The 144,179-nt window shown below is 32.3% G+C and overlaps 6 protein-coding genes across 14 annotated transcripts; 4 read left to right on the top strand and 2 right to left on the bottom strand.

Moving 5' to 3' along the window:
- Positions 1-2,838: 2,838 nt before the first annotated feature.
- On the bottom strand, positions 2,839-27,830 carry LOC132718970 (coiled-coil domain-containing protein 149-B-like). The gene is made up of 13 exons (XM_060702684.1): positions 27,672-27,830; positions 19,876-20,034; positions 16,725-16,784; positions 15,860-15,964; positions 15,408-15,530; positions 14,674-14,846; positions 13,823-13,895; positions 13,118-13,202; positions 11,608-11,746; positions 10,975-11,051; positions 8,717-8,870; positions 8,015-8,157; positions 2,839-6,206 (listed from the first exon to the last, which is right to left on the bottom strand). Exons 1-13 carry the CDS (start codon positions 27,762-27,764, stop codon positions 5,359-5,361), a joined length of 2,232 nt encoding a protein of 743 aa, XP_060558667.1. The 5' UTR covers positions 27,765-27,830; the 3' UTR covers positions 2,839-5,358.
- On the top strand, positions 20,869-22,888 carry LOC132718971 (uncharacterized). The gene has a single exon (XM_060702685.1). It carries the CDS (start codon positions 20,919-20,921, stop codon positions 22,062-22,064), a length of 1,146 nt encoding a protein of 381 aa, XP_060558668.1. The 5' UTR covers positions 20,869-20,918; the 3' UTR covers positions 22,065-22,888.
- Positions 27,831-39,788: 11,958 nt separating the features above from the next.
- LOC132718972 (transmembrane emp24 domain-containing protein 4-like) lies at positions 39,789-49,283 on the top strand. 4 transcript variants are annotated; one of them, XM_060702688.1, is made up of 6 exons: positions 39,792-39,979; positions 41,639-41,754; positions 44,180-44,284; positions 44,823-44,969; positions 45,714-45,863; positions 47,634-47,766. In XM_060702688.1, the coding sequence occupies exons 1-5, from the start codon at positions 39,844-39,846 to the stop codon at positions 45,861-45,863; spliced, it is 654 nt and encodes a 217-aa protein (XP_060558671.1). In that variant the 5' UTR covers positions 39,792-39,843; the 3' UTR covers positions 47,634-47,766. The 4 variants fall into 4 exon arrangements, with proteins under 4 accessions (XP_060558672.1, XP_060558671.1, XP_060558669.1 ...); XM_060702689.1 differs by lacking the exon at positions 45,714-45,863 and having other exon boundaries at positions 39,789-39,979; positions 47,634-49,283; XM_060702686.1 differs by lacking the exon at positions 47,634-47,766 and having other exon boundaries at positions 45,714-46,128.
- Positions 49,284-51,648: 2,365 nt separating this feature from the next.
- On the top strand, positions 51,649-56,721 carry LOC132718973 (lysosomal proton-coupled steroid conjugate and bile acid symporter SLC46A3-like). Its single transcript, XM_060702690.1, has 2 exons — positions 51,649-51,998; positions 54,139-56,721. Exon 2 carries the CDS (start codon positions 54,228-54,230, stop codon positions 55,713-55,715), a length of 1,488 nt encoding a protein of 495 aa, XP_060558673.1. The 5' UTR covers positions 51,649-51,998; positions 54,139-54,227; the 3' UTR covers positions 55,716-56,721.
- A 4,436-nt stretch (positions 56,722-61,157) lies between these two features.
- On the bottom strand, positions 61,158-101,370 carry LOC132718974 (protein FAM193A-like). 6 transcript variants are annotated; one of them, XM_060702693.1, is made up of 22 exons: positions 101,087-101,370; positions 95,264-95,305; positions 83,537-83,699; positions 81,975-82,018; positions 80,117-80,197; positions 79,455-79,561; positions 78,248-78,415; positions 75,722-75,932; positions 75,296-75,417; positions 74,708-74,855; positions 73,417-73,532; positions 71,547-71,642; positions 70,951-71,202; positions 70,297-70,471; positions 69,579-69,701; positions 68,052-68,847; positions 67,304-67,749; positions 66,283-66,360; positions 64,879-65,136; positions 63,599-63,853; positions 61,760-62,836; positions 61,158-61,253 (listed from the first exon to the last, which is right to left on the bottom strand). In XM_060702693.1, exons 1-22 carry the CDS (start codon positions 101,219-101,221, stop codon positions 61,170-61,172), a joined length of 4,977 nt encoding a protein of 1,658 aa, XP_060558676.1. In that variant the 5' UTR covers positions 101,222-101,370; the 3' UTR covers positions 61,158-61,169. The 6 variants fall into 6 exon arrangements, with proteins under 6 accessions (XP_060558676.1, XP_060558677.1, XP_060558674.1 ...); XM_060702694.1 differs by having other exon boundaries at positions 66,289-66,360; positions 79,449-79,561; XM_060702691.1 differs by having other exon boundaries at positions 79,449-79,561.
- Positions 101,371-110,067: 8,697 nt separating this feature from the next.
- On the top strand, positions 110,068-120,374 carry LOC132718965 (uncharacterized). The gene is made up of 3 exons (XM_060702679.1): positions 110,068-110,125; positions 111,373-112,164; positions 119,469-120,374. The coding sequence occupies exons 1-3, from the start codon at positions 110,071-110,073 to the stop codon at positions 119,723-119,725; spliced, it is 1,104 nt and encodes a 367-aa protein (XP_060558662.1). The 5' UTR covers positions 110,068-110,070; the 3' UTR covers positions 119,726-120,374.
- The last annotated feature ends 23,805 nt before the right edge of the window (positions 120,375-144,179 follow it).

Here is a 144,179-nt window from a genome sequence, read left to right on the forward strand (position 1 = left end):
CTATACACATATAGGGAAAATCAATGACCCCCGGGACGGGCCAGTTTTGACCCCAGGGCTTTTATTTGAACATACTTGGTAGACACCCATTAGAACATGTTTCATGCTAAATATCTTAGCTCTAGCTCTTTGGGTTCTTTAAAAGTAGATTTTTTAAGTTTTTACTATATACATATAGGGAAAATCAATGACCCCCCGGGGCAGGGCCAATTTTGACCCCAGGGCTTTTATTTGAACAAACTTGGTAGACACTCACTAGAAGATGTTTCATGCCAAATATCTTAGCTCTAGCTCTTTGGGTTCTGTAAAGGAAGATTTTTTAAGTTTTTACTATATGCATATAGGGAAAATCTACGACCCCCTGGGGCAGGGCCAGTTTTGACCTCAGGGCTTTTATTTGAACAAACTTGGTAGACACTCATTAGAAGATGTTTCATGCTAAATATCTTAGCTCTAGCTCTTTGGGTTCTTTAAAAGAAGATTTTTTAAGTTTTTACTATATGCCTATAGGGAAAATCAATGACACCCTGGGGCGGGGCCAATTTTGACCCCAGGGCTTTTATTTGAACAAACTTGGTAGACATTCACTAGAAGATGTTTCATGCCAAATATCTAAGCTCTAGCTGTTACAGTTCTTTAAAAGAAGATTTTTTAAGTTTTTAATATATGCATATAGGGAAAATCAATGACCCCCCGGGGCGGGGCCAATTTTGACCCCAGGGCTTTTATTTGAACAAACTTGGTAGACACTAACTAGAAGATGTTTCATGCCAAATATCTTAACTCTAGCTCTTTGGGTTCTTTAAAAAAAGATTTTTTAAGTTTTTACTATATGCATATAGGGAAAATCTATGACCCCCTGGGGCGGGGCCAATTTTGACCCCAGGGCTTTTATTTGAACAAACTTGGTAGACACTCATTAGAAGATGTTTCATGCCAAATATCTAAGCTCTAGCTCTTAGGGTTGTTTAAAAGAAGATATTTAAAGATTTTTCTTTCGGTTGCCATGGCAACCAGAGTTCTGCATGGAATTAAATTCTTTGAACAATTTTTAAAGGTGACCACCAAAGGAACATTCCTGTGAAGTTTGGATGAAATTGGCTCAGCGGTTTATGAGGAGATGTCATTTAAAGCAAAAGTTTACGGACGGACGACGGACGGACGGACGGACAGACGCCGGACGAAAAGCGATCACAAAAGCTCACCCTGTCACTTTGTGACAGGTGAGCTAAAAAATCAATGGCGGCCATTTTGAAATTGATTTTTAAAGGTCAAGGACTAAAAATACAGCCGTGGTAGAGCAAAAAATGAATTCAGCGTATTCGAAATAGGTAAGTAAGCCCAACTACCTGCTTGTACTAAAAATCCCACCAGTCTAATAATGTTTATTGTAATATGTAAACCGACTTAAAATAAAGTTTCTTGTATCTTGTATCAATGTTAGAAAAGCAATGTTTATGTCTTTAGGCTTTTGGACCTAAAAGTTCCTTTACTTGGAGAAATATCCCGAATGCCAAAACTGTACCATTCAGATGCTGCATGGAAGGATAAGAATAGTAATCAAACACATTGGCCATAAATAAACAACAAGAGATATCAATTCCAGCAAGTTTAATATTGATGTAACAGATAACAACAAACTAAATGTCTGCTCTTCAGACTTCTATAACAAATTCACAACAAAACAAATCTGATACATACAAGTCTTAAAAAAATATAGTGTTAATGTTTTAGACAGTAAATATTACAACAACAAAAGTGAATCATCTACTTTGAAGTTAAATCATCTATGATTCACTTAGCAATCATTTTACAACTAAAAACTACGTACATGAAGTATCTTGTACAGTTAGTGAAATGGAAATTTCAATCACTAATAGGTCAGATAGAGATAAATTAAAATTTGATTTCCTAGATTAGGTCAACCATTACATGATATTACATAAACTAATCTAACAACAAAATACCATTTTTAAGAAAAAATAAGCGCCAATTTTGTGCCAACTATAAGATTATGGATAACCTGTCAAAGATTATATAGATAAGTATATACACAGAAAAAAGGCCAAAAAGCTTTTAAGGGAAATATTTATTGCCTGTAACTATTTTTGATAACCATTTTAGGTGTTTTATGAACAGGAATGAATTCCCCAGGCTGGAAATATAGAGAGCATCTGCTAGAAGCGTAGGAGTTTCTTCATATATAATATGCTGTAACAATAAAATGTATTACATGTGACTTTAACAATGATTAATTTTAATCTAAACAACAACTAAATGTAAACAATGCATTCCTTTTTGGCAAAATATTTTTACATAAAACAACATTTAAACATTAAAGGATGTTGATTATGGTGACACATAAAAGTCTTTTTTAAGAATAAATATAAAACTAAATTAAAATAGCATTCTTCTCAGTTGCTGATAAAAATAGTGGAAATTACATCAGTTTCTAAGTGAAGTGTTGTGAAATATTGCCCAATACTTCATCTCAGTGTTGGGATATTTTTCTAGTCCTGCAAGAAAATTGATTCTTGGTATCCAATACTTAATATTAAAGGGACTCCACTGAGGTTTTTTGACATGACGGGACTGGAAATAATTATTTGAGATTATTACTCCATTTGATGTAGATCTAGACTAATAACTTATGTGCAAAGTTTCAGATCATTACCTCGCTCCGTTTTTCCAGAATAATTATCATAATAGTGAAAAATGACCCAAAATTGAAAAGCGTTGAAATGCTTTTCACTCAATTTGGACTGAGAATAGCACAAACATATGATTTTCAATGTATTTCTTGTATAATTCTCAATTATATTTTATTTATATTTCTGTTTTAAATGCTCATGTTTATCGATGTGAAAAAATAAAATTGAATGTTTTTAGGCTTTTAACCTCAGTGGAGTTCCTTTAAAATGCTAAATATTGATTGTTGTTCAAGTTGGTAATAGTGGGTACAGATGCTGGTGCTAGGGGGTCCCGGAAATGTTGCACCTTTCATTATATCTCATGAATAGACTAAAATCAAATTTGTTATTTTTACCATTTCACTTTTGTTTTTCGTTACTCTCCCCCGTACTGATTTTATATATATAGATATGTTTCAGATAGAAATGTAGTATGATAGTTCATATAACATAAACGTCAAGCCAATTTACTATCAAAGACAAAACTACTACCAATCATTAATAGACAAGATTGATGAGACAGAGGGATAAAGTAAACAGACAGTATTAGAGCAAAAATTATATCATAAATAGACACATGATTTTCAGGACATGGAAATAAAATAATAATGTGAAAGAAAACTAAGATACTTTATGGAATATCTAAATATTGTTATTTCATAACCATGTAAACAGCATTAAAAATGATTCTCAATATATAAACTTTTGTTATTCATATTGAATAAACTAAAAACAAGTAAATCAACAACAATATTGTTTTTTCTATTGCACTACAAATTATGTCACTCATTACAAAAAAATAATATTAAATTGAATAATGAACAAACAAAAAAAAATATATATTATTTTAACTTTCACCACACTTGGTGTTCATATGAAAGGTACAGGAGTCCAGTGGTAACACTGTCTTACTATAGATCCAGGGGTCACAAGTTCAATCAACCACTTTTCTAGCTACAGTAGTAAATATTTCTTTTGGAATAAGACATTAAAACCAGATCCTTTTATAATAGTGCTTGGTCCTTGAACATTAAAGAACAAGTTATTGTTTTTTTCTGGACTGTAAGAAGTTCTGTACTTATTGAACTTAAAATTAACAACACTCTTCTTCGGTGAGTCACTCATTAATTGTTTCAAGTGACTACAATTTAATAAATTTAGTTAATATGTTTTTCATTTAATCTTACAACATGATCTTCAACTTTAATTAAGCTTTGGTAATTCTCAGAGAGAAGTGTTAGACATATGAGATAATGTCAGAAGAAATGTTGACTTTTGGAATGTGAAAAAAATACAGTCATATTGATGTAAAATAAAGAAAAATGTAAATAAATTATAACAATTTATAACAAAACAAAGAGATCACATTTTCTCACAACACAAATAATTTAAACTTAAATTTCTGTAAAATATATACTAATAATTTCAGATCTATTATCAAAGGGAAGCTACTCTGTAACAAAACAATAAACAATATATTCATGAGTTATCTCCCTAAATTATAATGCTTTACACAAAGAATATGTATGGATTTCAGGTCTGAATAAAATAGAAGTTAAAGAATATCAAAATATGAACAAACATGTAAAAGTAGTACTAGAGAGTGTGCTGCAACTATTACAACATTCTGTCATTGAGCCATACCTTCTCCATACTATATAATACACCACCTTATATATCATAATGAAAATATTCTGATACAATTCACATTGTTCCCCTTTTAAAAACATAGTGCAGTTAAGTGCATTGCTACACCATATATGCATGGCATAAAAATGGAATGGTTACATGTCATATGTGATGCGAAAAAAATAAATTAATGTCAGTAAAATCACTTCTCCGCATAATGTAGCTTTGTGAATATAATCCTGCACATCTGAACTCAAACCCTGCATTATTCTACAAACACCTATGCATTCATAATTGATATCTGTTTCCTAAACAGAGTATATCTGATGTACCTCTACTGAGTAGAACCACAGACATTCTGTAGGATAACTAGATAGCTTTCACGCATGAAAAATTCCAGAGAGGCTGGCACAGCTTGAGGCTACAGTAGTATGAGTCCTGAAGTGGTTTGAAGTCAACAACATTACCACCTTGCCACAGATGCTGTGGTGATGATTGATGAACATTACAGCCAATTGAAATTTTATATACATGTATGTAAATATAACATACATGATATAAATAGTAAAATACAAGACTTAAATTCTAAAACAAAATTAGCAAGTATGTGTAAAAACCTACAACACATTTCACATGTTATTCTAAATGTATTTCAAATTTCATATCAATTATCAGAGCAATTGTTGCAACCTTCTTATAAATAAATGTTGGAATTCAGAAAGCTGATATAGTATCTTGTTACCCTGAAACAAGTTTTACATAGTCTTACATGTTATTTAAATTAGAAACTTTCTTATATTATACTGAGTGCTGAGTTGACATGAACAAGTACCATCATAAAACATGCAGGCTGTCTAGATGAGTTGAACATTAGTAAAATGGATATAAAGATTTTTCCCTTAATGTATGATAGAGTAATGACATGAATATATCAAGAAATCAATAAGCAGGAACATTTTTAGTACAGTATTGCTATGTGGGTGTTAGAACAATATGCAGAAGTTTAAACAGCAACATCAGTTTAAATCATTTTACATAATTAACATTGCACATCGTGTGGCTCATCAACACTATTTATACTTTCATCTATTGTGTTCCCTGGACTATTTAACAATGGATGGATATCAGTGTCCGAGTCTCCTGATCTACTTCTCTCCTTCTCTCTCCTCACCTTCCTACCTTTACCTCGACCTCGACTATCTAAACCTCTAGTCTCCCTGTCTTTCTCTCTATCATTACTGCATGTATCTGTTTCCCTATCTTTACTATCTTGATGGGAAATATTGCACATCTTCTTTGTCACACTTTCTATTAACAGTCCAACTTTTTCAGATGCTTCTGAATCATCATCATTTAAGAATCCATCAAGTTCTTCATTATCTACTTCATCAATGTCACCATCACTATCAGCAGAACCTCTATCAGTTGCTGATGAGTTCCTTAACTCTTGATCCTTGTCATCAACATCATCAGCTTTGTTAACATCATCAGCATCAACAGTATCGTCTAGTTTATCCTGATTATAAACATGAACACATTGTGGTTTGTCACTAATGTCACCTGATATATCTACAGCTGTAATTACATCTTCAGTATTTTGTAGAACACCGTTTACTTCACTATAGTCACTTCTTTGAGCAGATACAGTTAGCTCCTGATCTGATAAATCAACTAAACATTTATCTTCAACATTAGTATCACCTACATGTTGATGTTCCACATCTGCCCTAATCTTGTCATATTGACTATCAATACCTTGGCTGATAGCTTTAGCTTCATTAGCTAGTAGAATATCTTTAATCTTGTCAATTTCATGATCTGTTCCATGTGAGAATTTATCACTCGGTGACATTCCAAACATTTTTGTTGCTGGGTATTGGAAGGTATCTGCAAGTAAATTAAATAGAAAGTAAAACACTTTTTCCCCTTTACAATAAATGTCTAAGAGATATCATTTATTGTATACTTGATCAATAAAAAGATACACTCATCTCATTCGGTAAAAGTATGTATTAGCAAAATAAATGATCCCTCAAAATGTAAATTCAAAAGTGATTTACATTTTGCTAGTTAACATTTTTTATAAACTAAATTTACCATAATAACCATAACCCCATCCGAAGGAATATTTTCATAAATTTTTAAACAAGTATCTACACTAAAATTCATGAACTACAAAAACAATGGATGGAGCCATACATATAAAAAGATACTCTTTTTTTCCTGGAACATATTCATAGACAAGAAGCGCCGCAATGCGACGAAAACCAGGTTTTCAACGACCAAGTTTTGATGTGACAGCAAACAATAGGTCAAAGTGCACTGAAGTTATTGAGTAGATACTAAAAATTCTATTGTAAGCAAATTACCTTGACCTTGCTCCCAGATATCTAAGTAGCAATCCAAAGCTGCCACTCAGCAAGTTCGGTGTCAAAAGGTCAAAGCAAACTCAAGTTATAACATGAAAACTAAATGCATTAACCTTGATCACAGACACCTGGGTAGCAATCCCAAGCTGCCTCTTGACATAAGCTACCCATTCATCAAGTTTGGTGTCAATAGGCCAAAGCAAACTCAAGTTATTGAGCAGAAACTGAATTTCTATTTTAAGTAACAGTGACCTTGACCTTGATCACAGACACCTGGGTAGCAATCCCAAGCTGCCTCTTAATATAACCTATCCATACACCAAGTTTGGTGTCAATAGGCCAAAGCAATCTCAAGTTATTGTGCGGAAACTGAATTTCTATTTTTAGTAACAGTGACCTTGACCTAGATCACAGACACCTGGGCAGCAATCCCAAGCTGCCTCTAGATACAACCTATCCATACACCAAGTTTGGTGTAAATAGGCCAAAGCAAACTCAAGTTATTGAGCGGAAACTGAATTTCTATTTTTAGTAACAGTGACCTTGACCTTGATCACAGACACCTGGGTAGCAATCCCAAGCTGCCTCTTGATATAAGCTATCCATACACCAAGTTTGGTGTCATTAGGCCAAAGCAAACTCAAGTTATTGAGCGGAAACTGAATTTTTATTTTTAGTAACAGTGACCTTGACCTTGATCACAGACACCTGGGTAGCAATCCCAAGGTGCCTCTTGATATAAGCTACCTACACACCAAGTTTGGTGTCAATAGGCCAAAGCAAACTAAAGTTATTGAGCGGAAACCAAAAGTTGACGCCCGCCCGCCCGCCAGCTTCGGCATTACAATAACCCGGTTTTCGTTGAAAACTTGGTTAATAAAGTTGTATTTATATAGTAGGATCACAATACAATATAAAACTTTCAGTATGACAGATTAGCTGCTTAGATATACAACATAATTTATATACACTAAACTGTTGGCTAACTTTTGTCAGACATTGACCAGGCCTCGAGGTTATAAAACTTCAGTCTGAGTCCTGTCTCAAATCTCAGGATTTCCATTGGACTGTGTACATTTTGTGACGGTTTCTGACCAATCATATACGAGAGATCTGAGTTTGAGCTTGGAGAATTTCTTTATAACCTCGGGCCCTGGTTTGTTCTGATTTATATACTAGGTCCGCAGTATAGACTATTATGTACCTTCTATCAATTTTAAGATTAAAAGAAAGTTAACAATTAGTCTAAAAAGCAACTAAGTTGATCTGACACTGTAAAAGAATACATTATAACAACAACTGAATACTTATTCATGTATGTCTTACCAGACTGTTCTGAATGTTGAGGTTTGGTAGGAACTTCTTTTGTAGGCAGTAGGTCAAGGTCAGTGTCCAGATTGGTCAGTTCTAAATGACTAGAAGTAGTTTTGGCAATATGCTGAGGACTTGTCAATGGAGAATTCTCTATACTGTAAATTAAACAGTGATAATCTTAACTTGCTGAAACTTCCTATGATTAGACAATGTCATCATTATACAGCCAGACATCAGCACAGTCTGACCAGACTCTTTATTGTTGGTAGCTGATTTGCTGTATTCTAATATGGGAAAATCCTTAAACTTCCAATTGATTTTCTTAATTTAAGCAATGCAAATATGTTATTTTATATTCAGCAGGTACAATTTGAATTATAACTTAACTATGTTCGGATCAACTATAGCTTACATAGACCGACAGTTTATTCCTAATTCACAATGAATGTATGACAGAAAATGTTTATTTAATTTTTTTTCAGGAAAAGGCTAGATGAAGATCTAAAAAAGACATTTTTTCATTCACTAATCTAATAACATTGTTTATCTACATTCAAACAGTTGTCTTTTAGATCTGATAAACTTTCACATAGTTCATAAAAAAAGTTCCACTCAACCTTTATATAATCGAATTATCCTGTTCTAACAGAATATTGTAACTCAGTAACTTATTGAAATATTGTTATTCAGTAACTCAGTAATTACCAAACATACCTATCAAGAGGTGTTACAGTTTCTAGTTCACTTTCTCTCTCGCCCTCGGATGGTGATAATCTCTCTGAGTCTGTGTCTGACTGTTTCCGTGGTGTCAACATCTCTATATCAACACAATCATTCTTTAACTTCTCCAGACTGCTTGAAATATTTCCTGTAAACAATGTATGATGTTACCTTTAATATATCATTATTTAGTTGCGGTTTAATTAATACAATTCTAATATCTAACTTTCAATTACCAATACAATTTGTATGTAATAAATTATATTTTTGAATCAATATATTAAACAAAATTAATACAATTATAATATGAGAAAGAGCAGAAAAAAATATTTTAATACTCATTGCATTTTTTTTTTTAACTTTAAATAAACAGACATGGCTGTGCCCACATGCTTTGTAAATAAACAAGAGGGCCATGATGGCCCTGAGGTCGCTCACCTGTATATAGCCCCCCACCCCCCAACCCGGGGCCAATCTTTACCCAAGGGCTTTTATTTGTTTATTTGAACAGACTTGGTAGACACCCATAAGAAGATGTTTCATGCAAAACATCTAAGTTCTAGCTCATTGGGTTTTTTAAAAGAAGATTTTTTAAGTTTTTACTATACACATATAGTTAAAAACAATGACACCCCTCGGGCAGGGACAGTTTTGACCCCCAGGCTTTTATTTGAACAAACATTGTAGATATTTACTTAAAGATGTTTCATGCTTAATATCTAAACTCTAGCTATTTGGGTTTTTTCAAGGAAGATTTTTAAGTTTTTGCTATACACATATAAGGAAAATCAATGACCCCCGGGGCGGGGCCAGTTTTGACCCCAGGGCTTTTATTTGAACATACTTGGTAGACATCCATTAGAACATGTCTCATGCTAAATATCTTAGCTCTAGCTCTTTGGGTTCTTTAAAAGAAGATTTTTTAAGTTTTTATTATATGCATATAGGGAAAATCAATGACCCCCTGGGGCAGGGCCAATTTTGACCCCAGGGCTTTTATTTGAACAAACTTGGTAGACATTCACTAGAAGATGTTTCATGCCAAATATCTAAGCTCTAGCTCTTACAGTTCTTTAAAAGAAGATTTTTTAAGGTTTTTACTATATGCATATAGGGAAAAATCAATGACCCCCGGGGCGGGGCCAATTTTGACCCCAGGGCTTTTATTTGAACAAACTTGGTAGACACTCACTAGAAGATGTTTCATGCTAAATATCTTAGCTCTAGCCTTTACGGTTCTTTAAAAGAAGATTTTTTAAGTTTTTACTATATGCATAAAGGGTAAATCAATGACCCCCCGGGGCGGGGCCAATTTTGACCCCAGGGCTTTTACTTGAACAAACTTGGTAGACACTCACTAGAAGATGTTTCATGCCAAATATCTTAGCTCTAGCTCTTATGGTTCTTTAAAAGAAGATTTTTTAAGTTTTTACTATATGCATATAGGGAAAATCAATGACCCCCTGGGGCCGGGCCAATTTTGACCCCAGGGCTTTTATTTGAACAAACTTGGTAGACACTCATTAGAAGATGTTTCATGCCAAATATCTAAGCTCTAGCTCATAGGGTTGTTTAAAAGAAGATATTTAAAGATTTTTCTTTCGGTTGCCATGGCAACCAGAGTTCTGCATGGAATTAAATTCTTTGAACAATTTTTAAAGGTGACCACCAAAGGAACATTCCTGTGAAGTTTGGATGAAATTGGCTCAGTGGTTTATGAGGAGATGTCATTTAAAGCAAAAGTTTACGGACGGACGACGGACGGACGACGGACGGACGAAAAGCGATCACAAAAGCTCACCCTGTCACTATGTGACAGGTGAGCTAAAAAAAATGAAAATCTTACAGGATTTTCTCTTTTCTTTTTAGGCTCACATTTTGAGAATTTAATATCAATATTATTCCTCTAATGTTATATTTTTCAATCATTCAATCTTAATTTGTTTGTTTGTTTGGTGTCAAGTGGCACAAACACTGTTATGGTGAAATGGCCACTTTCCAGCTTTACTGAGTAGAACCACTGATGTTCTGTATGTGACTGAATAGCTTCAAAGAATCCAAAAGGCCCAGGCAGGATTTGAACCCACTGTGTCCCAGGGTTTGAAGTCAACAACCATAACCACCCAGCTACAGACACTCCTTTAGCGTGCTGTATTTAATTTATATCTAAGTTTATCTTCTTGTCAAATGAAATTGATTAAAAACAACATAAAAACAGAGTATTTGACTTGAATTTACCTGTGAAAACTTACCTGGAATACTCCACAGTCCAGCACATTCTAATGTTTTTATTTTCTTTTCAAGCTCTGCTACTCTATTCCCTAAAATTCTAAATCAAATAAACAAATAAATGATTTTTTGCTTTCATTTAAATATATAATACAGATATCTTTTCATTAAAGATTGTTATTTTCACTATCTAACTAATGATATACAGAAAACTAAGTATCTAACAATATTTTTGCAACATTTATTTGAATCATTAGTGATACATGTATAGTCAATCAATAACAGGAGATTTTAATATCCAATTTTCAATACATTTTTCTACTGTATCATAAGTCATGAAGCAATATTAACTAGAAATATGTCTATAGGACACAGATACCCCAAGTTCCACTATTTGGTCCTTGTGACAGCACGTTAATTGCACTGACGGACAAGTGCAAATCTATATTGGAGTATAGAGTTTATCAAATGTATATTTTTTTTATCATAAGTAGTATAATTTTAAAAAGAAATAATATATCTCAATGTGTATATAGCTATCTATTTGCTTCAAAAATTTTATCTTGAAAAAGAATACTTCTAAAATAGTTTGTAAATATTTCCTTTACACGCTTTAACAATGATATAATTTTATTATATTTAACAAATGTACTAACTTGTTAGTTTTTCTCTGATGATACAATGCGAGTTTTTTATCATTAACAGATTCTAGGAGTGATGCTGCTAGAGCCTGCCAGTCTGATATAGCTTGTGGTGTACCTAATACTGACTGTTGTGATTGTAACACTTCTTGTACTGTAATATATACAATGTTTGTTACTACATACTAACATACCAAACAATTGCTTAAACATAAATATATACAGAACATTTGCTGGAAGATGCAAACATTTTGGGCGTCTTTACAATTAATATGTATAGTGCAAAAAATGTCACATGAAAATATATGTACAGCCTTGCAATACCATGGCAAAAGGTAGGTGACAAACATTATTATTTACATATTTAGCAAAACTTTCATTTAAGACAGCTAAGCACCAAGTTTATTTACTAAACATTTATACGTGAAGATGTTTCAATGTTTTTAATTTAATTTTTCAATTTTGTATCTTGGTAAAATCTTAAATCCAGCAGTACAATGACAAGGATCAAATACACAATGTTATTTATACCTCCATTATCATAATACAACCTAGTATGATAACTGCCTCATAAAATGTTAAAAATAATTGTGTGTTTATTTTAATATAAAGCCAATTGTCATTGGTTCAAATCCCACACTGTTGATTGACTCAGTGTCTATTCTAGGACGCGCGATTGCGCGATTCACGCTAGTATTTAACAGATCGCGCACAATTCAAAATCATGTGCGTGAAAATCGCGCATCTATAAAAACAGTTAATAAAACCGTAAAACTTCCATCCCGCATTATATTTGGTTGTTTTGTTTACATTTACACCGAAAACCGAAGGGAGGTAACTGTAAGCTAATTATAATGATTTAGTACCGTATGGTACTGGTTACGTGAGTTGACGGAAATTAACGGAATGTTCGGATCGACCGGAACTAGTGTGCTAGGTCTGACAGTTGGGCGCCATTTTAGTGTAGTAAATAATCAAGAAAAATGAGGCAATTCCTAGCTTGGCTACGATCTAGACGTGAAAGATAGTTCGATTATTTGTATTGCCAATCCCTTTAAAATCAATCGCGGCATTTCTGCAATAATTTGTTTTCGTTTAAAAATTAAGGGGGGACAACTTCTGCTGCCTTAAATAAATATTGTCTTTTTAATTATTTCATCGGTTGAACGCCTCAGTGTAAACTTAATGCAGACGATTTAACATTGGCAGTTTATATTGGCACCCTTTGATTTTGAAAATCGCCCCCTTTTTTGAAATAGAGGGGGGAAAATCACCCCTATTTTTCAATTCCTAGAATAGACACTGTTGACTACCTTTAAATTTACATCTTGGTATCCCCAAAATTCATAATAAAAGCTGGATGAATCCATTTATGAAATTCAGCAGGACCTAAAGGGTTAATCTGCTAGCACTATTAGCGATATGCATCAAGCTTTTGTTGTATGTGTCAAATACTTCAAAAGGAAATAAAGTCATCATAAGTTTTCAGCAGCATTTAGATTAAGAAGACCACACATATACTAACTTTGTTTCTCTGTTATCACCATTCCACCTCCTCTATTCTGACCAAACTTCATTGAACTTTTAGATTTCTTCTTCTCTAATATACGCTAAAAAACATATTACAAACCACTAATTGTTAATATACAGGGGATCACATTTATAAAACTCCAGTATAGTGCAGAACACAGGGAACACACTCTTGAGATATTAGTTAGTAGATTAGATACCAAGCAGTTCAAAGTTTCATAGCAACAAATTTTTAAACTTCTTTCCACATGTTTATATGGATATATAATCATAAATATAAAGAAATTGTGTAGAAAGCTAACGGTTTGATTAGACTGGTCAGTTTCAACACTAAGGGCCAAAACACCATTTTTGGGGAAGGGCCTCAGCCTTTTTCTTGGGGAAAATATGCATGATTTTGGCATACTTTGGGAAAAGGGGTCTCAAATTTAACACAAACTTTTAACAAGTTTTTCAAAATAGAAAAGCAAAAAGCACTGGGAAATACTAATAAGGCAGTAAAAGACCTTAATACAACACCATCATTTCATTTTATTCTAAATTCTATGGGAAATTTCAAGACTGGGGAATTTTGAGGACCAAACTAGGGAAAAAAAAGAGGCTATATTCGGCCTCTACAAAAAATAGTTTTTTGGTCCTTAGTGGCCTGAATCTGTATTGTCTGTATTATTGTCATCAACAAAAAGAAAGACGTACAAACCTTGTATTTTGACACAGCAGCCATTGTCATACGTTTCTCATCCTCCATCTGTTTCAATCTGTCCTTCAGATATCTATAATAAATAATTGTGTATCATAATTCATGTAAAGAATTCAATAAATGCATTTTAATTTTTACTGGAAAAACCTACACTTTTATAACATTAATTCATACAGTTTATCATATACCTGTGCCGATTTTCAACTACGTAAATATGATATTTCACGGCTGTGCATATATTTTGATGTTACATCATTTATGTTATACAAACATATTGTAAAGACGTGCTTAATATTAGCCTTACACTATAAGCCTGTCAATGAAAAATGATTCTTTTGCACTTTAAACTGTCTTTATTTTGGGTATGTGATAAATAGAATATTATATCCGTGTAGGCTCATAACTAAATTTATTGAACTCGTTGAATAAAATAATATTTTGCTAGCCAGAGGCTGGCATAATATAATCTATTCAACTTGTTCAATAAATTCAGTATTAAACCTACACTCATTCAATATCCTCCGTTTACAGTATATCTGATGATAGTTTATAACTGAGTCATAGGTAAGAGACAAATGATCATATGAGCCGCGTCACGACAAAATCAACAGTGCGTTTGCGACCAGCATGGATCTAGACCAGCCTGCGCATCCACGCAGTCTGATCAGGATCCATGCTGTTCGCTATCAGTTTCTCTACTTGTAATGGGGTTTGTAGGCGAACAGCATGGATCCTGATCAGACTGCGCAGATGCGCAGGCTGGTCTGGATCCATGATGGTCGCAAATGCACTATGTTGGTTTTGACGTGACGCGGTTCATATTATGAATCAATGACTGCGAGACTACTAACCTATTATCCATTATCAGAGCATCAATATCTACAACTCTATCCTCGTGACCTTTCAGTATATAGTTCAGTTCCTGATTTAATCTCTCATACTTTGTTTTATAAACATCTCTCTCTGTTACCAATTCTTCCTTCTCATCTAGCACTGTCTGTAGATCTCTCTCTAGTTGTAAATACTGTAAAATATTTACAATATAACATATGTACTATTAGTTGTAAATACTGTAAAACATTTACAATATAACATATATCTATGTACTGGTAGATTTTTTGAATTGATTAGAAATTTCAACATTTCTGTTCACAAAATATGTATTCCATGTTTATTATGCGGATGTCAATTCAATTCAAATCCACTTCCCTTACTAGTATCATATTAGATAAAATGTTATACAATATTAATAAGTGGAATAAACAACACATGTTATGTTTTTAAGGTTTGTGTAAACTTCATCCGAAGTTAACAAAATGTTTGTGACGTATTGGTCCAAGCGAGACTCTAACCATGACCACTAGGTGAAAGGTAGAAAAACCAACCACAAGGTTACCATACACCAATCTTTAATGATAACTGATCAGTAGACTAGAAACAGACATTAACAAATGAAAACTAAATGATATTCTGCCAACTACATAAATGTCAAATTATTATGTACATGTTGAAATGGATTTACCCTGCTTTAAATTTGGAACAGTCCATTTATAAATTTAACATTAATTAAGAATTAAGAACAAACCTGTTCATTGGAAGACTCTAATTTCTGTACCAGCTCCTCTCTCTCGTGAGCCGGGAAATGTCGGGTACTCAATCCCTCGTCTGTTGTCCCTACCCTAGACCGAGCAATCTGCTCTCGTAACAACTATAAATTAAAATCTTACAATTACAACAACATCTAAACCATACTTTATCTTAATACTAAATGTAACCTCATCTCAAGTCTTGTATTATATCTAATCATCATTTTATAACAGTATACCTGCACAAACTGAGTGGTGGTCACAGAAATGTTTCTGTTTAAAAGTTGATTTAAAATTTCTCGCCCCTCATAACTAGCTTGACTCTAGTCAGGGACTGAAGATGCTATGAAGCTAGCTTATATAATGTCCATCACCAGTAAAGCAGAACCAGTTCACAAAAGCACGGAAAATAACTAGGTTAACTGTACACAAGGTGTATTAACATTGTTACCTTAATGTCACCATTAGCATCATGTAGTTTTTGTTTTAAATCATCCACCTCAAACTGTAGAGATTTACTGTACTCTTTTGACTCGTACAACAATCTGGCCAGATTCTGTCATTATAAAATACATGTATGATAATAGCAACAAAAATAATACTTCTACTTTAAACAGTGCATCATCTTCTCATACATAAATGTTCATAGGAACTTGATAATTTTGTTACTTTCATGATTAAATATCATCTTTAGATGGGTAGTCTTGTACCAAGTTCATCCAATAGCCAAATTATTGTAGCAGTGGCAAAATGCGGCACTCTACCTCATAAGCATAAGGTACCTGGTTCAAACCCGGGCTGAGACTCATTCACTCACACACTCACTTGCTGTTGCACACTCCCTCAAAAGCCCACAAATGATGATAAACAACATTGAGGAGACTATTTGTAATCATATTCATTGAACTGCAACTGTCAAGGTGAAACCTTACTTTATTTTTAATCATAAATAAAACCAGCTTTTAAGTAAATTGTGTGTATTTTTACATTAATATTTTACTTTTATAAATATCAAAATAAGTTGATAATTACAGTTATTAAATTACCAGCAGTTTGGTAAAATTATACATTCTTAATAAAAATGCACAATAAACAAATTAATATTTTATCTCATATATCAAAATTTTACATTCAACTTTCCTCCTACTCACATTAAGTTAGAGCATGCCCCTTTATAATTTTACAGGTATTCATCATGATCTTTTAAATCATTTACATTAACATAATAGAGCAAGTATAGTGTGTATATATAAATGCATCCATGTGAACTATTTATACAAGTTAGAGTAAAGATTATTTATATATGTATATTTTACCTGGCTTTGAGTATCTGTATAATTCTTATAGATCCCTGTATCTGAGGTACTCTGTTTTGGCTGAAATATCAACATTGAAGGATATAAGAATAAATACCACAGGGCAGGTTAAAATGTTATGGCATTTTCCTGATTTAACCTCTTAACCTGCTGGAGTTGTATGTGCTAAGTATTTGCCAGACTGATCCATGCATGACCAGGCTTTATTCTGTTGACTGCTTCTGAAAATAACTTGTTCATTTTTCATTCTGGAACAACACCAATTATTATTTTAAGGGACAATTTTAAAATATGTACTGACTGAATAGTGAACAGTGGAGAGCATGATCAGATGGGTTGGCTGGTTTTTGTATGCATGGATTGCATGGGTAGCATTGGTTGTCACAAACAGGCTAGGGTTAAATTGAAAAGCCTTGTGTGGCAAACAAGTTAAACATATGGTAACATATGGTGCATAAAACCTGTTCATTATCTGCTGCATATCAAATGATGCATTTATTGCATTTATACTGATAATATACCTTATATATACCTTATATATACCATACATAACCAACAGCTGTTTCCATCAAGTTATTACTGATATCATAATATCCTCCAAAAATAATAAAACAAGAATATACTAATTAATTTTATATTATTTTGATGCCATCAAGAACAATAGCAAGATATGATTTATAGGTAAACTTAATACAAATACGTATGACGTCTGATCAACATTTAAACTGTAGTAAAAATAGAGTCCATGTTTAGTAATTAAACATTTTTTGCTGCTTATTATGACTGTGTAACAGACATATTCTGTCTTTGAATTTAGAAATGTTTATTGAATAGTTGAAAATCTTATATGGAAATATGGTAAAATTTTAAGATTAACTTGTATTCTAACAAAATAATAAAGGGTGATTCTGTATTTTTATAGTACTCCAGTTCAACTAGTTGTTGTATTGATATAAACCAGGAGAACCAGGAAGAAAACCCTTCCTTTAACAAAATAAAACATTGTAACATTTTACTACATGTATACTGTGCTCCTCTTAGTTCACGGTACTTAACACTTTAAACAGTAAAGAACACAAACAATAAACTTACACTACAAAAACTGTCATAAACTGTATCATTTAGTCATTTTTCTGCTATATGACACAAGGAAACAACAATATATTCAATCAAAATTAGTTTTAATTTGTCAGATGTAAACAGTGTGTCGGCCATTTTGAAAACAGTATGTCATCATTTACCTCGCGGTAATGGTGTTCTATTTCAGTTTTTTCATGTTTCAGTTAAAATTTCTTTAAGTTATTTTGCATAATTTTAAATATTAAAAGTATTTTTACATTGTAACTCAAAATTTAATTTTTCAACAAACAAGAACATTTAGAAAATGATGATTGTTTCAGACGTATGCACAATTTTAATGGACTATTGTTGTTTTTTGCAGAAGTTTGTAAAATGTTGTTCAGTTTTACGTAAAATTCTGTAGATTTAAATTATTTTGCACAAAACCTTCGTTGTTAAGGTGTTTGAATTAAATATGTCAATTCTGACCAATTATAACAATGGTCACATGAAAATATGCCATTACCGTGAGATAAATGATGACGCGGAATTAGTGATGTCGAGTATATTATCAAATCTCAAATTTTTCTTTGCAAGTTGTTCACAATACATTGTATTTGAAAAAAAAAATGGATATGGCCAACACAAAATATTCAACCATGTAATGTAAATGCAACATATAACTTTGATAACAGCATGCATGCTATAGAGACTGTGATTATAATGAAAACATCTTCCATTAATGTATCTTTGTTTTGTGTATGTACAAAGTCAGCATAATCATATTTACATTCAGATATGTAAAGTTTAAGTTAGTTCATATATCAGGGCTTGTTTTTACTCAGGTGAAAAATTTGCCTTTCTCTTAGAATTGGGGAAAAAATACCAAATATTATCGGAAAAAAACCCAAAAAACTTGACATTTAATTTTCAGGGAATCTCCACAGTTTTCTTTATGATCATAAAAATACTTTTATGAAGAGTTCGATCTTTTATTTTATAAACATTAATTTATTAAATAAGCAGAAGGTTTCTTAACAAAATATTCTATTTATTCTTTCCTATTTTAAACCATGTTAGTGATGATATTGCATGTGCTGATAATTTATTTATTCATACATTTGTGTATATACATTTATTTGATGAGACAATAATTATGCTCAGTAGATGAAGTTTAAAAAAGTTGATTAATCAAAGTAATGAGCTATTTTTCTGTCTGCCCAGACCAGTCACACCAAAATAATTTTCATAAAACTTTACAAACAATATTCTTTCACATATTTATACATAAGTGACATTATGCTCATTTTTTCATTGTCAAGTTGAACTGATTTAACTATAAATTTTAAAAGATTGACAGTTATAATGATGATTGACCAACAGTTGATATTGAAAAATATTTAGGATTAAATATGAATATGCCTAAAATACAAAAGGATTGCCACACTCTTTTTATAAACTGAACATTACAGGTAAATTCTGGTACTTATTTACAGATATTGCTTTGGGCCATACATGTACGAGTCCTATTGAATTTAATTCTGTGTTCGAATATATCATAAATAACGAAAAATTCACTCATTTTGGACATAAGTCTATCAACACGCTAATTGGATTAACATTTATCATCATTATGACAAGCGCTATTGAATGATTATCGTCTGGTTTTAGTTTTTCACATCTCTGCAGGGGATATACGAAAAATTATTAGACTTAGTCATTAGTTAATATACAAGGGATTTTAGTGTGGGGCTGAAATTTTACTTCGAGATACTGAAAATATCGAAATGAAAATATCTAAATAAACACAATCATATTTCCAATATAAATAAAGACGGAAGAAAATCGGGACTTTGAAAATTTCATTGAGAAACAAAATATTGAGAAAAGCAATGCCGAGATAACGATAGGTGACTGTATCAGACATCCAAATTACAATGTATAGCTTAATTTTTAATATTTTTAAAGTTAAACTATGGTGACCTCAATGCAAGATTTACCATACCTCCTTGAATTAAGCCCTGTCAAACGTGGGTACATATGATGTTCCACAACAATTCAAAACAAAATTGCTTAAATTGTGAATACACACCTTGCCAGAGAGACTTGTTTTCAGTGTTTGACATCTTTCCCGTAGCTGCTCGGCCATCAATTTAAACTGGTCTCGTTCACTACGACATTGATCTAACTCCTTACTTAATATCAACAGAGCCTCACATTTACTGTCCAACTTTCTCCTACATGCTGTAAACTGTAAAATATAAATATCTACATGTCATTCTATATAATATCAGCATATAAACTCATTAGTATCCTTAAATTGAGGGAGTATATCTATCAGTGAGTCATACAAATGTAACAAATATCAGTATAAATTGAAGGAGTAGATCAATGTTACAAAAAGATAGTGTGGAAATAGCAAAATAGAGTAGGAAAATATGATATGATTATGTGGGGAAGGTTTAATATAATTGCTCATTTACCCTGCTGACCCTCCTGACTGCTGTAGGGGTGGGGGCTGAGGTTACAATGGATAAATGCATTATTATATCTTTATATCATGTTATAGTACAGAAAAAAAACACTAAAAGTGTAGCAGTTGATTCTTCCTTGATTCCCGACATGTAAAATGACCTGGCTCAGGCTGGCTACCAATTAGATTATAAAATTTTGTACAATACTTAATGCTTTAGCACTGACTTCCTAATTTATGGTACAAAGTTTAAGAGAATGAGGAAAATGTGAGAGCAATGTAATATACTATAAACAACAAGATGCTGGGTGTTGTTTTATAATTCAAGTGTTACTGTACATAGTAACATTATCCCAGGTTTCTGTTTTAGTTTTACCTTCTTGTGTATACAAGTAAGAGTCTAGGATATATACTTGTTGATGTTACTTTCCAAGAATTCCAAGAATGTTAGGCAATAACTTGCAGTAAATAAATCATGTGATATAATTCAAACATTAAATTCTCATTTTGGTAATTTTACTTTCTTTAAAAAAAAAAAACAAGAAAAAAAACTATTTCAGTAGAATTTTCTCTAGTTTACAGTAAGTGCACAAAAATTTTGTGGGAAGTTTTATTTTTTGTAGACACACTACACAAGAATCACTGCAACATTTAGAAACAAAATGGCTGTGCTGATAAGTCTGTGTTTAGCAATGTTTTTATTCTTAGCTGGATGTGAAGGAAGGAAAATAGATAAATTAGAAAAAAGACTTGGTATTCTGGAACAGAAATTTGGACTTCAGGCATATGAAAATACTCTTATGCAAGCTGAAATAGACAATTTGAAGATTATTGTGGCAGATATAGTGGAGAATATATCTAACATTATCAGAGATGATGAAGAATCCCCAATAAATAAAATTAGTAAAACTGGTGATGAATCTGCTGAAGCTGATACTTCTGGTGTTGCTGTCTGTGACAATGTGTGTGTGGAAGAGAACGCTGGGGTGGCAGATTTGAAGAAGAATCTAACTAGGATAGTACAGACCACAACATTACTGATGGATGCATTCAAAAATGAGAAAGAAGCCCGAAATAAACAACATGCAGAAATTGAAACTCTTCAGAAAAGTGAAAATGTTCACAAGGTTCATTTAAATAAGCTGAAAGAAAGCCTTGAAATAACACAAAAAGATTTTAAAACACTGAAAGACTCATATGGAGAGGAAAAAGAAGAAATGCTTGAGGACATTGAGCAGTTACAGACTTATCAGAACGCCATGGAGGAATCTGCAGTAGAACTTAAAATACAGAATAACCAAAATGAAATTGCTAAAATATCAACAAACTTTGACAGAATTGTCAACAACATGGAGACAAAATATAACAAAATTGATAAAAATATGAGAGAAATGGGAGAAAACGTTGGAACAAGACATATATCTTTTTCTGCCAAACTTTCTGGCAGTGTTGAAAACCTGCCAGCCTGGCACACTTTAGTCTTCTCTAACATTATACACAACAACGGTAATGCTTATTCTCCGAAAACTGGACTCTTCACAGCTCCCGTGTCTGGTGTCTACATGTTTTATACACATATTCTTGGGAAAAGCCGCAGGTTAGAAATGTGTTTGCAGCACAATGGTACAACTAAACTATGGCTGTATGTTCACGGTATGACACACGGAGCTGATAGTAACATGATCGTATTACACTTGAACAAAGGTGATGAAATCAAAGTAGTAAAACATGGACCTTATGGGAGTGCACCATTTTATGTGCACAATGTCTGGACAACCTTCTCTGGCTTCATGCTATATGAAACATAATTCTATGGATTTGATAGAAAACTAATGACTGTATATCATATGTCATGTATATATTTATCGCATATGTTGAACAAGACAGTGTTGCAAAAGCATTACTTTCTTGTGAAAGACTAAAGCTATGTTATCCTGATTCATGGAAATTCTTTGATAAATTGATGTTAACAACATGAAAGCAGCATGATATGTTTACTTTGTAAATTATAAGTAATAATAATTATGTCTACCATGTATTGCCTGTTTCATCATTGAATGTCAAATGTTTTACTCCATGGATATTTTCACAATGAAGACGTTTCATTTCCGAGACAGTTCCCATATAAATTAGCTATTATAGTTTAGAAAAGGGTACAGTAGATAATGGAACATTGAAAGAACTCAAATATTGTAAGTAACCAGCATTTATGTACATGTACCAAAAAATTGAAAGAGAGTGTCATTTTTCATTAGTACATTGTATTTCCGTATATAATGACTATTCTCAATATATTTCTTGATATTTTTTCCTTTGGATATTTTTTTTCTGTTTTAAATGCCCCACTTGACTTGATTTATGAAATAAATTCAAATTCTATGTTTTTGAGCTTAAATTGTACCCCAGTGGATTACCTTGAATTATTCTGACCATGATACAAGAAAGAGATACAATCTCTTCAATTAAAGTTTTTTTATAATTTTGTTTCAAGTATTGTAAATGTACTGAGAAATATGTACATCCTACACTTGTATTTATCATATTTTTCTGCACTGAAAATCATACTGCCTCGATGTTATTAGGAGTAACATGTACATGTATAATGATTATGCCAATAAAATATTTGACATGACTTGACTTGACTTTGATCTTTTTCATAGATAAAAGATTTTTTTTTTAAATTCCTTACTCATACCAACTTAATAATTGAATAGAAAAGTAAATACCAAAAATATTTCCAGTTCATGATAGATTCTTAATAGTTTATCTTTACCAATTTTGAAACAGTGTCTAACAATGAAAGAAATAATTGATATAAATATAATAAGCCTCTAACCTACAGAATTTATCCACTACCTTTTAATAAAAGTAAACTGTTGCAAACATAATTACACTTAGCAGGTGCCTTTGTCTGGGGATTTGTTTGTTAATAATTGTTTGTTTGTTTCATTTTATGCCTTTTCCCAACAGTATTTCAGTCATATAGGCTGGTACATGTAGTTTCCTAACCATCGTTCCTGGAGAGTTACACCAGTACTAGACTTCCTTCCTCCGCGCTAAACTACCAGAGCATCTCCCGCAGATCGAAACCACGCCTGAGAGAGGTAACTGGATTAGAAGTACGAATGGCAACGGATACCAAAATCAATACTCGAGTACTCGGTCATTTTTCCGATCGAGTACTCGGTTACTCGGACGATTTCCAATTATCTTCAAAGTTTATCACACAATATCAACACCGTCCGCATGCTACTTTCGTTTTCTATTTACATTCATAGAATTTGTAACTATAGAAAGGACTGCAAAGGAGACAAATTAATTAAAATTAAATTTTAGAACATATTTATTAATGCAATATCAAGTTTAAAACATGTTTAACAGTTGAAACATCTTTTTCTTCTTGTAATAAAATAGACTAATCGGCGGCAACAAAAGTTTAACCGGGTCTAAATACTACCTTAATAATTGTACGGCCCTTTGTTGTTTTCAAAAATGTTACCTTAAAACAAGATTCGGGTACAAACTTCACTGTGTTACACAATCAAAGGTTACTAAATATCATAAGAGGCCGGATGACGTAAGCGACACATGTGCGCGTGTCAAACTGTTGATCGCCTCATTAAATTTATGGTATCATTTTCGCACCTCTGCAAGGAAGTTGTGATTGTATTTAACAGGTATTTATGAAGGTATATGCACATCTCCGAATTTCTGAACAAATTGGATACACCAAACTGTCTAAATAGCAAATAAAATAGAAATTATACATTTTTTCCGAGTAATCGAATATCAATTTTGTTAACCGATATTCAGACGTTCGATCAAGTACTCGGTTAACCGGTTACTCGTTGCCATCCCTACTTAGAAGTCATCGACTCTAACCCCTCGACCACGGAAGCACGCAGTTTTGTCTAGGGATAATTTTAAACTGGGGATAATTTTAAACTGACTATGTTCATCATGTTCATATCTGCATCTAAAAAGGGCAAATGTATATAAGGTTTGTCCATATTTTATTTTGTGTGTCCCAAAATAAAGCATTATTTATAAAGATATTACTGAATTTAACATTTCATAAATGGAGGTAATTAGAAATTTATTTTCTTTAATTTCTCATACAAATTTTTCAATAAGAAATGAATGTATATAATTTGAGTGATTAAATATAATGTGCACAAATGTTTACAGTAAATATTTTACATATTCTTCGTATAGGCCCATGGGTCGACGAGGACGGTGTGCTAGGGTGCGTGAGCGGTTAGACGGCTTTAACGGCAGGCCTTTTGCTGGCACCAACAGCCCTTTTCAGGGCTTACCTTTCCTATTGTCACAGGTTACTGTACATTTAGGTTCTCATTGACCGCCGTACAGGGACCTACTTTTGGCTAAAAATTCATATCTTTGGCTAATACTCCGTGGAAATTGCATGGAGGTAAATTATCATCACTTTGTACTTCAAAATTAACTCTTTAAGGACATGACTGGTGACATGTCCGGGGTCCGTACTCGACAGCACAAGCTGCATTTTGTGCCCGAAAGGGCGGATGGACCCTCATTAACCTTTTCCCTGATATAAGCGTGTTTTGACGGCTTTTTGCCCCCCCCCCCCCTTTTTTGAGGCCTCAAACAGTGAAAAAATGCCCTATTTAGGCCCCAAACACTGGTTTTCGTTTGAGAAATGTTGTTAAAAAAAGTGACAGGCTAAAAATGGCCTTAGGTTGATCTTAGGGTAACTAGTAACCAACACTGAAAAGCCTTTTACTCTATCTCAATTCATTGAGAAGTTGCAGCACTTTGAAATCAGTTTTGATGGAAAAAAAACAATGCAAAATAGTGATTTTTGGCAATTTTGAGACGTCCCCCCGTTGCCATGGTAACAGGAAATTTACGATTGAGCATGCTGTTACAGAGGCAATGGTGTAGTCAACATTTGTGCCAAGTTTCATCAGTATTGAAGCATTTTTCATAGTTTCATAGAAGTTTGAACTTGTTTACTCTATCTCAATTCATTGAGAAGTTGCAGCACTTTGAAATCAGTTTTGATGGAAAAAAACAATGCAAAATAGTGATTTTTGGCAATTTTGAGACGTCCCCCCGTTGCCATGGTAACAGGAAATTTACAATTGAGCATGCTGTTACAGAGGCAATGGTGTTGTCAACATTTGTGCCAAGTTTCATCAGTATTGAAGCATTTTTCATAGTTTCATAGAAGTTTGAACTTGTTACCAGGTTACAGGAGGCTTTTCAATGAAAGCGGCCATTTTTCGCAATATGCTCATGGGGTAAAAGGTTAAGCTTTAACTTCATTATCATGACATTATCTTAAAAGAAATTTTATGAGCCCTGATCTACCTACAAAGTTTCATGTTGATACCTCTTGTTGTTTCAAAGTTATGTCCTGGACAAGAAAAGCGGACATCCAGACATCCGGACAGACAAAGCGGCTACTATATGCTCACCCTTTGGGAAGCATAAAAAACAGTGCCAAATAGTTACAGTCAGAAGATAATGTTCAGTGTTTATAATATATCAAATGCTTATTGACTTGCTCAACTGATATAATTGATACTGTGAAATGATTTGGGGAATAATGGCCATTTTGTTTACTAAGCATGATTGATTGGAAATTCCACAAAATTTATCTAACTATAATTGAAAGAATGATATTCACGCTTCCACTCAATTCTCTCCGAAAAATACAGCATACCACAGAATATGATTGATTAATAGCAAGCTCAAAACACTTTACGGTAACGTGAGTACCTGCCAGATAGTGATGGTTTTGAAAACTTTTGTCAGAAGTACTGAATTGACACATCACAACTTATAACAAAAAAAGCAGAGGTATTCTGACTGAAAACGGATGCGTAGATTAGTGTTCTGCGAACTTTTTTAGGAACCATAATAGTACAGGGAACTAGAACAAACGGAAGCAGTGTATAAAATAGATTATACCGAATGACAGTTTTAAAACAGAAAATGTAAAATAAATGATTATTTTACATTATTTCACCGTAAAAGTAAATCAAACTCCCTTTGAGGCTTTGCCTTTTTCCTATTATGATTATTAAGGTCATTATTTTAATGAGACAATCGAGCACACCTACTTGGGCCGAGCAACGACTAAACATTATTCTTTGGTACCAAAAAGATGCTTATCGTGGACAAACCAGTTCTCAAACCAGTATAAGCATTCAAGAAGTCTTTTCGTATAAATAAAGATACATCTCTGTAAAACTTCTTTACATATGTACACTTTAATCTGTATGTTACATTTCTGTAAAATTTAGCTGAAATTCAACAATTAAAAAAGCTCTATTTCCATCTTGGAAAGGCACAACCCTCTTTTGTAAAACTGACATGGCCTCTTAAAATAAAGAACCTAATCTCAAACCCCTTCAAGTATCTCTGAAATTCTACTGTTTAGTTAAACCAATAAAGTGATTGTTAATTGACTAACGCATGAGAATGAAGTACCCTACATGATGCAGGTACCTGCTTTTATATATATTTATTTCTCTGATATTCATTTTCACAAATTATGAAAAAGATAATGATGTATTTACAGAACTTACAAAGGTAATAGCAATTTGTATGACATTAGGCTAAATAATTAAATATGTAATGTAAATATTTGTTTCTATGCACTGTTTTCATTTAACAGCAGCAGGCATGTCTGTCAGAAATTAAACTTTTATGCACACAAACTGAAAACATCATGGTCTCTTCTAGTAAAAAAATAACAGCTCATGAATGAAAGGTCTGAGAATAGGTTGGGTGTGAGATTAGATACTTATACGATATATTCAGTGATTTTACAGTCACATCAGATTCAGATTCAGACAAATGCAAATTTCAAACACTATAGTCGAGGACATTGTTAGAGGTTGAGATATGATGATGCATACAAAAGTTTAACCAAAATGTTACGCTGACACCAATTCCTTGGTCCTATTAAGGTCCTGCTATTCTTCAAATAGTCAAGTCAAAAAATTTAAAGAATGATGGTGTTTACCTCACCCTCGGTCGATTTAAATTTTAATCTGTTAATGATAATTTTACTTTCACTTTCACAGACTTTGCCTACTTTCCCATTGTATTGATCTTTTTTATTGAACCTGATTTACTTATAAATAAAATCAATTCATGGGAAAATTGAATTAAAACACGTTTTAAGATAATTTTATAGCACAGATCTGCATGATCTGGCTATATCCTGGAATAGACCCCGGGGTCTAAACCAGGAGTATATATAAGGTTCATTTCGTTTCCTTTAGTGTATTATATACAAGTTTTACTTCTGAAATATACATAGTCATAGGGGTCAAATCCAGGAGAATGCCCATGATCTGTCAGACCTATGCCAAATCTCTGTAGTTTGTTATATTCTGTATGGAAATTGTATAAAAATCTACCTCATTCTTCAGCGCTTCAAATTTACTTTCAAGTCTTGAATATTCCTCGTCTGATATACGAACGGTTGCAACATCCTGTCGCCGTCGATTCATTTTTTCAACATCCTCAGCTTCATCAACATTTCATTCAAAGCCAGCAGTGACTGCAATATAACCGTAGCTTCGTATTATATTTTTGATTGACGAATCTCGGAAAGAACATGTTCTCAATATGCACGGTATTAGGGTTGTAAAGTACTAGATCTCGAGGAACCTGTGAGCTAATGTTTCTAAAGACGATAAAAGTTTTGCATTTCCTCCATTTAATGAGATTAACAACATAATGAAATAGAAAATAGAATAGAAAATAGGTGGGGGAAAATGCTGACACAATAGCTGATGATATAGAAAATCTTGGACATTAGATTATTAACAATCACTCATCCTTTATCGCTATATACTAAATTCCGGTTATGAACGGTTAAAAATTATTTAATATCGAAGATTGTGAAAAAATGACGGATTAATTACGTCATTGGCCGATGTTAGATTTTTTGGCGGGAAATAATTACAGTAAGACTACCTTAAAGAACTATATACGTAACATGCAGCCTGGGCATTTTAATAAAATGTGTAAAACTTTAATACACTGAGTCAAACAGATTTCATATGAAAACGATGTTATGTAGACAAAAAATGTTTAAATAATTACTTCTGGCACTAATAGTGTAATGTAGTGTATCTTTCTGTCCCAGATTACTCATACAAAAGACACCAAATTTCAAATTTTAGTCATAGATCGTATTACAAAATGTACAAAGATAGGATATTGGAACAGAAAATGATGATAATTAATAATCCTGTAAAGTTCAGCAGTATGCATGAAAGAAAAGGAATAAGAATTTCACCACAGCAAAATACAGTGAGTTGGCCAATAACAGATCACTAGTGAAACTTTTAGTGTTAATGAACGAATGATTTTTTAATTCTTAAATAAATGTATGTAGATTTGAAGTATTTTTGTTCCTCTTTTACTGTATACTTCTTGTGGATTTGTATTTTGAATGCATCATGGTGCATTTACCTTTTTCAAACATATAGTAAACATGCCAATAACGGGTCAAATCAGCCATTAGCGGATCACGTGACATACGAATGGGGGATTGTCTCAAAACACGAATTTTCTGTCAAATTCGTCCTGAACAAAAAAAAATATTGCACAAATATATGTCACCCCTGAATATCAGAGTGTAAAGGGTACCACTAAGTAAAGAATTCAAGAGGCAACTTGAATGATTGTGGTTAACATAGTAATGTTATGGTTGTAATAATGGTGAACTAGATAACTGCTCTCAACGATTTGTGTAAGCAACAACCACAAGACAAATGGTTGCCATAGTTTTGCCAGAGTTATCAACATTGTCACATAAGATGTGGTTGATGATAAGGAACATTATGATTTGAAGTTTGAAGTTGATGCTTTAAGAAAAAAATGTATATGTAAAAAATAATTTTACTGTAAAATTACTGCACTGAAATCAGGACACAGACGCTGGGTGAGGACAAGTCTCAATAAATATGTCATATAAAATAAAATAGCTGAATATGAAAAAAAAAAGTTCTTTGTATCTGATTATTTAATAACAATGATTTATGATGTTATATATAGACTGGAAAAAACTGGATACCTACGTACATGTAGCATGGAATAGTATTTCACTGTTGCAGCTGTTTATACTGCATAAAATACTTTTTCTGGCATGGACTGCAAAATTCAGTTGTAATATTAACATAAATCATTTAAACTTTATATTATTTATTTATTTATTTGGTATACAAACCAACATTTTCTATAAAAAATATTTTCTATAACAGGTTGGATAACTGATAACTTCCTATAAAATTGCATGATCCGCTAATGGACAACTCGGTGCAATTCATTTGAATAGCGCTATCAAAATGATTCCTCAAGCATTTTTTAAACGGTTGGTGTTGCAGGTAGTTAACATATTGGGCATCAAATATCTACCAGCTTTGATTAAATATCTTGTGAGTTTTTACGATAAATAAGGCAACAATTTCAAATATGTGTTGTCAGTGGCGCTCAATTTCACGAGGAACGGAAACGCTTGGTTAAGCATCTGAGTGAAACTGATGTGAATTACACGGATGTTTACATTTTTTTCCCGCTGTCAAGTAGCTAACATCCTAATGCACATGCCTGTTAGGTAAAAACATTTTTAAGCTCAAAACTGGTAGAAGAATATTTCGTTAAATTACTGACTGATCCGTTATTGGCTATGATCCTCTATTGGCTAACTGTATTATTTTTCTCTCTATATCTGACTGATCAGCAGTTTTCACTTCAAGTTAAACTGGTCAGCAGATTCTACTATAGATCTACGTTTAACTGCTTAGCAGTATCTCACATGATGTACAGTACGTTGAATCTGCTGACTACATAGAATAAGAAGAAAATTACTTCAAAAACACTAAAGCGATTTCTTTTATATTCTTAATAACATAGGAGATGACAAAAGCTCAGTAAAGGCCCATTTACTAGAACAGTTAGGAAATCATAATTAAATTCACTAGTATGACTAGATATTGATCTTCATTTTTATTGTTTTCCTTTTAGCAAAGTTAAAGGAAATAATAAAGGTTAATATTTTATTTATATGACATCTTCCAGTTTCCAAAGTTTTGTTTTTTCAAGTTTTTTGTTTTTATATTGTATATTCTAGTAAGTATATATCCAAGGACCCCATTGGAAATAAGCCTTCGGGCTTTCATGGGCAATCCGAGGTTATTGCACACTACTCTATACATGCTTCCACTTACGTCGTCACATTATATTTAACTGGTAAATTGATATCTAGTCATAGGAAAGAAAGATTCTACTATACAGCAGATTCTACTATACATTTATCTCAGGGGCGGCTACAGAAGATGGTTTCCTTCTGACATATGGGTGGAAGATTTTGATAAAAATAACAAAACAGGCAAAAATTGTGCATGTTTGAAGATTAGGCCAGCATCTTGTTCATGTGACAAAATTTGTAATTGATGAGTTTTATAGCTCATCTTATAAGTAGCTCAGTAGTTATTAATGTACTTTGCTTATATGTGTGTACACTATAATTTTGTTGAAAATATTTAGACGATATGGAATAAAGAAAAATATATGTAATTGGGGTGGGTCTCGGAGGGGTGTCCCCTCCCATAGACTGAGAAAATTTTGAAATATGAGGTTGAAAATGGTGTTATTTCCTTTATAGTGCTGTTTATGGTACCTTTTGAATGGTTTTACACCACACTGTATTTTGTAGAGGTTAGTGTTTGCAAGGTCTTTCAAATAGAATGCCCCTGGTGTTTAGTAGTAAGCATTTACAAAATAACAGCACACTTACCAATGTATGCCCGACCGTTATAAAAAATAATTACAAACACTTGATCAATTTACTCATCTGAATAATAGAAGATTTTCCGAAGTATCAAGATACTGCCTTTCTATTGTACAAAAACATAATTTCAAACATAATTAATATTCAAAAAGATTTTTTTTCCATCAATGAATCCAGAGGTCAGTACAATTTAAATTTTATTTAAAAAATATAACTGTCATAAAAGTTATTAAAAGCAAATGATCAATCATTTTATCTTGATAAAAGTCTTAGTAAAAATAAAACTCTTAGTAAAAATAGTTATTTTTAACGCGATTCCTTCAATATTATCTTCATAAAACTCGGTACTTTTTAATTTACAAATAATAAGTTTCTTAATTATAGGAATTTCACAAAGAAAATGGAAAAACAAAGATAGTAAAATATGGTGTAAAATGTAACACGTCTATTTGCCACTATCTGTGCACAAATGCCTACAAAAAAGAAGGAAAAATGTATCCCTCAAAAGGAAAATATAAACAATAACAAAACTAAAAAGAGAAAAAATGCGCTGGTTTCTCCTGACAATGTGAATGTAAATGCACTACCGGAAAAGCGCCCTGATTCACGTATATCCCATAGTGGCACAATGTCTTCACAACCTCAACCAGGGTATTTTCAACCAATGAACATGGCTTCTATAGGAAACATGAACAATTACCAAACTCAGTCTGGAGCTTTCTATACACCCCAACAGAATACGCCACCCCATACTCAATATATAAACGCGTCTCCACAATTTCAATCAAGTGGCCCCCAGACTAGCAACCAATACAATGAACACTTTCAAAAGTCAGTGCTTGACCAGCTGATGTCTTTGGATAAACGATTAAACAAGTTAGACGCCATTGAAAAACAGTTATCTACCCTTTCTACAAAGTTAAGTAATATCGATACCCGAGTAACTTCCCGTGAAAGTTCCGTCCGAGATGTAGATGCGCGAGTAACTGATGCAGAAATGAGTAGAGCTTTTGATTCTCAAACATGCGAAGAACTAAAATCCAAAAGCTCTGAACTTGATAAAGCTCTTCAAGCAGAACGTGCTAAAGTTGCAAAATTTAAACCCCGCCCCCGGTTTTTGAATCCAAAAAAACCCGGTTTTCCCAGAAGAAAAAAAGATATTTTGCGTTTAAACAATCTATGAGATGTCCCTTTTGTTTTCCAAGGGTTTTTCCCCCGGGAGGAAAATCAAAAAAGCAGCGCCCCAAAAACTAAAAAATTGGGTACCCAAAGCTTGTCCCTTGAATTATGTAAAGTAAAAAGTTTTTGAAATACAAAATGCTCATAAAAAACAAATAAATTTGAAACGAGCGAAACAGGTTTGGAGAAAAAGTAGGGACTATCGAAAAATTTCGAGCCCAATTTGGGCCCTTTAAATGTTAAACCCTACCCCAAAATAAGTTTATTTAGAAAAGGAGAAAGCAAAAGGAAAACATGGAAGAAGTTCCCAAAAATTATAAAAAATTTAAACCCCCCCGGTGAAAATAGCCCGAGGTGTCAGACACCGGTGGATCGGAGACTCCCGACGTTATGGCATCGGAAATCGCGGAACCGACGGATGGAGACAAGCATACAGCACCGGTAAAACCGATGATCAGCGTTAGCGACCAATTTACTAAACTGACTCAGGACCGCAGAAAAATTCTACTTCCGGTTATGATCAATGCCAAGAAAAATGGCAAATCAGCATTCATTTCACATGACAAACTGTATATTGAAAATAAAATGTACACTGTAGAAACGGTTCACAACTCGGTTTATAGCTCTAGCTAGGAACCTGATCAGAGACAGTTATCGTTCCTTTTATGGAATGTACAAGGTTTAGGTACGAAATAACAAGACTCTGACTTTCTTAACTATGTGTGTGATTTTGATGTGTTGCTTTTTAATGAAACTTGGAATGCTTCTCGTAAAAATGTACATATAGACGGTTATGATTGCTTTAATTGTCCCCGTCCGAAATCTAATAGTAAAGCTAAGCGCTATAGCGGAGGGGTTGTCGTATACTACAAAAACTGTTACAAAAACTTTATATATCTTTTAAATATTGATAATAGAGGAATTATCTGGTTTAAAATTGATAAACAGTGTTTACAGTCTAACAAAGATGCTTATTTCTGTGTTTGTTATATACCTCCTGAATATTCGGCGGTTTATAGAAATGTTAATTCTATTTTGTATAATTTTGAATTTTTCGAATGTTTAAACACTGAAATACGTAAATATTATGATACAGGTGATGTATATTTAGTAGGTGACCTAAATAGCCGCACGGGAACTTGCCGGATTATATCATTGACCTAAATCTTGACCGATACGTTGGTTTACCTGAGTCCGCTATGTCTGGGGATGATTTACCTGTGCGTCAAAATCATGACAATGGTTTTAATAATTATGGCTCAAAACTACTAGATCTTTGCAAGGAGAACAATTTGTGTATATTAAATGGTCGTAAAGATGATGGTAAATGCACTTATAATTCAGTATATAGAAATAAACCAGTGTCTAGCCTTGTAGATTATGTAATTTCAAATATAGAATGTTATGATAGTGTATCAAATATGTGTGTTTTAGATATTAATGAATATTCTGATCATTGTCCAGTAACATTTTGTCTTTCTTATATTATATCAGATTTACCAGATGAATACTTAGAATTTGATAAAATTTTATGGAATTCGTCCGAAAATGGGGATTTTTTAAACATATTACAAAGTAAGTGTTCTGTGTTTAATGATATCAACCAGAAATTGTTAAATGGTGTATATGATATCAATCAATGTGTGACATGTTTTTCTGATACAGTTTATGATATTTCATATTCATGTTACGGTAAGACGTATAATAATCGTCCAAAACAAAAGAAGCGGAAATCGCTATGGTTCAATGATGATTGTAGACATGCAAAAAAGTTATTTTGTGATGCGAAGAGACGTTATGCTAGCTTTAAATCCGAAGAAAATAAATTAGTTTTGCTTACTTGTAGGAAAAAATACATTAAAGTTAAAAAGGCGGCTAAAAGCAAGTATTTTCATAGAGAAAAAATAAAAATGTCTGATATTAGTAAAACGTCTCCTCGTAAATTTTGGAAATATATTAAAAAATTTAGAAATACAGGTGGATTTGAATCTAATGCTAGTCTTGAGGAGTTTAAAAATTATTTTAAAAATATGTCTAATGATAGTCAAAGCCAGTCGGAACGTGATGAATTTTCACAAGAGAGTCACGAAACTGTAAATATTGATTTTCTTGATAGAGAAATTTCTGTGGAAGAGGTCCAAAAAACAATATCTTCTTTGAAAAGATACAAAAGTTGTGACTATGACAATAATGTAGCCGATTTTTTTATTGATGCAAACAATGTTATATCTCCCTATTTATGTACATTATTTAACTATATTTATAATAACTGTGTATATCCTGAAGCATGGTCTATGGGAGTTATTGTTCCGATATATAAAAAAGGTGATAAAAATATACCTGCGAATTATAGAGGTATTACATTAATAAATGTTATAGGGAAGATATTTTCTTTGATATTAAGAAATCGTATTAATAGCTGGTGTGAACAAGAACATGTTTTTAATGATTCTCAGTATGGTTTTCGAGAGGGTCGCTCTACAGCAGATGTTATATTCCTACTTCATGCTATTATACAGAAGGTTCTATCAAAAAAATCAAAACTCTGGTGTATTTTTATTGATTACCAAAGAGCATTTGATACTGTTTGTAGAGATAAATTATGGAATAAACTGTTACAATCAGGAATTAGCTGTAAAATGACAAATATGATCAAATGTATTTATTTAAAGGTTCAAGCTTGTGTGAAATTGTCAAATAACATGAATATGTCAGACTTCTTTAATGTAACGATAGGTTTAAAGCAGGGAGAACCTTTGTCTCCTCTACTTTTTCTACTTTTCATCAATGATATTTCTGAAAATTTGGATTTTAATGCTTTGACTGAAAGGGACTCTGAACTTTTGTCTAGGTATATGATTTTATTTGCTGATGATATTGTATTATTTACGACAGATCCAAATAGCCTACAGGCTCAAATTAATGCTGTGCAACATTATTCTAAAAAATGGGGTTTGAAAATAAACATTAGTAAAACAAAAATTTGTGTTTTTGAAAAGAGAAAACAAACTGTATATCCTGACTTCTATATAGATAACGAAAAAATTGAAATTGTTGACAATTTTGTTTATCTTGGAATCAAGTTTACTTACACTGGTACTCTTGTAAATGCTGTAAAAGCACTGCATGAGCAAGCTCTTAGGGCGTATAATAATCTTTTAAACGTTTTTGATAATGTTAGTCTAGATATTCGTACCAAGTTATCTCTTTTTGATACTATGATTGTCCCTATATTAACGTATGGATGTGAAGTTTGGGGTGCTTATAATTATAAAGAGGTAGATAAATTACATATTCGATTTTGTAAATATATATTAGGCGTAAAGAAACAAACTCCTACATATGCGGTATATGGTGAACTCGGCCGAGTGCCTCTGTCAGTTATATGTAAAGAAAGAAGCGTTAAATTTTGGTTGAAAATTATGAAAAGTAATGATTTACCTATTTATCAAATGTTTAATGATTTATGTAATAATGTAAGTACCTCTAGTTGGGCTAGTAGAATGAATTCTATTATAGATCATTTAGGTTTTTCAGATATAAGGTTGACATTTGATCCTAGGGTTAATTATTACCTTTTGATAAAATCTAGAATACGAGATCAATTTATTCAAGAATGGAGTTTAAATATTAATTCTATGTCAAAATTAGATTGTTATTGCAAATATAAAACTGAATTTTGTTTTGAAAAGTACTTGGATGTTATATTGAATGATAAGCTAAGGCAGCATTTGACATGCTTGAGATTGTGCTCACATAGTTTAGATATAGAATTAGGAAGATATAATAATATTGAAAAAAAGTAATAGATTGTGCAAACTATGTAACCAAAATGCAGTAGAGTCAGAATATCATTTTGTTATGTGTTGCTCACGTTACAGTAGTATTAGATCGAAATATTTGGGCCAGTGTTCATGGCCAACTTTACAAAAGTTCAATGCATTGATGTCAAATAAAAGTAAAAAATATATGTTTAATCTAGCAAAGTATATAAAAGAAGCATTGTGTTTACGTCAAAATACCCTTGAAAGTTTACCTGTCTTCTGATCGTATATTGTACTTCATTATTTGTCTATGTTAGTTATGTATATAATAGTCTTTGCCATAAGTTTTTTGTTTGTTTGTAAATGGCCAAAGGCAAATGTATTGCTGATTGCCAATAAATAAATGAAATGAAATGAATTAATTTCATTAGACCTCTGGAAAGTAATAAACCAATCAAACTTTGAAGTCATTCAAGCATGTTGATAGATAACGATCTCTGCCAAGCCCCAGGCAGGAGATTAACAACTGGATGACAGCAATAAATGTTTTGATAAGGGAGTACACTACAGCCAATCAAGTTTGAAACTGACAAAAATATACTCCAGCCCAGCTGATAAACGTATCTTTAGGCCGACCTCCCTGAAGCCCGGGCCTGAATCCAACACTGTATCTGGTCAGCAGTTTAATTCTTGCCTAATGTAAAGTACGTTAAATCTGCTGACCAAATAGAATATGAAGTAAATACGCCAAAACACCTAAGCAATTTTTTATTGTATTTGGTCAGCAGTGATTTTATTGTTTTGCGAGATGTAGAATCTGTTTACTAACATTAATAATAAGAAATTCACGGCAAAATATCATTTTTCTCTACATATCTTAATTAGTAAATTAAAAAATTTTGCTAACTATATAGAATAAGAAGAAAATTACCTCATACATAAGTTACGCAGTCTGTATTATATTTTGGCGAGATGTAAAATATGCTATACTTAATAACATTACAGAGAAAATGAAAAATTCAGCGAAAACATCATTTTGCTGTATATATCTAGTTGGTCAGCAGTTTCCATTATAAGTTTAACTGGTCAGCAGATTATCTCAATCTATAAATTTGCTGTTTAAATCAATGAAAATGAAGATTTTTTTGTCTTTATTTTAACAAATTGTAAATGTTTAAGAAACTTGGTATTGTATAATACAACATAAGGTTGATATATATAGATACTTTTAATTCCTCTAATATTGAAGATAAATTGCAGTTTTGTATAATGTCATTTTTGTATGTTCGCACCTCTAATGTGTAAAATAATGGACATACACAGTAAAAAAAATGTTTCTGATTTTTGAAAGAAAAACATGGCGCCCAATTTAACAACTTTATTTTTCAAACAATTGCAATATTTTTGGTATAAAATTATACCTAAGGTACCTTGAGTGTGTCGGGGGCCGCGTCCTGTGAACGTTGCCTTTGCCTTGTTGATCTTTATTCTTGTTTTTTTTTTCATTGATACCAATAGTTCTAGAATTGGTTAACTTTTAAATAATGAAATACAGTACTATTTTGAATTTGGACATCTAAAGAAATAAAAAAGGAAATTTTCCTGAACATTACGAACTGAAAAGCACGGACCGAACAATAACTTTAAAATATGGATTAAAATCGTACTAAAATGGATTTCTAATAAGGTTAAATAATTTCTTTGAAATGGAAAAGAAGAATAATGATATAAATGTAACATTTAGTTAAAGTTGACACATTCAGAATTTGTTCGTTCATTATGTCTTGTTTTGGAACGTTTTTAGTTTTATTGTCATTTTCCTGGTATGCTCTTATATTACAAAAAATTCTTTTACATGTCTAAATAGTTCATCCGGTGTTGCTTCTAATTGTGACACTCTAATTTCAGTCAGATTCAAAATTGTTCACGAATATTCTACTTTTAAATGTGAAATCACCAAACCTGTTCGTCCGCTCTGCATTTCCAAATATATATATTTTTGAAGTAACAATAAAGTTAAATTAATAAAATCCACTGGTAACTGTTTCCGCTCTTTCTTCCAGTCTTATTTTATAAATTGTTTTATATAGAAGTTTCTGACTTACTTCCCAAATCACAAAGCTATATTATCTGTATTATAAGTGCCTGTAAAAAATCAATTTTTTTCATTTTTACATTTACCCGGAATTTTTCAGACTTTGACACGAATGGCTTCTGATGCATTTTCGGGATATCTTAAAATACACGTTAATCCATTTCCCCTAACAGTTTAAGACATTAATTGGTGTTGAATGCTTATCTTTCTTTGAAACTTTCACTGTATACTACATTATGTATGATATAAGCCTTTATAAACGTATAAATTTTTAATTTTGAAATGCTTTATCAGCAAAAGTTTTCTATAAAAATATGCTTCCGAGTTGTATGTTAATAAAAGAGTACGAATATAAGACACTATAGCTGCAAATACGGGTAGAACATGACCATAACTTTTAAGGATATCTCTAATTAATCGGTAAATCTACTTATTAGGGGCTCTTTTCCTGAACTAATTAGCTCAGTACCACACAGCCGTTTACATCTGCCTTACAGTCCGTCTGGCCAAGGTGTTTATGACATGGAGGTCAACGTAGGAATCCAGGTTCCATTTTTACAAATATTTAGTGACATACATTTGACGTAAGCCAGTTACCATTTTTGTATCTAGAGGCCCCGAGCCTGTAGAAAAGAAAAACTTTTATTTCCAATCAAATGGTCATATCACAAATAAATCAGTTATAATAAGTGAGATTAACAATCAAATAAACATGTTTGAGACAGTAATAACAATACACATAAAACAATTTTGTAAACTAATTTGTGCTAAATAAATCTAAGATTACGTGAAACATTAGGCCCCTATATCAATTCACTTAACCACATTTCTACAATAACATCGTTTCGGTAAGTCTTACGTATAATTTTAATATTATTATTTTCTAACATGTTGTTCCGACTGTATTTCTCTATCATACCAATATATCGAAACCAGTTTTATTATAATCTATGTACAATGCGTGACCAAAGTACAAAAAACAAACTTCACTCACGTGATTGTATCAAACGTGGTAATTAATTTAACAGGTATTTTTAAAATGTTTAGGTAGAAAAAACACTAACTATACAGAGAGTATCAATACAGGACTGTGTTCGAGCAGCTGAATGTAATCACCTATATTAATTACTAAAATTTTGCACATAAATTTATGTCACTAAGAACAGATAACTCAAGATATCTTATTTCATTTCAAATTATTTTTTTCTAATTTGATTTTCAGTATGTTTGCAAAGATAAACAAGTTTATCCCATAAAACTTTTTGCTATGATTTATTAAGAAAGCACACTGCATTTTTCTTCAAAAGGGGCATAACTGGCAGAAATAGTGGCATAACTGGGAGAAATTTTCTTCTATCATTTCACATAAGCAACTATAGAATAAAACCTGTCACATAGAATTTAAACAAAGTTTGGACATGGCAAAAATTAAAATAAACACAGATGAATTTGATATTGAATGAAGTATTGCTTTCCACAGTATGGAGGTGACTGTTCTGGAAAATAACCCATAGTGTATAGACAATGTACATAATAATGAGTAGAAATTACAGAAAGTGCTTTCTTAGCTAAATGGTATGAAAATAGCTTGAAAAATGGACTGTGTAAGTATATGTTGTACTACTTGATTAAAATATATTCGTATTTCGCTTAAATCAAACGCGCCACGTTTAAAAAATGATTTTAGTTTCGTATTCCAACGTGGCATTGCGCATGCGTTAGAAGTTTCCGGTGTTTGACTTCCTGTAAAAATGTCCAACATGTCAATGCAACGTCTACTTCTTGTTTTTATTAGCTTTACAACCGTTTCTGGCCTTTATTTTCACATCGGTGAAACAGAAAAGAAATGCTTTATCGAAGAAATTCCAGATGAAACAATGGTTGTGGGTAAGGTTACCTTGAGAAAGAAATAGATTAAAAATATGTGCAACAGTTTCTGAAACATCAACATGTCAAATTAAAAATAAACTTGACAGGTTTAAGCTGTTTTTCCTTTTTCTTGAGACGAGCTATACTATCCTTATTTTCTTTAAAAAGATGGTTGCAAGAAATTTCTTTGTTTACATGGATTGATTTGAAAATTAATTTCAGAGCCAGAAAGACTTGCAACAAAATTCTATTTCTAATTTCTATCATCATGATCATCAGGGCATCTTTCGTCAAAATTGTAAAGGGGCCTGGGCCTGTTCATGTTGCGAGAAAAACATGATATGTCGTAAAGTTGTTAAAAAATAATTTGACATTTTGAAACCGGAAACAGTTTGCGATGAATGTTAAATTATAATTTCAGACCTGTGTAAAATCTGCTTCGAGTCTGTACTTTAACCCAGTAAACATGCGCAAATACCATTAAACTCTATTAAAATTAAACTATATGCGTGTTTTCAATTGGCGAAAATCAAGTTTTACCAGAAGGTAAACAATGAATTTTGAAGACAAAAGTTCAGAAATTTTGTAAAATCTCTTGAAATTGTGATTTTTTTTCAGCCGCTTTGTGAAAAAAGTGCAATTTTTTAATTGTTAAGGGGTCGATGTTTGGCCCTGTAACAGAAGGAAAATTTAATGCTCTGAATGCCTGATCATTGCTGAAACAAGCGGGCAAATGGAATTTGGATGTTTGATTTAACTGTTTATTTTGTATGAAAGAGAATATATATGAATTGTCTTAATTTGTTCTCCAAATTTCAAAGGAAGTGGCTGTGGTGTACTGACCCATATTTCTAGCAAAGAGTCTTACGGCACTTAAAAAGTAAATAGCATGAATAAGTATGCAAATAACTTAAGTGTTTCTGAGAAGAAGACCTTTAAACCAAATATAATGAAAATTGATTTTTTTATCAGTTACTGATTCTGTAATCAAAACCATGATGATTGTTAGGTTTGGGTGACTGTAGTGTGGCTAGAACTTTCGGCTGGCACTGCAGTGATTTTTCTCACTTAATTGGGAAAAGGCCTTAGCCACTTGATTTTGGGGAAAAAATTATCGCTAAAATTGCTAATTTGGGAAGTAAAAAAGCAGGTTTAAGTTCAGATTTTTGTGAAAACTGCATGATTTTAAAGAAAATTTCAATTGGGAAGAGGCCTTTTATCGGAGTCTGTTATATAAGCAGGAAAATCACTGGGCACAGGCAGTACAGGCATCGAAAAATATTTTCAGAGTCACTTGTCCTGCAGGACAAGTAGCTTCTAAATCCAATGTGCAAGCAACAGTTTTCTACAAGTCTTGCATCAAATTCTTTTAAAATCTACTTGTAATTACAAGTGGAATTTTCAATCTCTGCAGTGAGATTCAAATCATACCGCGATATACCTTGCGCAAAACCAACCCTGGATTTCATGATATTTACAGACAGTTCTAATAAATTTAAACTGTTCATAGCTCAGTAGATAGAGCCTCAATACAAAAACAGTTTGCATTTAACTTCAATAAAGCAACACCTTTCAACACCAATCAAAATATTTGCCTCCCACATTGCTCTACAGAGGCTGTATATGTAATGATATATATGTGGTATTATATGATTTTTAATTATTTCTGTCTTTCAGGAAAATATAAGGTTGAGATATTTGACAAAAATGTCAATGATTATGTACCAACAGTTCAAGGTCTTGGAATGCATGTGGAAATTAAAGATACTGATTCAAAAGTTATTCTATCACGGGTAAGCTAGTGCTGAAAGACATGGGAGTGCTGTGGACACATCATGTAGTCTTTACCACACTAATATCTTAGTCCCTATCACTAGCACTTTTTTGAAAGAAATAACATTAGTGAGCTCAGTTTTCTTTTTTTCTTTAAGAGGGTTGTTAGCCTGAACAAGAACAAACAAACCTGTAAAAAATTATTTTTTAGAAAAGGTTACAATGTTATTTCTTTCAAAATAGCGGTCAAACATTGCTTTGTTATATAAAAGTTTTATATTGTATTATTGTATCACAAATTTTCAGGCAACTACAAGGTGCAACTTTATGATTACACTGTAAAGGATTACCTCCCTTCTGCCCCGGGAATTGGCATGCTCGTTGAAATTAAAGACCCGGACGAGCAAGTTATACTGTCTAGAGTGAGTCTTGTTCATTTCCACAGAAATTAAACTTTGAGTTTCTAATGGTGTAGGTGGTCCGTAAAGTTCAATGTTTCTTCCAGAAATGGTGAGAGGTGGCCTATAAATAATTCAATGATAAATTTAAAATTAAATTTATGTTTTTCTTTTAATATTGCCAGTTTTCATTCAACAGCTCTTTGTCTGTCATGACTTTGTAAAATAAATACCCACAGTCTGGTGACAGTTTTCAATTTGTCTATTTATATTCACCATTACCTATTTACCTTTACTGTGCTCAGTATTGTTAGTGTGTTGTCATTTTATTTTGAATTGTTTATTCATTATTTTTAGACAAGAATTCAAGGAATTTCAGTATTGAACCATCATGCAATACTACAATGTTATGAATGTAGACCAACCTAGATCTATTCTAGTGACTAAAACCTGAATTATAGCTAGCAAATTTAATTCCATGAATTAGGAAAGTTTCTATTATATTCCCTGAATGCTGACTGTAATTTACATCCTTAATTAGTAAAAAAAACCACAAATGTCAACTACAGGTATCAAACTTAATTGCAAATGTTTGGTGTAAAATAAGAGGCATAACACCAATAATTTGATATATTATTCTATAAACCATGGTTATGATTGTAATGTTATGTTATTGACTCGAATTTAGTAGAAGAATTCTTCAGATAACCACTGTCTTAGACTCTTAGTTGATGACACATGTCAACTTGCACTATTGCTTTCTCTTTTTGTTTTGAGCATGAAAGTTGATACACACCACTGATGAAGATTTATTTTGAGACAAATACAACATCTGTGTTTTACAACTTAGTACCCAAGTTCACAACTATTTCTATGTATCAGCATCTGGTCTTGTTATTCTTATTGTAGAAGTATTTTGACATTATATTTTAATTTCATTAACCTAAACAATATATTTTTATATGTATAAGTCACGGGGATTATGAGTTATAAAGGCAAAAATTTAAATTATCTAATCATGTATTTACTATTATTTTGGGAATATTTTTTTGCAATTTAAAGATTTTTTCACATTTATGCTATTAGGGTGATGCTGTTACATATAGATATATTGTGAAACTAGAGTTATATGTTTGGTATTGGGTTTGTTTGGTGCATGGGAACGTTTGTATACAATCTCCTCATATCCTACCATCCTCCATATATATACCACATTGTGCTTTACTTCCACTGGTTGACAGTTTTACTGTGTTCAAGAAGTGTAATGCATACAAAAAAAAAATCATTTTTGCAATACTGAAATAAATTTGATACTGAGGGTCAATGCCAAAGATATGTTTAACTGAAAGTACTTAGACAGTATTAGATTTAATTGCAAGCATGCTTAATACACATTTAACTAAAGAGAATTAAGGTTTTAATTAGTGTGATACAATGTACATAATACAAGGCTGAACATGAGGTTTGTTTGTTTGACACATAATTCCCAAAAAGCCTTCTTTTTATCCATTATTGTCATTATATAGTAAATTAGTTTTTATATTTTTAGTTTATCTGCTTCTAATGTTGATATTAGTATAGTAATTAACTAATTTGTAATCATCATATTCTAGTAATTATGTAATAATTTTTCTCACTGCTAATACAGAAATAATGTTTTGATAAATAGTCAGTCAATTGTGGCGAAATCGGTAATTACTGGTTAGTTATCCAGGAAAGTCTGTTAGGCAGATTAGCTGGCGAGAGTTGACCTCAAAGTATTAGTCAGTGATCTCATCAAGGTAACATCACTAATTTGTGTCCACAAGGGAGATAATCACTGAATGATCTAGCTGATAGAAAAAAGGGCAGTTATTAAACTTATTTGCCCTTACATGATATTTAAATACCAGTGAAGTCTTCATTTTCAATTGCTCACATGTCTTAAAAAGTTGAAAATGTTAATATAGTCATAACATCTGTTTTATATCCGGTATTTTACTATTTTACCATTGTAGACATGTATATAGAGGTATAATAAAGTCTATTATTTTATATGATATTTCAGACATATGCCTCAGAAGGAAGATTTACATTTACCTCACACTCTGCAGGTGAACATGTCATTTGTCTACATTCTAACTCCAGTGCCTGGTTCTCTAGTGGACAGTTGGTATGTTTATTCTTATAGTGTTCTCCTTTACTGAAGTTCATTTTACAGCAGAAAGTATTGAATTCCTTAAATGTTGATTTAATACATAACTTTAAGATTATAAATGAGATAGTGCTCCATATCAGACCTGAAGGCACATGGAAAAGAATTCTGACGGAAGCACTAACATACCAAAATCAGTACCACTGGACACTGGTACTGTCCAGAAAGTCATTCAACAAGGAATCTTTCAAATAAACAAGCCTCTTGTATTAATAGATAGATTTACAGATAGAGTGATTGTCATTTCCAATGTTGGCAAATATGAAGTTAAATTTGAATAGATATAGAAGATATCTATACGTGTGCTTAAAATAAGTGATTATTATGCATGTACATGTATTAACACAAATTAGCCATGTTAAACAACATATCAAAGATTACGCTGATTTCTATTTCTTAAAATTTCTAAAAAAAAATAAAAAAATTTAATAATATAAACAATGTATATGTATAGTGTATAAGTACAATATATAGATGTTGTTTTATGATGTTTCAGAGAGTACATTTAGATATCCAGGTCGGTGAACACGCTGTAGATTATCAACAGATTCAAGCGAAGGATAAACTGTCGGAGCTACAGCTTCGCATCAGACAACTGCTAGATCAGGTTGAACAAATAACAAAAGAACAAAATTATCAGAGAGTAAGTTATCATTCCCATTAACACAGATATATCAATAAATAAACAGGAAATACCATTACACCTTTACTTGTACTATCCATGACAGTGTTTAATGTTTGTTTTTTCCGTTATCGGGATTTTGTCCTTGTACTACTCTGTGTCATACTCTAGCTATTATCGAGTATTTATCACATGCCCTAGCCTCTTTGTGACAGAGTAAAAATGGTATTGCATGGCCGTGCATATATTTTGACATGACATCATGAATTTTGTGTTACACAAACATAGCTTAAAAGATATGCTTAGGTGTCAAAGAAAAATTATTCTTTTTCAATTTATTTTGGATATGTAATAAATAGAATATTTTATTTATAAGTGTAGATCAGTTACTGAATTTTCAAAACTATTCAACTCATTCAGTAACCTACACTCATTCAATATTGTCTGTATCTCTTTCAATAAACCAAGTAGTTATTTTGAAGGAATCTGGATATTCTGGTGCCATCTACATCATTCTGTATATCCTGACAGTCAACTAATACTTCATCAAATAATTACTTTAGTTGACTTAATAGGTATTATGAATGACACCTGTTAATAAATCATGTTCTACAACTTTATACTAATGAACATTGCCAGTTTTGTCCACCCTATCAAATATTCCAAGTGTAAATCCACAACTTCCAACCTTTGTTCTCTCTCTATACTTATATATATTGTGCACATGTTGTTTACCCATGCATTGCACATGTTGTGTATTTTCAGTATCGTGAGGAACGTTTCCGACAGACAAGTGAGAGCACTAACCAGCGTGTATTATGGTGGTCAATTGCTCAGACCATCATTCTACTTATCACAGGATTCTGGCAGATGAGACATCTAAAAAGTTTCTTTGAAGCAAAGAAATTAGTATAGGTCTTAGATAGTATAGGATTTAATAATTAATTCATACTGTAATGTCATTGTTTAATTGAGAAATAAGACATGATAGGAGTTGTTAAATCTTCCAGTAAATTAATAAATCAACTTTTGTTCCATGCTTGTTAACTATAAGTTTAAACGATAGGTTAAGTTAAAAAAATTAAATTATGTTATGGTTTTTATGTACAGTGATTGATCAATTGAACAAATTAACAAGAAACCTCCGGGGAATTTTTTAAGCAGATTTTTTTAAAGATGATGAAGAAAGATTTTCATTATATTTAGAAGAAATAAGTTGTAAAAATCAAACCTCGATGTCTGATTGGATGCATGAAATGATTTTACAGTATTTGATATTAGCTAATTTAGTCATAAGGAAATGAATGTGTGAGAAATTCAGGGGAGATAATTGTAAACATATGTACATATAATCATGGTATAACCTGTCAAGATAAAACTTGTTCATGAATTTCTTGAGTGACCTCCCTTTCTTTATACAAATAAAAGTAAAATGTTTGCAATAATGGGGAATTTTGGCCCAAACTTTAAAGAGAAGCAGGGTTCTAGTGGAGAATTCAGTTAGTGCCCCTTGTTAGAATTTTCTTCATCATGTATGTACAGACATATATTTTATTGATACTGTGTGGAGCAGAAATACCAGAAATTATTTGAGTGGTGGTAAGGATTTTAATGGTTAACCTTTTAATAAGTTACAGAACTTAACCTTTAACCTTGTCACTGCTGAATGTGTGTTACAAAGTGGCCCTGTTTCAAATCAGTGGTATTGTATATTTCTTGTTTTAAAAGGACTAAAGTATTAAAATACTGGAATGGCTATATCTCCAAGGTCTTCGTTAATATAGATAGATTTTCATTTATTTATACTGCCAATGCCTGTATATAAATACTGACATTTTGATTATATTGTTCATGTGTAAAAGTATCTAGTAATGAGGAGCTTTTTTGTATAAATCTGATAGGTATATGAGTTTTCATCATTTATAAAAAGTTCATGTTAAATGTATTCACTTATCATCAAAGAAAATAGGATTTTAAATTTCATAATTGGTATGTTAGTATCATATTGTACGTAGACGTGTGGTTTTAAGTTGTCTCCCTTACACTGTTCCCACTTACAATATACTCTTGCATAATTGTTAGATAGAAGATCTAAGCTTTTACCTCTCATCTTTTGTACATTACTACAAAAATATATTCCTAGAATATTTATTAATCCTACCATCAACCAATACTTCACTGATTCATAAAAGCTTTAACTTTATATTACTATGTGAACAGCAGCTGTATTTTTATATTTGTGGATAACTTTTATCATAATCTCAAATGAATGATGTTGAATGTTTTATGATTTAAAGATCTGTTTTATTGTTATATATTAGATCTGTACATGTGACTGTATATTGACATGATTGAGTCGCAGAGCATTATCATATCACTAGAATATAGTTTGTGTAAGATTAAAATCAGTATATCATTCCGTGCATATTTACACAAGCTTTTTGTAGTGCCTTGATGTCTCTAATTAAACGATTGTTGAAAAATAAACTATCATTGCTAGATTTATTTACATATATATATAGATGTGTGCACACAATGTTAGTCCACTACAAGTGTTATAACTGAGGTATATGTAGGTTTGACAGGGTTAAATGTTTATATAAAGTGCATGGTATTAAAGTGCTTATACATCTTGATCATGATAATAATTTTGGTTGCTTGATTTAACATGATTGAATATTACAGACACGGGAGGAAAGGTTCCGCCATACAAGTATCAGCACCAATCAGAGAGTTTTCTGGTGGTCAGTGGGTCAAACTGGAGCACTAATAGTCATTGGTTTGTTGCAAGTTCGACATCTGAAGAAATTTTTTATCTCTAAGAAACTTGTGTGATGCTCATACATAGTTTGTCATTAATTTATGTTTCTAAGTCATTAATTTATAAATCTAAAGTTAATAATATAAGAAATATTTCAGTTAATGTTATAATCTTTGAAAAAGGTTTTCTAAATAAATTGGTGTTTCTTGTTGTAATTAACACATTTTTCCATTAAAAGTGACAGGTTTTTCAAACCATGATTTATATTTTGGCATCTGTTTCCCTTATTTTACTTACTTCTAAAAACTGTTTTTATAACGTGAACAAATGAATAGAAATTTTTATTTAGAATGAACTGGGATTTTGCCATATTTGTACAGGACATGTGTATTTAATAAAAGAAACATGTTGTAACTGTTAAAAGTAAAGTTTGGAAATGGAGTGTATGACAAGTATAAATGTAGGTAGTTGAACTGAGGAGAAGTGAATGTGTTCTAGTGATTTATGAACGTTATTGTACATTGATGTATTTTTTGATGTCACACTATTTTAATTATTGAACACCGCTCAACTATATCAACCTGTATGCAGCTTGTTTGTACAAAATTGACAGTTACCATGGTAACAAATTGTAAATTATTTGGATTTTTTCAGAAGTTCTTTATTCGAACAAAAGGCTAAAGTTTGGTAAATTTATTGAATTAAGAATAAAAATATTTTTGTGACTTATCCATTGTATTATATTGGATTTAAAATATTGGAATTTTATTTTTTTGGTATCTTTAAAATTCTATGAAGATAATTGTATGCATTTATTTTGAAATGCCACTGTCAAGTATAGGGTTGAATTCTGGCTGTTTTTACATTATGTATGGTGGTATGTGAATAAATTTGTACATAGTAACATGTATATTGTTGTTACCGTAGATTTATTTATGGTTAGAGGTGTAATTTTGTGTGTAGTTTTTTTTTGTATATAGATTTAAAACATAATGTTTTTGTGACAGTGACTTGGTTTAACAGATTCAGTTTTGGAAAAGTAAAATAATATTATCTGGTATAAATTAAATAATATCCACTCTGGTAAATACATGTAATTGGCTTAAGTGATGGTAAATATATTAAAATGTAAACATTCATTTATTAACAGTATAGATTCTGGTCAGACTATGTTGAACATAGTATTGTACTTATTACAAATGAAAGTCATTCAATCAATAAAATCCAGAGTGTTAACAAACTTGCTTTTATTTTACTTTTTTTAAAGAATTGTTTCTCTCTTTTTTCTGCATAATGAAAGATTTACCCAGTTTTGACCTTACACAATTCATTTGTAATTTGTTTTTTGAACCACAATTACAACAAAAAATGATTTTACTTTATTTTCTTTTTGTTTTGGAAAATTCTAAGAACTCGATAAAGCGTGAAATACATGTAGATATTACATTAATATAACTTTGAAGTAGATTCTAGTAAACTATTTACATTTTTTTTTTATTAAATATTCTTTTCTATTTCATTCATGATTTTAATGTGTACAAGACAAATGAAATAAAATGGAAAACAATTAAAAATTTATTTGTTCTTATTCTTTATGGTAATGCATTTCCCATTTATTAAAGGTTTATGTATCTAAATGACTGATCACAGTTTTACTGTTAATTTCCTGTAATAGATGTTATCCCGAACTCAGCAAATGTGGGTTTCCCTGCTAATCCATAAGTACAAACAAAGTTACTGTTATAGCTTCACGGTGCACAACCTGTCACAATAATTTAGTTATCCTGTAGAGCATATTTTCGAAACTGTAAATGTTTGTACCAATAGATTAGCTGGAAGTAACCCAAATATTCTTAATTCTGGAGTTAGTCTATTGATAGATCCCTTGTCTGACTTTTATTTGAATAACAATATATTCAGCCACAAACATTAACATGTGCTCTTTTTTGTTAAAAACCTGTTGTGATGAAATTCTTTTTGTATCTACTAAACTGATAATTGGAATTAAACAGGTCAAGGATCTATGCATTGTCATCTTTTCATAGAAATGATTCCTCAATGTCCAATCAGCAACCATGATAATAGACGTTATCCGGGAACTCAACAAATGTGGATTTTTTCAAACTAACTTTTACTGATATAGCTTCATGGTGCACTACCCATTTCAATAGTCAACCTGTTTTGCCATTTTTGAAGCTGTAACTGTAAAGGTTTTTTTGTACCAACAGATTTGCTGGGAAAAACCCAAATATTCTTAATTCTGGAGTTAGTCTTGTTGAGGCTCATAAGTCATGTGTTCAAAACATGGCTGTTTTTTTGGGGGGTGAAGATTGAATGATAACTTTTCTATCAATAAATGAGTATAGAAATTGTTGGACATAGTTTGTGACTATTGCATGGAGCATAAAGCATGTAAAGTATGAAAACATTTTGTTTCGGCACATAAGTAAATTGTAAATCAGTTTGTCCCATCTGATATAACTATAGACATAATCACTACAAAGTTTTAAATTTAGAGAGTTTTGATTTGGCTGTGATATATCCCTGTGATTTATAACTAGTCAGATTTAGACACCTTGCAGTGTATTGTGTAAGTTGCAAGTAACATTTATACCTGCCGCACCAAATACAGATTAATAACATTGGCTTCATTATTTGATGGTGAAGTGGTTATGTTGAGTCTGATGTTCATATGAAATCTATATAGCATTCATATAAAGCATATTGTTATGCTGCAGATCTCTCGTGAGCTTAACTGTAATAAACTTGTTATATCAAATTATTTAACTACAGTAAAGATGTATCTTTGACTTGACTTGACTTAAACACGACAGCTTCAACACAAATATGAATTGTGTATTCTAGACCTTGGAATTACACAAGATTAATAATAAAAAAGAACTTGTGTTTGGAATGGAGCCATCAGTACATGCACTGATATTAATTAAAATATATATCTTTAACCTGCACAAATCAGTTCACTATTCCTGTTTTTAAAGTGCTCTAACGCTTAATAACTGGAACAATTTACATAGTTTATATAATTATATTACCAAGACCATGGACACTGTATTGGTATTTACGTGTAACTGTAAGTCTGTAAAGAACAGGTATAAATTAACTCTTAATGCACAGTGATTTATACTTGACCTTCAACCTCTTCCTGGCTGTTAATCTGTTCAGTGACATGCTGTATTTGTTTAAAATATAATCTCCACCAGTCATGTGTATACTTACATTTATATAATATATAGCAGGTGATAAAATAGTTATATAACAATACAATCAAATACATAAACATGTTTAATGATCACATGTCAGTATATGATAATATTGACAGGTCAAGTTTGAAATTTTATTATTTAAAGTTGATGTAGGATGACAGTATTAAAGTATTGAGGCTTCTGCTTTCTATAAATCTGTCGTCTGTTGAGGTCATTTTATGTTCAAGAACTTGTGTCAAAAGTTCACTGCATCATCAACAGCCAATTGTTACTGTTTGGCTCTATATGATACTAACATTTTACAAGTTATCTTTAACAGATGTAGTTGATGTTAGGGTCATACACCAGGATATTTAAAGGATAATTTTGTCTTATTTTATCTCAGGTCTCATGCACTGGGAATGATAACTTACTTTTACTATATAATGATATTATATACAGTAAGACTACAACATAAATAACAGTATCTCTATACCGGCTACATCAAGATTTATTGTAAAAGATTTAAACTACTGTAAATATATGAAAAGAACATTTTCCATGTACAATATTGTATGAACAGTTAAGTAAAGCTAAAAGGTATATTAAATTTTGGGTAAATATGTATTCATCATAATTTGAGATTCAGACATTAGCACCAAGACAATGTATTTACTGTAACATGTGTGACTGTAAGCTACTGAAACCTTCATAATAATGATTTAACCTTGTAAAGCTAATTAAAAAGATAACTGTCAATTATCAAATGAGATAATTCTTTCAGTGAGTGACCTGAATTTTCTTTTAGCTATTTGTAGGTTTATACTAGATATATACTTAATGTATGTCAACTCTCTGCAGATCTCACTGTATAAACTATTGTTTATGATTATTATGATAACCTAGTATCACATTGTTATATGATAAAAGACTATATTTAGAATTGTTACTAAATAGAATAAAGCCAATATTAAATAGTCTATTGTAAAGCATAACTGGCCAAGGAATAAATATTTAAACTTCAGATTAACAATGCAAAATGGAAATTAATTGGATATTGTGAATTAATGTACAAGGAACTTAAAGGTACTGTGAGCCATTATTATTTTTATCAATCAATTTCACTTGTTTTCTTACCAAATTCATTTTGCCCAAATTAAAAACAAATAAATTAATTGTTTAATATTTTGTCTAAATACCTTACCAGTCCTGCACAAATATGGTGACATTAGTCTTATTCTATACTGGTGACCTAGGTTTTGTTCTATATTGTTGACACAGGTCTTGTTCTAACCTGGTGACATAAGTCTGGTTCTATACTGCTGACATAGGTCTGGTTCTATACTGGTGACATAGGTCTTGTTCTATATTGTTGACATAGGCCTTGTTCTATACTGGTGACATAGGTCTTGTTCTATACTGGTGACATAGGTCTTGTTCTATACTGGTGACATAGGTCTGGTTCTATACTGGTGACATAGGTCTTGTTCTATACATACATCTTGTTCTATACTGGTGACATAGGTCTTGTTCTATACTGGTGACACAGGTCTTGTTATATCCTAGTGACACAGGTCTTGTTCTATACTGGTGACATAGGTCTAATTCTATACTGGTGACATAACTCTTATTCTATACTTGTGACTTAGGTCTTGTTCTATATTAGTGACTTAGGTCTGGTTCTATACTGGTGACATAGGTCTTGTTCTATACTGGTGACATAGGTCTTGTTCTATACTGGTGACATAGGTCTGGTTCTATACTGGTGACATAGGTCTTATTTTATACTAGTGACATATGTCTTGTTCTATACTGGTGACAACTTGTTCTATTTTGGTGACATAGGTCTAGTTCTATACTGGTGACATAAGTCTTGTTCTATACTGGTGACATAGGTCTTGTTCTATACTGGTGACATATGTCTTGTTCTATACTATTTGTTTAGGTCTGGTAATATTTTAATATAAACACAAAAAAACACATAACATTTACACTTTATAATAATTTAAACTCCTTTTATATTTACAGAAATATCATGAAGTTTATTCAAGAGTTCAAGGTCTTATTCTATACTGCTGACATAGGTCTTGTTCTTTACTGTTGACTTAGGTCTGGTTCTATACTGGTGACATAGGTCTTGTTCCATACTGGTGACATAGGTCTGGTTCTATACTGGTGACATAGGTCTTGTTCTATACTGGTGACATAGGTCTTGTTCTATACTGGTGACATAGGTCTTGTTCTATACTGGTGACATAGGTCTGGTTCTATACTGGTGACATAGGTCTTGTTCTATACTGGTGACATAGGTCTTGTTCTATACTGATGACATAGGTCTGGTTCTATACTGATAACATAGGTCTGGTTCTATACTGGTGACATAGGTCTGGTTCTATACTGGTGACATAGGTCTGGTTCTATACTGGTGACATAGGTCTTATTTTATACTGGTGACATAGGTCTGGTTCTATCCTGGTGACAACTTGTTCTATACTGGTGACATAGGTCTAGTTCTATACTGGTGACATAAGTCTTGTTCTATACTGGTGACATAAGTCTTGTTCTATACTGGTGACATAAATCTTGTTCTATACTGGTGACATAGGTCTAGTTCTATACTGGTGACATAAGTCTTGTTCTTAGGTCTGGTTCTATACTGATGACTTAGGTCTGGTTCTATACTGGTGACTTAGGTCTGGTTCTATACTGGTGACATAGGTCTGGTTCTTTACTGTTGACTTAGGTCTGGTTCTTTACTGTTGACTTAGGTCTGGTTCTATACTGATGACATAGGTCTGGTTCTATATACTGATGACATAGGTCTGGTTCTATACTGGTGACATAAGTATGGTTCTATACTGGTGACATAAATCTTGTTCTATACTGGTGACAAAGGTCTTGTTCTATACTGGTGACATAAGTATGGTTCTATACTGGTGACATACATCTTGTTCTATACTGGTGACATAAGTATGGTTCTATACTGGTGACATACATCTTGTTCTATACTGGTGACATAGGTCTTGTTCTATACTGGTGACATAAGTATGGTTCTATACTGGTGACATACATCTTGTTCTATACTGGTGACATAGGTCTTGTTCTATACTGGTGACATAGGTCTTGTTCTATATTTGTTTAGGTCTGGTAATATTTTAAAATAAACACAAGAAGAACACATAACATTAACACTTTATAATAATTTAAACTCCTTTTATATTTACAGAAAATAGCATGAAGTTTATTCAAGAGTTCAACTCTGGGCAGAGATAAAGAAATAACAAAGATTTTAGTTTCTAACATACACCATTAACAATGTCAGAAGAATCAAATCTTCTCATACAGAATAAAGATGAACAGGAAAATGAAAGAAAAATCAAATGGAAATATGTTACAATTATACCTTCAAATTTCTTTATCTTCATAGGAGCCTTTATTTTTAATTATATTATTACTGAATGGACACAGAGCAAAATTCAACATGAAAAATTTCCCAATATGACAAGTAAGAGTAACTTTGCTGCATGTAATGTCACCAACCAGTCTGATCCGGTTTATATCAGCTATAAAGCTGTTCAACATGATACTTCAATATGGATGCTGTATTATTCAGTCGCACAACATATTCCTATGTTTTGGGTCAACACACTTCTTACCAGTTACACAGACACATATGGACGCAAGTTTTTGTTTGTTTTAGCAATGTTTGGAATGTGTGTTAAACACTGTGTAATTACAGTAGTTATATATTTTAACACATCATTATGGTATGTGACAGCTATGTATTCTTTTGATGGTATACTAGGTAGTTCCTATGCTCTCTTTGCCGTGTCATTTTCTTATGTAGCAGATATAACATACAAGGACAATCATCGTGTACTAGGGGTTGTCATTATAGAATCAGTGCTAATGGTTACAGCAGTATGTGGTAGTCTACTGTCAGGATATTTCATTGAAACTTTAGGGTTTGGATTCTTTAACACAGCTGTGATATGCTCAGCTTTAATGCTGCTAGGATTTGCTATTACACTTTTATTTCTTCCAGAGACTTTAAATAAAAACAAACGCAGTCCTCCGAAAAGTTTCCTAGGTACATGGAAGAAAATGATTCAGTTTTACATCAGTGCAGACTTCAGAGGAAAACGAACCCTTTACATTTTATTGTTGGGTTCATTTTTTGTTACTGAAATTGCTATGCTGAACAGAAGTAACATTGAGACATTATATTTCCTCGGTCAGCCATTTTGCTGGGGACCATCTAAGATAGGAGTTTTTGCAACAACTAGGTACGTTGCTCTGGGTGTGGTGGGGCTTGGTTCCTTACCTCTGCTACAAAAATTTCTATCCAATGAGATTATAGCTGTAATAAGTGCTGTGTCTAGTGTAATTTCATTAATTATTGAAGGTTTAGCAAAATCCAACTTGATGATATACCTGGTTCCCGTCACAGGGGCATTTTCATTTGTTATGGTGCCAATTATCCGTGGAATGATGTCAACAATGACGGAACCAGACAAACAAGGTGCCATGTTTTCAAGTGTTGCCACCATTGAAGTTCTCAGTAGTATATCTGCTGCACTGTTGTTAAATGAAATATATGCTGAAACATATTCATTTATGAATGGCTTTGTGTTTCTTGTAATGGCAGGTTTCTGTGTAATAACCTGTATATTGTTATCAGCTGTGTATTATCTTAAAAAATGTAAAAATGGAAATTATGTCAAACCAGTGTATGAAACTGTGAAGGTGATGAACAATCACAATGTAAAGAATGATACTAGAAATAATGTCACATCATGTTAATCTATCCAGTCTAAATCATAAAATATTTACATGTGTACATACTTTATATATTGAAAGATTTACTACTTCTGTGTCGAGGAATTATTAATTATATACTAAAAATATTGGATAATAGTTACAAACATGCATAAGATGGTGCCCTTTGAGGTACCAAAGTTCTTCATTTTTGCAACAAATATTTATCTTTGATAATTATGGCTCTACATTAAAGACAATAACATATACTAAGCCAATCTGTCATGCTTATACATGTAGATGGTTGTTTGCTAAGCCGTGAGCACATGTTCAGATTACAATACAATACAATAACAGTGGCAGCAGAAGTTCTATACCATGTTGCAAGAAAATACGCTTTTTGTGCAATTTTTTTTATCTGTATCATACTACATTAAAGTGATCTGGGAATAACAATTGTTAGGTTTGAAGATTGTTGAACAATTATACTGTTAACATGCATGTATTGGAAGCAATAAAATAAGTTTAAACTATTATTTGTAAAACAACTTTTTATATTGTCAACTACTTTCCTTAGCTGTCCATAGCCTTTAAGCACTTGTGAACTTTCATGATCCCATATGATATATACAAAAGACCAAAATATACTAGTTACTTTGTTGTAATCAAAGCTTTATAGAGTTCCATCTTCATAGTGGTAGTTACAAACAAGAAATGTGTTGTTGTTTTTTTTTGCTAAATCATGGGCCAAACCCAGCTGATCTCAAATGAATTTTGTCAAAATATGGAAGTGCACATGCTGGCAACTAGCTGTTACACTTTCGTGTTCCACAAAAAACAAGTGCTTCTTGTTGCTTAATCAGGAGGCAGAACTCTGTTAACTCCATTAAATTTGCATTCTTACAATTCGCATCTTTTTTTGCAGAATCTTTATCAATTTAAATTGGGTACCATGGTAACTACTAGTATAGTTTTAAATTGAATTACATTGTAATATTGTACAATTTGCCATGTATCATTAGTTCATTATACAATAAACTTCCTACTTCTATTGTCTTTTTGTTGCCATTGTAACCATGTGTAATGAAAAAATATATAATTCTTCACATAAAAATATATTGCAAGTTTGTAACATCGCTTATCATTGGATAATTGTGACATTTATATAACCTATATGCCTTGCCTAGCAGTTTTGCTTATATATGCTAACGAAGTTTATTTTAGGTCATATAACCTTTATAATTAAAAATATGTTTATGATATACTGCCAATATATCATCGAGTATCTTTCAACAATGTATAAAGTACTTTAATAACAGTAATCACAGGGATCTCAGCATGACAAACATAAGCTCCCTCTTATGTTGAATGTTGGGAAATTAAAACAAAAATATAACAATAACAAATATCATATAATTTTGGTAGTGTTTTAATTTCGTTCAATTGTCAACAATTTGTTCTCTGAAGTTCAATACTACTTCAGAGATACAAACATATTTGAAGGCTACACACAGAAAATCATTGATCACAATATCTCCCCAACGACATCCCCTACAGTCGTTTCTCCCCCCAGCAATATCCTTAGATAGCAACAACTGACAATAACATGTGTGTCAGTCGCCTCGTAACAAACAAACGTCATTCTTGATTAACGTTTGCCCTTTACATTAAAATAATAATACATTTCCATGGTAATACATGACATAAAGAAATATCATCAGTGACGAAACGTCTTCTCACTCCCCAAGTATTAAAAACAAGCAGACAAGGTTCCCCCCGTACAGTAGAGTCACCTCACCCCTCGTCCGCTATAACTCCAGCAGCAATCATTGTGCATAATCATGCATTTGTTAAATCATAGTATATGTTATCATCAAACATCAGTACATACCAAGTAACTTTAAAATCACACGGCAGTATTACTCATTTTCATCATATCACTGTTACTACATTACGTGATAAAACAGAATTTTAAAATCATAACTTTAAATGTTACATCTAACACCAGTAGAGAGATATCCAGTGTATATCTGAATTAAAACATGTGAGCCGCATCACGACAAAACCAACATAATGGGTTTGCGACCAGCATAGATCCAGACCAGCCTTCCCATCCGCGCAGTCTGATCAGGATCCATGCTGTTTGCTATCAGTTTCTTTACTTGTTATAGGGTCTGTAAGCGAACAGCATGGATCCTGATCAGACTGCGCAGAGGCGCAGGCTGGTCTGGATCCATGCTGGTCGCAAACCCATTATGTTGGTTTTGACATGACGCGGCTCATGTATAGGTCAGGCTATTTCAGCTTAAATGCACCTTTTATGACAGGTAAAACAACTTCATCACAACACACCCCCATTGCATATCAACCGTGTATAATATTACAACATGTCAGAGTCAAGTACTCCCAGAAGTCTGTAATACTTCCTATTACACAAATACATTGTAAAATACATGCAATATTACAAAAAGAAAATATATATAGTAAAATGTCAGCAAACAGAAATACCTGTGATGTTTTCACTAGGATAAACCCTTATCAAAAACAAAGCAGCCAATATCACCAGTATTTTGTGAATCATTTTACATGAGGTTATGACGAATCACCTCGAGGTCAAACTAGACCACACCTACAAAATAATTTACCAGATATCACCTTAAATCATTATTCAGAACTTCTGTAAGATAAAATATTATCCACTTAGGTATTACAATAGAAATTTCTTTTCAATAATTTTTTCTATAATTAAAACAAGTTTATCAGCATAGCAACATTGACATTTGATTACAACATCACCATAGCAACGATTTTATTATAATTTAAAATAATTTCATTTTACACAAAACTGTCAATGATAAAATACATTACTTATACTACTGTAATGAATTCAAATGCATACAAAAACTTGGAATATACAAAGAACAAAGATTTTAAAGGGGAAAAAAGGTAAAAATAGCATCAGTAAGCTTAAAAATTCATCATAACTTACATTCACTCATAATAAACCTTAGTTCAAATATAACATCATGAAAACAATGAATAATCTTAAATATCTGAATTACCTAACATTATAAAACTTGTCATATCTTTAATTTTACCATTTTTTAAAGTCTTGTCTTGTAAGCTACTGCCTAGCTTACAATGTTAAAGGAAGATCTCAGATGTTACTTGTGCATGTTTTTCAAGTACATGTGGGCACATTGACAGAACACACACATATATTTATATGCTAGACAGGTCTAGTTAATTAACTAACAAAAATTTCTTCATGATTTGTTTGTTTGTTTGGGTTTTACGTCACACCGACACAGTATAGGTCATTTGGCGACGTTCCAGCTTTACTGGTGGAGGAAGACCTCAGGTGCCCTTCCGTGCATTATTTCAGGCACGAACAGGCACCCGAGTAGAACCACCGACGTTCCGTAAGCTAGCTGGATCTTCATGATTTAAATTAAGTTAGGATAAATCAGTGTTCTCATGAAATAATCTAATGTTCAGTATAATATCTGTAAGGTTAGAGAGTGAAGATAAATTATGGTGGATCTTGACTTACTCTGCAGTACGTGAAGCACACATCTACATGTATGCATAGAAAATTTGCTAGATCTTTTTTTTGAATATTACAAGCACTGACAATTCATTATGTTTTCTTCATAAAAGATAATAATAACCTTAAGTTTTAGTGAAATCATGACAACAGAAAAAAAGGAAGTAATGATAAAAAGTGCCGCAATAAGGTACAGTATGTATATGTGTACACAAGTCATCAGTTACAGAGTCCAGACTTTTTCTTCGCAAAGATGTCCTTGATGTTAACATTTACTTGAAGTTTCTCACGTTTAGCCGGCGTTGAGGAGTCAGCACAGAACCTGTATATAACAATTATAAAGTTAGTATCATTATATTGTATATATCACACATGGCTTTAGTCAATTTCTCAATGAATCTAACTGAAAATTAACGCTGAAGTAGTGATAATTTTATTTTGTGAAATATGGCCACCAGCCAATACACATATACAGAATATGCATTTAAATAATATGTGAATGAAAAGACAAGTTCTATAGCTATTATATTCAATCAACAATTTGTGTCTGTTTTAAAATTTTTTAATAAAAAACATTTTTGCTAATACAGGGATTTTCGTTTTTTAAAACATAGTATATATACATATTTGCCCAAGTTTCTTTCAACTGTTAATGTTTTAAAACTTTAAAAAATGGGGAACTTTAATCTTATTTTTAAAAAGAGAGAATAGAAGAACAATGTTCAAAAGCATAAAATTTAATTTTTCCTTTTTTAAAAAGTAGTTTTTTTCCTTGAAATAATTATACTCCCCCTCTTGAATTTTTCATTTTTTCTTTCAAAAATTTATCCATAAACACCCCTTCAATATCAAATTTTTAATTTTTGGGATAAAAAAACCTTTATCTGTAAAAATTTCAATAACAATTTTTAAATTTGTTTTAAATATTTTATTTTAATATATATTTGGCCCAAAAATTTCAGGCATAAACAAGGTACCTTATATAAAACAAGAGCTGTCTGTATGACAGCAGACTCAATGATTCTCTGAGCTTGACAGTAAGAAAAGAGGCCTAACTCAATAAAAAGTAGTTCAAGATTTATGTGATCTGTGCCTTTCATGTAAGATAATCACAGAGAGCAAGTGTGTGAAGTTTCAACCTGTTTTTTCCCCAGTAGTTTTGGAGATACTAACTTGTATACAAAAACTTACGCAAAAACCTTTACTTAAGTGTGACACTGATGCCTGGTTGAGTACAATAGCTCTCCCTATTCTTCAAATAGTTGATGTAACAATACAATAGTTGATGTAACAATACAATAGTTGATGTAACAATACAATATGATGTAACAATACAATAGTTGATGTAACAATACAATAGTTGATGTAACAATACAATAGTTGATGTAACAATACAATATGATGTAACAATACAATAGTTGATGTAACAATACAATAGTTGATGTAACAATACAATAGTTGATGTAACAATACAATATGATGTAACAATACAATAGTCTAAGCAGCACTCTCACATTATAGAAAGAGGGAAATAATAAATAGACAAAAATAAATACAATATGACAACTATTTATGAAGGATCACTGTATCGTGTATATTGTACTTAAATAAAAATATTATAGGTAAATTTCATGCCTTGAAGGTGAATGTCAAGGTTATTTACAGTCAAGTTCTAATTTCAAAGAGTTGTGTCCGAGTCCTAGCTCTATTCAGTAAATATGTTTTGCGACAGACAAGGTAAGAACTTTTCCCCCCAATTAACTTGTAGATTGAAAAGGATAAAATGTTCATATATTTATATATGGTCATCATTTGTACAATAAATTTGACACTACTGAACTTTTCCTGCTCAGTGAAAATGATTAAAGCATTATATAAATATAAAATTTCAGCATATATACTATAAAGTAATGCAATAATAAGGAAAATTGTAAGAACAACTCCTAGTATTTTCAAGTCTTACCAATAAAGTTGATATCTCCTCCACCTTTGTTTTTCCTCTTCACTCTCTTCGTTTTCCCACTGGAATTCTTCCCCTGAAAATGCAAGAACAATTTCTTTATTTATACATTTTTTTTCTAAGGAAAAGCAAGAAACAAATTAATATGTTTACAAATTATTGTAAACTGCATTCATGACTTATTTATCACTTTATTGAATCACAAAGATTAACCCCTTAATGTTAGTGTGTTAATGTTAACATAATATCACCAGTATATATTTAGGCCAGCCTTTACATCTCTGTTTTCTGACCAGACTATAATAATGTTGATTTCATAATTTTATCTTATTGCCATTTCTTTTAATTAACAAGTGACAGTTCAAAAACCAGGCAAGTTCATTAAAATTCATTATTATCAATAATTCAAAATTCACATTGCATTATCAAAATAGTTTGCCAATTATTTAATTTTGTTTTGCTCCAGAACTTATAATCATGAAAAATGATTGCGAAAAAAAATATTTTTATTTCACTGATTTTGTTGTCACTACCTTTCATTTTATCACTCTATATTAAAATTTCAGTATGTAATTAACAAACCTGATCGGAGGGTGGCGACTCCTCGGTCTTTTTAGCAAGATCTTGTTTTCTCTCCATGTTCGGTGTTCTAACATCACCATTCTGTGCCTGACCAGCTGGTGGCTGTCTTATCTGACCTTTACCTGGACTGTTTCTACCATTCTGCTGTATTATAGGATTGGTAGGGCCGGTAACCGGACGGTTAGATACTAAACCTTGTACATGATATTGATTCTGAAGTTGTGGTTGACCTTTCTGACCTGGTTCCGATTGCACCAGATCTGCTGATTTCTTGTTTCTCCGGACCGGTGCTGACTGTGCTTGCATGACTTGGTTTAAACTGTTTTCGTCATTGATTTGTTGTACTGATTTACCGTTGTTTATACGTCTTGGAACATTGTTATTCTGCTCAATCAACCTAGGTGGGTTGGTCATTGGTACAGAATTTGTAGAAGTTTTTACTGTTATTTTTACATTATTCTTTACTGGCTGCACTTGGGGTTTCTCTGAGGCAATCCTTGTTACCATTGGTGGTGTCAGTTGACCTTGGGACGGTTTCTCATTTGGCAGTATCTTGATATTAACTTTCTTCCCTTTGTCATTAGGTACAGACTGTTGTTGTTGTTGACATGTTTGTTGTTGTTGCTGCTGCTGCTGTTGTTGTTGTTGAGCTGCTAGTTGTCTCTGTTTCTTGGCTTCTTGCTGCAGCTTCAGCTGTATAAGCTGCTGAGTTTGCTTCTTCAGCAGTTCTTGCTGCTGACGGGTAATCTGAGCTATATGCTCCGAGTTGATCGTCACAGTATTTGACGTGTCATTCCCCGGTAAATGTGGCGCTTTTATTGGCTCTCTGTTCTTGTTTTGTTTCGCCATGAGGATATTACGATTATCAATGGAGGGCGGAGTACTAATTATATGACCTCCCTGTGTACTGGGACGGCTAGATGGGGCAGTTGTTTTCAGTGGATTCTGACTGGCTAGTATGTTGTTAGTTACTGACTTGGATGAGGATACTGGCTGCGACCCGTGCTCTATCTCACATGTTATGTTCACTTGTAAAGTTGGTAAGTCATCTTTATGTTTACCTTTCTTCTTTAAGTTCTGTATATAAAAATAAATATATCTTATTATGATAATTGCTTAGTCATCTGAGATATATAAATGATTCTCTTCAATTCAGTATTTTGTTATTAGGAAAATAAACTATTATCACTTTATACTTTTTTAATAAACAGGATATGAAAATCACTAATTTACACTTCTAAGTCATTTCATACAATTCATAATATTAATGTAAATAAATGTTCATTCCTATGGCTAATTCTGCTACAATATACTATGTTTAAATTTGTATACAATATACATATTTTTTGTTTGTTAACTTTTATGTCAAATATAAATGACAATTTTTCATCTTAACTCAAGAGGGGAAATGGCAGGTGTCTCTTTATCAGTGATTTGGTAAAATAGAAGACATTGTAATAAATGTAAATGTATTAGTTCTGATCAAGGGCGACTGTCAGCAATTTATTTTTTAACATCATAAAGGTTAAAAATATACATCAAATATATACATCAAATCTGTACCCTAAATGTAAGCTTGTGACCATCATAAACTCTGATTACAATCATTAAATCATTTTAAGCACTTTTAAGTGCTAAAAATTGAGTACCGCTCAAGCCTGTGCTAGGAGGCATGAGAGATGGTGCACTTTTTCATTATCCCTCATATACAGACTCAATCAAACCAAGTCTGCAATTTTCATGTAATTTGTTGTGATTAATGCTTCTGAGGGATCGCTTTTTTTCCAGATTTTTTGAAACAATATTGACAAGATGAAAACATTTAACATAATAACATACCTTATTAACCTCTCCAGAGTTACTATTGAAATTTTTCTCTGTATTATTTGATAGAGCAGGAGGAGGTGTTGGACTGTTACTGGAAGACTTGGCACGTTTAGCTGCTTGTTTACGTTGTTTTTTTGTCATTGCCTCATTTTTCCTCCTCTCAGCCTCCTCTAACTGTCTCCTTTGTTCCTCCTCTAACTTTAACTTTCTCTCACGTTCTTGTTCTTTTCTAACTAGCTCCGCCTCCTGTCGAGCTTTCTCCTCAGCCTGATATATATAAAAACAATTAGGAAATAATATAGGGCTACACCCTCGTGGTATAATTCCTTGCATCTAAACTCCAAAATAATTATTGCTAAATAAAATCACTGTCACAAAACAAATAAATGCTGCATTACCTGACATCAAGCTAAATTAACCCTGATTTGTTTCCATATTTATTTTCATTTTTTAATGGTTACGTCACATGTCTAAATATAGAATGTCAACAGTGATTTTATTGCATAATAACACACACTTTCGGTTCTTCAATGTTCAACATGGAAAAATGCAGGTCGTGTTAGAAGAACTCACAATATCTATACTTGTATTAAATTATAAAGCCACTCCAGATATATAACAGTCTCTAGTTTACTTTATCTTATTTTGTTACCATAATTTATGTGATTCTATTTACGGTAATATATAACTGATGTACTTTATTAAATGAAATAAAAACACGAGGTCCAGCAAACAAACATTTATTGACTTTGATCATTAGAAAATTAAAGGCAGATCATTCATTATTGCTGCCTTATTGAGAATAAAATTGTTTTCTTTCAGCTATTTATTTAAACTCAAACTAATATAAAGCAACTTGAAACTAGTGACTGATGTAAACTTTAAATTGTCATGTAATCAATTTTTATGAAATTGAATATTTTTCATAGAAACAGCTAATTCAGAGATGAATATCCCCTACAATGGTTTAAAGAAAACTTGAAATGCGTCAATAATGACACAAATGTCCAAACATCAATGTTTTGTCCAGCTTGATAGCAGAACAGCACGACAGAGTGACAGACAGACAGACAAGGCAAATCTAAGACAGACAAGGCAAATCTATACAACCCATAATCCTCTAAAGTAGTTGGGGCATAAAACCTCGCAGAAATCACTTTAAACTTAATTTTGATGATTATCTAAGTTTAGCTAATGTATGCATTTGAAAATATTTGAAGTATTTGGAGCTGTGGTGAGTGACGAAACAGTACAAAGACAAACACAATATCCGTGTATTATAATAAGCTTACCTTTCTCTGTTTCTGTCTGGCACGTTTGGCAGCTTTAGCACTCAATGGTTTCTTATCATCCTCCTCAGTTCCATTGATAAACTTTATCAGCTCATCTAATCCCTTTGTTTCTAGCGGGTCCTCTGACTGACTAGGTGGAGGGGTGATGGTCGTGGTGGTGGTCGCAGGTACAAGTACAGGAGCTGGTTTCCCTTGAGGAATATGACCAGTACACTTTAAACTTATAGGTGGTTGCTCACCATCAGGTTTAGTCTCAGTCTGTGAATATAGAGGGGAAAAATAATAAATACACAAGGACACACTTGATGCAGTATAATTCAAGTTACATATATATAAGACTAAATAGTCAGTGTACGTATATATTTCCCTGAAAAAATTGACACCGTATCTTAACAAAAAACAACAAGAACTCATTAAATAACAGAATTTACAAAACAAACACACTAATTTGATTACCTTATTCATACAGACTTTTTTCTATATATAAAGCATGTTATAATTTGCTGTACTTTCTGTTTTAAATATTTAAATAACTAATACCTGAATTGATTTATTATGACATGCTTAGATACATATTTTTAAGTAAAATAAAATAGACAAGTGCTTTCTCAAAATGCTTCACTTAATGATATTACATAACTTTAATGGAGTACTTTTTACCCATTATGATTAAAGTAGCTCAATTATTGTACAATTAACATGTAAAAGCTTTGAAACACAAGTTTAAACAGAGATATAACATTGGTAAGGTGAAAATGAACTATGTTCCTAACATAAGCTCTTTAAATGAGATACATTGCTGCAAAAAAAAAACACACCTAAAAATATATGTATTAATCAGCTATATTTCTTGACTTTTGTTCAACCCCAAACCTGCTAAACTGATGAAATAAAATCTGACCTTTGACTTGCTTTAGAACATATCATTTAAAGTTAACAAGATTACAATATCAAAACAGGGTTTTCACTAGCCATGAAATCCTGAAGGTCATTTTGACTAAGTTTTAACGACTACAAGGCCTAATCCACATGATTATAACAAAATTTGACCCTCCAGCTAAAATCCTGAGGGTAAAATCAGGCCTTTTGGAAATTTGAAGGGTCAAAGAGCCATTTCAAGGGTCAAACGGACACCCTGCAAAATATAAAACTAGAGCTAACAACAGTGCAGTGCAGACTGCCCTGGCATCATAGTGATAGAAAGGCTAATAATTCAGTTCTAGCAGATACAGGGGTTAAACACAGGTAATCTATCAGTTAGCACCTTGTCTATCATGTATTCAAAACTTAATGTATCCTTGTCTTATATAAATTCATCCAATAATTACGCTGAAATATTCAAGAAGAAATTAACAATAAAATCTTTGAATGAGCCTTTCAAAGTATATAACAAGATGAACGTACTTCTACCTTTTTCTTGAGTCGTAATCGCAACTTGTCTCGCATTTCTGCATAGTTCTTACTTGTAGGGGCCACAGGAGGCTAAAAATAAACAAATACATTATACAACATCATATACTATGAATCATTGAAAATTTCACAGATACTCTTAATACATACTCATTTTCATTTAAATATATTGGAATCTGTTAACCTTGTACATGAATAAATGTAGAGTAGTTGTTAATTTGTATTAACATCTGAAAAGGGCATAGTTTAGTCACTTACATAAACTAAATATTAGATTTTTTCTATAAAGTATTAAGTTGGATCAATAATCATATATAATTCTTCTAGTATCTGACATATTCAGATTTATACATTTAATGCATCTCTCATAATAAATACTTGAACTATTAGAATATAATTAGATACATTAAACTTAGCTTAAAGTCACGTCATTGCCCATCTAAGTGTAAATAGTGGGTGAACAGGTCAAACTAAATTAAAACTTCAGATTTTGGCATAATTGTTTTCAATTTTATAGCCTAGTTCACATGTATGATCACTAATCCACTATTGTTAATATTGAATTGGTAAAAAGAGTGTGCCAGTCTTTTTTATACGTTAGGCAGTTGTTATATTTTAAACACTTTTCACTATCAATTTTTGGCCAATGACCATTATAGTAGTAAATCTTTTTAAAATATAACCAATTCTGAATAATTGAGCTTAAAAAAGGAAATATCACTTAAATATTTAAGTCTTAAAAGCCATAAATTAACAAGACTATATCATAATACTCTAGATCTCATGTTATATTGGGCTTTGATAAGAAAACAAATATATTAAAACTTTCTTCAACTTATAATTCCATAGATAAAATATTTCAATCTATCAAAAAACAACCTATAGAATAAAGTATACGATATATACAGATCCCAAAGAATTTACATTTACAACTGATATACTACATGTATATAACTAATATTTCAGAATAAAACTGTTCAAGTTTTAATACACAACAATGTTTTATATAACTTACATTGCCATGACCGAAGAATTCACAGTAGCAACAATCACAATATTTGCCTTCTTTCTGACTCGTAGAATTTGACGTTGATGAACTTTTCTCCGAACAATTATCATCAAAACTGTCGTTGTCATGATTCCCATCACAGTCTGGCTCTGTACAAACAGTTGATGTACCAACGCTAACATTGTTAACCGATGTAGGTAACTGCATGGAATTAGGGCAAGTCCCGGTCCCCCCGGCACCAGTGTGAGGTTCACGCAGGGTACCCTGGTGGTTGGTTAGTTTACTTATGTTGTTATTGTTGCTATTGGCATGTGTACACGTTTGGTTGTTCTGGTTTGACTGTTGTTTGAGAGAATTAGTGTATTGATGAAACATCTGACGACCTTCCTTTGTCTGTAACATCTCCTGCATCTTCAACTGACTGCCAGTGTGATTGTGAGGCATTACCGAGCCTATAATATAACAAATCTTAAAACATCCTATCTTACAATATAAACCTTGTATTCTAACATAAACACACCAGACAAAAAACCTGCCAGACTTGTATAACAAATAACTGGTAGTAAGATAGTAGTCATAAACATATATGATATTCTATATGTTTAAGAATAAAGCAAATTATTTGTCAATCATTAAGTACAGCCTTAAAACCAATATTAAAACTATTTCACAAATGCCATTTAAGAAAGTATGTTTTTATCTACTTTAGAATTAATATCAATTTAGAAACTGACAAGATATTTCATTCTCCTACCTGATTTTGTATTCCCCTGAGTGTTGTTATGTTTCTTACAATGTTGACTGTGCCCTTTCTCAGGAACCTTGGGAGCATTGTTGCCTCCTAGAGTAGCTGGTCTAGAGCATGGTGGATTGTGGTTGGGGATTGGAGCTGGCTGGTTTGAGCACTGATTATGTTTACTAGGCAATTGATCACCCAGGGACTCCTTTGTTGTCAGCACAGAGAGGTTGTCGGTAATTTTTGTTGCTGCCTGAGTGGCCGCCCCTGATGACGAATGATTGGCAAACGTCGATACAAACGCACTCGACGTTGCTGAAGTAGGCAGTGACGATGATGTACTGAACATTCCGGGTATGTTGAGGGGTTCTGTAAGTAGAGTGGAGGTATATGGACTGGAGAATGGAGCAGGAGGTAACAGCTCGCTGTCAAACTTGCCTGACCCCAGCAATAACCGTGGATGATCATATGTTGTATTATCCCAGTCACCATAGGCATGATAAATATGATCATTAATACCTTCAGGACAGTCAAAGTCCACTTTTATAGGCACCTTTGTTTGTTGTATAATTGATTTGTGGCGCTGATTTGGAAGGTGAAGGTCGTACAAGTTTGGTTGTAGAATTGGTCTTACATGTCCGCTTCCCCTACCAAGAGTGTGTAGCCCCGTGGAGCCATGGATATGCGGATAGAGATGTAACTCCCCGGGGCGCGGCACAATAGGGGGGATGTGTTGTGGTAGAGTAGTTGAGATTGCCTTCCCTTGTTGCTGAAGACATACATGACACTGGCATTGGTTGTCCTCAGGTTTGATCTGTAATGTTTAAATATTAGTTCTATGAGAGAGAAAACAACACAAGCATGTTCATTTCAAAACTATGAATTTCATAAATATTTTCTTTTACTCATTAAAGATTACTCTATCATTCATAAAGGATGAACAAACTTATGGTGTCATGTTTGGCAATATTCTTCCCATGACAAGTGTGTGCTTAAATTTCTCTTCAGTTGTGCATTGGCTCTATAAGGTACCTACTTGTAACAGAAAGATCATCGGATCACTAGGCTACCAATTTGTATGTGGGGGATAGTCTACATGTATAAATCAGATTGCAGAGTGTTTTGATGTTCTGTCTTTCTTGTCGTGTAGACAAAAACAAAAACATTTTCCTTGTTGTCTCAATATGAAACCCCAGAAAAAAATGTAATCAATGTACGAGCATTTGACTAAGACTTTTGTATCATTATTCTATTGCCTTTCATCACAATCAGTAAACCCTCCTGTAAATGTAGCCTTTCACCAGTCCACAATCAACAGACAGTGCTGTAACTGGAGTGTAGGTAACTAATACTTGCATGTCAGTTAACACACTGTGCATTTTTGGGTATACGATTCAATTCAGATTTGCAGAAAAAAAAAAAAGATCTCAGAACTATGATACAAGTACAAGGATAGTGCATCTATCAGTTACAGTAAGAAGTTACCATGTGACCTTAACAGTGTCAGCTTAACATAAAGCCACATAAACAGAAATAAATACTAACGTGTTCCAGTTTGGCCTGAGAGACACAATGATCACAGTTACAGCTTTCCACCTTGCCAAACTCCTGTCTTCTCAATTCTTCCTCCAGTGATAGCTGAGGTATACCAGTTATCTCTACCATACCCTGAAATATTTGTGTATATATAAATCTCTACCATACCCTGAAATATTTATTTATGAAATCTCTCTACCATTACATTAAATAAACAACCACATAAAGCCCTTATATAGTGATTATGGGATATAATTATATAATAAACCATGAAATAGTCATGATGACCAATCTTGACCACAGCTGCTCTATCAGATACACTGTAAACTTATAATATGATAGCTATCTTAGCAGAATGGTGGAATCTGTGTTAAGATAAACATACATTAAAAAGGGCTTTGTTTTTTACAATATAATTAGATGATCTATGCATTTGTTCTGAAAATTTACTAAAAGGTTACTTTTGTAGCTCTGGTGACCCTACAAGAAGAGAGCCAAGTTATCTTAAATGAAGCATCTTTAATATACTTCACATAGGTCTGAACTAAATCTGTCCAGAAATTTATATAGATTTGATCACTTGTGATGCATGCCAGATTGTTTACATTATAGTTTGTCCTGAACATACATATGCAATAATGAATGATTTAGATTTTACAACCTATCTACATGACTAGATCATATATAACTGTATTAGAAGTGGGTTATTAAATCAGTGCCGACATACCGTGAGAGGCAGATCATTGATATTTGACTCGTCCTTGTCCGTAGCATCTGCCTCTTCCTCATTGTCAGCATCATCAGCATCATCATCATCTTCATCATCATCAACCCCATCATCATCATCATCTTCATCATTGTCAGATGATTGATTGTCTATCTCTTCCTGTATCTCCTCATTTCTATAACAACCAATAACAACCTTATCATATAACCAACATTTAACAATTACATCAATGTTAATCTAATTGGGGCTATATAAACAGGTTATCTCAACATTGATAGTATAATCATTATAACATGTCATACACATTTGCTGAAATATTTCTTGTATAAGCTAGATAAATAAAATTTCATATGAAATCAGACACAAATTTTGAACTGAGGTATAGGTATATAAAACAAATCAGCAAATACAGGTTGGGATGTAACAAATACCATTTTATTACTATGATAACAAATGTTTAGGATCTTTGGAAAATCTTGTGAAAATAATGTATACAAAACACTGAAACACTGAACCTCTTCTAACTGTTTGCATATATTCTTTTGTTCCCTTAACACAAATTTCATATTTGTTTAAACATTAATTTATCATTTTACATTTTAGGCAAACACTTCTAATATCTAGTAACAACAGGTGAAGGAAGAATATATTTACCTATTACTATCATCAGAGAAAGGCCTTTTGAGATGTTCTACATCAAATATAGGACTAGAAGATCCACTACTAGATGTTGTACTAGACATAGAGGGTGGACTAACGTCTATCCGGTAACGATTAGGGTCATGCATAAAGTTGGCATTATGGTGAGATGTCAGTGGATTGGGGGCTGTAGAACTATCCAGCACGTCTGGGTTGATTATACCACAAGTTATCATGTGAGTTATTGTACATTCATCACAAGGACACCTGAAACAATTTCATATACTATCCATCAAATCTAATTCTAGTTTTATAGTACTTTATATTATTTGTTGATTCCATGTTTTTCCACATTCAATGTTGGAGTAGCGAATCTAATAAAATGTTCTAAATAATTTCTTAATAAATCAAAACACATCATTGAAAAAAGAGGCGTTAAAATCACAACTTTATGAGTTATCTACAAGCATAAACTTATATCAGGCAAATATTTAGAAACAGACTTCTCTTTTATATTTATTTTTGAAGAGAATATTTATGTTATCTTCTGAATGTATTTGGTACTAACAAAATTTGAAGATTTCATGTAAACTGGTCCTTAACAATTTTACCTTTTTCTATTGCATCTTGGACAGGTGAGCTCATCTTGTGATGGTTTGTTACCTTGTAACATCAATCTCATTGTCTCTGTAAACTGAGCTTCCAGACTGTAATTATATCATGTTTACTTTACACACAGATGTTGCCATTCTTTATTTAATATAGGCTACAATCATGTAACTTTACAAAATATGTAGATAACTTTTATATACTTGTAAGGAAATATGTATACTTCATACAGGTCATAGTATAGGTTATATGGTGACTTTCCAGCTTTACCGGTGGAGGAAGACCCGAGTAGAATCACTGACCATCCTAAAGCTAGCTGGGTAGTGTCCTCAAATGAAAGAATCCAAAGTTCCTGTCAAGATTTGAACCCATTGCGGTGAGGGGTAAGTGGTTTGAAGTCAACAACCATAACCACATGGCCACGGACAACCCTAACACTAAGAAGATATATGGGAGAAATATACCAATGTTTTAAGTCACTGCCAAATATTCAAATATTATGAAAGATGTACAGGCTAACTTGCCCATGCGACCACGTGTATTAAGCGACTTTTGTCTTAAACGACCACTTTAAATGCCCCCGATCATTTTCCCTCTATATCTTTAATGTATTAAGCGACTTTTGCTCAACGCGACCAGCGACCGCTAATTAGTCACCTAATTGAGATCAATCTTTTCATTAAACGACCACTTTTACCTGTCAAGTAGTTGTGTTTTTAGAGAACGCCACCTCGTAATGTCACATTTTAGTGTCAACAATCAAAACACAATAAATAAATGTGTGAAAAACTCTATTTCCCACACCGTTTTAGTGTATGCAAATGAAGTTAAGTATACGCTTGACGTGTATTATCCAATAATATCGGATAAACAATGCAACGCTCCGCCTATACTGAGATGGTGTATACGCTTCGCTTGTTGACATTTAGACTGCATCGAATTGACCTTGATCAGCAATTAAATTAATCGTAACAATTAGATGTAGTTTGTTTATTTCAAATGAAAAAATGCACAACAAAATACATCATCACTAATAGCGTTTTCGTGTTGAAGACAAGGAAAAACAATGGAGAAGTTAAAAAATTCTGGAAAAAATGTCAAACATGTACGTAATGGATCAAAACTGTTTTGTCAATAAATATCAGAAATTTATTTTTTACATTTGCATCCATTTAGGTTTTTTTTTCCTAAAAACGGAGCGTACTAATTATTCATAATTTATATAAAAATGAAGTTGAAAAACATTCCTATCGCATAAGAAAGGTGTCATTTATAAATTTTGACTTTAACATCATGCTGTCTTAAGAGACCGTTTCATTTAGCGACCGATTTGGGTGTTTCCCTTGCGCGGTCGCTTAATACATGTTTGACTGTATATCACTAAACATGTAGGTCTTCATATTTGTTTGATAATTCATTTCATCTAAGATTTACCTCCAATCTCATACAAGTTTGTTTCTATAGCTATCTACAAGTTTAACAATCAGGAGGACACTAAGTATAACATTTCAAATTCATTTTTTTAACTTATTTTACCTTTATGTTCACAGTACAGTTACAAAAAGACTACTTAAGCATCATTTGTAAACACAGTTCATAGTAAAAATAACAGGAGATCTTAATCTTAAAACACTGCTTTTTCTTCTCATTTTCTTGCCTGTAATGAACTAATCTCACATAGATGTTACAAATAATTGTCTAGAATTTATAACTATTTTTTAAAATATTAAGAGATGACTTGTCTATCAGTATGCAGATATTTTAGCACTTTATGATTTGTCCCTAATGACTCTGACAAGACAGGTGTTACATTCACTATGTTTTTATTCATTAGAACTAAAAGATGATTGAAACATGAAGACAAGAACTAACTTGTGAGAGAGTGAGGCTTTAGGATTCTTGGACACTTGTTGTTCCAGCAGTTTACGTTGAGTTTTGAAGAATTCCCAGTCTTCTCTTAACATCTTTTGTTTTAACTTTAATGCAGACTGAAAATAAAAACATTGAGAAACATTTATCATGCAGTAAAACAGACATAACATAATCATACTGTTATAAAATATATAGAGAATATTAAATAAGTGTAGGTTCATTACTGAATTTTCTTGAACATGTTGAATAAAATTATTTCACATGAGCCTCTGGCAAGCAAAATATTATTTTATTCAATGAATTCAATAAATTCAGTCATGAATCTGTAGGAGCAGTAGTCCAGTGGTAGGACGCGCGCTTAGGGATCGAGAGGTCCCGGGTTCGAACCCCACTAGGGGCACTGCTAATTTCCTTGAGCAAGAAATGTACCTACGATTGCTTCACTTCACCCAGGTGTAAATGGGTACCTGCGAGGGTGGTATAAATCCGTTGCGCCAAAGTGTCGGCTGCACTAAGCGGAGTTAAAAGACTCCCCAGGGAGATTGATAGATAGATACCAGTAGCCCGATGACCAGGGGTAATAGCTGTAAAGTCGGTGAACGTGCGTAAGCATGAAACTTAGACTATAAAATGCAATTACTTATTACAAGAATATAATATTCTATTTATCACAGACCCAAAATAAAGACTGTTTTCAACTTTTCATTGATACATCTATAGTGTAATCTGACATTCATGTGCTTTACATTATGTATAATGCAAATGATGTCATGTCAAAATATATGTATGGCCGTACATTGCCATAGAGTCGCAAAAGCAGCATGGGTATGTGATAAAACTATATATACTGACCAGGCTCTATGTTCTATATTGTACAAGTATATAATAACTAGTTTATACAAATAGTATATTACTGTAATTAATGTATTTCTCATTAGATCAACTGAAAATCACCTCATATTGTTATAACATAGTAAACTATGGCCTTTATCATAGAATAATGGTTTAACTTGTTAAACTAATGATCTCTCAATTATTATTTTTTTTTAAAGGGACATCAAAAATAATCTTTCCAAGTTAGCTTTTAAGTTTTGAATATGTCACACCACCATTGCAAGTCATAAGGGAACTTTTCAGGAGAAGGAAAACTTGAGTAAAGCCACCTGGAAAGCTTCAATTTAAAGTCCCTGATGTGATTCCATCATACAGAAGTGAGTGGCAAATCAATTATAAGTCAACTGGGCAGGTGTATATATTACATATAGAACAATTACATATACTGTTTTATTACCTGTTCTTCATTGTAAGATTCTATAAGTTGATGACAATCTCTCCAGACAACATTAATTACCGACATCTCATCCTCAAATTTAAGATAACGATGTAACAGATTAGGATATGTGTCTTCTGTATAAGATTCCTTCGAGGCAGCACCCAGTCTGTAACCATAACAATATGAAGTAACCAATTAACAACATTCTGACCAGTGCAGAAATATCACCACTTAATCTAGCAACTGAAATCGCTAAATATCAATTTTGGAAAATAAGACTTTATATCTGATCTTTAATGAACAAAATATCAAACAGTGAACATTTTACTCTGAGTGTATAGACTTCAGCAAAGTATTATATGCTTCTGACAATTGCATAATAGCACCATGGTAAAATATAATGTATATAATTTGATAGGGGTTAAATATATGTTAACAACATATTCTGAACAGTAGTTGAAATCTTGGTGTTTTTTTTCTACAATGCTTGATTCATAAATCTACTAACTTTCGTGTCATTATTTCATAATCCAGATAAATCATACAAAAGCTTACAGTAACAAGAGACCAGTTAGTAGGTAAGATGTGCATCTGATATAACTTTACCTGAGTTGAGAGATGAGCAGATTGAGGCTATTTTTGATGGAAGGTTCCGAGAAAACAATCGACTGAAATAAATGCTTATTGTGAAGGTCCCATGTTACCTTAAATCTCTTCAAGTGATTTTGCTGAAAAATACAAACATTTAATGTGCAAGTTTACAAAGTAAAATAAAACAACCAGCATTTTTAACAAATCAAATACTTTCTTTATGCTTAAAATAAGTCTACAAAAATATTTAATAATCACTGTTGCAATCAAATTTTAAGTCTGAAACAAACATTTGCTCAAACAATACAACTACCAAAATTACATTTCACATTAACTTCATGACTTTGTAATGAATTTGCTTTTGTTTGGCATAATAATACAACTTATTCAAAAACTCAAAATTTTACACAGAAATAAATGATTAAATCTTTAATATCTTACCAATTCTTTCAAAAGACCAGCCATTTTTCTAGCAACTTTGCATAAATGAGCATATTCCTCTAACATTAGAGATATAAATTTCTTTGCTTGTGGAGGGGTCTTGAAACCTGTACTTAATTGTTTAAGCAGTTTCACTTTCATTTCTATCACAAACTCGCGAACCTGTGACTCAAGGCGGAGAAATAATTGATGTGGGTCTCGACTGCACAATCTGTAAAAATATTTTTAGGACTATAAACTATGGGAAATTAACTGAAACAGTGTGAGAAATTTGTCGAAATAAAAAATCTAGACAAATCATTTGAGTTTTGAAGCAGATATAAGCTGACAGTTTCTGCATCTGTCATTTGATATTACAATAAAAACATTATCTCACCTAAAGATAACAGAAAAAAACAGTCCTTCCTAAATCCATAAACAAAGATTAATTCTACTTGTGAACTAGATCTGTGACATGATTATATAGCATATATATATCTAGCTTGTGTACATGAGCTTTCACATGATCATAAAAGCAGAGCTCCAGATAATTTTTCATGCATTTAGTTTTAAACTTATTGATTTTTTCAGCAATTAGTTTTTCCACTAATAGATTTCAAATTCAATCAGTTTTTTTTTTTTTTAACTTTTCAATTAATATTTTTAATTTTTTGTCAGAGGGTCATATTTAATTGGGTACTAGATTTAAAATATAAAGCATTAGTTGAGCACCTACACCGTCGGCAACGAAAGGCCCACTTTTCCATGACTCAAGTAACTTTTCTGTTATGTTTAGTCCACTACATTTTACACTGTTTCTGACTAGAAACGATGACATTTACTATTAAATCCGACTTAATTCCATGTACAGTTTCCTCACTCTAAAGTTTTACAAACTTTAAAGTTTTACAAACTTTACTTTAGCATAAAGTCTGTTTTCTCACTTGTTCCGAAGTCACTTCTACATATTTTTCAAAATGGAGGTCACTGTTAGCACAATACAAAAATGTACATTACGGTTTGCATAAGCCATGTTTAATACTCTATCCAGGGCTACTCATACTGGCTCAAATAAAATAATAGCCAATATTTTTCACTTAAAAAAATAATAGCCAAAAGTTCAGCAGACTATTCACGATTAAGCGATTGACAACATAAGCAGTTGATAAAATACATTACATATAAAACTTTTTTCAGTTTTTTAAGGATTCTCAAATAAACTGATACATTTGTGTATATTGATAACTATTTTTTTCTTACATGGAACCACAACTTTAATTGTTATTATAGAAAGGAATAAAATGTTATATCGTAGAATTACTGTATAACAATAATATAAAAGATTCATTTAAACTTTACATAATGCTTGAATTACATTATTACAGTATTTACAATATAAGGGGCATGTAGACCTACATTGTTTTTTTTCTTGGTATCTGTAAGAATTCCAGGTTGGAATGTGGGATAGGAAACAATATAAGGCTTTCCAGGTGGAATACTTAACACACATTTTCCACTGTTATCATACAATTTCTTTTGTTTGTTCTAATAAAATTTTGCCAGCTATACCACTGTCAATTTCCACATTTCACATAGAACTGGAGTAGGTTATATTAGCCTATAGAAATTACACTTGCAAACTCATTCACAGAATGCAGCCATTTTTTCTGAGTAACTTACTGAAAAATGTCATCATCACCAATGTAATACAAATTTTCTGCCATAATAGTAAAGATTTTTAAACAGAACATAGCTTATGTTCACCTTGAAATAATAATAAAAAATACCAGTGTCGCGAATAATATGTGACAATTGATTTTTTTTCTCTTTTCCAAAGAAATCTTCACAATTTTGGTTGTTGTGCATATATTTGTTTGAAAGTAAATATTTTTTTTAATGTTTTATCATTGTTTTTCACTGGCTATTTAGTCAAGCAGCTTAAAACAAAAAAAATCAAAATTTGCCATTATGGCAATTTTGGTTGGTTAATATCCAGTTTATCAATTTGAAGAAGATGTCTGTGGTTAATTGGTGGATATTTGATGGCTATTATAATATTGGACAATATCTTTAAAGTACTCATACAAATTTACATCTCCCATGTATTTTAACACCTCGGGCAAAAGTAACCAACGTGTGACCAATAAGAAGTTGACACTCGATTAAATCCACCCAGCTGGTGTTAATTGGGTCTGCTGTTTTCTTTATTGATCTCTACACCTTATATAACCACTGTTGGAAGTAAGAAATAATTGCCAGTTTTTGTAGCCAAAATGCAAAAATAATCGCTAATCTTATAAAATTATCGCAAATGGTGACCATGGCGACTAACAGCATGAGCCCTTCTCTATCACTGTGACAAAATATACCACAGTAAATGGTATGATCCGAAAACTGTTTAACTGATTTTGAATCGATTAAATGAAAGCCAATTTGTTTTTGAAGGACAGCATTTGAAATTTAATATGTTTTTTTGGTGAAAACTCATTTCATTTTAACAAATAGATGATGGTTATCTGGATGTCTGTAAAGGACATATAATCTTACTTGTGAACTAGATCTGTGACATGATCATCAGCAGGTACTCTGTTAGTATTGAGCTCATCTGTATTAATATCGTCACGGTTACTATATAAACATCGTACAACCTTTCGTAACTCTGTCCAATACTGTTGTAATGCTGCAGTCTCTAACTCATGTTCCGATTCTATCATTCTATAATATACATTAATTCATGTAGGAAATTACTAGAGTGAAATAACAGTAGAAGTACAGAATAAAGTACAATCATACAGACTGATCAGGATCCATGCCGTTCGCTATCAGTTTCTCTACTTGTAAAAGGGTAGGTAAGCGAACAGCATGGATCCTGATCAGACTGCGCGAATGCGCAGGCTGGTCTGGATCCATGCTGGTCGCAAACACATTATGTTGGTTGTGTCATGACGCGGCTCATATTAGATTCAATCTTGATATAAAATCATACCAAAGTACCTAAATATAAATAACAGTATTTGTAAATATCAATTAAAGCAAGTGGTACATGCACTAAATCAATGTGTAACCTATATAAAATATAACAGTTCAATATTTTGCAACAGATTATTTTATACAGTTTTCTTGTATAATTAATGTGTGTTGAATAACAAAGACACTTTTTTTGGGATAAAATTCTGTCTTAATAGAAACATTAGACTATATACACAAAATTTGAATTTTTTATAGTTTATTTTACACCCTTATATCTGTTGCAACCATAACTTATTATATATTGCTTACAATAAATTAATTCATATATATAAGTTTGATCATACTAAATTCTTAACACAACTGCAAAATATTATCATATCAGAAAATTAATTTCTAAATTATAAGGATCAAACGTTTATGCCCATGCAAACATGTTAATGTAATACATGTGTTTAATCTGTGTATCAATTTTCTGGCATTTTCTACATGATTTGTAAAGCTCTATATTCATCAAGCAGTGTTAACATGTTTAATTTGTACATTTACTCATTTTATGTCATTACTTATTTCAATGATTTCAAGGCTATTATATTAAGCAGCAGGCAGTAAATATATAGTCATACCACAGGTTATAAATGATAAGCATGCTTAACTTGCTATTGATCCAATTATTTCATATAAACTGAGGGTGTGGTTAAATAAGTAAAGTCAACATGCAAATGGAATGATTTTAGAACCATGGATAAGAAATGAAATAAAGGTGATCAAAATTTATTACATATACCGTCTCTCCGTACAAGCATCACAGGTACAAATACTGCCGTTTGGCGTAGTTGGCTCCGAGCCAGATTTTATACTGATATCTGGTAGAAATGATTCCCCATCTGTGTCCTGGACAAAGACAGAAACATTATAACATATAATCAAACAATTATCACAACATTGACCTGTCAATATTGTCTCAATAGTTCTGTGATAGTTCTCTAGGAAACAAATTGGGGAGAAAAGGTATAAGCATTTTGCTTGAGGTACTTGATAAAATTTGAATGACACATCACTGTTTGATAACCAGACAATTAACAAACTCATCAGGTATTCAGGGTTTTAAACTAACAGCAGTGATTCATACTGTATCAACATAGGCCCCGCCTTGCTTCAACATAGAGGCCCCACATTGCTTCAACATAGAGGCCCCGCATTGCTTCAACATAGAGGCCCCGCATTGCTTCAACATAGAGGCCCCGCATTGCTTCAACATAGAGGCACCACGCTGCTGTTCTATACTTAAAAACATCTGTGTCTACAGTGAGTAATTCTGTTATATATCATTGTCTAGCAAATAAATTTTTCACAAGCAGTGAATTTTACATTCACATTATATTATAAAATTAAGTAGCTTTTTAATGCTTAAACAATTTCAAACATTCTGGTTAAAGTAATATTTACCAAGAATTGTTCTAGGGAAGGTTTCTTCTCCATCTCTTGGTCAGCAGCTTTCCTACATGATGGACATACCCACAGAGGTAACTGTAAAATTAACATACATTTATATGCTACATGATCGACAAACCCACAGTGGTAACTGTAAAATAAACATACATTTATATCCTACATGATGGACAAACCACAGTGGTTAGTGTAAAATAAACATACATTTATATCCTACATGATGGACAAACCACAGTGGTAACTGTAAAATAAACATACATTTATATCCTACATGATGGACATACCCACAGAGGTAACTGTAAAATAAACATACATTTATATCCTACATGATGGACATACCGACAGTGGTAAGTGTACAATAAACATACATTTATATCCTACATGATGGACATACCCACAGTGGTAACTGTAAAATAAACATAACATTTATATCCTACATGATGGACATACCCACAGTGGTAACTGTACAATAAACATACATTTATTTCCTACATGATGGACAAAACCACAGTGGTAACTGTAAAATATAACATTACATTTATATCCTACATGATGGACAAACCACAGTGGTTACTGTAAAAAAACATACATTTATTATCCTACATGATGGACAAAACCACAGTGGTAACTGTAAAATAAACATACATTTATATCCTACATGATGGACATACCCACAGAGGTAACTGTAAAATAAACATACATTTATATCCTACATGATGGACATACCCACAGTGGTAACTGTACAATAAACATACATTTATATCCTACATGATGGACAAACCACAGTGGTAACTGTAAAATAAACATACATTTATATCCTACATGATGGACATACCCACAGAGGTAACTGTAAAATAAACATACATTTATATCCTACATGATGGACATACCCACAGTGGTAACTGTACAATAAACATACATTTATATCCTACATGATGGACATACCCACAGTGGTAACTGTAAAATAAACATACATTTATATCCTACATGATGGACATACCCACAGTGGTAACTGTAAAATAAACATAACATTTATATCCTACATGATGGACATACCCACAGTGGTAACTGTACAATAAACATACATTTATTTCCTACATGATGGACAAACCACAGTGGTAACTGTAAAATAAACATACATTTATATCCTACATGATGGACAAACCACAGTGGTTACTGTAAAATAAACATACATTTATATCCTACATGATGGACAAACCACAGTGGTAACTGTAAAATAAACATACATTTATATCCTACATGATGGACATACCCACAGAGGTAACTGTAAAATAAACATACATTTATATCCTACATGATGGACATACCCACAGTGGTAACTGTAAAATAAACATACATTTATATCCTACATGATGGACATACCCACAGTGGTAACTGTAAATTGAACATATATTTACTATAGCCGGATTATCTTGAGCTTATTAATGGAATAATTTATTGTAACTTCTATTTATCTATCCAAACATTAATCTACACTCTTGTCATTTGAAACATTAGAGAACCAACCATCAAATCCTGGCAGAGATCTAAACAATTATATCATTCTGTTTTAATGGATAAGAGTTTGGATTTGTTTTATTGTGGAGTTGAAACAGAACACTATGTTTAATACAAAGATACTAAATTTTGCATTAACAGTAAAGAAAAAGTTTGGTGTGACGGCCCAACTGTATACTGATGGCAAAAGTTTGCCTATTGTTGCAACTAAGCTCTCACAAGATTGCATTGTTGTGTAAGTTTATTCCAGTATACATTCCAAGCAAATTGGGAGTAGAAATGTTTATTATAACCGAAGAAGTATACAGGAGTATAAGATAATAGTTGCAGTATTTACCTGTGCAAGAGGATTATTCTCTAGTGACTGGTTATCTGGAGAATCTGAAAATACATTTAACATCTTCTATACTCTCACTTCAATATATACATACAAATACTATACTCAATTATTACCCAGATAAAAAAATAACAAACAACAAATAACAGTTGATTGCTAAAAACTGAAAACAAACTTTTTCCCCCATTCACCTGTAAGCTATGTATTACTCTGGTATTAGTTGGAAGATGTTTGGCAAGAAAGTTACAGGTATAGTAAATCATATTATCATTTATCATAATCAATGGATTCCCTCATATATTATTGCCCTGTAATAGTTACTTATATAATATATTCTTATTGTGTTTAAACAATACAATATCTTTAACCATCTATAAAGGTAGTGTCAATACATGAAAGGACCTTTAAATTACTGAAGAGAGAAACATTAAAATACAATATTACTGGCACAATTCACAGTCAGTGAAGCTTGTGAGCAGATCTGGCAAATTGTATGATACAGGAGATTGCAATTGATTTACCATTTACTTAAACTTCCAACTTTTCAGTAAAATGCAGTAAATTATCATACAGACTATTACAAACCAATCTTGACAATAAATCCACAAAATCTTATCAGACTTTCAACAATCTCATACTTAAAATACCTAAAATGCTGGTTAAAGGGTCAGATTTAAACAGACCAATACTAAAATAATGTTGAGGATTTGTTTGGTTATTCGGCGCACCAACACAGAATAAGTCATATGGTGCCGAAACAGGAAAGATGAAGCAACATTTGGGGTCAAAACCACCTCACCTGCTGGAGCCAAGAGATGCATAGATTTCAATTATTCGAACCTATTTAGTTGCCACTTACGATCACATAGGGATAAATGTGCTGCAATTCTTATGCCTCAACCATGAAAGGCAACCCCTAAGCCACAATGGCCTAATGTTGATAAAAATCTGTTTGTCCAAATGAAAAAAAAACAAAAACTTGTATCCTGACAGTAATATCTATAGGGGTTCTAAAGTTATAATTATATCTTTTCATATTTTAACTCAAAAATGTTTTTGAATACTGGATTACATAATTATGAACATATGATTTCCTGCATATAAATATTCAGTTACGTTTAAACATATTTATTTAAGCTTGATTGCAAAACAAGATTTGCAATTTGATATTAATCACTTTCTAGTACGCTTCCTGGAACTAACCAGTACTTGTGTCATATAAGAAATCATGATCGTGACCCAAAAATAGGGCTGGAACCCATGATTCCTGGGTTGAGTTGCAGACACCTTGACCCCTCGGCTACCGCGCCCCTTACAATATCTAAACAGGAAAACTAATGCTCAATAGCTTGATAATGAATGGTTCATTCAACTTGAGATGTATATTACTTGTAACATAAATACTTATTCTGTCAGATTTACACATCCCCATCTACATGAAAAATATAATTATGAGTCTTTTGGTGATTATGCTGAAAAATTTAACATCATGTTCATGCAGTAGAGTGTCACTGAGGAATTAGTAAAACATTATCACTATGAGATCTTGGGCAAGAATTTACCAGATTTGAGTGCCTCAGCTTCTGGTGGGTCTGTTCTCTCACAGTTACAGAGAAGACAGCGTTCACGGTCTAGGAATGGATTTGATCCTCGAGGAAATAACAACATCTTGAGGGCACTCTCCTCATCATGTGCATCCATTGTCTTCTCTAGGTTCTTAAAAGCCTGAAATATACAACATACATATATATCTTAATAGTTATTGTCAACATTTTAAATATGTTGGTTCCGTATTCATTTTTCTTACAAATGTGAAAACAATGAACTTGCATTTATTTAACAAACTTTTTTATTTCCATATGACTAAGCAGATTGAGCTTAAGGACATTTTAAACAGAATATATAATTATATTGCTCTTCAAACATTGTACAAAGTATTCTCTTTGTCAACTCCTCATTTACAGTCCTGTATTGTTGACTTTACTCAGCTCAAAGATCAACGTGTAATATGTTATATACCGTATAAGTGGTTTTTTCTGCGGTGACTTTATTTCTGCGTTTTCTGCGGTCAGTTTCAGCACCGCAGAAATAAAAACCGCAGAATATTTCTATAACCTGCTACGATATGTGTCCTGCATTATGACAAGTTTCGTATGCAGTAATAACGACTAACGGATTATTACATAAAGCGGGTTTTCAAGTTGTATCAAATTGCTGTCGGCTAAGTATGTAATTTGTGTTTGTAAGGATGTACTTAATGTAAATTATCCTCATTTAAGAATAAAGATATTTCAAACCAAATCAAGCCTTATACTGCTAAATAATCGTCGTATACTTTAATTGTCATCTGATTAACGGTCAACTGCTATCAACTGTTTAATTATTGAATTAAAGAAACTACCGGGTTATATTTTTCACACGTCATTTCACTATGATCAAAAGCTGCATGCCTTTCTATTGTCGCGCATAATATTTGTTTGCAAGCAAACAGTATATTTGTTTATGATTAACATATAGTTTTGCGATGACGAAGCTTAACAAATGCGTACGTGCGAACAAATAGGTAGAGAAATGGGACTTAGACGAGTCGCAGAATTTAAATCGCGTTTTGTCCAAAGAATGTGCCGCAGAAATAAAGTCCGCAGAAATAAAAACATGCCAAAATTTGGAAAAACCGCAGAATTTGGAGCCCGCAGAAAAAAACACTTATACGGTATAATATAACATGGTATACTTAATAAACAATGACTTCCATAATATCTCAATGTATTGACATGAACAAATCATGACAACATTAAGTCAGTGATAATGTTTCACACTTCTCTCTTCTTATAGAAAACCATTTAGTGAAAATATCATTTAGTGAAAATATGAACAGCTGGTGAAATACCGACAATATGATGCTGAGTTGTTTTATCATATTTATCTTATTATACATGTATATAATTTCCCATGCTGAGCTTGATGTACATGACTTGTGTATCTTATAAATCTTGTTTTATCTCTTCTTGGTAAAAAACAATAGCACTCATGTTGTCTACTATAATCAGTATATATGTAATTTATAATAATATACAAATTTATTTAATTTTACCCATGAAATATGGTGCTATATCAGTCAAATATATTTCATATTTTTTTAAATAAATATGAAATATAAATATGAAAGTGGGCGGAGTCGAAACTCATAATTATCTTAAGGGACTTCTTTCGCCATTTTGTTTGAAAAATCTGAGAAATACAAAACAACTTTTTGTTCAATTTTGTTTTGAAAACTATCCAGAATGATAGGAAATGGTCTAACTAAGAAAATAAATCCGAACACCAATATCTTTAATTCAGTTATAAACGCTGCACAGACGTTTAAAGAGTTGTTTATGTGACGTCACAATGTAGCGCCAAATATCGCGTGCAAAACAAGACGCAATAATATATTACTGCGCGCTGTACAGTTGCAGTTGCGTAGCAAGCAATTGGGTTCGTAACCATTTTTCATTGATAATGAAATTAAATAAAAAGGTTATTTTTTCGTTTTTCATGAAATATGGTATATATTTTCACTCAACATGATAAAATGCCACATATTTTCACTCGCCGTCCCGGCTCGTGAAAATATGTGGCATTTTATAATGTTTCGTGAAAATATATTCCATATTTCACTCAAACGAAAAAATATCCTCTTAATATTGTACGAGGATGAGGTGAATATACAAGTCTATTATTATTCACTGAGGCTTCTCTGTGTTATAACATGAAAGTTGTCTTTTCATTCGAAAAAAAAATGCTTAAACATTACATATAATGTACTAAACACATATATTTATGGCATTTACCAATTGCAAACTTATAAGGATTAAAGTCACATTATGCCAGGTGTTCTGATGTAACATTAAAATAACTTAATATTTTGCCATATTTGTTTTCAACTTTATAATAAGCATCATCTGAGTAATCAATACATAAATATCTATAATATCTTTCATAAATTATTGGTAATGTTCAATTTATGAAAACGGTGGGGCAATCTTTTTGTATTTCAGGCAGTTTTCATATTTCATTGTAAATATCTGTAATTATCAATTATTGTTCAATTGCCATTAAAATAGTTAATCTATTATAACTAATTTATCTTAGACTGACAGTGAAAAAATATGCATTATAGTCTGTCCCATCAAATTTGAACATTCCATTTTTTATTTAATATAATAGTAAAATCATTTAAATTAATGTCATGTTAACCCTGACATCAATATCTCTAGGCATGTTTTTCATTTTTTTCATAAAGTCATTAATAAGGTCGAAATGTTAAAATTATATTTTTCCCCGTTGACTTACGTTGTAACCTGACGTGACGTCCATTTCAAAATGGCGGCGCCCATATAGACGTCATTTAGGGTTCGTCTCACAATTAGCGTGAAATGTACTCGGTAATTATACAAAAAATGATTATTCTTAATTACTTACTGATCAATAGCTAAATGTTCTCATTAAAATGAAAAATGAAAACAAAGTTGGTGTCAAAAAAGACAATTTTACTAGCAAACCATTATTTAAAATAATCAAAATCATTTGAAGTGAAAATATCAGTAACCGCTTTATTAATTCTAACACACAAATATTTCTATAATTACCATGACATACTGTCGTATTTTATACTGTCGTATTTTTATATTCTTTTTAAGAGAAAAAGAACAATGAAGTGATTTGATTAGATAGCTTTTCAATCAAGCGCGTATCTTGAATACCGCAACGCGTCGAAGGGGAGCGGGAACACTAGCTAGAAGACTATAAAATGGTTATTCGCTAATTAATGTTTAATTTACATAATTCTGTAGTTGTCTGAATTCTGTCCATTAATATGTGTCACGTCTATTCAAAAATAATTAGAATTGACCAGGTTCGATGAGATACAAAAATATGTTACCCTTCTTATTTCGGGTGCGATGTTCGTGTGCTAAACCTTTCCTTCACAAGAAATCGCCAACAAATAATACATTATCATGCAAATCTGACAAGAAATATATAGAAAAGAGAACTGATTCACTATACGTTCAGCATTGGTTTGCTTGTTACCACAGTGTCTACTTTAACTTACCCCCTCGCTAACGAGAGAACACAGACTCGCGTCCGAGGAAATTGTAAATTATAAGAATATAATATCACGCTTTCTAGTTTGAGCAATCAAACGTAGGCCTATACACTTTAAGCTCGTAAATACAGATTTATCTTTCCGTCTCACAATTCAACAAAATGTCCAGAAATACCGGCAGTGATTTGATATTATTAAAAATAAGTTTGAATTGGAGTGTTCAATAAGCGACAATAAGTGCGGTTTTTATTGCAGACTCAAAGTGTTACATATAATTATTATGTTAATATGAAGGGGAGGTCGAGTCAAAGAGAACCTCAATAATTTTAGCCTTCCTAAAATTTGAAAAGATTCAGTGAAAAAACAATAGATCTAGCATATTTTTCGCGGCAGAAAAAAAAACGCGTATTGTATATTTTGTAACTTAAAGAGTAGGATTTACAGAAGTCTTTAATAATAAGGGATAATATGTAGGGAAATCATTTCTGAGAAATATATAAAATAGTTTAAAAACATAAAATCAAAACGAATGTTATATGTAATTAATGGAAGAAGTATTGTACTGTTATAGATTCATGTCATTAAGTGAGTTTAAAAATATTTAAATGTTATCGAAAGTTTTATTATTAATATATGAATTGAAGGTGTAATTTTTACAGTTAAGTTGCAAAATTTGGGTCTACAAAAATTATTTAAAATGCAATCAAGGCATATTTATCTCAACGCTTGAAATTATTTGTTTGAGGTTACATTGGCCTAACCGCCCTCTGTCAATGCCGCAACTGGAAGCGCGAGGCATTTTTGTTACGTCATATATTTCGTAAATTGTTGTTGACGTAATAAAGTTTTTTTCGTCAGGAATCCATTTTCAAGAGTTATAAACATTGTGATGTTAACAACTAAAATTGATGGGCCGTTCTTGAATTATGGATTTGGAACATGCTGAATTATGATGTGTTTCATTTACATATTTCATTTGCTAACCCAGATAACTCCACAAATTTAACAATGTTTTAATAAAGAGACGGATTAACAGTTTAAAAAATCTGGATCATCATAAGTGTAGGAGTCATGTCATTCAGGAGTTTTGAAGCTACGGAACTGGATAGAAACTTGCAATGAAGGAATCTTCAGAATGCGAATTTGTGGTGACGTTCATATAAAGATATATTTCGAAATTCATAGGGATTCTATTCAGCTTAAAAGTAAGTGCAATTTCTTTTCCTACTCCGTGTGACTCGGTGTTTTTGTGTTGCTTATTTTTCATTTTTTTTAAAGTTTTCCATCATGCATTGCAACTAAACTGTTACATCTTGTAGATCCAGCTTTGTAAAATAATCATGAAACGACCCCGAGAACCTCATGTATATTTTAGAAACATAACACGTGCTTTCTCCCGTTCATCTTCAAATGAAGAGTACTTCGGCAATGGCTACGGAAAATAAACAACAGAGATTTGCCATAGAGAAATCAAAATTTGCTTTCACAAGAAAAGTAGACACTTTAGAGAAAAATCCTGAAAAATCTCGAGGGTGACTTTTTTTTAGTTTACCAAAATAGTTTAATTTTTATTTAACCTCGTTTTGTTAATTCACACGAGGCAAAAGTTCATTTCCATTTTTAATGGGACAGACTATAGTATAAAATATACTTGTAAATAAATAATAATTGTATGTTGACTATAAAGTAATACTGTGACTGACTGCCTGTTTATATTAAATGCAACAACATATACAGGTGAGATATATACACACAACATCCTGTTTGTTTATTTTCATCTACCTATGGCACAGTGCCATGACACCTTTTTCATATATATAACTGGCAGATTGTGCAGTGTAGATATGCTATAGTTCTATCCCATACTGAACTTAAATACTTGAGTACTATCATAACTTTCCTTAGTTTATTACAGGATATACAGAATTGAGAAGACATCACTCAGTATAGAGCACGAGTGCCAGGTAACGAGCCTTGATTTAATTACCACATGATACACAATCTTATATCTTATAAAGAGCAACATAATCATCATTCTTCTACAAAACTCCTTATAGCAAATATACAATAGACAATGTTATTAAATGCTGATCCATTACCTGTATTATGTAGGACAATAGCAGCAATAATAAGATCACATAAAATACAATGTGTATATATTAGATCAAAATTGGGCTTGATCACAATAACTGTGAATTAATTTAATATTTGATATTATGGAATGGACAGTTACTGCAATATTTGAGGTAAACTATTGTCTAACAGACAGACTAAATGCTGACAAGTGATATGATGCAATACCAGGCATAGACTAGATGTTTATAAGCTGCAGAACAAAACATAATGTTTACTGTTATGCACATATTTTACATTATCTATCTCAGGTCTATAAGACTGTATTGTATATTAACAGCCAGTAAGGTAAACTTGCTTTTTGAACTACAAGTAGTAAAAATAACTATAGGAGTGAATTTATGTTTGATTAATGTGTCTTTCAATGTTCAATGTTCACCATTAGTCTGCTGGCTATGTCTGAATTGATGCATGTGACCAGTACAGACCAAGTTCAACCAGCATATTCATGCCATCTGACCAATGATCGACCACTGTTATCTATCAGAACATATAATGAACACCCCCCCCCCCCCCCCCCCCCCCCCGAAAAAATTGAATGCATAATTATTTCAGTCAGTAAGCTTTTTACTGAGAAAAGGTTCCAGGGTTATTTCAGCAATTTTCTAAGCTTAAACTCAGATCTATGGTATATGATTGGACTCAGAAACCATCATAGAATATGCCCTGACCAATTGATATCCCCACAAAGATTCAAGGCTGAGCTTAGTAAAAAGTTTGATTACCTCAAGATTAACCAGTCCTATAAAAACATCTGTTGTTCTTGAATCATGAACTATAACATATGTAGAGTAAAACACATGATCATAATAATATCAAGTACTAACATCCTGACATGCTAAATTATGTTCCACCCACCAACTGACACACTTTCACTTATAAAAACAAAGACAAAAATATATGTTTCAAGTGAAATTGTCACTATTTGAAGTTGTTTGAAGTTCTTTCTTTAAAGATGACTAAATGTTTTATTATTAATTATGTTATTTCTTTGATAATTTTACAGCTGAAATGTTACTTGTTCTCATTTATAAAAGTGGGTGGGGAAAACAGCTGCTGGTAGTTACAGAGATTACAAGTAGGTGATGTTTGTAATACAACATTACAATGTGAAACCTCAAAGTTTTCTTGATTGTTCTCAGAAACACTTAAATGTATTTTTTTTCAATATAATGCTATAGAAGAAATACTAAATTGAAAAATTGTGAATACCTCAAAGTGCATACAAAACAGATCCATCATGATAATAAATCCCCTCTCTCACTAATCCAAGAGAAAACAAGAAAATAACAAGGCAGAGAAAACACCAGGGTAAAATACAGGCCAGGAATGTACCTCTCTACAATAATTGGCAACAGATATACTACACATCAAAACAATCTCTCCAGTCCACCTCACTTGTATCATTGTATCAGGTAAATCTACATCTTACAATACCTGGTTCGCTGTATATTCTTCAATAGCCTTCGATCTGAAGGTAGCACTGTTCTAAAAATAGATTTTACCTTATCACCACTACATCACCTGTACTGACTTTCGGACAAGGGATTAGGGAGTACACATTATACATGATGTTAATCAGCATACATTTACTTTGTTTACATGCAATATTTTAAGATATTTAATACAATTGTAGAAAGCAAATAAGTTGGAAATGGAATTTAGTGTGAAAAGAAAAGGGACACTACACACTGTACTTTTTTAAGTTAAATTTAAACATATGTCACAATCTGCTCTGACCTCTATATATACATCTTTAAAACAAAGTTTAAAAAATGCACCAGTAATTGGCGATGATTTTAACAACAAATATTTTGTGTGAGACATAAAATAAAAAACAAATGTATTTTATTGTCTATACGTAAACAGTGTATGTTAAATCACGGACCTCAATTGTCAATTCAGGTAATTATACATGCAAGCATGCCTGTACGTATACATTATTTCTGATAAAATAAATACTAGAATCGGCATTTTTTATTATGTAAAATAGGAAAAATGCAGAGTTTTGCTTATTCTAAAATTATTAAAGAATTAAGATATTAATCAGGGCTACAGATAACAGGGGTATTTGCATTATTACCCAATTATTATGTAAAAAAACCCAATAGAAATAATAACTAAGGGTGAGAAAAAGTAAATAAATTCTTATTTATGCAAACGAGATTGGAACTGGTGGGTAAAGACGTAAGTTATACTTAACGCCGTACATCAGGCAGATCATACTGTTTCAGACTTTTTTAACCTTTGAATTATATCAGGCAGCTTGGAAATCTCATAGGCCAATAAACCATAAAGGATAGTAGTAAGTAGCTTTTCTATGACCATACAAAACATACAACAGTTAGAAATTTTGGGTAAAATACATGAACTCGTGCCTTAGAACCCAAATTGGTTAGAGAGGGTAGGGTAAAAAATACAGAAATAACTCTAAGAAAATAGAAAAAACCCAATAGATCACAAAACAAGGGGTAATCACCCAATATATACAAAATGTTATCTGTAGCCCTGTATTAATCATTAATCTAATACTCTTAGCACTTTGGTGGATAGATTCATGACATCTCCAATCTACGTATTTATATAGACAAAATTTTGTACGGTATATCTGGGACAGACAGATACTCTTTCATTTTTAGTCCCAATTTCTTAAAAGTGAAACAGAAACAAATTGCCAAGCGCCGGCATTTTTCTCAAATTGACATGCAGGGAAAGTATTGCCCCGAAAGTTATTTCTTTTTCACCATATCAACCTTTTTTTAAACCATCTCAATCATGCTTTACGCAAGTTTAACTCCAGCAACATCATTTTCATTGAGAGAAATGTGAATAAAAGTATTCGTAACCATTATGTTGTATGATCTACATGTAGATTAACCAGTTTCCTTGTCCGAAACTTATCGCTATGTGGCTATTTTTAGAACAGGTCTCTTATCAGTGACGTATACGATGCTTATCTCAGATCGTTCCCTATTAATATTCCTCTCCCAAATCTTATTAAGCATACGGGAAAATTAATATCTGTATTACCATGTGTGCAAGTTCAAAATTTTTGAAAGCCTGAAAACTCTCCATCATTTTAACTGGTTCTATATAGTATATTAGAGTGCTTTTAGGTGTACTTAAGGCAAATGTATGAAATCTAGTACCCATGTATTACACAAGTTTGCTTTTGTTTGAAAATCTGAATTCTAATATGACTTTCTGTGTGCAATATTTAAAAGGGATAGTTAAATTGTTAAATTTTCCTCAAATCTGCAGTCATCAAAATTGTTAAGTTCTATAAATTTTATATTTAGATTTCATGATATCATGTCACATGTTTGGAAATGTTGAACTTTTGGCAGACTGGATATTAAGAACAGAGATTTATATCTAAAAACCTGAAGTAAGTCAACTGTGAAAAGAATTTTTAGGTCAAATATAGTTTAGTTAATCCTTTCTTTACATACAATATAAACAGGGTAAATAATCTATAGGTATTGAAAATCTTATTATCACCTTAGCTTAAATAATTCTCATAAAAAGTTAAATATCTTTCTAAATTTTTTAAGATAAACATAACTATTTTGTTTTGACATAACAAAAATTAAGATCTACTACATATGTAAAATTTCTGGGTCTATAAATTGTTATTTATTATTAGTAATTATTAGGTACAGATGCTCTAGTCAGGAGGTGACAGAACTTTTATCATTATTTTCTATATCAAATCAGAACAGAACCTGATTTATTCATCATAAAGAATTGAACACATGTTCCTGTTCTATATATGTAATATTATTTTATGCAAAACATTTAGCTAACAACACTGTTTTATCAGAGCTTGATCATGTACATGTATTTAAGTTTGGAGATCTGTAAACATAGAATGTCAAGACACAATTCTGTAAAACAGAATGAGGTAAAACTACCATTTCTACACAACACAGGAGCAGTAGTTTTTGTGAAGCAGTGTAGAAGAATCAACTTCTGTAGCAGCTACCAGATCTATTATTTGTGTTATACAGTCTACATGAATTACAACATATGTATATACTGCATACTTAGATTTCTGCTGGCACTATGCCAATTTATTACAGAGAAAGTCGAGTTCTTTATATCCCATACATTTATCAGAGAGAATTATTTTTAGGGTGGGGATATACAAAATAATATCAGACCCCAATCCATATGTTTTCATTGAAGAGTAACTGTGTATGTGTGTGAGCATGTGAATTATGTAACATTTTATTTTGCTTGATAAGAATGTAAACAATGTAAGGTACAAAATTTATCTTACATACTGCTGAACAAATTTAATATACTCGGTGCAGATTTCAATATTTATCTTTAGATTAATAATTATCAACAATAAAGCCTGTCAAATATATACAGGACCTCATCTTATTATTTTAAGCACTTATTTTAAGCACTTATTATTTTTAGCACATAAATTATAAAATAGTTCATGCTGGTAAAAAAGTTAAAAATCTAGACAGCAATTGAAATTCTGCTAAAACTTTATTCAATACAACAATAATTAGATCCATTATTTATTTGTATGACATAAATGAAATGTACTGATCTTCGGAGTGGTGCTAAACAGGAGTCAAACTCATAGTTCCCTGACTTGCTTGTGGACATTGATTTTTATCTATGTAAATATATTACATAGTAAAAACCCTGTTTACTGCAGGTTAATATTTACAACATTCTGAAGTCTTTAAACAAAAAGGTGACTGGATATCAATAAGGTTGCAGAGTTTAATATAGTCAATTATGCATAAAATAGTATAGAAAATATTGCAGTATGATTGTTCTTCCATTAATATAATAGGCCAACACAGCATTGCAATAATTATTGGCATACTTGTATAACAGTTGCACCATTTGATACTGTCTATGAACAAAGATGGAAATTAAAGATGATGTTTATGCATGTATTCAACAAACATGCTTTTCTCTATGGATTTTTAAACACAAATACATAAGAATATTTCCATAGCCAATAGATAAAATGTTTCAAGTAAGTGTTAGAAAGGTCAGAAAACTGATTCAAATGATATGATCATATAGCAACATGTGTTTAGTGAGAGATTTAAGGGAAATAACCAATCCTTGCAATAATTTACCTGACTACATGAATATTGTAACCAATTATCGCACAAGTCAATACCATATACAAAAGAAATCTACAGTAAGCATGGTATGTAATGCTGTAAAATGACTTAATTATCTTGTAATCAATGAAACTCAATCAGATCAAGGATAACTGCCACAGATCAAGGATTACTGCCAATCACATAGTACATAATAACAACAGTTGACTAACCAGTGACTAAAAACAAATAAACATTTCATCATTTCATGCAAGCTCAAGAAGCAAGGCCCATGTTCAATCTAGCTTTGTCTGAAAGGGAAACCCACTTGCAAGCCTTGATACCAGGGTTGTCTGGCCCAACAAAGGAACAGGAATAAAAATTGTAAAAGACAAATTTTTAAACCAATAATGCTATTATGATATTCCTTTGAATACTAAAATGAATAAAACAGACTGATTGCTGACATTTTTTAAGCCTGTCTGGCTTTAGTAGCTACACTGAACATAATTTTTATGAAAATTTCTCACAAGTTGTTACGAACAATGATACCAATTCCCAGTGTAAATATATAATATGCATTTTTCATGACCAATTCATTTTTATTTGTATTTACAATAAACAAGTAGAACAACAGCTGTATTAAGCGTACAAGGGCTTTTACTTATACCCTGACCCAACTTAAAGGTTTAGGGCTTGGCATGCCTAGCATGGTTTTATAAATCTTAATAGCGGGTTTTTACTGTATGTATATATAATATATTGAAAATTAATACTTATTTAGGAATGTATTTCAATAATATGACCAGCCCTTTGAGAAATACCCTACACTGTTATGAAAAGATATAGAACACTGCAATATGTTTTGAAGAAATCTAAGTGTAAAAGTATGAATAATACTGTCATGAAAATTGTTCAGTCAGGGTTTATTTTAATTGAAATTCATGGATCAGCATAATTATACATTTGGTGTTCAGAGCACTTACTTGATCAAACTGTTCAGAAGCGCTTCTGGTTTCGCCCGAGTACTGTAAGAAATCAAATGAATAAACATATAAGGTATGTTTTGTGGGCATGTCATGTCCCAACTCACCCAAGTAGCAAAGAAATACGAACCTAATGCAATACATGAAAAATAAGCATTGATGTTTATAAGTTTAAAAAGCCTAGTTTATATTTGGAGAAAGTGTACTAGTCATATAACTGTGACAGTTTGATTAAAACTGTTTTCAAGAAAGACCACTTTTTATTTTCATAAACACTATAAGTAATAAAATTCAAAGTCGAGATAATGGTTTTGCAACTAAAAAATACAAAAAACTTGTTTACGGTCATATAATTAAAAACAATAAAGCAGAATTATCAACAAAAGACAAATTTATTAGCAATCAGAAATTAATCAAATAGAAAATAATTGGATCAGGAGGCCTAGAACCGAACTGAACATTCTGTGAAACATTGCAACCCTATAAATGAAATATCAAATATTTCTTGATGATCAAAGGGAGATATATTTGTTGAAAAATGTTAAGAGGGACAACCGTTGTTAATTAATACTTTCATTCAAAGAATATCATTAGCTGAACAACTCAGTGACGATTGTTTCTGCCAGACTAGATTTTTTGGTGTCATTTGTGACCCTCTGTGTAAAAATGTAGGGGTCATTTGAAATTATGATATGTCAAATTTTAAAAAAAGTAAAAACTACAAAAGTAAATTTCAGAACTGTTTGATTCAAATATTAATTTCAATTTCTCTTTTTTTTTTGTGTTTGCAAACAAATAATTATCTAAGGAGTTACCATGGTTTATTTGCATTAAAACATTTAACCTGTCAGACGTCTGTTTATTATTTTGGCTACTAAGCCCCTATCTTTTGTGGTGTGATTGTTGTTGTGTGAAAAGCTTCTGCATGCACTCTGTCATGTCTAAATCCAGGATACAGAGAATGACTGTAGAACAGTTAAAAGTCGATTCAGAAATGTGCCAATAACAACACATAAAACTTTAGCAATTGATACACACACGCAGTTACCGGAAATAAATAAATTTTGGATACTCATAGTAATTGCCGATTTAAATGGGATCATAGAGCTAATAATAGGAGAAATAATTAATGAAAAGACATCAAATTAAGCAAGATTATGACCGTGTCATAGAAGCATCATAGAAAATGCAGCGCTTTGCAAATTTCTATGCATCATTCATGAAATTGTAATGTTGCCAAGAAACACAAAGTAGCGGAAAGACTGGAATGTTTCGATGTAACAAATTGTTGACTAAGTTAAGAGAATTCATGATTTCTTGACGCAATGTTGTGTCAATTAATGTATTAATGTAGAAAATATTGTTTTGTTTAACCTGCAGTACTAGTCTTACTCCCAGTGTTTTTAAACTATTTTATCTCTTGTCATCTTGTTTCACTATTAACATTTTAACCATGACTAGAATACATTTTCAGTCTCACCTTCCAAGCATGTCAATGTTTGGACTTTTCTTTTTAGCTTTTCTCTTCACCTTTTACTAACAATCCGACGTGCACTAAATTCCTGCCTTTAACACTCGTAAGAGGGGTTGGCAGTATCCAGAGATAGATAGATAGCCATATGAAAATATTTTGTACAAAACTAGCTTAAGAGACTTCAGCGAACAGATTTTATAATACTGCTAGACCTGTTCTTTACTGTCTCACAACGTCAAAATAAAAGCGACATGATACTGTAAAGTTATGGAAGCCAGAACTAGTGCAAAACTAGTTCTGGCTTCCATAACTTTATATGTCGCTTTTATTTTGACGTTGCGACAGTAAAGTTATGGGTCAACCCTATTTGCAAAGGCTACCAGAATTTGACAGTTAGTGCGCCGTACATAAAAACCTACTAAAATCACCCTTATTAATCAAATTTGGGTCAAATAAAAATATCATTTGATAAACAAATCAATTTTGAACCAATTCATGTTTTGTTTTTAAATGAAACTTCAATGACATTGTGTACCCAACTATTTTTAGAGAAATATGTAGAGGATGTTTACCAATATGGAGTCTGCTTTCAAATGAGATCTCGCGGGACTTCATGTTTTGGAAATTCTAGCATCTTTTTTTAGTAACGGACCATACACTATTTTAAGTAAATGTATGATTTTATATAAAAACAAACAAATCGATGGCTCAGCGCAATACTGGTCTAAGTGACATTTTTACCAAAAGTCACTTTTTTACATATTTTGATAATGTAAGGTCAAATACACATTCTGTGAAAATTTTAGGGTAATTTATGCTTTTTTTGCCTTTTTTATTTACATTTAAAATAAAAGTCTATCTCAGGTAGTTCAATTTTGTCAGTGCAATATAGGTCTAAGTTGAGTTGGTCTCTTATTGCGATGTCAAATATATCAATTTTCCACAAAAATGCTTGAGTTAGACCTTAAATGTTTCATTTCCAGGTACAGAATAATATGCATATCCCATTGAATTGTGTTATAAAGAATGTGAGAATTCATGAAAACACTAGAAATTATTTACCTCCATCAGTGCTTTGTATTAATCGCAAAATATTAGCCAATTGCATATCATGTACAAGTAACTGTAAACGAAAAATCTTGAAAAAAAATAATAATTTAGTGTCACAATTAAACATTTATTTTGTCTTTGAAGTCATTACATCATACTCATACTGTATTATTTGATAACATAAAGTGCAGTTGAAACTACCATTTTTGTACAATTTAGTAAAAGACAGTGTATGTTTCTCATGCACACATTTAAAATGGAAAATAACAGGTGTTACACTAGTGGATTCATAACCTCTGATCCCTCTCTAAAAATTCCTTTTTTTTTAGTTTGACCTTTGTTTAATCATATGCTGAGATTTCCTAATTCTTAATTTTATACTTTGTTCATATTTATATAATGTGTTCTGCTTAAGATGGTGTAAGGGGATAGACTGTACATTGTTTCACTGCCAAATCAAACTAATAGCCTGTAACACAATGAACAATTTCAGTTTTGAAGGCGTTCTTGGGTTTTTATTTTTAAATTATGTATCTACTTCTGTATCACTCTCTTTAATCAAGTAAAGTTATTTAAGAAATAATATATCCAAAACTGATTTTATTGCTCATTAACATCACTGTTTGGAGTTCGGATGCGAGGAATTATATCACGAGGGCGTAGCCCGAGTGATATAATGATGCGCATCCGAACGACAAACAGTAATGTTATCAAGCAATAAAATCACCGATTTGGATATATTATTTCGATTCTAACACGACATTAACAAATAAATGCTGCCGTACCTGATATTTAGCTAAATTGCGCCTGATTTGTTTCCGTTCTTATTGTCAGCGCGTCACTTTTTTAGTGGTTACGTCACGTGTATAACGATTACGTCAAACGTCTAAATATAGAACGTCAAACAGTGATTTTATAGCATAATAACACACACTTTTGGTTCTTCTATGTTCAATAGGGAAAAATGCGGGTCGTGTTAGAAATATAAACTTTACACTATCAACTCAAACAAAACAATAACAACATAGTGTCAACATGTGCCAATCACACTCTTCACAATACTTATATTATTGATACAATATCTTTCTGTCTGATGTGATATGTGCAGAAAAAATAAAAATATGCACACTTATATATTATAATGACCTTTTCAGTTCTTGTATTCTGATAATTTTTTACATCAAACAGCTCCATTGAATTTTCGAGAGTGCAATTGTCAAAAACTCTTTGACTTATGTGGCAGAAACAGCTTTAAGTTGATAAAAATGTTTCATTTTAGATCTAAAAGTCATTAATTTAGCTATCAAATTTAATGAAATTAAAAATGTAATGACTATCAACTGCTTTTGGTATAGTATCAGTGTCAATGAGAAAATTAAAACATTTATCCATTCTAATTGTTTAGTGCTAATCTAAGGTGTGCAGTGCACATGGTGCTTTTCAGGTGTGCGCCCTTTCATATCTGAATGAGTAAGTGGTTGCAAGTGTTTAAAGCACATCTAACTTTACAAAAAATGATTCTGAATTACATCATGTGCTAAAAATACTTTGTTCTATGAATCCCTGATAGTGGGTTGTACTGCCCTACTTTTTTCTCTAAAATATGTTTGACAACCTCTTGTTATTTGGTCAAAATTTAGAGGTAAAATGACTTTGATATATAAAATGAAACACTTTTCTTAAGATATGCAGTTTTCAGCAAAACATGTCAAAAAATTTGCACATTACACTTTCAAAATATACTCTAAACAGTTGAGAAAGTAAATACAAAAGTTGTAATAAAAGCATGGTCTAACTGCGGTTTTCATTTTTGAAAATATTTGATATTTATTAATGATTATATCATCAGAAAAGAGGACCACATACATTAAATTCAATAAGATTTAGCACATAACAGTAATATCGGAATCACAGCATTTAAGCACCAATGGTGGTAATGGTGTGCATTGAGAAAATAAAATGTTTCTTCTTTGTACAAATGTGAGTTATACAAAATGTACATTCTCTGTTTGATATCATAATATATACCTGGATCGTCAGTAATCATTGTTCATGACTACTGTTCACAACACTATATGAATCAAAACTGTTTGCATTTTGTTTAGAATTCAAATTTATTGCACAGATAATCTGCAAAAGATCTTAAGTAAATCTGAATCTCAAACAAATTGAAAAAGGAGAAAGAAGTGTACTTTCATCTTAAGTCAGCTCGCATGATATATTAATAGAAAAATATTAAAGAATTTAGTCTTTGTAAAGTTCTTCTACAGACTTGCAAAATATTTTAAACAATGTTTAAATTAACAAAACAATTTTGTTCAAAATTTATAATTTCCTTTATATCAAAATATTTAACATAAAACAGGTCTAACTCAAATATTTGTACCACTTTTACCAAATTGCAAGAGGGAATTTGAGTCTAACTCAAGTTAGTCTTGTATTGCGCTCAGAATTTCAGCGCAATAAAGGTCTAACTCTAAAATACACAATTTGTAACATTTTAATAAAAAATTATATAAATGGCATTATTTCTTATTATAATTAATGTTAACATAGCAAAAAAAATATTTTCTAATATAAGTATTTTTGAATAAAATCAGTTTTTTATCTCTCTTGAACATTTTCAAAAATAGCAGTTAGACCAGTATTGCGCTGAGCCATCGAAATAATTCATGAATCATCACTCAAAACAATATAAATCCAACATGTTTTTGGTACTATGTCTGTTATTGAATAAATACACCGTTATTCATAATTGCAAAGCCATGTTTTCAATTAAAAATAGCATTTGGGTCACGTGTCACCAAATGTTATGCAAAGGTATCCGAACCTAAATTCTCGCTGGTCACGTGATAATTAGGGCAGCAATGGCGGCGAATTTTATGAAATGTGAGCCCGCTGATAAACTTTGAGGCAATATTTCATAAATCTAACATTCTGTGTTCAAAAATATAGACTGAAGGGTCCCAAATATATCTAACTACCTGTATTAAAATAGTTTTTGTCCTGATCACGCAAATTTATTGAATTACAGCATGACATAAAAATGTCAGGTTCTGGTTGACTTTCGATACGGGGTTGGCTTCAGCGAACAGGTCTAGCAATACTATAAAACCTGTTCGCTGAAGTATCTTTAGCTAGTGCAAAACATGAAGTAGAGCCAGAACTAGTGCAAAACATGAAGTAGAATTCATGACTGTCTAATCGCGTACGAATTATGTATGAAATATTGTGTCAGTTAATGTGAAACTGGGTGTAATTATATATTCAGCATGTATCTAAAGAAACAGCTGTTTTACCTCTCCGGTTAATTCGGCTCTAGTCAATGGGATCTCAGAGTTTGTCAGAGATTTGGTTGGTGTTGCGGCCTTGGTGACAGCACCCTTTTTCACCTTTCTACGCTTTGCTTTTTTGTTATCTATACCGCTCATCATTCTGACTTAAGGGTAAACTTAAAATAATTCTGTTTCTAGTTGCATTTACTTATCTAGGGACTTGACAATTTGCTCTAATCTGACATTCAAAAGTTATGTCGGAAGATCAACAAATCCAAGATGGCTGTCAATGCAGCAACGTACCCACAATTCTCTTGTTAGCGAACAGTAACTCAAGCAGGTGTCCGGATAACGCAAACTGACTTACTTCCCTTGATTTATTCAAGACCTTGAAAATATTTTTTTTATTCGCATTATCCAATTTTAATTTAGATGTGTATCTCATTAATACATAATCTACATGCAAAGACATGTATTTTAACGACTCTGCATCATGTCAACATTAAACAAAAAAAGAAAAAAAACATCGCCGATAGAATAGAATCTAGAGGTATTTAAGGACAATTTTTGTCTGTCTTTAAGTACTTCATTAAAAAAATAATTCTGTGCGACAACCGTGCACTCGTTTATTGAAAATGAGTGTAAGAATTCTATATTTCCAATCATGGGCCTTTACATATGTGTGGTCTTATGCCAAAGAGAACTAACCCACAGAATCTTAAGAAATGAGTTTTCTAACCATGAGTACTCTTCATATAAATCTCTATTATTTAGTCTGGTTCCCAGCTTCTTATAGTAAAAAATGTGGTAAAATTTAAACAGGTGAACTATCCCACTTCAACAGTAAGTCTTTACAGTACATACAAGTTTGCCAGAGCGAACCAAGAACCAATAGTGCTTGATAAGTGTGTATGTTGTTGTGCCAAAGTGAACTATCCAGCAAAATGTCCGAAACTAGAAAATGCTTCGATCAAGGGGAGGAATCACGCCGTTCGTTACCCAAACAAACAAGATGGCGGATGAAGCCAAAAAGTAGGTTTTTCCCTTTTTTCTCTGAAATTCATGATGTTCTTATGTAAAGGTACATATAACAACCTTCTACACAATTCTCCTGGCACACAGAAAGTTATTTCATGGTGTTTCGTCCCGTACTTCTTCTGAAATGCGCGTCACCAGATTCGAAGCGAGAGAATTTTCCACCGGTTTGATCGTGGTAACGTACGGCATCTTCACTCAAATTCGCTGTTTCTTTACATATATGTATATTAACTGAAACCACTGACTTTAAAAAATTGTAATATGTTGTCAAGTACTCATTCATGCCCATTTTGGCTAGATTTACTGGTGTAAATATTAATATCCAGGCATTTTCCGGAAATGATAACGTATGGCGTATAAAATATCAATGATAACGTACGGCGCATTTTTCTACTTGGTGGATTTTTATTTGTCCAGTCAGCTGATAATAAATTATTTTTATGTAGGAAATGATAGATATTTGAAACAAAAAGTTTGCCATTTCAGAAATAAATTATTGAACAATGCTGCACCATCGGGTATCAATATCTTTCTAGCTGGTGGCATAATAGATATTCGTTGTAAATATACTAAGTAAAACACACGTTTATAGTTTGAGAATATTTTTTGTATAAAATGCAGAATGGAAAGAAAAGCCTCCACTTTTAGGAAACATTTGTGTATTGTTGTCTTCACATTAAATTTCGCCAGTGTTGTGCGATAATTATGGTCTTATCCCCTTATCAGAAAGAAGAAATGCATTCACCAGAGCAAAAATGTTAAAATGGTACGGAAGACTTGATATATTTTCTTTTCCAAAATTTCTTTAACAAATTACTGATAAGAAAATCTTAATATTTGAACCACGTCAAACATAAACAAAACGAAAAGTGATTGCGACTAGCTTACACCCAGAGGAGATGAGCCTGTGTTTATATATACAACCTGGTCGCTCATTAAAAGAAAATTCATAAAAGAGAATAATGAATGAGTATAGGTTCTATATTGAATTTATTGAATAAGTTAGAAAATAATGTTGTGCGAAAAAGTTCAATAAATTTATTAAATAACAAATTTCCAGTTTATTTGACGAAACGTTTTCTATTTAGCGTGACGTTGTGCCACTATGACGTCAGATATATTTGCACGACATATCCGTACAGTTTTTTATTATAAATGATTTGATCAAAACAATTACATCCAATTCATAAATTTGCCTATCATATTTTGTTTTTTTTTCTCGCAAACGCCCCAACAAAAACAATCAATCTCTTACAAAATAGTATTGCAGGTATCAGCAATAAAAGAGTGTCATTGAAATTTGCGGTAAACATTTTACCGACCATGATAAAGTTTCAAATCGGATTTGGATTTCGATGTTTTATCCATGTCCGAGAACCCGTCTGAAATCATTAAAGCTAGACCGCTCATGAATGCGCTCAGATGACGTCATTATCTTTATGAAAGAACAGCTGTAAAAATTACTACGCTACTATGATAATAGTGTTTACGAAGTATATGTTAGTAACATATACTTCGTAAACAATATTATCATAGTAGCGTAGTAATCAGTTAGTGTTCATCTGTGTTGTTCTACAGAATTTAGAAACTTTGACAGGAGCGATAGCGGCCGGAGAATGTTTCTTATTTCCGTAGAACAGCTACGGATGAATACTAACATACTTAGTGTCAAGCTTTATTTGGCTTCATTAATATTTACTTTCTTTCGTCACTATACTTGTCTATTTTACGAACACATTTCTATGAAGCACTATGAAAAATAGAAGTTTATGTAGTGTCCAAATTTATTTCTCACCCAATGAAAGCGCTGTATTTCTAAAAGAAAATCTGTGCGTTAATTTTCATTGAAGAACAAAAGACGATACTTTATCGAATTCCGTTCATAGTCGATTTCTCATTTTCATAATAATTCATAGAACAGCATAGTGACGTAATAAAGTTTGACGCTTAGTATGTTAGTATTCATCCGTAGCTGTTCTACAGAAATTAAAACATCCTTCTGTCGCTATCGCTCCCGTCAAAATCTATAATTTCTATAGAACAGTACGGATGAGCACTAACATATACATAGATATTTGAAATTTGGGATCAAGTTTCACTTTTGACGAAACTTTAAGATCACCAAAGGTGGAAAAGTTGCTCTATATTCGAGTATGATATGCAAGAAAACATATCACTCGTGATTACCTATCGGATTTTAATATCCATCCCACTGGCACCTGCACAAGGGCTTAAGTTAGCAAGACTCGTTACAGCCCAATGCGAAAGAACCCTTGGATCGGATATTTCTATCCGATACAAAAACACATGACAGTTATAATGCAAACACTAAATAATATTCAGTTTCTTTATTTGGTTCTACACATCCTCTTATGTCTGGTAACTGGTAACATAACTTTTCTCTTATATAGAAAATCAATTAAGCAGACAAAAATGCGCCGTACGTTATCATTGATATTTTGTGCGCCATACGTTATCATTTCCGGAAAATGCCCCGATTTTAATATGTTCAGCGGTTATTCTAGCCAGAATGGGCATGAATGCTAAGATCCCGACATATTACAACTTTTTAATGTCAGTGATTTCAGTTAATATACATATATGTAAACAAAACAGTGAATTTTAGAGAAGAAGCCGTACGTTACCACGATCAAACCGGTGGAAAATTCTCTCGCTTCGAATCTGGTGACGCGCATTTCAGAAGAAGTACGGGACGAAACTTCATGAAATAAATGTCTGTGTGCCAGGAAAATTGTGGAGAAGGTTGTTATATGTACCTTTACACAAGAACATCACGAATTTCAGAGAAAAAAGTGAAAAACCTACTTTTTGGCTGCATCCGCCATCTTGTTTGTTTGGGTAACGAACGGCGTGATTCCTCCCCTTGTCGATGAACAAATGGCAAAAATGGCAAAAATAACTGAAACTCTTCCTGAAGAAATATTTCAAGAGGAGAGTGACGACTCGTTGAATCATTTATTAAAGATTTAGTAGTTTTTTCATTGGTGAGGTGGGATTTTTGTTTAAATTAATTACATAGTAATACATATAAAGAAACTTGATGATTCATAATGGTGCATATCCATATCGGTACCCTCTTTGCGAAATCTGCTGAAACGGCACCCTCTTTGCACATGCACAGGCCACTCTCTGCTAAAAAACAAACCAGCAATGGATAACAATCCAGTAAATTTTCAATATAATAAGGAAAGAAGGTATAATATACCACGGAACACTAGAATGTTTTATCTATGTGCTGATTTGTCATGTGCCCGTTTTTCATGTACTACAACTTCACAATAAGTTACAAAAAATCGACATGTCTTGCTTCGCCTATCACCTCGACATACTTTTTGGACTGAAATGAACCTGTGGCTTGATTATATATGCATCATACAAATGGCAGTATATTGTCAAAAATAATTGTAAAATTCATAAAAACACCCTGCTTTCTGTTTTGCAGCAGCACGGGCTACCTCTCTTCATTTGAATTTTTATATCACAGGCACCCTCTCATTTTTTTTACACATAGGTACCCTCAAGGCACGACATATGCTTTTATTTGCTTAGTCGTAAGGTATATAATATTTCTTACTTTTATGTAAACATTACATACTTAACGATTAACGAAAACGCTGGTTTGTTTTGAGCAGAAAATGACATGTGCATGTACAAAGAGGGTACCGTTTCAGCAGATTTCGCAAACAGGGTACTGATATGGTTGTACACCGTGTTCGAGGCATTTTGTTCACGATAAACCTATTGTTTAGCACTGATGTAAATAATTTAGCGAAAATCTTCTCGCATGTACAGTATATATTCCACTACTCGGCATTCAGATTTTATTTGTGTAATGCGCTCTGAAGTGTTCGGTAAAAAATTAAAATTAGCATTTTCTTTGATTAAAATGATATACATCCGCGTAATTTGTGACTGTGCATTTATTGACAATTCTATAAGCCAACGCTACTTATAATCTTTGAATGCGTTGTCACATAATTTGTTGGATACTTGTAACAATATAAAAATATTTCTTTCTTTTACATCGCTAGTTTTAAGCTGTTTTGAGAGCTACTTGTTGTTAGGTTTGTCGTGAAGACAATGAATGATAGCATTGTATTTCCTGATCTGCGATCAGAAAATACAAAAGAAAACAAATAGAAGCCTTTAATTAAATACTGATATGTTATTAGTTATCAATTATTCTGTGTTATGAATAGAAATGCAAACATACGACTTGACGTTGTGTGTTATATTTGTATTGTACACGGTAATTTCAATATTACTTTATTTGCTCTGGCAAATATGCCATTATTTGCCAATTATAAAGTACCAGGCCAGCTTCAGTTTTTGTGCCTGTCATAGAAACCTCTGAAATAACAAAACCATAAGTTAGTAAGAACATATATAAATGCCCTTAGTACTTACTTTATTTCACTAGAAGAGGTCATACAAAATTAAAATATCATTTATCATTTGCGGCACATGTGATATGTTGACGTTTGCAAGGTAATGTTTTTATTATCTTATTCCTTTAAACGTTTATTTGAGGCATTCTTTAGTAATAACTTCATGTATAATTATTATCTGTATTTTGCAAAAAAACAAAAAAGAACAAATTTTTGTTGGCCTGAATATGCAATGCCGTTTTGTAAAAAGTGATAAATATATATATAGATGAATACCATCAGCTGCAAAATGATTAATGGATTACATAACTTTGAAATAAAAAGACCTAGATATATCTAGTATATACATGTTGTAGCTCAATAGATAGAGTGTTGAACTGTGATCGCCGACCGGGGTTCGATTCCCGGACTTTGCATGTCACTTGCGTTGTGATTGATCATGAAACCCTTTCCACGGTCCTCTGCTCTAGCAAAATACAATAAAATACAAGGTCTTGCAAAAATGAAGGCAACTAGTACTGGTAAAGTGCAAGACGATGCGATGACTGAACTGTGCTATAGTAAATTCAATGTGGCTTATTGTCGTGATCCGGCGTGAAAACTAGCAACACCATCACCATGCATTTTGTAGATCGGATTAAAAGGATTTGTAAAGTTTGCAACAAAAAGTTATAACTCGAAATGAATACATTTATACATTGTATAATCTTGTTATTGTCTGTCCAGTATATCAAAAAATAAAAAAAATCCTTATTTTTAAGACGTTTCAGGGAACTGCAAATTTTTCAAAAGGACAAAGAAGAAAAATTCAATCTAGCTCAGATAATTTTCTAAAACTGCTTGATTAAAGAGAACTATGATTGAAATTAACTGTTGGAAAGAAGATCGGGTCGCGGTCTTACTTTTTAAGTTATCAACCCCTGAAATCGAGGTTTCATTTTCGCTCTTTCGTGTCATTCAAAGGCAAGCAGACGATTCGCAACTGTAACACCTCATTTGATTTGATATTTATGTTTTTGGCGCCGTTATATGTGCAACGAAGCTAAATTGTCGCACTTACCGCTCAATGTCGCACTATTGACGCTAAATGTCGTAACCACAGCTAAATGTCTCAATTTTTTTTCCTTTAAATGTCGCAATGATATGGCAATTGCAATAATGAAGTTAAATGTCGCACCATTTTTCCCTACCGTTAAAAGACACAACACTTCTGTTAATGTCGCAATATCTGAATTCATGTTAAACAGCTGATACGGTGTCAATATTCAGGTTTTGTTGGGTGATCTTAGGACTAGCTAACTATCAGATAGGAAACGATTTGTGAGGTACAACATGTTTGACTGAAACTTGGTATTATAAATTGACGACAACAATTTACTACAAAGAGCCCTGTGGTGATAAAACACATTTGTATACGTTTTATCCAGATTTATGTCAATTTTCATGAAAATTTTAGAAATGTTTTTAAAAGAAAAATATTGTGAGATGATCAAATAAAGTAATTTACAAATTGTAATTGGCACTTACAATCCAAGAAAATTACTAAAAGATGGTCAACATAATTATGCAAAAACAGCCGAAACTGTGTTACAAACGCAGAAGAAATATGGTGATAAAATACCGCAAAATCAGTCTCAAACAGCACATAACATGTAAATATAACTTGAATGTTTTTACCTTTCTTAAAATGTTAGTACATTTTTTAAATATTGATTTTCTTGAAATATTTTGGCTCATCTTGAGGCGTGCAGCTTTAAAAGGACGAACACTATATCCCTGCTTGGTTTGCATTACTATTGTTGTAATTCAAGATATATCTGTGGAAAAATTGCCCCCTTTATCAATAAGGAATTGGCATACTTATAAAGTATATATTCCTTTATCAAAGGAAAGACAACTCTTTGTCAAACGAGAAGAGGAATTCTCTGATGCGTGTATGTGGTCGCACGGTCCCTTTTCCCTCCAACATGTCTTCGATGCATGTATGTGGTTGCATGTTTGGAACTCGCAAAAGTTACTGAAATTCAGCCAGAAAATGTTAATTTTGTAGTTGCTTATGCTAATTGATTGGCCTTTTCAGTCGAGTATTAGGAATATCCTAAAAGTAATATCAGTATGTTTACTCACTGAAAGATAGCAAAATATATTCGGTATAAATTCGCTTTAAACTTTGCATCATGAGTGAAAATGATATTAATAAAAATAATTTAAAATAAAATAAAGCATCATTCTGCGTGATTTTGAGTTATCTGCTCCTGAAATTGACTTTACCAATTAAAAACAAGACGTCCCTTTTAAAAAGGTACTCAAGTTAACATACAAAAGTATGCTATTTCTAAGTTTTCAATACAAAAAAAAAGAATGTTGGCAATGCTTGCACAACAATGACATGATAATTAGAGAATGACAATTTAAGTAAACATTTAAATCAAATAACAATGTATAGCATATTGATATTGATAATTTTTCAAAGAATAACAACTTCTTTTTAAGGTGTCTTTTACTTGTTATCCGTTTGACTTTTTTTTTAATTTTGTAAGCATATTTAACCTAAAAGTAAGAGTACTATCCTCATTGCTGTACATTTTATTTGATAGTGAAAACTATGCTTTTATCTTATAGTGACAAAACCATCCCTTGATGATAACAGACGGACTTTACTAAAAAATACACCTCACTTTCATGGACACATTTTTTTCGTAATGTTTTCCCCACATTTGAGCTATAAACAAATACCATGTTCCAGACATAAGTCATTTCCCATTTTAAAGGTACACATTTTCCGATGTAGCACTTGTATTTTCCTGATATGTTTGCACAATGTTACAGCGTATTTTCATCAAAATATTACCGCATAGAAAATGGATGCAAACATAACGGAAAAAGTAAAATACCTACGAAGGACAGTTATGTTCAGACTGAATTCCAGAACATGTCATTTGTTTACAATTCAAACATTGAACGATATAACGAAATATTAGCAAATGTCAAGGGAGCGGCAAAATGTTTCGACAAACAGATCCACCAATCCTGGGGACAGACAACTAAAACTATATCAGTAAGATAGTGACCCCCCTCCCCCATTTTTTTCAATCATGATTCTTTTTAGTCTTGCATTTTGAAAGAATATTATCTTCGCTAGTTTAAAATTTCCTCCTTTTTTGCATTTGGAAAAAATGCACTAATTCCAACCATTTTTATTTGTATGTGATTTTGATAGACCGGCAAAGGTTTCACAAAAAATTAAGTTATTACTAATAATATGCCTCAAGTCGAATAAACTACTCAAATGAGTAAGTACCTGTTTGGGCGGTTCAGGGAAGTACTTCAGATTGTTTGTGAAAGCAGGGCATGATGTCTATTGATAATAAAAGAGACCTGTTCAAATCATCATAAAGCTTTTTATTTGCAAATAAACAAAGAAAAATATACTATACATTTTTGAGTAAAAGGTAAAAACGACTCTAATGATATATTTAGATTGTCGTCAATATTCTTCGAGGGTTGTCTATATGATTATTGTTATATCATAGTTGATCTTTTTCTTCATTCAGCACGATCATGATGGAAACTATATCAGCGATACTTGTTGTGATTCTGCTGTTTATAACAAATGGTAAAATCTTATTTTAAAGTTATCTTATTTCAGTCCAACAAATTTAGAATAATTAAACTTGCACAAATTTCATACCTTAAAACATATAGAACATGATAAAGCAATGTTACATATCTATCAGACAATGTCGTCTAAAACAAATGTTGTAAGTACATGCATGTAAATTAAATGACTTTATGGGCTTCACGGTTTCAAAAATATATACTAGAAGTCAAACATATTCCTTCAAGTCTGTTAAAGAAAGGGATATTCAGGCAAAATAATGACAAAAATATTAAAACGATCTTTTGTACTCAACTTGCTCTAAAATGACATTTCTAAAAGTTTCAGCGTGAATTTATGTCTAAATTATATATATTTTGGATTTGAAGCTTAAATATATCTATATATGTTGAACAAAATTTAGACGCTAATATAATAACCGAATAGTGTTAAAACATGCCAGGTGACTTGAACAAATCCTTGAAGTTACATTAAAAGATACGAGTACTGTGGATATAGTATGATTGAAACAAGTCAAAATCATTCATTTAATATGTTCTTTAACGTTTCCAGAGTTCACTGTGACAACTTTTGTGAAATCCTAGCGCTCTAACCTGACCACCGCGGGTCAGGTTAGGAAACCACCATATTATTCTTTATACGGAGAAAAGTTTTGTTCCTTTGACTGTCTAATAAATTCATTTTTAGGGCATTTACATAATAAGGAATGAAAAATTCAAAACTAAGAAATGAAAATTTTGCCTGTGTCTCCCTTTAAAGAAAACATACTAATATCAACAGGACTTGCAAACTAACTTAATTGTTATATTGTTATGATTAATATTTTGAACTCCTTTCCTTTGTCGCTTACACATTTGTTTTAAAGAGACACCTAGCTATAATTATGTATAGATTGATAAAAAATCAACATAATTGTCAAATTAATATCATATTACAAATGGTATTTTATGTTATAAATAATTTTCATCCTTCCATAACATTGCCACTGTTAATAATCATTAAATATGAACATATGAGCCGTGTAACGACAAAACCAACGTTATGTGTTTGCGACAAGCATGGATCCAGACCAGCCTGCGCATCCGCGCAGTCTCATTAGGATCCATGCTGTTCGCTATCAGTTTCTCTTGTAATAGGGTTTGTAAGCGAACAGCATGGATCCTGATCCAGGCTGGTCTGGATCCATGCTGGTCGCAAACGCACTATGTTGGTTTTGTTGTGACGCGGCTCATTTATATTACAAGAGTGTGACGCAGCGCCAGGTTGTTCACCTGATGAGCCCGTTTTTGTCTGGCCTCTTCATCTGAAGACTGGCAGTGTGGACATCGTGACGAATACATCAAATGGCGACATAGGATCATCTTGTACTTTTGTCAGCGTTGTTGGTGAGAACATAGCTTCAGCAATTGAATTTTCTGGTGAATCCGATTCTTATATAAATTTGGGCGTTCAGCCAAGTGCAACGTTTCTGAGTGGCGACTACACAATACAGTTTTATCTTAATGTTAAATCAGCAACCTCCGGAGTACTAATGCAATACAAAAGTCTTTCACAAACAATCGAATTTGATATTGAGGAATGGAAAATATTTCTAAACGATGGTATCATTAACGTACATATCAACGGCATGAGTGGTGAACAATTAACATATGATAAAGAAACAATTGTTGCTAACACGTGGTACCACATTATGCTAGAACGCGACATTAGCAGGGAAGCTGTCAAAATATTTTTAGACCGTAAGGAACTTGGAGATAAGGGAATAAGTAAAAACTTTGTTGATAAACCAACACTTGCACCTGGCATGATATATCTGGGACAGGATAGCAATCATCAAAATAATCTCCGGGGAATGATCTCATGTCTACAAATTATACCATGTAAGGAAACAGTTAAACCTTGGTATGATACGTATTGTGACATTGGTAATGTATCATACGTTAACTTGATTGATACGACAACAACGACAACAACAACAACTGTCCAACCAACAACGACAACAACAACAAATGTCCCACCAACAGCAAGCAATCCGAGTAAGTAAGGGTGTAACGGTATCCTGTTTGAGTCATTTAAATTATTGCTTGTTGACATGTAAGTCTTTATCTCACACTTTGTGTCGCCCTTTTCATTTATATATAGATAAAGTAAGCAAAATTTAGCATTTAAGAGAATTATGGCGACATTTATGGAATCAAAATATATATTTGTGTTTTACGACACAAACATTTAAATTTAACCACTGATCATTTTATTGCATTTTGAAATATATTTAAGAACATATATTATAAACTATTACACGGGTCAATGTGCATTGTTTAAAAAGATATGTAGATGTCAGGTTACACTTATGTTGGTTACACCCATATAAGGACGAAATGGAATGTAAACTTTTCAATTTTAAGCTATTTGTGTTACATATCAACTAAAATTGATGAGAATTGAAATGCTAGCGCATTGGTGTTTAACCGACATTTGTTTAATCGGAAACCAGCACTAAAATTGATGAGAATTGAAATGCTAGCGCATTGGTGTTTAACCGACATTTGTTTAACCGGAAACCAGCAGTAGTATAGGCGCCGGTTTGGCCCCATTCGCGGCGCCATATTGGATTTTATATTTAGAATGACATCATCGTTCTATTTTCAGAAATCTATTTTTATTAAATCTCCCTGAGGTATCCGGCGCTGACTCGTATACACGATCTAGGGCTTGAATCGCGGACATTTAGGTCAGGTCCTCGGCCCTAAACGGAAAGATGATTATCATCATTACAGATAAAAGAAATGTCTGTAAATAGATACGTGCTTAACATTTTAATTTATAACAGAGTTCAATTAAAAAAATACAAATAACTTTTTAATATGTTCAAAATAAATAATATTTATACATTTGTAAAATATTACTTGTTTTCTCTCCTACATCTAGTAAGGAAATGATTGTCATGGCGTCGCGTCCTTTTAGACTGCGCATGTACCGATCTATTTTTAGTCGCGGTATTTCACAATTACCAGCAGCTATTTCACCAGCCCCACGCAGGTGTCATTGAAAGAAAAGGCATTAAGTACAGTCGCTACTCAGTCTAGATTAACAATACCTAGCGGAACTATGTTGGACAAAAACCCTTTATCTTCGATACTTAATATAGTTGACATTATTGACCACCACAAAAGATGAAAAGAATTAATTATCCTTTCAAACGCAGCGACCGTCAAGTACCAGCGTCGCTTAGTCTAGATTCACAATACCTAGCGGAACTATGGTTTACCTGGTGCGTGTCGGACAAAGTAATCAAACGAAAGGTCTTGACAAATGCTACAAGCTCGTACTGTCAACCCGGAAGTGAAATCACTCATGCGTAAAGATCATTAAAATAACCAAAATAACCTTATCCCAGTCTTTACTCCTCGCCTGTCAAACTATTTATGACAATACACTATAGCCTATCGTTAAACGGTCCAGTTACAACAGGTTTAGACCGGTATTGCTAATTTTGATCAGCCAATGAAATTGAAGAACGATGACGTCTAAAAATATATAGCTTCGTTTTGAACCCACTCTTTTTCATCAACCAATGAAAAGTGGATAAGCATGACTGGATAAATTTTAGTTTTAAACAATAATTTATTGATAATCCACACATTTACATAATAAATTACATAAAATAAAATTTACAGATTGAGTAGGAAGCTTGTAAAGCTTTTTTGAAAACTCTCTCCATAATCAGTAATTAACAAATTTTAAATAAATGGTCACAAAATATAAATATTTAAACTAAACTATACATATCATATCGACTTGTTCTTGCTTTCTTACTGTACATACTATGTTTATGTCAAGTATTCATGAACTAAATTTAAGATACTTTGCTGTTAGATTAGAGGTATAAGCACGAGTATGAATTCATTTTTAAAGGGATATATTGCTTAGTTTAGTGATTGGTTAATTAAACTAATATGTTGAGAAATTATTTAATTATTGAAACATGTACATTGGAGGAGAAGTAATAATAGAAGAGAAGAAAAGATAAGGAACAAGAGATAGAAAGAAAGTCACTTTACTACTATGGAGTTGGAGGACCTTTTTCTTTTGAAAAGTATATTATTATGTATCAAATCTTTTTGTTTTTTTGTATATATTTATGTATATGTGATATAATTGTTTCGTTTTGAGCATCGGTAAGTGAATTATCGCCGTATAATAAAGTATTCAATGTTACAGTTGTGATTTGACTTACATTGTTTATAAGGTCATCTTGATACATGGGGCAGCGGAGGAAATAGTGTTCTGTATCACCACATATACAAGAAGGGCTGTCTATTATTTTTTTTGAAAACAGATGTTCTTTCAGAGAGCTGCAATGTGTTCTTAATCGTGTATGTATTATTTGATATCTTCTTTCACCTATATAATGGTGAGCTGGAACCTTTTGGACATCTTCATTTAGTCTTTTTTTGAAAATTGCAAGCGATGGTGCATTTCTTAGTTCGACAGGGAGATCATTCCAGTCTTTAATCGGAGATTGTAAGAATTAATTTGAATAAAATATGATAAACAAGATCAACAAGGAAAGCCGGCGGCGTTCAATGAACACAACCCCCATATGACCCAGCAACAAGAACCAATGGCAAGGAGCCCAGGCGGACCCCAAACAAAAACAGGACAGGACAAAGACAGAGCACGGATACGTTAATCATTAAATGATAAATAACTTGTAACTGATTAGGAATTCAAAGAAAAGAATAATAGGCCCACAAAGGGGAAGGGGACAGAAGACCGGAGGAAGGGGGGGGGGGGTAATCAAAGAAACAAAAACGAAGTGTAATGCGGAAGATACTTACCGTAGACGAGAAAACAACAAGGGACACAAGCAAAAGTGTCACCAAAACAGTATGAAACAACATAGACATACATCTGAGGAACACAGTGGGGCGCCGCCTTGGAACGGTCAGCAGCATAATAATGACCGCTGGGGAGTTTAAACCGGTTAATGGTGCACCAAACCTCGCTCTTAACCCCACCATGTTCCTAAAAACGAGACAGCGCAAACAAAACAAAAAAGTTGAGTTTGACAGAAAATATTTCTAGTGTTACTTGCATTTCGTAAGTTGTATACTGAAGTTTGTCCTACTGTGTTTGGAAGTATGGAAGATATATATTGTGGAGATAGGTGATTGAACATTTTATATAGCAGAATTAGTTTGTGTTTATAGCGTATTACTTTTAGGGGTTGAAAACATGTGTCTTCATACAGATTTGAGAAAGAAACAAGTTTCGTTGTACCAGTTATAATTCTGCAGGCTTCAAGTTGGATTTTTTCTAACTCGAATTAATCTTGTTGAGTAATATTATCCCAGACTACATCTGAGTATTCCAGAAGAGGCCGGATGAAAGAAAGATATATAGTTTCGAGTGATCTGCGATCAGTGATGAATTTTAAAGACTTCATAATATTAAGTCGTTGTCATGCCTTTTGTGATATATTCAGTATATGGGTATGCCAAGTTCCTTCAGATGAAAAAGTTACTCCAAGATGTTTGTGAGTGGTCACCTCATTTATTTGTATTCCGTTCATACTAAGGGGAGGATGTACAGGCTTATTAACCTTACGGGAAAAAAGACAGATTCAGTTTTATTTGGATTGAAAGTGACAAGGCATCTGTTTGCCCATACAGTAATTTTCTCGAGATCTAAGTGTTGCATCAGCGGTAGCAGGATTGTCAACGATAATATACAAACTTGTATCATCTGCAAAGAGTCTGATATATGAATTTATGTCAAGGACAATATCGTTAATGTATATGAGGAAAAGAAGCGGACCTAATATAGACCCTTGTGGCACTCAAGCTGTGATAGAAGCCATTTGTGATGAGCCGCCAGGAAGAACTACTTTTTGTTTTCTTTCAGAAAGATAATCGCGACACCAATTTAATAACACACCATTTATTCAAGTAGACTCAAGCTTAGAAATGAGACATTTGTGCCAAACACGATCAAAAGCTTTGGATATATCACAGTAAATAGCTCTTACTTCTTTGCCATCATCAAGGGCTTTACAAAATGTGTTATATATAGAGACAAGTTGATAAGTCGTTTGTAACAAAACCAGATAACAATGCAGTTATTGTGGTATTCGAAACAAAGAAGTTGAAAATGTGTTTGTGTATAATTTTTTCTAAAGTTTTACTAACTGTGCTAAGGAGTGATATTGGTCTATAGTTAGAAACAATTGTTGGGTCTCCTTTCTTATATACTGCACAGACATTGGCAAGCTTCCATTGTGACGGGACTTTTGAAGTTCTAATTGATTTATTAGATACACGACATAGAGGTACAGGAAGTTCTCCTGACAGTTCCTTTAGACTTCTGTTATTAATATTATCAGGCCCTGATGCTTTGCCTACACTTAGTGTGTTTAGAGTGTCCTGAACCTCTTCATATGTAATATGTATTATATCAAAATAATTATTGTTATTATTATTATGATTAATATCAGAGTTAGGGACAGGTTTATTCTTATCATCAAGTGAGGATTGCAATTGGAAACAATTATTTAGTAAGTTTGCCTTTTCAGTGTCAGATGTCAACAAGTTGCCATTGTCATTTAATATTTTAACATTACTATTTACTGCTGGCCTAATAAATTGTTTGATGATTTTCCAGTAATCAGATGTGTTTAGATTTTGATTTCTTAATTTTTTCGACAGTTTTTTGGTATGTTCAGATTAAGCATTTCTAAGTAAGTGAATTGTTTTGTTTCTTAATGTTTTATATTTATTCCAGTGTTCTTCATTATTTTATTTTTTAGCTTTATCATACGCTCTTTTCCTTTTTCTTATACATTTTCTTATTTCGTTATTCATCCATGGAGGATCTGATTGTCTAATTGTTACTGTTTTGTTTGGGATGTGTTTCTTTGATAATGATATTATTGTCTGTGTTATATTGTTTGCGTAGGCATCAATATCATTATTTTCTAGAGAATCCCAGTTATATGCAGCTGCATCACGCCTAATATTGTCAAAATTACATTGGTCATATTTCTAGACAAGGCGTTTAAATGATTTAGCATGTGGTTTGTTGCAGTGAAGTAAGCAATAAACTGGACAGTGATATCTTTGTTGTTGATCAAGAAAAGGGTCACCAACACCTGAAGTATTGCCACTCCACTCAGAAGAAACAAGGTAAACGTCGATAAGAGAAGAAGATGATTGGTAAAGTGTGTTGGTTCGTTTATAATTTGTGACATATTGTGCTGAGTTGCTATATCTAACAATTGTTTAGATGTTGCTGGTTTTAATATATCTAGATTAAGATCTCCTGTAACAACTATGTTCTTAATGTCAGTATCAAAGGCAAGGTCAATTGAACGTTCAATATTTGATAACACGTGTGAAGGTGAATTTGTAGGTCGATAAAAAGTACCAATGAGGAATTTTGTATGATGAATCCTTAGTTCTACCCAAACACATTCAACACCACTTATCTCAAGGTCTTGCCTTGTTATGGCTGGAATATTATTTTTGACATACACCTGAATTCCACCGTGATTATCAACAATCCTGTCTTTTCTGAAAGGTGATAAAAAAATTTCAAAAGAGATCGAATCAGATTCTTCATTGTTGCTAAGCCACGTTTCTGTAAAGGAGATGACGTCGAAGTTCTGTAATTCCCCTTGTAAAATGTCTCTTTTCTGGAAAAAAACTCTGTACGTTATAATGAACCAAAGATAATGAATTTTTGAAACTTTCTAAGATATCATTTACACTTGATGTAGAAGATGAAGAATAAGAAAACTCAGAGCTATTTGAGTCGGGTCCGGGATTTGTATGGATATCACCTGATCTTTGCAGAAGAATATATGCCCAAAGTTTAAAAGACAGGAATACAATAACACCAAAAGACATGATATGGAGAAACCAGAAAGATCCTATCCTCACCCTGTGTGTAATTTGACTATCAATGAAAATTTTGACAATATTTAAATTGGTTTAAAAAAAAACAATATAAGGCCATAACTCGAGAACGGCTGAAAATCGAATCGAGAACCTTGGTGTTATTTTGAAGCATTTTTGCAGGTCTATCAAATGAAACAAATATCTTGAAAATCGATATCGTAAAGTGTTGCATAAAAGACAAAAAGGCGTTTTTTTCTAGATACGTAATGTCAAAATTTATCCAGTCATGCTTCTCCACTTTTCATTGGTTGATGAAAAAGAGTGGGTTCAAAACGTGGCTGTATATTTTTAGACGTCATCGTTCTTCAATCTCAAATTAGCAATACCGGTCTAAACCTGTTGTAACTGGACCGTTTAACGATAGGCTATAGTGTATTGTCATAAATAGTTTGACAGGCGAGGAGTAAAGACTGGGATTAGGTTATTTTGGTTATTTTAATTTTTACGCATGAGTGATTTCACTTTCGGTTTGACAGTACGAGCTTGTAGCATTTGTCAAGACCTTTCGTTTGATTACTTTGTCCGACACGCACCAGGTAAACCATAGTTCCGCTAGGTATTGTGAATCTAGACTAAACGACGCCGGTACTTGACGGTCGCTACGTTTAAAATGATAATAAATTCTTTTCATCTTTTGCGTTGGTCAGTAATGAAAAGCTGTATTTAGTAACGAAGATAAAGGGTTTTTGTTCAACATAGTTCCGCTAGGTATTGTTAATCTAGACTTAGCGGCGACTGTACTTAATGTCTTTTTCTTTCATTGACACCTGCGTGGGGCTGATGAAATAGCTGCTGGTAATTGTGAAATACCGCCTAAAAATAGATCGGCACATGCGCAGTCTACAAGGACGCGACGCCATGACAATCATTTTCTTACTAGATGTAGGAGAGCAAACAAGGTATATTTTACAAATGTATAAATATTATTTTATTGAACATATTAAAAAACTATTTGTATTTTTTTAATTGAACTCTTTTATAAATTAAAATGTTAAGCACGTATCTATTAACATACATTTCTTTTATCTGTAATGATGGTAATTATCTTTCCTTTAGGACCTGACCTACATTGTCCGCAATTCAAGCCCTAGATCGTGTATACGAGTCAGCGCCGTATACTTCCGGGAGATTAAAAATAGATTTCTAAAAATAGACGGATGACCACATTCTAAAAATAGAACGATGATGTCATACTAAATATAAAAATCCAATATGGCGCCGCACATGCGCAGTCGCGGGGCCAAGCCGGCGCCTATACTACTAACCAGCATGTAGCTTTTTTAACCTATCCACGTTTCGGTTAGTTCCCCAGACGCCTTCAACCGGTCCATAAACCTAGACTTTATCTATTACGTTGTTCTTCTTTCATATCCGGGAAGCAGAATTAAATTATCTTGGTGTTGAAGATCGCTGCTCACACTTTACCTTGATGAAACAAGACGCTACATACAATGACGTCATAATGTCAACGGAAGTTGTAGACATCGTCTCGTGTTTCAGGCTGTGTAATCAAGACATAGCTTGTTTTACGTTTGCGGTGCGTCAAAATACCGGAAGTGAGGCATATCATTGCAAACTAGGGATTCGTGAGTCAAGCGTCCACTCCGACCCAGGTTCGATGATCTACATTCGTAAATAATAAAGAACAAAGCATCGTTTATTTTTTATTTAATTTTAATTGATTTTTTCGTGTCTTTGAAGACCTATCTACATCTGGAATATGTTTAACGTAACTGAATGAGTTAAAAAGCTAGAGTGACATGATTTTTTTTCAGTCTTTTTTGTCTGTTGTAGTATTCTTTATAGAAGTTTAGTGAAAAGTACGCACCATGTTATGAACGTCTCTTAATATCGCATTTTACGTGAAATGTATTACCATTATCTTTCAATGTATATTAATGTTAATATTTAATGTCACACGGTTTGAGGAAGAAACGTGCTTTTTAAATTAGTCTTTGGTTAATTATGTGTGATTTTATTTGGAAATATCCCGTTTTCGGACATATCAGAAAATATCCCGACCATAACGTTATGGCATTATCAACAACTTTATTTTGTCTTACACAACAATAGAGAAATATTGGAGAAGATACTTTAGGAAGACAGTGACAATGAGTATATCCACATATTATCTAATATTTATATAACGAATGATCTGGCGTCAGAAAGTAGAACTTATTTACTATAAATTAGAATGATTAATAATTAAGATCAATTGTGGTCTTACTTTTTAAACAGTAGATTTATGAGCCGCGTCACGACAAAACCAACATTATGGGTTTGCGACCAGCCTGCGCATCCGCGCAGTCTGATCAGGATCCATGCTGTTCGCTATCAGTTTCTCTACTTGTTATAGGGTTTGTAAAGCGAACAGCATGGGTCCTGATCAGACTGCGCGGATGCGCAGACTGGTCTGGATCTATGCTGGTCGCAAACCCATAATGTTGGTTTTGTCGTGACACGGCTCATTTAGATACATGTTGTACTGAATTCATTTTGGATTTTCATCTAGTTTCAGCATGTATTTCATGCTTTGCACTATGTCTGTATATAAATACTTGTGAATATCAAATCAGCTAAAAAATTTCCTGATATATATTTTTTTTTAAAATCTAGTATCCTTGCGCGTAATATTTTAAGTAAAACTGTCCATATGAAAAATGATTTTCGTAAATTGAAGTTACTTTTGCAATCAATGTTATGCATACGGCATGCTTCTTATTTCATCATACATATTGACATACAATACAAAATTATTCATAAGATGAATTGAGTAGAAATTGAATTCAGAATTATTTATATCTTTTCTTTATTTTTATTCATTGCAGTTATTTAGTGAATAGTATGATGTATTATAGAATGTTGATATATTAGATAAAGTATGACCATTTGTTTTTTTATTTGAATTTCTGAGCCAGATGCGGGTAAATATTTTCCAATTTATAGCTTATTTGATAAATAAAAAACAGTTAATGATCAAGATCATTTCGAAGTTGAAATTATAGAAAACAAAAATTCTTTATTTCAAAATCCACATATAAACAACAACAGTCTGGTTTAGGATAATAAGCCTTAATCTGACGCAAAATAAAACTACACCATTCTGAGCAATACAATACATTACACTATACATTACAATACAGTGACGGACATTGAATAATAAACTTACTTACTTTCAACATATTGTGACATACATATATTATAAGAACTGTATTATGTCAGTTACATTTTAATTTATATAAAAAACTCTACCGTATAATGTCATACATGAATATTTATAAACATAATGTAACATAATGCTTTGTATCAAAAATGAAATGACAAGACCATTATTTTTAGTACTCAAACTCCAAAGCATGCCAGTTATTTTATATCAGATATAAATATGTCAGATTTAGACACACATAAAAATATGCATTTTAGTATTTGACAAATTAACTTGTATTGAAAACGAAAGTACACGACGATTATTACTATATATGCATGCTAAACCAGTATGACGCATACAAGGGAATAATTATTTCAAGGTTTCAAGGTTTATTTGAATACGTCAGGGCCCATATGGGCATGTGACAACATAAAACAGTACATACATACAAAATAATACAAAATGGCAAATAATATGTAAAAACAAAATACTACAAAATGGCAAATTATAAAAAATGTCATACAACTCCATGATGTAATAATATTACTGTAATAATTGACTGATAATGGAGGATGAGAGAGAAAAATCAAAAATCATTGCGAGAAAAAAACAAAGAGAAAATACATAATCTAATAAGCTAACTTTATTTAAATAATAACATAATATTTTTGCAAAATATGGCAAGTTTCAAAAGGATATCTTTATTACTATGGTTCATTAATTTTTCAAATTTTAAAGTACTTGGACGTTCATAGAAATATTTATCAAGATACAGCTTTCTTGTATTGACTAAATGTGAACATTCAAAAAGATAATGGAATTCGTCGCCTAAAGAGTTACTGGTACATAGGTTACAAGTTCTAAGTTCTCTTGGAATATCATCAAACCTTCCTTTTTCAATAGGAAGTTTGTGATTCATACTTCTAAATTTAAAGAGAATTAAAGCTAAATGCATAGGTAACTTGCTGAGGTATGGCTCAAAACAAAAATCCTGTTTATAAATCCTGTAATTTAGACATTTACTGGAATTTTTATCATATTAACAATAATCACGATTTGTTTACCTTTAGTTTTTGATGTAATAAAATTATAACATGGATTGAAAATTCATACAATTTTAACAAGAGGATAAGGAAATTACGATTGAAAAAGAAGATAAACACAAGAATAGCGAACATGATACAACATATCATATATTTAAAAGGTACCAAACAATTTTGAAAATAGGAAACTGACTCTATAAGTATAGAGGAACATACATGTATTCACTTCAGACGGAATGATTATATTATCGAAGACGTCATGGTGCTCAAATATTAATGAAACCTGTGCAAGAGTTACACAATTCGACACAATTTAAATAAATGTTCACATAAGACTATTACATAAAGGTCATTCACAAATTTAGTGTAATTATTGTAGCAAAATCAAACGAGCTGCGTCATGACAAAACCAACATAGTGGGTTTGCGACCAGCATGAATCCAGACCAGCCTGCGCCTCCGCGCAGTCAGTCTGATCAGGATCCATGCTGTTCGCTATCAGTTTCTCTACTTGTAATAGGGTTTGTAAGCGAACAGTATGGATCCTGGTCAGACTGCGCGGCTCAAATGATTTTTCCATAAAGACCAAGGTCATGTAAAGACAATTTTCAATTAAATATACGAAGGTAATTTACAAAGGAAATGGATGTTATATCCAAGTATACTATAGATAGAATACATCCGTTACTAAGAAAATAGTGAGGAGTTAAGCAAACTTAAATTGAATCTTTCATATTAAATGCCGTCTTTCCGGGTAAAAGACCGTTCTCATGCTGAGCCCCCTAAATCAGGAAATGTCTGACATAAAGTCTAAGTTCAGAAGTACACCTAGTACAGATCACAAAACATTGGTGGTAAAGAGTAAAATCATGTGTGCGGTTTCCGGTGCTACTGCTATACACCATTATTAAAGTACGTGTTTATACAAGACGAGAGAGAAAGGTGCAAACATCACTTTGAAACGTTTACTAAAAACAGCAGAATGATTAATACATAATAACATTGATTTAACAATATGATAACACAAACAGCTTTGGTGAAAATTAATTGGGATCACCGACCTCAATTTCAGAATTGGCCAGAATTAGTTTTAAATTTTTGTCAAGTTACATTGCATTACAATGATGTCTACACAATATAGGATTTTTTTTCACAATATTCTGTGTATCTCGAGAATAAAAAGTGTTTTGATCAGTTTATAGATACGGTGTCACTACTAATATCTGCTGAACAGCTGAAGGCTTAATACAAACACCAAATAAATTTTAAAGATGCATTTTAATGAAAGATAACGACTATCTGATGATCAAGCAACATAAACCATTTATCTAGGATCCCCGACTCTGTTGCAAGGGTGATAGTGATGAAATTCTCTTCAAACAAATTACTGTTCGAGTTATGTCCCTTATACAACTAGCATGCATATGAAAATGACTGTCATTTATTCTATACTTCTAAGAACTATTAGGTATTTTGCCTGGTCCCTACTCCAGAACTCAAATTACACAAAGAGATTCGGCATGAGGTCAGGGGAGCGACCTTTACGGAACATAGTTGATGTTTTTGTTCAGACTTGATTTTAAAAGTGAACGTTGAGCTGATATTTCTCTTTGGCATCATTATTACGTTGCTTAAGAGAGATTATTCAACATGTATTTTAGTGAAGTTCGAAATAAAGCGTAAGTTCAAACTCAGTAATGAGCGTTTGTTTGTGTTTTACGGATTGATTTTCTTGTTTCTATAAAACTCACTTTTTCTAATTTTAGCATGATGTTGATAGAAAACCAACAGTTACAGGCATAACATCTCATATATTAACAGAAAAGAAATTCTGAATAAAAACACCAAAAAACAACAACAACAAACCCAAGACTTATTTTCATCGAGTGGTATGAAAATACATATATCATGAGTGGCGGTAGCCACGAGGGAAACATGATAATTTTCATGCCACAAGATGAAAATAAATCATGTATTTATAGAAAAAACTTGAATTTTGTGATTATTTTAATATTATACATTTCTCTCTTTTATTGAGATTACGATTTGAAACATTTTCCCTTAAAATCTTGTTTACTTGAATTTAATTGAATAGCATTTCACCAATATTTCTCAATTTTTCATTTACAAGTATATAATAAATTATAATATTTTATTTTTGAGAATTCCGTTTGGTATTTCTCACGCACTAGTATTTTTCATTTAGAAGTTCTGATAATTTAAGAACGACTGTGCCTACGAATGTTTATATCTAATCATGCTATATCAAAATTTATCTCAATGAGAACATTTGAGCCACGTCACGACAAAACCAACATAATGCGTTTGCGACCAGCATGGATCCAGACCAGCCTGCGCATCCGAGCAGTCTGATCAGGATACATGCTGTTCGCTTACAGACCCTATAACAAGTAGAGAAACTGATAGCGAACAGCATGGATCCTGATCAGACTGCGCGGATGCACAGGCTGGTCTGGATCCATGCTGGTCGCAAAGCCATTATGTTGGTTTTGTCGTGACGCGGCTCATTTTTGAAAATAATAGAATGAATATCAATCCATGATAATTTAAGATCTGTTTTGTAGGAAATCATAGCATATAACTTAACCAAATGTCATTAAATGAATTCGGTGCGAAATCACTAAAAGGTTCGATTTAGTTGTCATTTATATATAGAAAATGCGGTAATATATACGAAACGAAATAGAAATGTCTAGATTCAGTTATTATTTGCTGTAAAGTAATGCAAAATACAAACTAAGACAATTATTGCCACATTGAAGTCAATCTCGTTGAAGTAATTTAATGGCTTTTTGCGGGGAACATTATTTGTCTTCAATAATGACTGCAGAATTGTTAAATAAAGGTAGAATTCTAGAAAATGAGTTAATATTGTCGAATAAGATTGTCTATACCCAAACATCATTGCTCTTGTTTGAATATTTAAGTATCAAGTAAAGAGTAGAACTACAATGATGATTATAGAACTTACAGAACTTATATAATCCACTGAAGACATCTAACAGAAGAGGAAATAATTGAGCCGTGTCACGACAAAACCAACATAGTGCGTTTGCGACCAGCATGGATCCAGACCAGCCTGCGCATCCGCGCAGTCTGATCAGGATCCATGTTGTTCGCTGTCAGTTTCTCCATTTGTAATAGAGTTGGTAAGCGATCAGCATGGATCCTGATCAGACTGCGCGGATGCGCAGTCTGGTCTGGATCCATGCTGGTCGCAAACCCACTATTTTGGTTTTGTCGTCACACGGCTCAATTATGAATAATAATTTTAACTTAGATCTACTGGATTGAATTTGTTCATGAGAGACAATAAAACTAACAACATCTCTCACTCCACATAACGCCGGTTACAGCACTATTCAGTCAGGAGTACTGATGATAAAGATAGAAAGACGGGTGTGCGTGTTGATTTTTAGTCGCTTTGAAGATATTTTATGTCCATCTTCTAATTTGCCTGGATAATGAAATAAATGTATTTTGTACGAACGCTTTAAATTGTAGTAGGCTATGATAAAGGGGAATGTCCCACATTTTGGTAAGCTATACTTGTATTGCATCCTCTGATATAGGGGAATGTCCCACATTTTGGTAAGCTATGTTTGTATTGTATCTTCTGATATAGGGGAATGTCCACATTTTGGTAAGCTATACTTGTATTGTATCCTCTGATATAGGGGAATGCCCACATTTTGGTAAGCTATACTTGTATTGTATCCTCTGATATAGGGGAATGTCCCACATTTTGGTAAGCTATGTTTGTATTGTATCCTCTGATATAGGGGAATGTCCACATTTTGGTAAGCTATGTTTGTATTGTTTCCTCTGATATAGGGGAATGTCCACATTTTGGTAAGTTATTCTTGTATTGTATCCTCTGATATAAGGGAATGTTCCACATTTTGGTAAGCTATACTTGTATTGTATCCTCTGATATAGGGGAATGTCCACATTTTGGTAAGCTATACTTGTATTGTGTCCTCTGATATAGGGGAATGTCCCACATTTTGGTAGGCTATACTTGTATTGTATCTTCTGATATAGGGGAATGTCCATATTTTGGTAAGCTATACTTGTATTGTATCCTCTGATATAGGGGAATGTCCCACATTTTGGTAAGCTATGTTTGTATTGTATCCTCTGATATAGGGGAATGTCCACATTTTGGTAAGCTATGTTTGTATTGTATCCTCTGATATAAGGGAATGTCCACATTTTGGTAAGCTAAACTTGTATTGTATCCTCTGATATAGGGGAATGTCCACATTTTGGTAAGTAATTCTTGTATTGTATCCTCTGATATAGGGTGTGTCCATATTTTGGTAAGCTATGTTTGTATTGTATCCTCTGATATAAGGGAATGTCCACATTTTGGTAAGTTATAGTTGTATTGTATCTTCTGATATAGGGGAATGTCCACATTTTGGTAAGCTATGTTTGTATTGTATCCTCTGATATAGGGGAATGCCCACATTTTGGTAAGCTATGTTTGTATTGTATCCTCTGATATAGGGGAATGTCCACATTTTGGTAAGCTATGCTTGTATTGTATCCTCTGATATAGGGGAATGTCAACATTTTGGTAAGCTATGTTTGTATTGTATCCTCTGATATAGGGGAATGTCCACATTTTGGTAAGCTATACTTGTATTGTATCCTCTGATATAGGGGAATGTCCACATTTTTGTAAGCTATGCTTGTATTGTATCTTCTGATATAGGGGAATGTCCACATTTTGGTAAGTTATGCTTGTATTGTATCTTCTGATATAGGGGAATGTCAACATTTTGCCGTTAAGGTGATATAACCCTAGAAATGTGATAGAGTCTGCTCAAGGTGAAAACTTATTCTCTAGCATAGACATGAAAAGTAATCTATACCTGTATCGATCTGGAAAGAACAAGTAGTAAAATTGCTTATTAACACCCGAAACATTGAAAAAAACTGAATTTCTCAAGAACGCCCAAAATCACAGACACTTTGGTTTGGAGCTAAAACGCCTTTAAAATCCAAATAAAATGCATACGTAATACGTATTATTATAGATGTTGAAATATGAATTTTTTTCAAAACGGCTTATATTAAGTTTTTTTTGATATATATGATCAGTACATGTGCTGGGATTGACAAATATGCATTTTATTTGGATTTTAAAAGCGTTTTTAGCTCCAAACCCCAAGTGTCTGTGTCCAAAACGGCACATTGCATGTTAATGTCCCAATCCCCTAGCACAGGGTTAAGCAGAATTCAACATTTAAACATGTAAGGGTGAAACATTCGGAGATGAGTTCATACGGCAGTTAGCATGGCAACTTCAATATGCCAACACGTGATATAAAGTCCTCTTTAACAAAACTAGCTATATATTGTAACAAAGCTTTTAAATTAAGATTTGATTCATTTAATGCCGGATAATGCTATATAATACCGCCTTGTTGTATTGTTTAAAGTTATATGATGATTATATATATTGCATGAGTTGTATTACACTCTCACTAGTTTATTTCATTTATCGATATGCGTTTACAATTTTTCATATTCATGCATGGATATATTTGTTGTATATTAAGATGAGCTTTATATGCTTAATTCAAAATAAAAATATGTTCTGTTCTGTTTAAATGCTAGTATTATGTTTAGTGTAATTATAGTCTGATTTTATTGACTTGTCAATTATGAATACATAATAGCACTCATTTAAATATTCGACTCCACTCCGGTTTTTTTGCCGGTGCTGTTTGCGAGAATTAATATGGAGTATATAACTAACCGAATGTTTTGAAGGTCAGATAAGCAGAATGTAAGTATAGTCGTTACATGAGCAATAGCACAGTTGGTTTAGTGATAGCATGATATGCGAGAGGTCTGTGGCTCGATCTCTTATTTGTCATGTTTTACATTTATTAATCATAGTGATAATAGGTAAACTCATAATATTTTCTTTAACATAACTACACAATGTATATAACTATGTTCAGGCACGCGGACGCAAATTCGCCACCAAACTGATACTTTTATTTCCATTCATAAACATTTTGTATGTTTGGTTAACATATTGTTGTTTCGTTTCGTAATGAATACTTAGTGGATATAAAACGTTGTAGTGGGGCGGGAAATAAGGTCTCTGCTGTCAAAATAGTGCAAATTGTGATACAAGCATGAAACTTTCAGGAAATTATCTCTAGACCATGTAGATTTCAAAAGTGAAGTGGGCCCAAAAATATCTCTGCTCATTCAAGATGGCCGCCATTTTCAAAATGGCCGCCATATAAATTTGACGTACATAATAGCTCATTCATTCCAATTTTTTGTACAGACTTGAAACTTACACCAAAGCATGCATATAGTTTCCCCTTTTCAAATATTTAAATCTTTAAGCAATTTCGCTTGCATATTTCTTCAGAATCCAAAATGGCGTCCAATATGGCTGCCAATTTTAATGAAACTGATATATCTCTTTTGTAGTATAATTTTTTACACACAATATGCTTATTTCCATATAAAATTGTTAAACATATTAGAAAAAAAATCAAAATTTAGGTTAACCACATTGTTATTCATGTTTTTAGTTTTTTGTACAAAAAAAAAGCTTTAAAGATATCAAAGAAAAAGTGCCATTTTTTGCATATTTCTCTAACATGGTTTTCTAGGTCTATGTACAAAATTCCAAAAGTTACATAGTTTCTTAAAGTGTATTTGATATTGAATCAACACTATGTTTTATTGTATAATTGTAACAAAAACAAAAAAATGTGAAGGTTTTATACTTATTCAAAGTGGATGGGGTAAATTTATCAGACAATTGGAGTACATAATAACGGTTTTATGAATTCTTATGCAAATATTCACTGTAAAAGTATTTTATTGTATTAAGGTATTTTTGTCTTCCTTCAGGTCTCGAGGGTGTACTAAAATATCAATAAATGCAGATACAATCATATGTATACATTCAGTTTAATATTAAATGTGTTTGCATGATATAATTTGTTTCAATATTCTTAATATAATTTGATAATTGTTTATCAACGAACCATATGTTAGATAAAATCATGCCTGGACCTGAGTGAAATGTTGTCTATTTATGAATACAATTATTTCCTGGACAATTTAATCTTGCTAAAAGCTTGTAACAGAATGATTCAAAGTTATATTTACTTGCACTTCATTGTAACCAAGTATAATTGAGTAAGTACTGTCCATTTCTAATAACTTATGTAGACATGATCTTTTCAACAGAAACAAAAATTAAGGCGACTGATACATCATATTATCTATGTGTGCTAAAATAGGTATCAATAAAACCGCTTGACCCACATAACATAGCTTATGATTTGGAATATAAACTAAAGGTATTCATATTTTATTTTCCCCATTAAACAATAGAGAATAGTTGACCCTAGATCACTCGCCTAAGGTCCATTGCTGGAAAAGGTCTATAATTCTTTAATACTGAAGAATGCTAAAATCATATAAGGAGTATCTTTTTTTCACCAAATACAGTCATGATTTATAAACTATTTGAAAAGAAACATGCTCAATAACTACAAGAAGACTCATATTATAACTATATTCCAATAAGAGTCCATGTAAACTAAGTGATTTTGACCCTATGCCAAAATAGTTCATAATCTTTATATAGCATTACAATGTGACGATATACGATATATTTTCTTCTCTGTACACTGTAGTTTCGGAGAAGAATTTTATTATATAAGTCAATGTAAAGAAAGTGACAGGTAAAGCCATTTTGGACTGCAGGAGCATGATTTAAAGGCCCTCACTAGGAACACAGTTTTTAAAGACCTGTGTAGGGAATCTAGGGAAAAATAATCACCAAACAAACAAACTACAATGCCTAGAGCTTAGATAGTCACCATATAACCTTGCCAAGTAAAGAAGACCTCTTTTAAAGTTACATAAAACACTTTTGAATCATTAAGTGTACATGCAAAATAAAAAATCTTCTCAAAAATCAAAATGCACAGAGCACAGGTACTGAGCATGTAGCACCACCTTGTGTCTTTATTAACATATTTAATGAATCATGCTGATAGAGCCACCTGGGTTCACATACTTGTATAGGAAAACACATTAAAACATCAAGTGTTAAACTACAATGACTTTAACTAAGATATTTGGGATGTAGCCTGATATAACATGCATACATTAGAATGATGCTACGGCAGTCTAAAATGGTTTTGCAATGAGTATCACTTAATTTACAAAGACTAATGTATTAAATCTGTTTTCTCCTAACCAACAGTATCCGACGCATAGACATTAATCACGTATCATCATAATTGTGTTATACTCTACAAATATTTGATATATCATGGTCAACATGGTCAAAATTTACTAAGTTTATATGGACTCATATATGAATATTGTTATTAAAGTCCTCTCATGTGAAAAAAAAATTGAAACTAGATATTGAGCATGTTTCTTTAAACGCAACTGGATTCAATTATGACACAAATCATGTGTGTTATGACATAATTGACACTCCCAAAATGAAATGATCTTGTTACCTTTTTTCCAACAATGATCTTACTAGGTGAGTGATCCAGGGTCATCATTGCCCTCTTATTGAAAGAAAAAAATGAGATATAATTACTTTAGGAAATACACTTAGTTTGTATCTTAACTTTTCAAAAAACTTTAGCAGGCCAGGCCATATCATTGATATATCTGTTTCACATCATACACATTTTAAGATATGTTTATATTATAAATATAAAATTGTGAAGGAGTCAAAAATATGCGTTTATGGACTACCTTCATACCTTACATTATGTACATGCTTGCTATTTTAAGCACGTTTAGTTGATTTAATCTTGACAATTAACAATTAAAATATAATATCAAATATATTGAAAGCAACCAAATTTAATAACTGAATGTATACACATTTGTATGTGCATTTCTTGCTTAGCCGCTTGGCCCGAAGGAAGACAAAATTAAATGCTTTCATCCAATAAAACTACTTTTTAAGTTGGAACATTTGCATTAGAATTCATAGAAAAGTAAAAAGGCAAAGAAATAGAATGAACTTAGCTATGTTTTTTTTCTGTTGTTTTTTCTTTTACATTAATTACCGTACAAAATTACCCCACCCACTTTCACAAAAAGTAAAACCTACAGATTTAATGTTTTTTTCTTACATTTTTTATAATAAACACAAGATATTAATGGAACGTCAAATACAGTTTAAGATATAAAGTAACTTTTTTAACTTTTGTTTACTTTTATTGAGATTAACATATAATTTGATTATCTCTGATATGTTTAAACACTTTTTATCATAATAAACATAATTTGTGCAACAAATTATACTATAAAAATGGTATAACAGTTTTTGCACAAAATCGGCGGCCATATTGGACGCCATCTTGAATTTTGAAGAGGTATGAAAGAGAAATTTTGTAAGATTTAAATTTTTGAAAAGGAGAAACTATATGCATGCTTTTGGTGTTAGTTAAAGGTCTGTACCAAAAATGGGAATGAATGAGCTAGTATGTACGTCAAATGTATATGGCGTCCATTTTGAAAATGGCGGCCATCTTGAATGAGCAGAGATATTTTTGGGCCCACTTCACTTTTGAAATCTACAGGGTCTAAAGATGATTTCCTGAAAAGTTCATGCTTGTATCACAATTTGCACTATTTTCTCAATTTCCCGCCCCACTATTGGCTTTACATTCATATTCTCATATACACAATGTAATGTTTGTTTTACCATAATCTGCCTGATGAACGTATATATCATCTCTATGTTTAATTGGTACTTACGTCATCTACATATTATATTCATTTTTGTCATGAATTATTGTTATTCATGTATAGATACATGTAACATATTTGTCTCTATTTAATAAGTATTTTATATGTATTAGATGTCTTCAATCTTGGAGGAAATAGTGAAATATATCTATATATGAACTAAAAACATACAGAGCAATGCAAAACTGAACAGATGAGTAATAGTTATTGTATACGAAACGATTTAGTTACGAGGATATAACACTGACTGGGGCAACATCAAGGGGTGTTTCTGCTAAAACTAGAAATGTGTCCATAGGACACGGGTGCCCCCACACTCCACCGATTTGTCAGTCTTATGTCTCTAGGTCAAATATTTTTTGGCTACATGTGCCAAAGTTGAAAACTAAAAATCTTTTATTAAGTAAAGGGAAATACTACAAATACTGAATAAATCCACAAGAAAACCCCAAGGTGCATAAGTACACATGCTGACCAACATTCTTGTAAACTTTCAGGCCTACAGGTCATAAATTGTTTGAGTTACGTGCAACACAAGTTAAATATTGTAAATTTTTACTAAGTCAAGGGCAATAACTCTAAAAATACTAAAAATATCCACATGAAAATACCCAGGTGCACAACACCACATGCTGAACAACATTCCTGTAAGGTTTCATGACTCTAGGTCAAATACTTTTTTAGTTACGTGCGACACAAGTTGAAAATTGGAAATTTTTACTAATTCAAGGGCAATAACTCTAAAAATACTATATATATCCACAAAAAATACCCAGGTGTACAACTACACATGCTGATCAACATTCCTGTAAGGTTTCATGACTGTAGGTGTTACGTGCGACACAAGTTGAAAATTGCAAATTTTTCACTAAGTCAAGGGCAATAATTCAAAAAATACTAAAAATATCCACATGAAAATACCCAGGTACACAACTACACATGCTGAGCAACATTCTTGTAAGGTTTCATGATTCTAGGTCAAATACTTTTTTAGTTACGTGCGATACAAGTTGAAAATTGGAAATCTTTACTAATTCAAGGGCAATAACTCTAAAAATACTAAATATATTCACATGAAAATACCCAGGTGCACAACTTCACATGCTGATTAACATTCCTGTAAGGTTTCGTGACTCTAGGTCAATTATTTTTGAGCTACGCGCGACACAAAAAGGAACGAACGGACGGACGGATGGACGGACGGACGGACGGACAAGGATAAATTTAAATGTCCCCCATAGTGGGGGCACAAAAATGTCGAAGTCGTTTGGCCGAGACAATTTTTTTTGCATAGACATTCCGTGATGTCGCCCCAGCCAGTGTTATATCCCCGTAACTAACGAGTTTTATATATTATAACTATTTTATCGCATTTTCATTTTTTTGTAATAGAAATCAGAAAAAAAAAATACAAAAAACGTGCATTTCTCTCTCTCTTGTACCCTTTCACTTTTTCACCTTCTCACTCCCAGATAAAATGAACGAATACCAGCTAATGATGTCGTAAGCTACCTTACAGCTTTTTCAGTGGAAATAATTCATTCAGCGAATGTACCTTTTGATTTCAGCAGTTGCATAAATATATGAGAATAAATTCATTTTATTAATTTTCTTTCTTACTATATTATTATAATTATTTTTTTTTTGCTACTGGGAATGTTCGTTACCGCTGCCCCATTGGAGCCTCAGTGAAAAAACTATACTGATATATACACGATGCGAAAAAAAAAACTCAACCGCAGATGAGATTTTTTTTCCTATATGAATCAATGAAAAAACTGTACTGCTATATATCAATACAATTTTCAAATGCTCATTGAAAAGTATACTGAGTATAATGGGTTAGTAAGAACAAAGGAAAAGTTGAAAAGAACTACAAAACTTTGCAGTACCACACGCTTGAAGTTCCGATCAATATTTTCCAGAAAGTAAATAAAAAACAATATTGATTGTTAAATTTATATTCCTTTCCGTTGATCTGGAAATACAATAGACAAACAAGTCAAATACTAATTAAACTAAACGACCTTTTGTAAACAAAGCGAACTTCTGGAAGAATTATTTCATGAATTGTTAATGTTCAAACTATAAAAATCCCAGTATCTTTGAGGTTCGGCGTAGTTTTGTAGTCAGAGTTAATAGAACGTCTAGATGATATATTTAATGTTGATCTCCTGGTCGAAACAATACTAACTTTAGATCGTATTGAACACAGGTATATCTTATGATGAAACAATTTATAGAAAATTAAAATTAGTAAAATTATGTTATTTTCATAGTTTTATGATGTTTCATGAAAGATTTGTAATTTTTAATGATTATGTCATTTAATTGACATGAATATAATACGTAAACAGAATAAAAGATGTTCCGGTTGCTAATGAAGTAGCTTTGGTTGCCACACTCGTTTTCAATAAATATTCTGATTAATTTTCTTCATTCTAGATAGTCTGTAATAATTGTACAATTTACAGACAGCAAAATCTAAATGCTGTTAATATTTCTATATTATGTAGTTAAAGTTTATATGTCATTTGTGTAATCATTTTAGATATATTACATTACATATAACTATTATAGAGAATTTTAGTACACATTGTAAAATATTGGTATAGAATAGTTAAACTGTCTAATACTCAGAGAGATATTGATTTGAGAAGCATCATTCAATATAATCAACAAGAGTTATCGGGAAATTGGTAAATCAACAAAATTTGAGACGTATAAGTTTAAAAAGGATAATTTTTAATTTGAAAAATACCTTTCTTGTGTAAAAAATCCAAAATCTAGAATAGATATGACTTGGGGTAGGAAGTAGATTTAGGAATTCTTACAAAGAACAGAGAATTTGTCTAAAATGTAACATAGATATGATTGAAACAGAATATCATTTTTAATGGTTAGCCCATTTCATAGACAGTGAAGGAAAGAATATGTACTACTAGACATATATTGCTCTTATTGAATTAAATTATATTTGTTCAAAAAATCTAAGAATGGAATTGTTCATAGATTATTAATGCATATCTTCTTCGCAAATGTATTTACGTGATAGACCGAATAATGATATTTTTATAATACACTGTTCTTGTTTATAGCATTGCTATTATTTATAAAACGCATATATATTGTATAAATAATTTTTATTCAATTTACTACATAATTTTCTCGTCTACTATTTGTTACCTTAATTTTGATTGTGGCGACGAACATTGTTAAATATTTATACGTTTTGAAATAAAATTTGGTAATCTACAAACTTGTATTTCAACAAACAACAAAATTAACGCTAGTAGCATAGTCATAAGGAAATTGTGACATTGCTTATTAGCAAAGAAACTCACATAAATTTGTTTACCGGAAATTTATAGCTATGATATTATCTTCTTAAAATGGAAGACATTTTCAGTGTGTGCTGTATTCAAAATGATAACTGTTCATATTTTGATAAAGGTCTTCGGGATGGAAAGAGATATAATATCAAGCTAATATGGAATAACTTAGATGATATATTTGCAAGGTTTCATTTGTACTAAGTGCTTTACTTCCCTAAAAGGTAAAACAATTTACTATTGACACAGTGCCTATTTTTTCCACACATTCTTAACACATGAAATAATCTGATCGAAAATAAAAATCAACACCGTCATTTACTTTAATACATGTAGTATTTTATTGCATATATAAACACACACCATTGCTAATAAACATTTCTACACAATATTCAAAAAGAATTGGGACAAACGCTTTTGTAACATCGTGGCCCCTTCCCGGTATATATCTAATTCAAAAAGCCAAAATAGTGGAAATAAGGAAAAAAGAAGTATCAGCTCAAGATTTTATTTATTAAACCTCTCAGAAGTAATGTTGGGAAATAGTTAAAATAGTTTGACGTGACAAAGCTAGATTCTAAGATATCACAATCATGCTTTATTTTTTGTAAATCGATTACTTTATAAATTTTATTTAACATTAAAGCGAATCTACAAATGTGCAGTATTAATACAGAAAAGAAGGGTACCATTTAAGTAAAATGAAAACAAATAAAAGCCTTTTTTGCCGTGTACTTCAAGTTTCCTTTTATAAACAATAAAGATTCACATAGTAAAGTTTAATTAAATACTGATATGTAATTAGTTATCAATTATTTGGTGTAATAAATAGGATTGCAAACATACGGCATGTAGTTGTGCGATATATTTGTATTGTACACAGTAATTTCGTTTTTGCTTTAAATTGAATATAAATATTAATTTCACATTTTCTCTAATTAAAAAAACATTTTGCTCTGACAAATGTGACACTAATTGCCAATTATAAAGTACCAGCTTCAGTTTTTGTGCCTGTCATAGAAACCTGAAATATCAAAACCAATGGTTAGTTAGAAACTATATAAATACCACCAGTACTTACTATATTTCACTATTTTCTAACTGAGGAGGACATACGAAATTAAAATATCATTTATCACTTCCCGCACTGATGACATGTTGACGTTTTCAAGGTAACTGTTTTCTCTAATTCCTGTAAAAGTTTATTTGATGCATTCCTTAGTAATAACTTCATGTATAGTTATAATCGGTATTTTGCACAAACAATTAATTTTTCGTTGGCCTGACTATGCAATGGAAAAATGTAAAAAGTGATAAATACATAGATAAACAATATCAGTTGCAAAATGATTAAGGGATCATGCAATTTTGAAATACAAAAGCTAGATATTACTAGCATTTTGTAGATCAATAATTATTGATAGAGCGTTGAACTGTCATCGGGTGACACGGGTTCGATTCCAGGATTGCGCAGGTCACTTTCGTTGTGATTGATCATGAAATCCTCTCTACGGTCATTTGGCACTATTCCTCTCCTCTGGCGAAATACAGAAGTTATAAGTTCCTAGCGAAAGTGAAGGCAACTAGTATTAGTAAACTGCTTGACAGACTGCCCAGGAACAATGCAGTGATTTCAAACTGTGCTCTGGTAAATTCATTGTGGTTTACTACCGTGATCCGGAGTGAAAACTACCAACACCATCACCATGTATTTTGTAGATCGAATTAATAGGATTTGTGCAACAAAAAGATATAGCTCGAAATGAATACATTTATACATTGTATAATATTCTCCTTGTCTGTCCAGTATATCGAAAATTAAAAAACCCATACTTTTAAGACGTTTTCGGGAGTTGTACATTTTTCAAAAGGGTAAAGATGAAAAATTCAAACTAGCGCAGAGAATTTTTTACTACATGATAATAGAGAATTATGAAATGAACTGTTGGAAAAAAGAACGGTCGCAATCCTACTTTTTATGTACTGAGGTTTCATTTTTGCTCTTTCATGTCATTCAAAGGCAGATGACTCAAAACTGTGGCAAGTTACAACTCATTTGATTTGATAAATACTGCTATTACCGGTATATTGAATTTAATGGACAATGTCAAAAAAACTGCTATTGTATTGAAACTAATAGACAATGTTATAAATACTACTATTATGTTAGGGTTTATGGACAGTGTTATAAATACTGCTATTATATTGAAATTAAAAGACAATGTCGTAGATACTGCTATTATGATATTATATTGACATAACCTGATTCAAATGCTACTTTATTATTTGATATATATTTTGGGCCGGAGGCCTTTGATTATGGAATAAAAGAGCTGAGTTGAGTTGAGTTTGATTAGATATTTTTTGCTTGTTGTGCCGTTATATGTAGCAGCAACGCTAAATGTCGCACTTGCTGCTAAATGTCGCAACCCCTGCTAAATGTCTCAAAATATTTTTTTCCGTTAAATGTCGCAATGATGACGTTAAATATCGCAATCGCAATGATGACGTTAAATGTCGCACCATTTTTCCATACCCTTAAATGTCACAACACTACTGTTAAATGTCGCAACATTTAAATTAATGTTAAACAGTTAGTATTGTGTCAATATTAACGTTTTGTTGGGTGATCTTGGGACTAGCTAACTATAAGACAGGAAACGATTTGTGATGTACAATATCATATGACTGAAATTAAAGTCATCTTACGTGGTATTATAAATTGACGACAGCAATTTATGCCAAAGAGCCCCGTGGTGATAAAACACATTTTCATACGTTTTTCAACAACCCACAAGCCGTGGGTTCGAGAAAAAATATCAGCTTACGGATCTAACACACCGATAAATTTATTAACTAAAATTTAATCTCATGTCAGATTATTCTTTATATTTCGTGTCAGCCCTACTCCTACAAGCATGTTTGCTTGTGGTTTTAAAGGTATTATACTACATGCTGAGAATGGTACAGGCGTCTGAAGTGAAAATGCTGCTGTTGTAGGCAGAAATGTATTTTCAAGACTGCCTGTTATGAGGGCAAATGCTCTGAAAGTGGCTAACATTCTGACAGAAAATCAAGCTCATTATTCTTTTATATTCGTATTGTAACTTTATCCACATTCAGGCTTTAAACTATCATTTGTAAAATTTTCCTCATGGCAGAAAAGATGGTAATGCGAAAGGTGCATCGAAATAGATTTTTATTGGCATGCATTTACAGGATAAAACAAAATTCATTTTGACCAAATATTCCTATATATTTGAGTAATCTGTAATGTCACTCACTGTTGACATTCTTAATATTTTCTGGTAATGTGAAATGGCATTGAATTGATGGTCTCCGTTTGATTTGAAATGACGTGTCATTTGAGTAATTAAAAATGTTTCTTCCGTGCACCTTTCAACAGGCATATGCTACATGGTATAAAGGCAGACTGAAAATTATATAATTAGAAATGATTTAAATTTTGAATGAGCTCAGATCAAAAGCGATTGTGTAAATATGACAACTGTAAAGAACATTTCACCTTTAATCTGCTGGAGCCGAACGATTTTTCCAGTATAGAAATACATGTAAGCCAGGCTGTACATCCGTGCGGACTGAACCGGCTCTGTACTATGGCTGACTTACTATGTATATTGATAGACAGATCTAAAACAATAGAGGCTTGAAAAGTGCATTTTACATTTGTTTGTTTGTTTCATTTTACGCCTTTTCCCAACAGTATTTCAGTCATATAGGCGGGTAGTTTCCTAACCATCGTTCCTGGAGAGTTACACCAGTACTAGACTACCTTCCTCCGTGCTAAAATACCAAAGCATTCCCGGGATCGAACCCACATCCAGAGAGGTAACTGGAAAATAGAAGTAATCGCTCTTAACCCACTCGTCCAGAGCTTTATGATATTATTACATTTACAGGTATTCAGATAAGGGCTTCCCAAAATTACAGACTTCCATGTACTGAATTGTCAGAGTCATGCTTATTTTATATTTTTGCACCATGCAATTAATTTCTTTTTACAATGGATAAGTCGAATATAGAAATAAAACTGCGTCCTTTAGCAAATACTTATGCCCTCAGCTCAGGTTAATATTTTCAAAAAAAAAGTGTGAAATATATCTCCCATATATAAAAACGTTTTTAAAACGTTCATGTTTTGCAAAAATGAAATAATTCTGTTAAGTACATAATACTTATTATAGATGTTGAAATATGAATTTTTTTCAAAACGGCTTAATACTTATTATAGATGTTGAAATATGAAATTTTTTCAAAACGGCTTATATTAAGTTTTTTTTATATATATGATCAGTACATGTGCTGGGATTGACAAATATGCATTTTATTTGGATTTTAAAGGCGTTTTGAGCTCCAAACCCCAAGTGTCTGTGTATTTGAAATATTTCTTGAAAATGTGCCCATTGTAGACCAATTCACTTTAAAGGGAGACACAGGCAAAATTGTTTTTTCTTCGTTTTAATTTTTTTTCATTCATTATTCTGTAAATGGCCTCAAAATGAATACACTAGTCAGGCACAAGAGAAAAACTTTTCTTCTTATTAAGAATAAAATGTCAGTTTCCTAAGCAGGTTAGAGCTTAAAATTTCACAAAGTTGTTACAGTGAACTCTTGAAACGTTCACGAAAGTGTCAAATGAATTGCATAGACTTGTTTCAATCATACAATATCCACAATATCTGTTATTGTAACTTCCAGGGTTTGTTCAAGTCACATGACTTGTTTTAAAACTACTCGGTGATTCTGTCGGCGTCTTTTCGTTCAACATATAGAGATATTTTTATGCTTCAACCCAAAATATATAGAATTTACACAGAAATTCATGCTAAGATTTTAAGAAAATGTCATCACGGATTTATATTACATAAATTCGTGATGTTATTTAGCTTGATTTGAGTACATAAGATCATTTTAACATTTTTATCATTAATTTGCCTAAGTATTTCATCTTGAGTCGGCAGATAAATCGGGACATTATTTTTAGTCAAAATGTTACTGAATATGTACAAATATTTACTCAATATCTATTATAATTTATACCACTGGCTAACTTAATTTTATCATAAATATACATTTTGCGGCATTAAACGGTAGTGGTGCGACATTTAACGGCAAGGGAAAATCGTGCGATATTTAGCGACAATGGTGCGACATTTTGCGGCAAGTGCGACATTTACCGGCGTTGCGACATATAACCGCGCCACAGTGTTAATTCATTTATTCCCTGTCATGGTGAAAAAGTTGCTGAAATTCAGCCAGAAAATTTTGATTTTGTAGTTGCTTATGATTGGCATTTTGAGTGGAGTGATGCCCATATCTTAAAAGGAATATCAGTATGTTTACTCACTGAAAGATAGCAAAATAAATTCTGTATAAATTCGTTTTAAACATTGCTTCATGAGTAAAAATAATAATAAAAAAAATAATTTAAAATAAAACAAAGCATCGTTCTGCATGATTTTGAGTTTTCTGCTCCTGAAATTGACTTTAATAAGTAAAAACAAGAAGAACCTTTTAAAAAGATACTCAAGTATAACTGTTTAACATACAAAAGTATGTTAATAATTATGAAAAAGGCAAAGCCTCAAAGCGAGCTCGATGGACTTTTAACGTGAAATAGTATGAAATAATCGCTCATTTTTATTTTACATTTTCCGTTTTAAAATTGTCATTCGGTATTTTATACACTGCTGCCGTTTATTCTGGTTCCCTGTCCTATTAAATGAATAAAATTAATGTATTTTATTAGTTATGCTACGTGAATTACCTTAATTTACAGGAAGAAAGAAGGAATCGGCTCGACTGTTGTTTCAATACAAATGCAGACGACGAGTGAGTGTGACGTCACACGTAGTTTGTTAAATATGGCTCCGCCCCATTATTTTTTTCTGTTATTTTTGTTTCTTATTATTGTTTTGTTTGTTGAAAAAAGAGGAGGTAAATGTACATTAAATAAAATATGGCAAAACCTATGTACGGGAAAAGTCGGTTAAAATAATCGTTCTCAGCTTCCGTTATTCTGGTTCCCATAGAAGTGCGCGGGTGACCAGTCTACACATCCGTTTTCAGTCAGAATTCCTTAGTTTTTATCGTAATCTTTAAATTCGAAAAGTTGCGACATGTCATATCAGTACTTCGGACGAAAGTTTTCAAAACCATCACGCTTTGCGAGCAGGCCCGAAGCTCGCTATTAAAGGTTTTCGATCAATACAAAAAGGATTGTTGGAAATGCTTGCATAACAAAGGCATTTTAAATATTTCTTGTAGCTATTAAGATAATGACACATTTTGTAAACATTGAAATTAAATTACAATGTATAGCATATTGATATTGATAATTTTTCAAAGAATAACAACTTCTTTTTAAGGTGCCCTTTTTACTTGTTATCCGTTTGACTTTTTTGAATTTTGTAAGCATATAAAAATTAACCTAAAAGTAAGAGAACTATCCTCATTCCTGTACATTTTATTTGAGAACTATCTTTTACATTTTATTATTTAGTGACAAAACCATCCCTTGTATTTTATCATAGAACTATCCTTTACATTTATTTAGAATGGTAAGAACTATCCTTTACGTTTATTACTGCCCTTTACATTTTATTTTAGAACAACTAATGAGATTCACCGATATCAGTTTGTAATTTTTAAATGACCAATGAAAATTGTTCTTACGAGCACGTATATTCAGTCCTTCTCTGCTAATATTACAAGAATCAAACTGATTAAATACACCTCACTTTCAGGGACACATTTTTTCGTTATGTTTTTTCCACATTTGAGCCATAAACATATACCATGTTCCAGGCATGTTCCAGGCATAAGTCTTTTCCCATTTTAATGGTACATTTTTCCCGATGTAGCACTTGTACTTTCCTGATATGTTTGCGCAATGTTACAGCGTATTTTCATCAAACTATTACCGCATAGAAAATTGATGCAAACATAACGGGAAAAGTAAAATACCACCGAAGGACAGTGATGTACAGATTGAATCCTAGAACATGGCATAATTATGTTTACAATTCAAACGTTGGAAGATATAACAAACTTTTAAGTCATGGGCGCTGCCCAATGTATCAGTAAGATAGTGACCCCCCATTTTTTAATCATGATTCTCTTTAGTCTTGCATTTTTTTGAAAAAATATTATCTTCGCTAGATTAAATTTTCCTCCTTTTTTTGCCTTTGGAAAAAAATGCACTACTTCCAACCATTTTTTTGTATGTGATTTTGATAGACCGGCACATGTTTCACAAAAAACTGAAGTTATTACTAAAAATATAACTCAGATTATGCCTCAAATCGAATAAACTACTCAAATGAGTAAGTACCTGTTTGGGCGGTTCACGGAAGCACTTCAGATTGTTTGTGAAACCGGGGCGTGATGTCTTTTGATAAAAAAGAGACCTGTTAAATTCATCAAAATGTTTTTTATTTGCAAATAAACAAAGACAAATATACAATTTTGAATAACATGTAAGAAAGACTCTAATATAATATTTACACAGTCGTCAATATTCTTCGAGGATTGTTTATATGATTATAGTTATATAATGATCATAGTTTATCTGTTTCTTCATTCAGCACGATCGTGATGGAAACTATATCAGCGATACTTGTTGTGATTCTGGTGGTCATAAAAAATGGTAACATTTTATTTTGAAATTATCTTATTTCAGTCAAAGACCTATGATATTAAACACATTTAGAATCACGAAACTTGCACGTTCATACATTAAAACAGATAGAACATGGTAAAGCAATGTTACGTATCTATCACACAATGTCGTCTAAAACAAATGTTGTTAGTACATGTATGTAAATTAAATGACTATATGGGCTTCACAGTTTCAAAAATATATACGAGAAGTCAAACAAGTTCCTGCAAGTCGGTTAAAGAACGCATACTAATATCAATAGGACAAACTAACTAAATTGTTATATTGTGATGAATAATCTTTTGAACTCCTTTCCTATGTCGCTTACACATTTGTTTTAAGGAGACACCTAGCTATAATTATGTATTGGGTGACGAAAATACAACATAATTATCACATCAATATCACATACTAATGTTATTTTATGTTATAAATAATTTTCATCCTACCATAACATTGCCACTGTTAATAATCATTAAATATGAACGTATGAGCCGCGTCACGACAAAACCAACGTAATGCGTTTGCGACCAGCACAGTCTGATCTGGATCCATGCTGTTCGCTTAAAAACCCTATAACAAGTAAAGAAACTGATAGCGAACAGCATGGATCCTGATCAGACTGCGCGGATGCGCAGGCTGGTCTGGATCCATGCTGGTCGCAAACCCATTATGTTGGTTTTGTCGTGACACGGCTCATGTTATATATTACAAGACAGTGACGCAGCGCCAAGTTGTTCACCTAATGAGCCGGTTTTTGTCTGGCCACTCCATCTGAAGACTAGCGTTGTGGAAATCGTGACGAATACATCAAATGGCGACATAGGATCTTGCACTTTTGTCAGCGTAGTTGGTGAGAACATAGCTTCAGCAATTGAATTTTCTGGTGAATCAGATTCTTATATGAATTTGGGCGTTCAGCCAAACGCAGCGTTCCTGGGCGACTACACAATACAGTTTTATCTTAATGTTAAATCAGCAACCTCTGGAGTACTAATGCAATACAAAAGTCTTTCACAAACAAACAAATTTGATATTGAGGAATGGAAAATATTTCTAAACAATGGTATCATAAACGTACATATCAAC

The sequence above is a fragment of the Ruditapes philippinarum genome, unplaced genomic scaffold, assembly GCF_026571515.1.
Source record: "Ruditapes philippinarum isolate M1 unplaced genomic scaffold, ASM2657151v2 ctg506_1_1_1_1, whole genome shotgun sequence".
Classification (NCBI taxonomy): domain Eukaryota; kingdom Metazoa; phylum Mollusca; class Bivalvia; order Venerida; family Veneridae; genus Ruditapes; species Ruditapes philippinarum.

Bases quoted from the DNA above. Each gene is read 5' to 3' on its own strand.
- LOC132718974 (XM_060702691.1), bottom strand. From the start codon at position 101,221: ATGATGAGCGGTATAGATAACAAAAAAGCAAAGCGTAGAAAGGTGAAA. The intron at 75,933-78,247 runs GTAAGATTATAT...ATATTTTTACAG, and splicing joins GTCACAGATCTAGTTCACAA to ATTGTGCAGTCGAGACCCAC. The intron at 63,854-64,878 runs GTAAGCTTATTA...TATATATATCAG, and splicing joins CCAGACAGAAACAGAGAAAG to GCTGAGGAGAAAGCTCGACA.
- LOC132718973 (XM_060702690.1), top strand. From the start codon at position 54,228: ATGTCAGAAGAATCAAATCTTCTCATACAGAATAAAGATGAACAGGAA.
- LOC132718970 (XM_060702684.1), bottom strand. From the start codon at position 27,764: ATGAATCGACGGCGACAGGATGTTGCAACCGTTCGTATATCAGACGAG. The intron at 20,035-27,671 runs GTAGATTTTTAT...TATATTTTACAG, and splicing joins TTGAAGCGCTGAAGAATGAG to TTTACAGCATGTAGGAGAAA. The intron at 15,531-15,859 runs GTAACAATGTTA...TTTAATTTATAG, and splicing joins ATGCTAATGGTGACATTAAG to TTGTTACGAGAGCAGATTGC.
- LOC132718972 (XM_060702689.1), top strand. From the start codon at position 39,844: ATGTCCAACATGTCAATGCAACGTCTACTTCTTGTTTTTATTAGCTTT. The intron at 39,980-41,638 runs GTAAGGTTACCT...TCTGTCTTTCAG, and splicing joins AGATGAAACAATGGTTGTGG to GAAAATATAAGGTTGAGATA. The intron at 44,285-44,822 runs GTATGTTTATTC...ATGATGTTTCAG, and splicing joins GGTTCTCTAGTGGACAGTTG to AGAGTACATTTAGATATCCA.
- LOC132718965 (XM_060702679.1), top strand. From the start codon at position 110,071: ATGATGGAAACTATATCAGCGATACTTGTTGTGATTCTGCTGTTTATA. The intron at 110,126-111,372 runs GTAAAATCTTAT...TTATATTACAAG, and splicing joins TCTGCTGTTTATAACAAATG to AGTGTGACGCAGCGCCAGGT. The intron at 112,165-119,468 runs GTAAGTAAGGGT...TCCGGGAAGCAG, and splicing joins ACCAACAGCAAGCAATCCGA to AATTAAATTATCTTGGTGTT.
- LOC132718971 (XM_060702685.1), top strand. From the start codon at position 20,919: ATGGCTGTGCTGATAAGTCTGTGTTTAGCAATGTTTTTATTCTTAGCT.